The 144179-nt window shown below is 45.0% G+C and overlaps 2 protein-coding genes across 3 annotated transcripts in view; one reads left to right on the top strand and one right to left on the bottom strand.

The window, feature by feature from the left end:
- The window catches only part of LOC126543798 (heat shock protein 68-like), a 3409-nt gene extending 2477 nt beyond the window's left edge, over nt 1-932 (bottom strand). The window contains exon 1 of the mRNA XM_050190923.3: nt 1-932. This exon is cut by the window's left edge and continues 2477 nt beyond it. Coding sequence (XP_050046880.1) covers nt 1-709 — 709 coding nt within the window. The 5' untranslated portion in view covers nt 710-932.
- A 24749-nt stretch (nt 933-25681) lies between these two features.
- Nucleotides 25682-125253, top strand: LOC126544597 (ADP-ribosylhydrolase ARH3-like). 2 transcript variants are annotated; one of them, XM_055061517.2, is made up of 13 exons: nt 25682-25795; nt 34146-34185; nt 36052-36162; nt 38361-38411; nt 40996-41109; nt 52505-52618; nt 67650-67838; nt 70142-70347; nt 78435-78546; nt 89662-89878; nt 101189-101367; nt 111008-111176; nt 124278-125253. In XM_055061517.2, the coding sequence occupies exons 2-13, from the start codon at nt 34148-34150 to the stop codon at nt 124482-124484; spliced, it is 1707 nt and encodes a 568-aa protein (XP_054917492.1). In that variant the 5' UTR covers nt 25682-25795; nt 34146-34147; the 3' UTR covers nt 124485-125253. The 2 variants fall into 2 exon arrangements, with proteins under 2 accessions (XP_054917492.1, XP_050047972.1); XM_050192015.3 differs by lacking the exon at nt 67650-67838 and having other exon boundaries at nt 25685-25795.
- The last annotated feature ends 18926 nt before the right edge of the window (nt 125254-144179 follow it).

Here is a 144179-nt window from a genome sequence, read left to right as displayed (position 1 = left end):
TGTCAAAGTCTTCACCTCCGAGGTGAGTGTCCCCCGCTGTTGACCGTACTTCGAACATGGATCCTTCGTCGATTGTTAAAATGGACACGTCGAAAGTTCCTCCTCCGAGGTCAAAAATGAGAATGTTCTTCTCACCTTTTAGGTTTTTGTCCAGTCCATAAGCAAGGGCAGCCGCAGTGGGTTCGTTGATAATCCTCAAGACGTTCAAGCCGGCAATAGCACCAGCATCCTTCGTGGCTTGCCTCTGAGAGTCGTTGAAGTAAGCCGGTACAGTGACAACGGCGTCTTTCACCGGACACCCAAGGTAGGCCTCTGCGGTTTCTTTCATCTTGGTCAGCACCATGGCACTGATCTCTTCTGCGTTGAAAACTTTTTTCTCGCCTTTGAATTCCACGCATATGTTGGGCTTGCCTCCCTGATTGACGATTTTGAAGGGCCAGTGATTGATGTCTTGTTGAATTTTGGGGTCGTCGTACTTCCTGCCAATAAGCCGTTTGGCATCGAACACTGTGTTCTCAGGATTGAGAGCCACTTGCGCCTTGGCAGGGTCCCCGATTAGCCTCTCGGTGTCCGTGAAGGCCACGTAGCTGGGCGTCGTGCGGTTTCCTTGGTCATTGGCTATGATTTCGACTCGGCCATGCTGGAAGACACCCACGCAGGAGTACGTGGTGCCGAGGTCAATGCCGATCGCTGGCGCCTTCGTGGACATGCTGGCTGGTCTCCGCGCACCTTAGTATCGACTCGCGGCGCGTGCCTTGCTTTTCCCCAAGTTTTGTCGACACCCAGCTGGTCCTTTTTAAGACGCCGAGCCGCTCCGAGTGTCTATATTTACCCGGGCGGCCCCACGCCTCACTCTGTTTTCAAGCGGTGAAATAAATGCGCGCCAGCTTCGCCAGCCTTTGAGCTGCAGGGATCCCGGTGACGTGAGTCAGCGTCACAGGAACCCGTGGCCCGGTTCCACGCGCACTGGTGGCACGGAAGCGCCCAGTGTCGGCTTGTCTCAAGCAGTACGCGATCTCGGCAAAAAAACTACGTCTTCGCGAAGGATGGAGTGCACCGCGTATCTGAGAAGTCTTCGCTGGTGTGATAACAGCGCTTATCATTCACGGTATAGTTCTTGTCGCTCTCTGTGCCACATCTATTTCAAGCTCAAAGCCGGGAAGGCTTAAAAATAACGAATTGTCTGCGGCCTCGCGCCAACAGACAAGTGCTTCTACAAAGCACGGCTTGATGAAAGCGGGCTTGTGACAGCCTCCGAAGTGCTCCTGCTTGGCGACTTGTTTGTATATATGTGCCATGCATGCAGTAGCAGCTCATGCGAGTCTTTTAGAATTTGTAAACCGCGTGTCTACACAACGTGATGTACCCACGACAACAGCGCACATTCATCACTCTCGGAGTTTGCCCGTCCTTTCGGTTGTATTCAATATGGTCGCTCATCGACTCACTGTCACGCACAGCCAAGGGTGGCATTTCCGCAGACTGAAGCGTGATGGGAGCACTTAGATAGAACTGACTTTTTTGTCGCTCTTTGCTGTCAAAAGGCCGTCGAAAAAGTCGAGTTTTGTCACCCTGCTGTGGTATCCTCCTGCCCCCTTTTTGTGTCTTCTTTCTATGGCCGTCTTGACGAGTGTCCACTTATTACATACAGAAAGCAGGACGAAGTTTTGTTTTGTGAGTGCGCCTTCAATAACACTCCAGGAATGAGAAGTTTCCTTTTTATATTACCAAATCAGTGATAGTTGAGCACCACACTGTAACTCTGTCCTTTTTTCTCTTGTTTATTCATTTCGTATTAACTGATCTAACCGCGCTCCTTTGTCATGCTCTTTCGTTGTCTTGCGCAGCTGAAGTGTATATTAACTGTCTCCTTCAATAAATTTTCCATTTGGTAGTCAGCCCTTGTGTTGTGTCTGCGCCTTCCTTCGTCACCAGTACACTCTTGTTTTAGCCACAAACCAATACAAACTTGTCCGGTTTTCTATCTCCTCACTTACTAACCTTCGCAGCTGCTGCAGTTTTGTTATCAGTATAGATCAATCTTGCGCATTGTAATTAAAGAACGTATTTCAACTACAACAGTAAGCGTCGACTATTTATTACGTGCGTTAAGGAGCCGATGCCTGTGCATAGGAGGCACCGGCTGTATCTCTGACAGGCGTGAGCCCGAAGCTGCTGCAAATGTTACCCCCACCCCCACCCCACCCCACCTCACAAAAAAAAAAAGAAAAGAAAGAAAGTACAGGTAGGTCTTTCCAAACGTTCAGAAATGTTTAAGGTCAGAAACGCTCTTTCTTTAAAGGGAGGAACTCAAACAAGGCGTCGCATTTGAGTCCCCCCGCAAACACAACAGAAGCGTATACATATCATTGCAAACACAGGGTAAGCGCAGTTTTCCGATGATCAAATATAAAAGGCGCATTCCAGTAAATAAAATTACAAAATCACTACTTCTTACAGTAAGTATCGTACTTTTTTCAGTGTAAAAGGTGGTGCTCAATGTCTTAATCAGCCATCAGCTACCTCAAAAGAATAAAATTAAATAAAATCCAAAACCAGTATATGGTTATGAGGCACGCCCTAGTTGAGGACAACAGATTAATTTTTTTAACCACCTGGGATTCTTTAACATGCACATAGATCTAAGTATTACATGGGCGCTTCTGCATTTCGCCATCGAAATGCGGCCTCCGCGACCTGGATCAACCGCGACCTCATGGAGGGTCAAGAGAACAAACAGTGCTCCCAGTCTGTCGTATTCTTCACAAGAAAACTTTTGGTATAGGCTTGCCGAGTCATAATCTAAGTAGTTCTGTTTCAACAAAACTACTAACTCCCATCGGTATATTGAACTGCCAGGGGTATAGCTCATATTATCTGGAGCTGCCCGCACCATCCGTAAACCAATTCAGTGTACTACGCAATACGGCCACACATTCGGCTTAAAAAAACAATGCACATCACACGATCGCTTCTAGTGTCACTGTTATGCATAACTTTGAGAACCAAGATTATGCATCAGTCGCTTTATATTTTGCGGCTGCTTTACTTTTAATGACTCGCCGTCATGAAGCCATATACATCCTTAAAACATTTTCAAACCAAGCGCGACAGATACGTGACCCTCAAAGCTTTCTTGTTTTTTTTCGATTTTTTTTCCTTGAAGCATACTTTGAGCTGTTCTTGTATCACTCCTTGCAGCCTCCTCGAACCCAGTTTCCACCCCCATGGACAACAGCTTTCATCATATTCGAAGTTAAACCAGGAATGACAAGCTAAAATATTCTGGTGTAACATAAAGCTAGATGCAGGCGACTCCATATGTTAAGCGTGTAATAAATATAGTTATGTTGCAACTGACGTTCCAGAAAATTGATACTTTGTGTGAGACGTTCTGCTGCATCGTCATCGACGACGAGAAATGAATGTGTTGTACTTTTCCAATGTCACCAGATGACGCGGCAATCCAGGATAAGTGAAGGCGCGGAACCACCATGTGCTGTTAAACCTTTACTTTTGTTTAGGAAAATGAAACACGCTTTTATCTCAACGAACTCAAGAAATGGCCTCACTATTCACATATATGGAGCATGTCCAAGCATGTGCCCGTGCAAACTGATCAAGCAAGTACTTTTTCAGACTCGCAACAGACCGGTTGACAATAAGAACGCAATTTAAAAGTAGGTCAGTTCGAATAGTTACATTTCCGAATCGAATCGAATACTTATACTCGAGAAATACGACCAACGAATATCGAATAGAATATCCAATATTTTCTACTTTCTAAAGCAACATGAAATATGAAGTTTTCGCGGATTACGTTTGGTAAAAATGAAACGAGGAAACGAATATTCAACAATTTCGAGTAGCGAATTCTGGAATCGAATACCAGTCGAATAGCAGGAACTATTCGATTCGTATTGAAATTTTTGAATATTCATACACCCCTGTTTAAAAGCTGTTGTGTAGCTTAAATAAGTTTGGCCTGGGAATTGTAGAGCTTGTTCACTGAATTTGCTATAACTGTGTGATTTGACACATGTTATAGTATTTCCCTTGCTTCTTTGACGTTCCGAATATATTTTTGTTCCCCCATTTCCTTTGTATTTGTTACCCTATTTCCCCCTTTTTTTTCATGTACCTTAGACGTGATGCTGTGCTTGAATTTCCAACGAAGTTGGTTACGTTTATTAAAGTGGTCGATTTCCTTGAGAATTCTTCGGCTGTCAAGTGGCTGAACACTAAATTACTAACAAAAGCGTATTTTTTATGTTGGGGAGGGATCAAGCGTTCACTAATCACACCAACCGTATATATCATTAGTTTGTCTCTCATTTATTGGGGTTCTCTTTAGCTATGATTTTGGAATAGTAGCCAAACTTCTCCTATCACATTTAATAAAACAACAAATAGTTATGTGTGCGCCTATTACTTTTTAAACCGCATTACTTGAATTTCATCGTGGGCCCGCGGTGTCCCATAACCGCTCAAGCGCACAACGTTACCCGCGAGGCCGTTGTTGGCAGAGGGGATTGGGTGCTGGGGGGAGGGTGGCGTAAAGGTGGGACGAAGGCAAGAGTGACGCCTGAAGGTGGCCGCTTATTTTGGGCACCATTCGTATGCAGTGCAGCTACGCCGCGCAGGGGGGAGGGGGGGGGGCGGGAGCTCCGTACGGTAGCTATTCGCGGTTCGGCTCGGGTGTTGCCGTGGCATAAAAAAAAGAAAAAAAGACGCGGCGTCAAACGTCAACAACTGGTGTTCATTTTACGGTCGGAGCCGCTTCGCGAAATGGCCCGTACCGTTTTGTTGCTTAAAGAGGAAACATGACCCATTTAATAGCATCGTGAAGCGGGTCTTCAAGGACCGCAAGCAGAAAACCGAATATAATCCATAAATGGGACAAAAAAAAAAAAAAAGGTAGGCAAGTACCGGATGAGTACGGTGGCGTTATGTTATTATTCTTATAACTCAACGTTTTCATGCAGGCGTCTAAACGCCTAAGACGTCGACTATAAACCCCTGTGTCACCAAAAGCATCGGTATCTGCGCAGTTCCATCGCTTAGACTTGAGCCGCAAATTCATCATGGCACATTGTATGCCGGCATGCAACGACTTGTTTCGCTCCTAACATTGGACTCTGAATAATAGCCCGCAGCGGCTGCGCGTTGTGTGCACATACGTGTGCACCCCTCATTTCCTCTAGCCATGCCCCTCGCCATCTGGATTAGACCAACCTCTTGCCCAAATGAGAGCCGAATATTTAATTAATGACTCCATCTTTCAACCCTGTCGGTTGTTTTTATTATAACCTTATGCACTTTCTTTATAGTATAACCAATATATCGCACCATAAGTTCCGAAGTGGTTACGCTAAGGCTCTCGGTCCCCAGCGTCCGTGGATAGGGGGCTACCATTTTGCCCTGTATTCTCGCAAGAGGCGGAAGCTGAGGGTAGGAGCAAATGTGCTCCTCACTTATGGTTGAAGCAGTCTAAAATGTGAACGTCCACCTGGTTGACCATCAAGCTGCCAAAATTATCACTTTATTATCAACCGCATCACAAGCCATCCTTTTTTTTATTATGCCAAAAGGCAGCCTCAGAAATAATTCTGTATTACCTAATCGATCAGCTGTTGCCCGTTGGCGTTGATGTCGTTAATTGTTGCAAATTGTGGTCTTCTGGTTTCCGAGTAACTAGGCTATATATACGGCATTGCTCCCGATGTAACGAACACCCTGTGCGTTGAGAGCAGTCTAAGTGTACAGCGCGCAGCAGTGTACAACAGTCTAACGGTACGCTGAAAACAGCCTAAGCGTACATGGTACTATACCACCATATTTAACAGATCGTTTTTGTCCATAAGTATAGAGCAGTGGAACGAGCTGCCAGAATCAATATTTATTGAGCGTGATCCACAAAAAAATAAGCAGTTATTGATAGCCTATTTAATTACTTTACTCACACCTCTGCCATGCCTTACGTCCGCAATTCCTTCAATGCTCATACCCTTTTCCACTTCAACCCTTGACGTATTTATATGTTACTTTTTTTTCTTTTTTTTTCTCCGTGACTACTGCGGTTATTCGAGTTTCTCCCTATGTAATAATCATATAATAAGGGACAGTAAGTAATGATGATGGTGACAATGATGCATACGTGAGAGAAAAGAAGCGAATGCGAGCGAACGCGAATAGCACCAATAAATTTGCGAGAACAATAATGCGAGAACTGCTTAGCGACAGAGGCCGTGTATTCTTGGCTGAAGTTATTAATGAGCTACTCGCCGCGTGCCGCACTATTCACCGCACCACTACAGCGTATCGCCCACAGACTAACGGTCTAACGGGACGGTTCAACCGCGCTCTTGGTGACATGCTCACCATGCATGTTGCGTCTGATCATTACAATTGGGACGACGTACGTCCTCCCTTTTGTCACGTACGCGTATAATACCGCCGCTCAGGCTACCACAGGCTTCTCACCATTTTTTCTTCTTTATGGAGTGAACCATCCTCTACCCTCGACACCGTACTACCATATCATCCGGATGCCTCTGAATTCACCCCTCTTTCTGAAGTTGCTCGCCATGCTGAAGAGTGCCACCAACTGGCTCGCTCATTCATGTCGGATACCCAAGGCATCCAAAAAGATCGCCACGACAACGATCAGCCCACACAGTCCTTCGCCATGGACTTTCAGGTCTGGCTTCGGCTGCCCTTCTAATCTCAAGGCCTTAGCCCAAAACTTGTTCCGAAATATCAGGGTTCGTACCGGATCGTCGAGTGTACATCGCCTGTGAACTATGTGGTGGAACCGGTGACACCTTCATCGGACAAGCGCCGCCGTGGCCGCGAGACGGTTCACGTAAGCCGCCTGAAGCCGTACCACGACCCCTCATCGTGTCAGCAGCTATAGGTAGCCAGGATGGCTCCTCTTCGCCGCGCGGGCAATTCTAGTGGGGAATACGCATGTAGCGCTGTGCGCACTGCCACCGCTGGGGCGTGAGACCCGAGCTCGTGCTGCTGATGCCAAGAGCTAGGACTGGTCATTAAGAGCTACTTGCGATCCCTCGAACGAGCTTCAATAAGCCCCCTTTCAAAGTGAAGTTTTCTGTACTTACCCCACGAACCGCTTCACTAAAGCTTCGTTTTAATAGATTCCAACATGAGCGCTGCATCCGCATATTTTTTTTTCCAGTAACTCCCACACACTACTGAAGAAACATTGACTCTCTTATATGTAATTACTTTACGGTGTCAACTGTTGGGGGCCCATCTACGCTTTGCGCATCCGTCTTCCGCCTGTCCGGTCATCGGTGTGTGCAGAGTAAAAAAAAAATTAAAATTAAAAAGAAGGAAGAAAAAAGGAAGGAAAGAAGGAAAGAAGGCAGGCATATGGCAGGCGATTAGAGGTTAGTGGGTTGCAACTTAGCACATAATGAGCATCTATAGCATGCGTAGATACTGGTATATGTTCCTGAAACAATGGCTGACGAAATCGAGAAACCCCTAGGTAATTGAAACAATTACACTGAGAGAGAGAGAAAGGTAAGTGAAAGGCATGCAGGTTAACCTGGACTGAGTTCGGTTGGCTACCCTGCAATGAAGGAAGGAGCGAAAAAGATTAAGACAAAAAGAGAATGTCCACTGTCGATGTCGCCGGCTATGTGGACGTTTTCTGCTCCGTATCACAGATGGTCGCTCAGTCCGGATCCCTTCAAAAATTTCAGCGCTTTCGTGACCTTCTCTTGCAGTGATATGCGAAACAGCAAGTTGGGCCAGTTGGTTGGGATTCATAGTAAGGTTCGTTACAGCGCAACACAAGACGAGGACAAAAGAAGGTATGTAGCGCCGTGTCGTCGTGTTATATCTTACAGTGGGTACATACAGTGGGTGGCTGCTGTGCCAGCAGGTTGAGTGACCTCAATTTTCTAACATTTCTTCATGTAAACTTCTGCAGACTTTAGTGATGTCTGTGAATACTTCGGCATGCAATAAATATTGCATTTGGAAACTCTTGAGACTCTTTGGGTGTTATTTATATTTATTTAATTATAAGTGAAGAAAAATGGGAAGGCAATTTTGATGTTAGCTGATATTGCTGTTGATCTTTACTTGCAAATATCTGCTCAATGTTCTCAAAACTCATGCTGTCAATACTTATCCAATACGTGCACGAGATGACATAGAAAGAGCAGTGTTTGTACTGCTCTTTCTGTGTCACCACGAATAAGTTTGTTTCTTCCGTCCCCTCATACATATATAATGTAACCGCAGCCTGCCTTCTTCTTAAATGCGTGACACGCTTTACCAAACACGTCATTTCCTGGAAGAATTGCCAGGAAATTACGCGTGATTAATTCAACATAATAGTGCGTGCGTGTGCGTGTGTGTGTGTGTGTGTGTGTGTGTGTGTATGCGCGCGCGCGTGCGTGCGTGCGTGCGTGCGTGCGTATGCGTACGTGCGTGCGTGCGTGCGTGTGCGTGCGTGCGTGTGCGTGCGTGTGCGTTAATAATGTATGCGTTAGAATATAACCGCATAAAATGACAGCCTAATATTTGCTTATAAATTGATAGTCATGTAGGGAAATTGCTTATTACATTAAACTGTATGTATTATTTCCGCACTTATATTTAACTATTTGAACATTACTTTGACACGATATGTACGCGTGTAGCTGCCTTTTACGTTGATGTACACATGCTTTTCTAAATTAATGCTATAAACATTATTATTTCACCGCTGTTTCACTAATACTGTAATGTTACTAGATCCGAAGCCTCGTCATGCAGGTGCCCATATAGGCACCTTTTGCCTCGCCTACGTTGGCAGAATCATATGTACGCATACGTATGAATAATGTGTGTTTGTATATGTATGCATCATGCATTTGTACTTGTACATCTTTAATTTTTCCTTTTTCTTTCTGCAAAAATAAAGTACTGCAACTACTACTATAGATAGACATCGACCGAGAGTATACTACAAGTGAAAGTTCTCAAGTTCTCGGCGTGGAACGACTACAATTTCGACTTGAGTTGCTCAACTGGATTGTTTTGGACTGCCTTAACGGTAGCTCCGCTTAAGAGACAAAATGCAGAGGGATTTTCCTGGACACTATTTCCAAGTCGCCGAACTCCTCGCTGTACGTATTCTCTGAGGCCATCGGCCTGAACAACATTCCAGGCACACTGACGAAGCGATCGTAGACGCAAATGTAATTTCCCTTCCTTTCTTTTTTTGCTTCCTCCGTTGCAACTGCACGGCAATGCACCAGTGTCATATCACAACTTATCGAGAAACAACCCTGACCGCCGGCAAAGCACGCGCGATGAGAAGACCAGCGACCTTTTCCTGCTCGTAACAGAGGCGCGATCGCGCGCGCATTATATTGCGCCGACAAGGCACATTACGAGTAGCTGCTGTAATTACCCGCTTCCTTCCTCGCAGGCACAGATTGCTCTCACCTGAGCCCAAAAACAAAAAAAAAGAAGAACAAGAAGCGGCGACTCCTGCTTTTCACTCGGTGGGTGCCGTTGAGCGTTGCCTCCAGTTGCGCCGCGTTGGTGCAAGCATGCGCGTCGCATGCACGCAGTCCTAAGCGCGAACGCTCGCGGACATAGCCTCGTTCACATTGGATCCGCCGAGAAGGAAGAAAAAGATGGTTTGGCATTAGCCAACCATTGGCCAACCGAATGACCGCTCCGTATTACTGTTATGGGTAAAGAGGATTTGCCTCTTCGCTTGAAAACGTGTGGCGTTAGTAAATTACCGGACGACGCCAGTTTCACAGCTGCATGGATGGCCTATGAGATTCCTGGCGTGGGTGTCGAAGCGGATGGGTGCGTAAAGACAGACTTGCACGTACGAAGCATCAAACGGTGCAGATAAACAGCGCGCAAAATAAAACGTTATTTGTCGCTCATCAGCTGAGACAACACTGGAAACTGTATGGCTGAAGAGCCGGCGTTATCCTAATAAAACAGCCCTGCCAAAAAGTAAACAAATGAAATGGAGTTGCGATGTAAAAATAACAATAAGAAAAAAAAAAGTGATGACATCAGGGATCTTCGCGCACTTTTTCGCACGCGTATTCGATCTCAATAAGTGCAGCGCAAGGAGTGGTCGCCATTGCGCGGCCTTTATAGCTTTGCTCGAATTATTTTAGAGGAATTTGGCTCCCCTCTGGCTTTTACAATTTAGAACTCTAGATAGCAACAATTTGAATTTAAGCCTTCAATCGTCACGTTCAATCATAGTTTATTTTCGATTATATAATAGTCGATAATAACCGTTCCAGATAATCGACAGCTATAGCTGTCGAAAACTGCGCGAGCGTCCGTGCACGGATACGCGCGAAAGGTGCGTGGTTGCGATGCACATGCGTGTTTATAGGAATCGCTGCTTCTACAGTTTGCTTAGCCCGTAATACTTACAGCTCAGCCTCATTTGCGTGCAAGGTTAGCTGACTGTCCCGCGATTGTGTCAACGCAATCTAGAAACAGGAGTGCAATTAAGAACACTTTAATAGAAATATTTGCGTCATCGTAAAATCGAAATTCTCAACCTAATTGCTGCATAACAAGCAAAATTAGTATAATAATAAAAAAAATCGAGGACTGGAGCTCGCTTCTGCGCAGCGCCTATTATTCACGCTAAGAGGACATCACTTGACAAATTATATGCAACGTCGCTTATGCAAAAGGATTCATAGAAAAATCCTCGTCTACAACCTTTAATGTATTTATTTAATGACTGCAACGCATGGTGTAGGATTGCTATACAGAGAACGTGTAAAATCACAGTTTATTCTTTTAAATCACGGCAAGCTGACGCGATGAAAGGTGAACATACAGGCCGATATTTAAAGAAAGGGAAAAAAATTAGGGCTGAAGTTAGTACCGCTAGCTAAAGTATGCGATAGCATTAACTTGGAATGTGATGGTCGTGAGGTCTCGACAGCTGCGCACGCGTGTCCGTCGCGGACGACCATGCACGCTCTCATTTATCAAAGCGACGTTTCTATACCTCGCGTAATGATTGCAAGGATTGCCATATCGGGCACAATGTGACGGGCTCAACACACCTCAAGATTTCTGTTAGACACCTCGACAATGGGAATACTCCGCCTATGTATTGCTACAAAGAAATGCGTGACCCATGAGGGGTCGAAACCCCCCCCCCCTTCCTGCACATCAGCCCAATGCTCTAACCATAAGGCCACGGTGTCACCTTCTTTGCTTTGCACCATAAACACAGCATTAGGTATACATTCGGGGTACCAGCCTTCAAGCACTGGCTCGAACCCGCCGTGGTTTCTCAGTGGCTATGGTGTCGGGCTGCTCAGCACGAGGTTGCGGGATCGAATCCCGGCCACGGTGGCCGCATCTCGATGGAGGCGAAATACGAAAAACACCCGTGTACTTAGATTTAGGTGCACGTTAAAGAACCCCTGGTGGTCGAAATTTCCGGAGTCCTCCACTACAGCGTGCCTCATAAACAGAAAGTGGTTTTGGCACGTAAAACCACATAATTTAATTAATTAAGCACTGACTCTACACGAGCCCGTTAAAATTCGCGCATCTTTAACAATGCTTCAACTCTTGGGAACCATTCAGGCTTTGGGGTTTGAAACCGGCACACAGCTACAATTTTACTGATCATTTCCTTGAAATATATCCTTATTGGCTTCACGCCTACGTCAGCGTTCTAGGATGGCAGTTCGGAACGAAGGTCACGGTCGCACGCACGCACGTTTCTCTCGTATACCGAAGTCGCTCTTTGAAACGTCTGGTGCATGCCTCCTGTTTCTCTTATTATTCCCTTGTGACAGCTAGCGCTCTGAGACGCTGTGTTGTACTGCACTGCCTTTGGGATCGGTCCACATTTTTTGTTATACGGATACCTCATGAGCGGATGAGAGTCCGCCTTTAATGATATCGCATTAAAGAAACGCAATAGCGCTTTTACAGCCTTGTGTGCCGATGAGCGGCGAGGTCTGTCTCTGTAGATAAAGGGCTGCCATAGCGTATGGGGCTGCTAATCCAACGGAGAGCGACTGTCTCTGTGCATCACATGAGGAGCACCACACGGAAGGTGACGAATGGTCTCTCAGCACAACCGCCAACAGCACACGCAGCGCTGTCAGTCATTCCGATGAAGGCGCGGAGTTTTTTTTTTTTTTGTAAATGCAACAACGAGCCATAGCCTCGAATCACCACTTCTGCAAAGCCAATTAAGTGCTTTGCGTGACTTTTGCCTGGTATATTTGGTCGTGGCACGGCTGAGGTAAACATCATCTTTGGGCGATGGAGAACGTCCCTCTCATCCAACAAGGAGTGCACAGAGTTTGCGCTGTGTGGAGGTATACCTTTCTGACCAAAGAATGCGCCACGCCTTCAAGCACAGTGCAATTCAGCGATCCCGTGATGCGCCACTGACTCTTTTGTGGTAGGCTTTAAAAGTATTTCCATCCCTACGGAAGAATTTAGCACCGCGAAGCAATGTTTTTTTTTTCTTCGCCCATCAGCGATGTGCCCCACTTGGGGAAAACGCATGACCTCCTCGCAGGAAAAGGAGGGTAATTTTCACTTGACTCCCCTGCCAATCAAAAGACAGGCAGTTGCGTTTGTCACGTGACTCTATGGCCAATCAGAATGAAGACAGTGCGTTTGTCACGTGACCTTGCTGCAAAACTCTTACCCTATAGGCCCGATGACTTGTGGGGATGCGTGACTCTCACGCGCCCCCTGATGTTGTTTTCGCCGCATGACTCTCGCGTCTCCTGTAATCCGGCGTCTCCCCGTACCTAAGCGCCAGCGGCGGTCGGTGCGGATTCATCATATTACGGGAGATGGTGCGAGTGTTGAACTGCTAACGCCACCTAACAGCGGGGCTACTCGGGCGCAAAAGGGAGCAACCTGTGCCAGGGTTGCCAGGTATGGCTACTTTGCGCCAAATGGGCTACTTTAGAAGGCTTGTGGTGGGAAAATTTTCGGGTTGGCTAGTTATCGCGATTTCCTGGCTATTTTTTTTTTTTCATTTTTGGAACCTGGTAAGCCTGACCCCTGTGCTCTTTGGCTTGGGGGTTAATGAGCGGTGCGGACGCTTCGCGCGCGCGCCGACCCATTCTTCGCTACCCGAGAAAGGCTTAGGAGCACGACACCGGAATGGACGAACTCGATCGTGCGAACGCGCCACCGTTCGCGTGACCGTACACGCGAACGATTAGGCAATGGTGTCTAGCATGTGGGCGAACATATTCGCTCGCTACCCGGTCGCGGTGAGTCGGACTTCCTCGATTTGTCGCGCGCCCAGCGGCATGTTCTGTGGATAGTAGTTCGGCTGGCTATATATCGGTGTATAAAAGGCTAATAAATGCCCTTGCGATTGTCGGCACTACTGTGTTGCGTTCCTTTGTCCTAAGAGCACGTGCGAGACCACACAGACTCATCTACTTCTATTGTAACATCGGGGTTATTTTAAGCGGCCCCGTCATCTACAAGAACATCTCCATCGTCAATTTCAATATCCTTCAGTCACGTTGCAAATAAATTGTTCAAGTTTTTGCTAAAACAACGTCTTCGTCCCTGCCAAGTCACCTCGTGTTCTGACGTCCATGACCCGTCAACCTCGATCACTACGACATAGTGTAACGTCGGACGGCAGGCATAAGGAACGCGAGTTCGACGTCCACAAGAATCCACAGGAAAGTTGCCCCTCAACGACAGTCTGACTGGAGGTTGTAGGTGGAAAACCTTGACGAGTAGCGCCATGGTCCATGTTTCTTGAGCTGCTCGTCAAGGTTATCAGCTGTGAATCAATTGGGTCAAAAAAAATTTTATTGGAGGTTGTAGCCGTTGTAACTGTATCAAGGAGTCCAGAATGTGCATTCTGCAGCGCCTCTTACTATAGGGTTCAACATTTTAGGTTTTTATTTTCGTCAAAATTTGGGTGCACTTTCTTTCAGTTCTTATTTCCGCCCGAATTTTTTTTAGCTGAACTTTCGCTGACTTTCGATAATTTTTCGCGTCGAGCTTACCATTGTTGTTATTGTTGTTGTTGTTGACTATCTGATTCACTAATTTTGTTGGCGTAGAAATGTGTTGTACGACTGCACGTCCTGCTCGTTGATACTATTGTTGCGCCCAATACGCGGAATAACAGTTTTCGAGAAGCCCTCATAGCAAGGACACAACTCCATACGATTTAAGACAGTGCATTTGATTTTTGAGCAGAAATGGTGTATGTAGCTATTTGCAAGGTTGTGCGGCTATACGGCGTTCCGACGAATAATATAGAAGTAGAAAGCATGAGCCATACCACACTGTGAAGGTGGATGACCAGCGAAGCTGTTTAGCACACGACACAGAGGTGTCATAGAATTTTGAACAAAGGTACGAACACATTTATTGTCCTGATCGGTGGTCATCGGAACGATAGGTACGCACACATATTCCGGTATCACCTCTGTTATAAAATGCGTAGGCATTTCTATGCCTACCCAACGAGAAATTTAGCCGTCACGTAAGACAATGAATGGCTCATACCCCCGTAAGCAAGCTTGAAAAAAGAATGCCTACGTGGGAGTCTACTGATCTTGAAAATGGAGCCTATTCATAACTAATCTAAAGGAAATGCATATCCAATTAGTGATGAGACGTATAAGCTTTTGTACAGAATGAAGCGATTTTCCATCAAATTCGGGAGCTGAGTTTTTTCGCACGCAGATTTGTTGAAGGACATGAAAAATCCACGGAACCCTAGCCATAAACAGGTTCACTGTAAAAAAGAAGAGAAAGAAAGACAAGGTAGATAGGACCCCTCTTTGCTACCACTGAACTTGCCCGCATCATTTACTGCATTGGCCGCCGCGCGATGACTGCTGTCAGAGTTGGAGAGGTCGATCCCGCCGCTGGCATACAGTTGTAAGGGTTGTAGGTCGTAGCGAGGAACTTGAGGGGACAGGACTAGGCGTACAGGATTTATTTGGAGTATTTACATTTTAAACAAGAGATACATCTACACTCTAGCATGGCTCCCAAATGAAGCACGCAAGACGAGCATACAGCACACAGCTTACGAGCACACAGCTCACGAGCACGAGCACACTTAGCAGCCGACAAACAGCCGCTTATAAACGCTCCGTTCTCCCTAGATCCCTAGGTGAGAGAAAAACGGCAGTTCACCGCCGATTGGCAGCGTCAAATGTCAACGCAGTCGACCCGCCGGTTGCCCATTATCTTGAGTCTTGAAAGGCGCGTCTTATTCCCCGAGCTGACCCCCGCAGCGTGCACGCCGGTTGTCCATTGTCTTGCGTCCTGTAGTCGCCACGTGTGTCAGCAGACTGTGACGAATCCTGGGGCCCACGTACCGCAAAGCACCCTTTTGTTAGGGAAGCTCTTCTTGCTGCAGAGAGACCATATCGGCGGTGGCGGGTTCAGTAACAATAGTTGGTCCGCCGATTGCGTTTAGTCACAACGGCGCCGAGGGAGTGCTGAAGCGGCACCTCGAGGTCCCTACGAAATGAGTCACCGCAGCAATTGTGATAGGCTTCCATGGTTCTCTTCAGGGAAGCTCGCAACGCTAGCAGCTGCAGCTGGCTGAGAAAACTTGCATGTTGCCACCTCGGCAGGCCATTCCTAACACTGCAAGGACCCGGGCTAGGGCTCCCACGACATTTTCTGTGTACCCCACCTCTTCCCAATACTCGTTTTAGGAGCTGCGACAGGCGGAACAGGCGCAAATAAGAAGAAAAGTACGGTATGCTATGGAGCGGCAGACTGAAGCACGACCTCGCAAGTTGTTTTCACTGATCCTTTTCGGTTAAAGGGTCCCTCACCAGGCCCCATCGCAAATTTTCGTTATACACTGAAAACTGTGAAACTCCGTGTGGGGATCGTTTCGCCGAAATAGTTTTTCAAATCGGTTTGTTATTGGAGGCGACAAGGAATCGAATTCGCGGTTACTATACCGCCAGGAGGCAAACGCGACTACCAACGTAGACTCAGGAACATGGATCAAAATAAATTGACGACTAAAGTGCACAAGTATCTGTAACTAAAAAGTGTGGACAAAGAATGTAGTAAGAGGTCAAGAAAGTTGGCAACCAAGCACAGGGTAATTGAGAGTGTAGGTAGATAACCGGGAGGATTCAGAAGGAAAGAGAGAGAAACAGAGAGCGAATTAATTAGATGGAAAGAGACCATGGAAATTTAGAAGAATGAGAACAAAAGAAATTAGAAAGGAAAGTTTGTACGTTAACATGAAGGGCCTCGCTATTAACATGAGCCTTACTATTTGAGGCTCGAGCTGGTTGCCTAAGGACAAAAAATCACCGCCCCTTCCAATCCGTGAAGATGGTCGAACAGCGTAATACGTTAGCATTACTTTAGTTACACCGAGTGTTACACCATGTAAGTCAAATTTCGCAAGCAGTCTTTATTGTAAATGTTTTGTTTCACCATTCTTTCACCTCATTTTCGCTTTTATGTGCTTCGCGTGGTGAGCATACTTTAAGAGTGCTTTTTTTTTTTCTTTTTCTTTGCGGCACGCAGCACGCGGAAGCACAAACACACATCAGACTTGTATTGACGCACATAACACAGAAAACGGCACACACACGTGACAGTTCCCAAAATACCCAGGGTCGACGTTATTCGGGTCCTGGGCATGTTTGTCGAATTCAACGGCGGGAACGAACGGCTCTCCGCAAGATCATCGCAAAGACGGACAACGCTTTCCGCCTCGTTCGCAGAATAGCAAACCGGCACCGAGGAATGAAGGAAAACAATGTCCTCAGGCTTATCAATGCCTTCGTAGTATGTCACTTTACGTACACAATTTCTATGCACAACTGGCTCAGAGCGGAGCGAGACAAACTCAACTCTCTTATCCGCAAAGTGGTCAAGAGGGCTCTCGGGCTACGCATCAGGACCCATACCGAGGATCTCCTCAAGCTGGGGGTGCATAACACTGCCGAGGAGATTGCCGAAGCCCAAGAACGCGCGCAACTCACTCGTCTGAGCATCACAGCGACAGGTAAACAGATCCTCGAAGACCTGGGTTACCAACCTGCGGGATTCCCGATGGTCAGTACCCCGATTCCTAGGTGCATTCGAGACAAGTTCGAAGTGGCCCCTGTGCCCCGAAACGTCCATCCCGTCCATAACGAGGGCAGACGCAAGGCCAGAGCAGCAGCCATCCTCAAACAGCTCAAGCAACGAGACATTAGAGCAAGCTTCGTCCACGCCGCGGAGTACAGCGATGGGAAGACCTTTACCATCGTTGTGGTCGACTCCAGCGGCAAGATTTCCAATAGCGCCTCCATTCGCACTTCAGACACTGGAGTCGCCGGGCAAGTCGCCATCGACCTCACCCTGCTAGACGGTCGTGGGTCCGAGATATATAGCGATACCAAAACGGCAGTTAGGGCTTTTCAGAAGGGTTGCATCGCCAAGCAAGCTGCTCGTCTTCATATAGCAGCTCGAGTCGATGTGCTCTCACGCATCATTCAATCCACTGGTTTCCCGCTCACGTAGGGTCGGCCGAGGGTGCTCCCCCGAACCTCAACGAGTCTGCTCAAGAGGCTGCGCGTGACCTCACCGACCGCGCTTCCTCTGCAAGAAGCACCGACTCCCCTCCTCCCTACGGCCACAGGGACGCTCCCGCTACTCACAACGAGATTATCAAATTCTTCTACATGTCTAGAAGGGTCTTTCCACCCCTTCACCCCAAGTTGAATAGGGCGCAAGCCGTTTCGCTTAGGCTTCTTCAGACCAGCACGTATCCGTGTCTGTCCGTTCTCCACGAGGCTTACCCGGACGTGTATCGCGACGACGCCTGCCCCTCCTGCGGGAAGACCTCCACTCTAGCGCACATGCTCTGGGAGTGCGGGTCGACATACCCCAAGTTCATCAAGGAGGAGTGGGACTCGCTTCTGCGTAGCCCCGCTCTAGAAAAGCAAATCCTGGCTGTCCGGCGTGCCCGCGACCGGGCCGGTGGGCTAGACCTGCCCGTCCCGACGTGGGACTAGCCGGGTGCGCGACGAATTCGCGTCCTCGCCGGACCTGCAATAAAGTTTCTTCACTCACTCACTCACTCACTCGTCACATGGTCCGGACGCGGTCCCTCGGTTGCCTCTGTTACTTCCCCGTCCGTTCCTTCCCCGTCCTCTCCCATACCGGAACCAAGGTAACAGAGGCAACCGAGGGACTGCCGTCGGGACCACGTAACGAGCCCCAACCTAACCGGAGAGAACAATCTTCAGCAGCACATGCTGCGGTTTCGCGTCAGCGAATTCATTGCCCATGTTGAGCCATATGTCGAGCTCTTGACATGACTATAAGCACGGGCGTACATGGCAAAACGTAAAGCGCATGGTCATGCACAGATGTTGGTTGAACACAGTAGGCTAAAGCAAACGTTGGTACAGGCGCGCGTCTGTTATCGTTTAAAATGTCGTCCGATTTTCATTGACTCGGAAAGCGCCAGCATATTTCAGTTGCACACTCGAACTGCCATAGCACCTCCTGGCCAGCGCTGGTCTCCCATTTTCAGTTTAAACCGAAAGCACTGGACCATATTTATGGCCTGCATATTTTAATAGCGTTGCAGCTAACCCATGCGTACAAGAAATTAACATGACACGACCTTCTAAGTATAGGTAACACCAGGATTAGAGTCCCCAAATCCTCAGAAGAAAAAGAAGAGTTATCGGTATTCCATCTAGAACAGGTCTCAGAAGTAAAAGCGACGTTCCCACATTAGCAGCGGAACGATTAGCCTTACATCGGCTATTTTACAAGTACCAGGAATCTATTCACGTCTACACAGACGGTTCTATAATCAAAGAAAGTGCGACTGCAGCCTATGTTGTACCATCAGGTAGAGCACACTTATCGACTAGGACGCACGTCGTCACCTACAACAGTGGAATTAGTGGCAATTTTCCAAGTCACTTACATTATCAAAACATGAGACATAAAAAAAGTGGGTAATTCGTACGGAGTCCTTATTGGCTTTAGCATGTATTGAAAATATTGATGACAGCCAGCCACACGCACGAGTAACATACGCAGTACTGAACAGTTTAACTCGGGCTGCTAAAATTAAGCAAACATGAAGAGATACTACAGTGGGTCCCGGGACATGCTGGTACAGCAGGCAACGAATTAGCGGACTCGTTGGCGAAATAGGCCCATACAGATGCAGAAATTCAACTCCCTCCTTTATCACCAACGGAAACGCAACGTATATTGAGAGTACTAAAGAAGGACTTGTGTATGTCTACCTGGTTATACCGCACTGAATAGCCACACGATGTAACTACAACTTGCTTCTATTATTTGTAATTACTAGCGCTTGTATATTACATGTTATACTCTTTTGTACACTGTGTATTCTCATCTGTTTACATGCTCATCATAGTCTACATCTCGGCCGCTTGTGTGTGTTTGTAACTTTGCTTACAAACTCATCGGGGTGCGACTTGCCTTTGCCTTTTACATTTATATGTTCGTAGGACATATGGCCTGATAGGACATTGTGCTGCAGATTTCTGTCCTTAGACGGGGTTTCCCTTCTCATTTTCTTAGTACATATATTGCTTATATTGTTGTTTCTGCTATGCGAAAACGAGAAGCGGGTTAATCCCTTTCTTTTATTTTAATTTCAATAATAAAAAGAAACATGCAGGATGTACTGTGACGTAGAGAACATCGATGACCGTCGCTTTTTTTGTAGGGTGATGCTCGCGACGGCAGAACACAATTGGTAGAGTCACGCCAGGCAACGCAACGGAGGATACAGCGCCGGCCGACCGCGCATGTTGGCACCGCGCCTGAAGCAGTCGTTCGAGCCCGATAGCAAGCTGTATCTCTACACTTTCGCCGGCGAGCTTGCGATTCTCTGGTCACGTGCACCTTGACCCAAAAATGGCTACGAAGGCAGCTTCTCCTGACCTATGCTCACACTATGTGCTCACAAAGAGCACGTGAAAAAATAAAAAATAAATAAAGAATAAAAAACCGGGCGCAGTTATATGTACTCGCGCACAGCATATACTTGATCGCGTGGTCGCATATCGCGAAGGCAACCCGATATCAGTCGCCCATTGTTTCGTCTATGTGATGTACAGCAAGACAGATATGCCCCCATTCAATTCGTTCTTTTTTTTGCTTTTTGTTCTAATCATTGACGAGAGCCAATGATCGTAGCCATTTATTAATCTTCATAACGCACATTCTTGGCACTTCCCGTGAAATATACATATCAGCAAGTGGTTATTTCGCTGAGCATTATAATTGAATAGCCAGCTCAAAGTTTATAGATTACGATGTCACCATGGGCGACTCTTATGCTCACGAATGGGTTTGGATACAAGACGCGTTTTCTTTTCTTTAACACAATGCTTCAGAACCGATGGATAATTGTCCCAGCGCCTGTGTTTTTGTAAAGTAAGCTGGAAAATAATTTTCGACTTCTCAGGCGATCTTTGCAGTACGTTCCATAAGCGCGTGCTCTGCTTGTGCTCCGTCCAGCCATGAACATATACTTTAAATTATGGGGTTTTACGTGCCAAAACCACTTTCTGATTATGAGGCACGCCGTAGTGGAGGACTCCGGAAATTTCGACCACCTGGGGTTCTTTAACGTGCACCTAAATCTAAGCACACGGGTGTTTTCGCATTTCACCCCCATCCAAATGCAGCCGCCGTGGCCGGGATTCGATCCCGCGACCTCGTGCTCAGCAGCCCAACACCATAGCCACTGAGCAACCACGGCGGGTCATGAACATATACTTCTGTATGACCTCCCAAATAAATATGTTACAATAAAAAAAAAATGGCAGTTAAAGTGTGTCGTTATTCGTTGGTGCTGTGGCCGCTAAAGCAGCATCTACCTAACCATCCCCCCCCCCCCCCCCCCCCGGCCCCGTCCCCTGCATTGCGCGCTGGGTCACTCCGTTCCCCTCGACAGGAACCCTCTGTGCCAGGCCAGCGCTAGGTGGCTTTGGCCAAGACTTGTGGTGAACAACAGGAACAAAAAGAAGAGAACATGCACTGCAGAAGCGAAAGGGCGCAAATATATCCAGATATACAGAAGAGGCACGACCCCGTTTCGATGTGGCTGGTCAGGGCATAGGCATATATAGCGTGCCTTTCTAGGACATACTGCAAAGATACCCTAGGACCATAGGCGTATCTAACGGGGGTTCAAGGGGGCACTTGACCCCCCCCCCCCCCCCACTTTTGAAAGCGGGCACTTTCGGCTGCACGCTGGAAAGTCGAACAAAACTACAAATGAAGCCAAATTTTCTCTCTTAACAGAGTGACCGCATAAGTAATGCTGTTCTTTACTGCGCATCCCCTGCTTCGACAGCGAGGATTGTCTTTTGTGCCTCCTTAGCGGGCGACGCGCGGGATTGACCATACACACTCGCGTTGTGGAGAACGCCTGACGCTGGGCAGTTAGCGCCCTAACAAATGTGAGCTTGCGCAACTTGCATCATGTCCAGGCTTTTGGGACCGCTGTTTCCGTATTCGAAAGCACAATCAGCTTTGTACATTTAACCTGCGGGCGAGGGTAGGTCCGGATAAAGCGTTATAATCAGCCGCGCCCAATGACTGGCGTGCCTTATGAAATCGTTGGTTTATCAAATGCTGGAACTATTTAATCTCTGTCTAGAGATAGCCTACGTAGCGTTGCACTCTCAGTATATTAACACTGTTAAGGTGTTAATTTGATCGGACTAGGAGCAGCGCAGCGGCGACAGTCTATAGGCAGAGCACGGACTGCGAGCGGCATTCACGAGAAAAAGCGCTGAAGAGGACGACCGATTATATCCTTCCCAATCCTTCTCTACAATTACCCCCGGGAAAGAAAAGGGAGCCACCCGGCGACGTAATAGCTTGTCACTATGAGTGGGTCATAGTAGGTCTTGAGGCGGTCGACGTTGACAATGTCTCCTCCACGACGGCGTATACAGAACGTCCGCACAGAGAACACGAGTGGTACACGCCGCTATGGAGTGAATACGCTGGGCGCTGGCTGTACATCAACAATCTAATCGAACCTCTTACAGGTATAACTGTCCAATTTCATCATGTAATCATGACTTATCCAAGATATGCTAGTGAAAATGACCTTGGTCGAACGTGCAGAGGAATTTCAAAACCAATATAGGACACTGACTTGAAATTTTTCTAACGGAATTTGTCACTATACTGACTTTCACGATTTCATTTTCAGGCTCTTTTTAAATAAGAGCTACACTATTACTTGTTTCCTGGCAGGAGAAAAAAAAAACAGCAGATATTCCGTATTTTTAAAAACAAATGGCCACATTTTTGTGACATGTACCGAACATTTGCACTCTGAAGGTTGCTTATGTGCTCTGAAAACAGTTATTGATAGTCGCTTTCTACCAATTCTGATGCGTTATGCACGGCATTTAGTTGCTTTTCTCTGTTATGCTCGGTAAAATATGCGGGGCACGGTGCTTATATTTGTTCGAAGTACGAAGCAATGGTCTGAGTGCGATATATGTTTATTCTATGTAGGTTCATTACAGCCTTTGTAGAAAGTTGCTCATTGAAGCGTTCCAGAGTGTCATACTGCCGTTAATCTGAATGCTTCCCAGGCTCCTAAAACAACAGCACAAGATACGGTTGACGTTCCGTGAAAATAGAGATAATTTTAAACGCAATGCGTTGCGAAACTTTCACTTTCCTGCTTTAAACGGAAGTGTTGCAGATAATTACAAAATCCCCCTTTTTCCATGTGTTTTCGTGCATCATACGAGAATCGTAGTTGCTCCGGTGTCCACGGTGAGCTAAACAAGGCATATTGTTTATGTCGGGGGAAAATTATGGGCATGGTATGGCCATGCAGTGTCTAGGCACTGTTCCAGATGGGTGGGTTAAATGCGCATTTTCTAGTATAATACATATACAAGTTCTCCATAGCGTTATTAGTCTGCTTTACAAGCTGTGTACAACTTAGACGGCCGCGCTGACATAACTAAAACTACAACTGAGGTCAAATTTTGTGAACATAAGGGAAACGATCTGCCAAGTTCATGTGCGACGGTAAATGGGTGTTGATCAAATACAGCGGTGAAAGAATTGCAAGCAAGTGTTCTAAAGTATCACGCTGCTGCTATTAGCTAGGTTTCCCAATGTCCCAAGAGAACTCTGCTTTTCACATATTTTATACATCTTTTATAGCATTTTACGTTAACGTTTCTGGCTTATTTAGAAGCGTTAAGAATAATTATTGAGCCCTAATCTTTCTTTTTTTTACTTTTTCATGCGTGATATATTAGTTTCTCTTGGAACCCTCACTGCAATAAAAGAGACAGATTCGTTTTGTTTGGTGACCACAAGGGCAAGTTAATGGGTACAGGGTAATGGGTACAGTTAATGGAGACAGGTTAATACATGGGCTTTTGCAATAAATTACGTATGCAAGCACTCTAGTGTGTTATGAGCGCGCCTAACGAGCGGGAGGGAACTGGGCCCGCTGCCCTGGCAGAACTATAAAAGCCGGCAAGACCAAATTAAGTAAAAAATGGTCTGTGAGAAGTATGGCTGAATCAAACACAACTTGTGCAAAAAAAAAAAAAAAAACTTATTCAAGGGTTAGAGTGTGTGCTACCAGCTATGTTTCTCAGTGTTCCGATATAGCTATACTTTACAACAGGTTTATATTTTGTGGAAAGCGGACGGGGGCCATGGTAACAGCAATGTGTGACAATTTTTTTTGCGTTCCTGGTCCAGTTAGAAGCGTTGCAAATAATTACTGATAGGAAGTTACTGATAGAAAAAAAAAAAGGAAATTTTTTTCCTTATTTTCAGGCGTCATAACATGTTTCGACTGGGTTTCAGCGATGTCCTCAGTAAACTAAACAAGGCATTTTGTTTATAATCGGCGAAAATCAAGGGCGAGTTATGAGCGATATGTAGGTAAACTTCAATGACAGGGGACTAATTATGGCATTTGCACTAAATTATGCATGCAAGCGATCCGGAGTTTTATGAATGTGTTTTGTGAACAGAGAACATATCTCACTGCCCTGGGAGAACTGTGAACTCAACTGATATCAAATCTAGCGGAAATTGAGATGGCGGAGGGGGCAGGGAGGAAGGTAGAACACCAGGGTGAATGTTATGGCGAAGTAACGTGTGCTGATGAATAATTACTGGCTTTTTTTATTTCGAGCAAGAAGTGCTCCAACGCGGTACTCATGGGCAAGGTTTCAAACGGGAGTCTCTCTCTCTCTCACACACACACACACACACACACACATATATATATATATATATATATATATATATATATATACGGGCAACTTTCTAAATATGCGATATAGTCAAAAGAAACTTAAACTTTTATTGCAACTGTTCGAAAGAGACAGCTTCGCTGGAAATCGGGTTGTAATTCTCCCAAGGTCGCAGGCATCTGCTGCCTTTTTTTTCTTGTGAAGATTGCAAGTAATTTATGTTGATGGTACTTCGTTGCCTATAACCTCGACAATAGTTTTACGTAAACAAGCGATACATTTATGCTGTAGACTTAAACATCAAGTACAATTATTTAATTGTTAAAATTGTAGCAAATGCGCATTTTTTATGTGCGCTGTACTGCTGCTACTGGACGGGATCCGGGACCTCTGTGAGGCACTCATTGCCTTTTGTCTATGTATCAGCTCGAGATTTTGCATAGTTGCAAGAAATAAATGCAAATTCGAATAATTTTTCGGGCCCCCATGGTTCACCACGTGTGATTGATAAATAGGTCTGTCTGTTAAAAATAAGTATAACTGACAGACTAACTGACGACGCATTTCCAGGCTCTTTCACTTATTGTAATAGACATTGTAATATATATATATATATATACATATATGGAGAGAGAGAGAGAGAGAGAGAAAGAGATGTCAGCTCGTTCTAGATGACACCATTCTAGACGACGCCATGCGAGATGTGCCAGTGATCTACATACGGCGCAAATTTAGACGGATATTCGCCATACAACTTCGATTTCCCATTTCCATGCTTCTTGAACGTTTGCGTTAACTCTCGATTCAAGTTGCCCGCTTTGTCAGCTCACGAGATAAAAAATAGGTAAAAAATAAATAAATTGCCGATCTCGGAGGCTGGGATGACAGTTATAGGTGGTCATAGTGGCGTATTAGTGGCATTAATAGGTGCCGTCGAAACTATCCGGGCTGTCGGCACGGTTGTCGGCTATTCACAAGGGGTTATTCGCCTGGCGTGCATTGTTACACATTACGGTGGCAACAGTAGCAGGCGTGGCAAGCGCTCACCTGTTGGTTTTACTGGTTTTACCGCTAAGTGTCTCCCACGTTTCGCGTGAGGGCACTGGTATCACTGTAACCACGATAACATTTTCACCACAAGTACGCGGCACGTAACTTGATACTCCAACCACCGTGCTGATTTGAGCATGAGACCGAAGTTAGGGAATTCTTGGAGCCTCACCATGCCTGCGAGTAACCGTTCATATATTTATGCCTTCATGAATCCCTGCGCCTATCTCGAGACAACACACTACGGAGCGACAGATGTCAAAACCAAAACTGCGTTGCTCAACGCAGCGCCGCTTCGCGGTTATCCCCTTTCAATTGTTGAAGTGTATGCAGTGTGCATGATGCGCACACTATACACTATAGGTATTCTCTGATACGGCGAGCACGCGCGTGCCCGATAGGCGCTACAGTTTGAAGCAGTCTTGTGCTGCAGAGTGTTGCCGTGTGTCATTCAGCTGAAGGTAAGCTTAGACGGTTCTTATCAGTCCTATATAGTCACTACTAAGCTGTGTGTATACTGTACCGGCGCCTAGATATGTACACGCATGCAAGCCGAGTAATCGAGCCGTGGTTTAATTTCATTCGTTGAAAAGTGAAATGAAGTGACATTTATTTTGTCTTAAATCTGTTACTATGGTAAAGACATCTTAACTTTACACAATGCACATTGGGAGCGTGCAGTACTCCTCCGTCCTTTTGTTCTGTTTATGTATTCTATTTCATTGTTCCATTTTGACACCGCTGCGCTGCAGCAAATTCAGCGCGGCGGACTCGCGTTGCGTTTGTTGTTTACGATCTGAAGTCTCAGATAAAATTATCATTGCGATATCTGCGTCAAAGCATGTCGATTACAGCTCACGTTATAAATTTTTCGAGTATCAAGCACATGAAAACTTTGACGCATATGAAGCATGGTCGTGCGAAAACGAAACTTTAGTCCTAAGTCACTCGTCAGTGCGTTTAGCCATCCTGCGCTAAGGACTGGTACAGTATTCTTCAAAGCTAGATAAGATATGCAAAGCTGTCATGCTATTCCTATTGCGCGAAGTTTGTTACGTTATTGGCGGGCATTTTATTTAATTCAGTAAATGTGGCGTGTCACGGATTTTTGGTTTTTTATACGCCAGTAACAAGATACATTTTGGGTAACCCGATCGGAATGGAAATTCTCGATCGCGATTGGCCCCTGCCCGAGAATTTCCGATCGGATTGGGTTCGGTCACGATCGAAAGTTCCCCATGTGACCGGAATATTAATTTTCCTACCGGTTTTGTGGTAATAATTCAGATGATTAAAATTAATCCGGTTTCAAAAGTGCTGTCATTGGCGTACGAATGCTTAAATCGCGAATCGTTCATTTATCAAGTGCTCTTGATACTTTGGTTTCCTGCTAAAGGTTACGTGAGTGGTTTTCTCGTGCGTAAAATTGTACGAGTACGTATTCTGAAGAAGCGCATGCAAACTGTACCCGATTAAGGTGCAGCTTCATTGAAAATGTAGTTGTTTGACGTAGACGAGACTTATATTTACATAGTATTTACAGAAATCAGGCTTAGGGGCCATTCCAGGCCAACTAGCTGATCCAAACTTTGCGCTCGACCATCTTCAATTTCCTTTAAAAAAAAAAAAAGAAAAAGAAAACCAGGGCTTATTGCGTTCCTAGCTAAGACAAAAATTAACCCAGCTTGTTTTTGGTTAACAATTTTGCGTGCCGTGGCCGCCATCCTAACTTTGCAAACGGTAGCAAAACCTGGCCTAACGAAAAATTTTCAAAATAACAATTTTTACACATGGCTATAAAAGATTTTTCATAAATATAAAAGACATTGCTCTTTCATACGCAATAAATTGAACTGAATTCGTCTTACTTTTGTTTAAATATAAAACGCAGGAGAAGGTACAAAAAGGTAGAATTTTTAAATTTTTTATGAAATTTTGTATACTCACAGTAGTCATTCCAATTGTTTCTCTAAGTTGTCCAGAATGTGAAGAAGCCGGTAAAAATGTTTCAGAGATTAAAAAAAAAAAAAAAAAAAAACGTAACACGTGTGAGTGAAAAAATTCCAAACTTGGAGAAAATTTGCCTTTTGAGGCATATTCAGCTGTGAATTGCATAGTGAGGTGCTTCAAGTATAAATATGGAAGATACTAAGTTATATAGTACCATTCAATGGCATTTATTTGTTAATGTTTAGTCGCAACAATTTTTCTTTTAAGCGAGAAAATAATTGTGAAAGTTGAGTCCTTGTGTTCAACCCCAGCGTTGCCTTGTGCTTGCTCTTCACTGCAGCACACTTTGCCACCCGTTGCAAATATACACAGAACCAGCGCTCCACTGCTTGAATACAATTGTGCGCTAGGCTTGGGAGGTTGCCAGCCTTGGCAGTACCGATACCTGTTGAAGGTCGTGGATACAAAAACTAAAAATGAAGTGGCAGCCCAGCAGGAGGAGGATCAGGATACCTTGCACTGTAACTGGAGATGCGGACCAAAACTGCTGCAGCCACACTGCTCATCCAAATGCAGCTACCCCTTTCGGGTCCCAGCTCCAGTAGAGTGGCTTGTGTTCCTCAATGTAAACAGTACAGAGCTGCCCTTCTGCCAAGGTTCGCACTTTGCTGGCCCAGTAGTCAGTGTTAAAACCACTCCCTCTGAGAGAAGGTGCTGTGTAGCGAAACAGAGTTGGTTTCTGCTACAGCAGTGCCCATGGTGGAAACAAGTGAAGGCTTGCGAGCTTGCCATTCTCCGTCTCTGTCTGCTGGAGAGGTCAGTGCCAAGATTTTCCATGCATTGCACATTTTTAGCTTGCCTCCATTTTTCTATATTGCCAATTTACAACAGGTGGGCAGATAAAGTAGAAGATTCATTCACAAGCTTTGACTTTCGTGCCAAAAAGCTGTGTTCGTGCTGCTTTGGCATCTTTGTGCTCTATTTTGCTGCCTCAGAAAGAAAAGCAAACGGCGAGAGTATGCTGCTTGCGTCTCATGGATGCTATATGCACTGCCATATTTGTCATTCAGTGCATGTTAGTTTGATGCATTTGGGTGTTGTTTCAAACTGTGTTTTACTTTCAAAAATCTTTCGCAAGTTGTGAGCTTCCTCCTTGTTTGCTTGTACCAAAAGATGGCCACAAAACAACAGAAACAAGGAAGCGGAGAACCATAAATGTGGAAGACCTGTCTGAAACGGATCGGTGCGTCTTGATCCTGCAGGCTAAGTAGACTTATGATATCACAACGGTATGTGCCCATCACTATCACGTGTACGTTAAAATGTACACCACATTTATGGCTTTGAAATTTTGCTGCAATCCCGTCTCCAAGCATATCAAAAATATGCCGGGGCACCGGCGTGATTACAGCGGCCCTCGCCGACTGCCTACCTTCCTTGGGGCTCATACCGGGAAAGTGGCTTTGCCAGAATTGCAGCCGGCAGGGCTATAGCATGCAGGAAATCGGAACTGCTCAACCGATAGTGCAAGACAGTGATGCCCAATCTGACCACTGCAGTGACCCTTAAGTTATAGGGGTCAATATCAGTGATGCGCTTACAGTCATGGGCGAGAGCCTCCTGGACAGAAAACGAGGACAGAAGGCTCAGGAGTTGCCCACAAAGAAGAGAGCCAGTAAGCTTCAGAAAAGCACAGAAAAAAGTGTGTATTCATATGTTGGCCTCGACCAGACATCGACATCTGCAGCTGCATTTAGGGATGAGTTCATCATAACTGATTATATGTCTCTAATGCACGATATTAAAGAAAAGTATGTCCATGAAAAAGAACGAGCGAAGAGGATCCCAATCTTAACGTTTAGCTCGAAGTCATGGCCCCATGGATAAGTGGTGTAGGGTGTTGGCTAGAGACAATTATTTTCAATCTAGAAGACTTCTGTGATAAATTCCTGGAGATGCTCAAGCACCTAAAAAATCTTCACTTTGTGAGCAATCAACAAGCAAAATACTTGCGAGAGTTGAAAGCAAACATTAAAAAATACGAGGCAACCGCACTCATGGACTCAGCAGAGAACTACAGTTTTATCGTTTAAGACGCCCCGCAATCATACCACTGGGTAAATAAATACACAGGCCACGTTGCATCCCTTCATTATACACTTACGTTCATGAGAGAACAGTGCAGACATTTGAGTGAAGTCGGTTGTTGTGATTTCAGACTGCCTAGAGCACAACACAGTTGCTGTCTGGTCATTTCAGAAGGAAGTGCTGAAGTTGAAAAATGATCTACCAGAAGTTAAAAAAATTAATTACTTTTCCAATGGTGCGGCTTCTCAGTACAAGAATAAAAAGAACCTCATGAACCTCTGCTACCATGAAAACAATTTCAATTTTTTAGTAGAATGGAATTTTTTTGCCACCTCACACGGCAAGAGTGCGTGCAACGGCGTGGTGAAACTGTGAAGCGCTTGACAGCAAGAGCAAGTAGCCAGAGGCCACGCAGAGATCAACTATTGACCCCCTGTGAGCTGTTTATATGGGCGGAGTAAACTATCAAGCGTGTCATAGCACTATGGGTGCCCCAAGAAATTATTCAGGAAAATGAAGCTGACCTCACTGGGTGGTTTGCAGGAGCGCTACCATTGAAAGGAATCCACGGGTTTCATCACATCAAGCATTTATCCCTCTCAGTGGTGCATGCGAGACTTATGTCGTGCTCGGCAACCCAAGAATTTAAATTGACAAAATGTGAATGAACACGCCAGCGAAGTTTTCAAAAGCAAAATATAAAGCGCTTCCACTTGGAGCTCGATGCAGTGTTTCTTTTGTGTCTCCTTGACGTCGGCTCTAGCATGCACTGCAGTGAAGAGCAACCGCAGAGCAATGCTGGTGTTTAATGCAAGGACTCGACTTCCAGAATTATTTTCTCTTAAAACAAAAATTGTTCTGATTAAACTTTCAGAAATAAATGCCATTCAATGGTACTGTGCAACTTACTATTTTTCATATTTTTACTAGGACCGTCTCACTATGCAATTGACAGCTGAATATGCCTCAAAAAGCAAATTTTCTCGTGTTTGGAATTTCTTTTCTCACGCGAATTATGTTTTTTGATCTCTGAAACATTCTTTTTGGCTTCTTCACCTTCTGGACAACTTAGAGAAATAGTTGCAATGATTACTGCGAGAACATGAAATTTCGTAAAAAATTACATCATCATCATCATCATCATCAGCCTGGTTACGCCCACTGCAGGGCAAAGGCCTCTCCCATATTTCTCCAATTACCCCGGTCATTTCTCCAACTACCCCGGTCATGCTGAAAAAAAACACATTTTTTGTACCTTTAACAAAATTTGTTGCTGAGCTAGTTGGTTTGTGACCTTAAAAAGAAAGGTTAAGGCGCTAAGCAGACGAGGACGAAGTCAAACACAAACGACACATACGGGCGCCAACCTCCAACTGTTTATTTACCAGAACCCACACAGATTTATACTAGAAACCAAAGTGAAAGTAATCACAGTAGAGATAGGCAGGGGTGATACGAATTAACACTGCTCGTAGGCCAGTGATCTGTACTGAATTATCATGGCAGGTACATATGAGCATGCATACATTACAGGTGTAATCCGAGCATCCAACCAAATGTGGCAGCTGCATGTTCTAATCTTAGTGGCGATTACAGGCTATCATTTATGAGTGACATTTCATTGTCACCTAATGCTAGTGACGGCATGCTAAAGTACTTATTTCCTGCTCATTTTATGAAGAAAGCCTCGATTATCTCTCTTTCAGTGCGGTTTTTTGCTTTCCTTAGAAAGGTAGTTTTGTCGAGGAGTGTTAAACAACCACAGCGCTTGCACTGGTCTGCCAAGCGGCTGCCAATGTTGCTGTTGACTGCCAACTGGTGCTCTCTTGCTCAATCATTGAAGCATTGTCCTGTTTGTCCAACATACACCTTGCCACACTTTAGGGGAATATTGTAAATGACATCGCTAACACAATCTGTGTAGCGTGTGACGTGCTTCTTGGAGCATCTAGCCGGCAGTTTATTTGCCATCAAAGGACAAATTTTGGCCAGTTTGCATGGGGACAGCTTATATTGTGGGACAGCCTATGTACGTACAGAATTACGTGCGTGTTAATTTTTTCTTTTGACTTCCGCACTTTTTTGCATGTTTTATCTTCTGCAGGAGGCTTTTCGCACATACCTGTATTAACAGAGGGAGGAAATCAAGCATCTTCCAATCGGCTAATCTTATTACTAAAACCTGTTGCATGATAGTGCTCGCATGGCTTCATTAATGCCAAATTGAGGCATGCGTTAGCTAAACGTTAGCTATAAGGTTATAAGCTATAACACATTAGCTAAAAGTAGGTAAATAAACAGCTGGAACTTGGCGCCCGTATGTGTTGTTTGTGTCTCACTTCGTCCTCATCTGCTTAGCGCCGTAACCTTCTTTTTTGTATCTTCTTCCATGTTTTATATTTAAACAAAAGTAAGACAAATTTTGTTAAACTTAATGTGTATGAAAAAGCAATGTCTCTTATATTTATGAAAAATCCTTGATAGTCATGCGCAAAAATGTTTGTTTTGTACAAATTCTTTTGTTAGACTAGGTTTTGCGACTGCTTGCAAATTTAAGATGGCGGCCATGGTGCAAAACATTTTTTTTTTCATCAAAACCAAGCTGGGTAAATGTTTGTCACAGTAATGCAATAAGCCATGATTCTTTAAAAAAAAATCGAAGATGGCTGAGCTCAGGATCAGTTGGCATGGAATGACCCTTAGCTGTGTTATGCTGCAAGGCAAACTTATGAAAAATAAATAAAGGTTGAGGGGGGGGGGTGGCTGGGGGGAGGTGGTATGTTGAGGCAAGATTGCTGAAAGGATGCATGTTGCAAGCGTCCCCACCAAAATTATCTTCATTTCTCTTCAAAGACTTTCATTCTTGTGCTCAATTGAGATCTACAACAGTATTATGAAACTTGTATGAGTTTATATTTGCGGTTTGCAGCATGCACATTGACAAAATCAACACACTGAATTAACATAATTTATAAAACCTGTGTTATAGCTTCCTCATTATCACCAAAAGATTCTTGCCTGCATTCTTGAATGAGAAGAAAGGAAACCGAGGGATCCGATTTTTATTAATCATAAGAAGCCAACAGACTCCAAGGACAACATAGGGGAAATTACATGGGCTTACTAGTAATTTAGTTAAAGAAATGGTAAATTAATGGCAATGAAAGTGGATGAAGAAACAACTGGCCGCAGGTAGGATATGAACCCACGTCTTTGCATTACGTGTGCGATGCTCTTACCAAGTGAGCTATCGTGGTGCCGTTTTCCCACCCACTTTCTGGGGTATTTATGTTTTACTACTAGAACTAACCCTAGGAGTGTTAGCCAGCGCCACCACTCGCAAACCTTGGCAGCGGATGTGGAACATCCTTTCTCCCACAGGCATCACGAGTACGTGATCTATTTGAGTAACGGCAACTGGTTAGTAAACCTGCACATGCTACCTGAAGGCATCAATGTTGCCGGATTTGGGACCATTGTAATGTAATGAACGAAAAGAAAGGGAACTGAGGGCCCCATTCTTATTAATCATATCATAAGAAACCAACAAACAGACACCAAGGACAACATAGGGGAAAAAACATGTAGTTATTGAGTTACATTACATTACGAGGGTCCCAAATCCGATAACATTATGCTTTCAGGTAGCATGTGTGGGTTTATTGACCAGTTGTCACCCAAATAGATCATGCACTTGTGACGCCTGCGGCAGGAAAGGATGTTGCACATGCGCCGCCAAGGTTTGTGAGTGGTTGTGCTAGCTAATCCGCCCAGGGTTAGTTCTAGCAGTAAAACATACATACACCAGAAAGTGGGTGGGAAAACGGCGCTGCAGTAGCTTAATTGGTAAGAGCTTTGCACGCGTAATGCGAAGACGTGGGTTCGTATCCCACATGCGGCCAGTTGTTTGTTCATGCACTTTCAATTCCATTAATTTATCACTTCTTTAACTCAAATATAAGTACATGTAATTTCCTCTATGTTGACCAAAGTGTCTCTGTTTGTTGGCCTGCATTCTTGTATTCCGTGGGAACCTAATTATGTATAAATTATTGAATAATCTATACCTGTACTTGTGTGCTGCAAATTTAATAAAGCAGCTGGTCAATAATATATGTATACTTCTGCATTTCAATTATCTTGAGCTTTCTTATGTTGTTCATGTTCACGAGTTTTGTTTATTTATCACATAGCTTTCCTTTAATGGAAGCAGTATGTTTGGTAGTACAAGCCTTTTGATATTTTCACCTGTGGTATGTTCAATTTTTAAGGGCAGTTTAAGGAGTCAATGCCTTGAGTTGCTTAGAACAAATGCACTATCCTATAAAATGTTAAAAACTGCCTGCCAAACTTGTTTGATGCAATTATTTTGTTTTGCTCTGAACCATGCTGAACTGGTTACCAGACCAGCTTGGAATGGTTCCTGTGTTTTGTTCTGCACCATTCTGAGTTGTAGCGGAACCAGTTGACATTCACCTCCAAAATGGTGGCACAACATTCAGTTTAGGTTCAGCTACAATTTGGCAAAAGTATGTTGTGTCGATTACAGTTCAATTTAGGTGGTTGCTGTTATCTTTAATTTAGGTGGATGCTGTTAGCTTTAATTATTATTATTCTTTTCTTGCATACAAGCAAAATCAGTGCACCTCATAACAAGGCAAGGCCCTCTGCCTGCCACTATGTGTGATTTGTTTTTACATGCAATATTCCTCATGTTATGTTCTATCCTTTTCTACATGGGACCACAAAACATACCAAATGAAAAAAAACCAGTGATGGCGTCGAACTGTGAAGGAAATACAGGCATAGGCAGGTCAGTACAAAGAATAAAATATTTGTTTTGTGCTGGAAAAGTGATATGATGACTTTTTGGTGTCTGAAAAATATTGGCTGAACTTCAAGGCAATGCTACTGGAAGTGCCAAAAACAGCTCGTCTACTAAAATCTGGATTTTTCCGCTTCAGCTGCTATTGTGCACGATGTTGTGGAAAAGTGCTAGGTCATGTTTTTGGTTTAACACTGCGGCCTATTATATGTTTCTATGCTATACTCAATTACAAGACAAGTATGCACCAGAGGCTCTTCCCAAAACCAGTGTGCTTGCCATTTCTTCTAACTAGTTCTTCCACATTTAATATTCCAAAGAATAGTTCCCTTTTAGCTATTGGCCTTGAGCTCCACCGCTGGAAAAGCTGGCGCCACCGTCGGCGTGACATGCTATTAGGGATCACGTAGACATAGTGGCCGCGTGGGCTGCTTCGGGAGCACCGAAGCGAGCTGAAAATGAGAGTTTAAATTGCCTCCTACGCCGCGGTCCTCATTTAGTGGCGAGATTTTCCCACTTCGAGTGTCTCCTTTACAACGCTTGAAAGCACTGCAATAGGTAGTGGATGCCTTTGAAGGCGCGCAACATGGTAGGCTACTGCTCCGGTGCCGCAGCGCCGGACGTACGCAACGGAACTCGATGTCAGCCTTATTCACACGTAGCCGCAGGACAAGAAGCTGCGTGAAGCTTGGCTTGCAAAACATAAAACCGGCAAACAGTCATCGGCTACAACTCGGGTATGCAGCAAGCACAGACGTAAGGGAGATCTCTGCTACGGCGCCGGGTCTGTGATGTTCAGAAAACGCGCACTGAGACGCTCGCCAGAGTCCGCTGCCCGACTAATGTCATGATGGTTTGGTCTATGAACTTGTCGATCCTATAGATACTGGCAAGTTCACTGGAGTGGAAAGGAAGCGGTAAGAGCACATTAAAACAAAGCATGGCATATGGTCATGTTTGTGTTATGATTTAATGCACTGGATTACAAAAAAGAAGCAGCGGGAAATTGCACGCTGAGAACACCGATAAACATACAGTGTGACGCAACTCGAGAAATAATATTGAAACGTCCAGGAATTTAGAAGAAAAAAAGAAAAGATTGAATCGTCGCGACGGCACGACACAGTCCCCATAGGCGTCGAAGTCTCTACAATGAAATTATTTTGAACAGCTCTGATAACACCCACGCAACAATGGTTGCTTGTGTAGTGTCAAATGCTCATATTCTGCGGCCTAAAGCTCATGGCACGGTGCGAAAACGCGCACGCAGCGAAAATGAGACAGTGCGCAGACAAGCATGCAGACGCGCAGTCGGTCGCTGCAAATCTGTGCGATCACTGCATTGAGGCTTCATTCTATTATTTACGCTCCATTTAGTTATACAAACACTATAAGAACATATTTCACATAGTTTGCTCTCAGCGTTTACCTACCTTTCACGCAAGAAGCCGGTTCGGGAGACTCCATCGCGGCGACCGTGCGCAGTGGGGTTCACTGTACGTATTCGGTAAAGAGATAGCGTCTGTAAACGATTCTGTGCTTTCAGTTTGCCCAAGATTATTATTTAGACAGTAAAAAACTTCTCTCGTTTCAAAAGTACTTACAGAAATGTCTGGGAGAGCTTGCGTATAGTGTTTTCAGTGAGCGCTGACAGCAAAAACTATGAGGAGCGCGCCGCGTGATCCCTCATACTACCCCAGCGAGGCGCTTCCGATAGATGGCAACTCTGTAACGCCTCGCCGCCAATACTAGTGCTTATGTGTTTTTGGTAACGATATAAACTGCTGTTGTTGCAGCTGTTTATAATTATGTGGTTCAATAATATATTTTTCTGTCATGCATTTTGCACTTTAGGAGGACACGTGAGAGAACTAGGAGTGATAGGCAGGAAACGGAGTCATCATATGGGCCGGCAGTTCATGGAAACAGTCCTGTGTCTCATTCTAGCCTTGCAGAGAACGAGCTGTGAGTAATCTTAGCATTTGAAAGCTAACAGGATTTATCTAATAAGATGAAATAACCCATTACAAATTAAAGGAAGTCAACTGTAAAATCAACATTGTTATAAATAGAGGTTCAAGTGTTGCAATCACACTTCATTTTGAAACAGTTACAAATGACTTAATGAACATTGTCACACATCTTCTACCAATAGCTGCTAAGCTGCTAAGCGCACCATCTCTCTTCAAAGTTTGATGCCCTTATGTCACTTTTTCACTGTTAATGAATCGTCATCGAGGGCTTTCTATTACAAAACATGCAGCTTGCAAAGGGTGTATGGTGTCTTGAGAAAAGATAAGCAAATACAACTCAGAAGAAACCAGCAATGATCCAAGCCATGGCTTTAAAAATGGAGGCAGTAAATAAACCTGACGCTGCCTTAAATGTCCTTTCATAGGAGCATGGGTTATGTTTGCAAGAACCACATTGGGACTTAGTGAACCATTTTAAGAGGTTTGCAAGCCTCCGAAACAGAGATAGAGCCTTGCATGCTCACATTTCAAGCAGGGACGAAAACAAGATAGCATTAGCTCTGTCTGTCCTGACCATTTTCTCACCCTTGGACCCTGGTATAGCCCCAACAACTGTCAGCGACTGGTGGCTATGGTAAATTGATGGGCTAGAAAACCTTTCATTGGCACATCAGATGTACACGGCCATGCAGAAGAAAGCACTACTCCTCTACTAATTGGTGAAGAATGTTACAATGCCTATGCTTCACTGACAGTGTTATGCCAGCAGCACCAACATCCACACTTACCAAGCTTAAGTTGGAATCATGTCCGACCATCCAGAAAAGCACATGCAAGCAAATAAATGTCTACACGACCATTTCACAGAAGTTGACCATCTGTACGTTATCTTCAATTTAAACAAAAAGCAATTCGGCAGGATGTTGAGACCATAAACACTTTTTATGTGCACCTCCTCTTCATATCTAAGCACTGCTTGTTTATTGGTACTCATGCAGAAATTGTCGCAAATTTTGCTTGATACGACTGCCATGAAACTCTACTTTTCACACTTCGAACTGATTTGGTTCAACTTGTAGTCCAGGGGCGCATACATGAAGTAACATTGTGGCTGCTAAAATGCAAACAGCAGCCACAGCGAAAGTCAACTAATTTGTACATGAGGGAAAGAACTCAAAGCTGGTGTTGGAGTGCAAGTCAAAAGAGGACCGATTCTCGGAAAAAGAGATGAAATGATTAATGTGTGGTGGGTTGTAACCCCTTGACTGATCACAATCCTGATGTCCTGCAAGGAACAACACTTACCAAATGTACAAAAAGGGAGGTAATTTTGGTGAAGTATGCAAAACTAAGAGCCAATACCATGGCACAGCATACAGTCTATTGGAGCACAGCTTATTGTAGGGAGTAAACAGGCCTTCACAGTACAATACAGGAATTCCAAAGCCGCAAGAGTAATGATGACTATTATTGACTTCAGCTTTCATTTCATCATGTGCACTGGAGCATCAGTGAACATCAGTCAGGAGACACTGAACAAGATACCCAACAAGCCATTCTTAATTGGCCCAGTGCCAGTGTTGAAAAATGCAGCTTCCCTTGCTAGGCAAATTATTTGTTGAAATCTCCTGCAAAGGTATCAAACTGCAAAACCTTGCTGGTCACATGCACATTGAGTAACTGCTGTGTTACAAGTGTATCGAGTAACTGCTGTGTCTAGTCGGCTCAATCCCTTGGTCATGTATCCGTGCACAAAATCTCTTCCTTCCGGAGCATTTTAGAAACTTGCCCAAAGTTGTTCAAAGAACTAGGTAAGCTCCAAGGAATCTATGCGAAGTTGCATATAGGTGGGTCCGCCTTGCTAGTTGCACAAATGCTACAGCCAGTTCTGTTCAGTATCTGAGAGGCAGCCACGAAGAGGTTGAATGGCTTGAAGGGCTCACTGTGATCAAGAAAGTCGTTGACCTCACCCCTCGCGTCTCCCATACTGTTTCATTGCTCAAGCCCCACTCACCCTGATGCCATATATGCAGACCCTTTTCATGGCGATCCGATGGGTGCTGTCATGTTTGATTATGTGGTAACACATGCATTGGTTGCCTCAGCTGCGTTCGTTGTCTTCGTGTTTACAATGGATGTGCATGATGTCCGGTGCACTTCAACAAACCTCTTTCTTGGCGGATGTTGTAGGCGGTGGCTGGGTGGACGACACGAAGCATTGGCCGCAGCTTCAGAGAACATGTAAGTGCTTTGTGAGCTTATTATGCCTTGTTGAAATTTTGCAAGCAGCGTATATGGTGCTTATACTAAAAGCGAGGCTATAAATGTATTCCAAGCTGTCCAAACATTTCGATTCTGACTTAAATCAGGATTATGGTGTCTTTTGCTCTTAGTTTATTACTTGCCAATCATTTTGAAGCAGCGGCTTGTCATGTTTCTGACTCAGTAATGTTCTTTGGTGTGGTTGCTATCCAATTGTTTATTTTCTGCGTAATCGCTTGCAGGTGTGATCAGTTGCTGTAGATTTATTCTTGCTGCACATAATTAAGGCGTGGAACATAGATATTCTGTACTTTGTAATGGCTTGTAGCAAAGACGCATTATCGCTAGTCACTTGTTTACTCTTTGGACTGTTGCAAAAAGTTCAGCTTTAAACATTCATGTGCGATTAGCGTTGTCACCCACACTTCAGTGCATTGATTCCATTCACTTGTTGTTGGTACATGGGTGATAGAATTAGCGCAAGTTTGAGTGTGTGTTAGAGCAGCTGTGTGTAGATAACGTGCGAGGAACTTGCGCCAGAAAACGACGCTACTCCTTTGTCGCTGTGTAATGAGCGGCACTCACTCTCGTCAACATTATGAGGTTGAAGTCCTTTCTCTGAAGGTTAACAATACAATGTTGGCAAATGAGGTTTTTTTTTTATTTTTGAGGAAAGCTATGCATTGTGAAGGGCCAGCAACACAGGCAGTCCTTGTCTAGCAGTAAACCGTGAACTAGGCCACCCAGATTCATTCTATTCTTCTATATACAAGTCACTATTCTTGCAGCTAACTACTGCACAAGTCTATCCTCTTTCGTCCCACATTTTGCAGCATGAATGAAGCACAGTGTGTTGGCAATCGCCCAGTTGCATTTCCAAGAGCTGATCACACAGTAGCAGGGCAGAAGTGGTGATGGTTTCGTATTTGTGCGCTTTTGCATGCTTTCGCCTGAGGCAACGCGCGGCGCACCATTGGTAGCGCCATCTTGTTTATGTGAAGCAAATTGCTCTGTAAGGAAGGTCTATATAGTATGTGCATGGATGTGCATAGTGTCAATCAAGCCATCACAACAGAGCAACACACTTACCCAACATTAGACGATCTTGTCTGCCTAAGCAGTGCCATCAGTCTTTTCATTTAAACACATTATCTAAAATGGTAAATACCACCAAGTTGTGCTGCATGAAAAGTTCAGGCACATCATGGCATTTGCTACTCTTATTGGACTATAGCCCTGCAAAAGTCTGAACTTTGGAATCTGTGCCTCAGCAATATGATTAGATAGGTCCTAGTGAACATTTGAGAAATCATCCAGCCTCTTTGACGTCATGACCTCTTTGTGTATGGCAGAACAGAGGCAGTGTACAGTGTTTGTCCGTATATAGTCCTACAATACTTTGATAGCTACGGATGCACATTCAACCTAAACAAATGTAGCTTCTTTCAATCGGATTTTGAATTTTTTGGACAGATCTTGTCAGAAAAAAAAACCAGAACTGACACAGTGTAGGTCCCAGGAGTGATAGATTGATCACCACCAAGCATTGTAGGTGATGAGCCTTATGGGTATATACTGATCAGCTACTTTTGCAGGTCGATAACAGCAAACATGACACTGTGCACTGTGCTCTTTGAAACCTTACGAGGAAAAATGTCTGGCGACGAGTGACCATGTAGACCGGCGGAGACTTGGCCTTCCGAGAGAGAGAGAGCAAATTGACACGACCGATCTCTTAGCGCAAGATTTTTTTAATATCCTCAAACGCTGGCCCTGGCTGGCGCGTGCCAGCAGCACCTCCCTCATGTAGACGCGAGCGTCTGCGTAACTCTGGTGTGATGCCAATGCTGCTGCTACTACAAATGTTAGCTGGATGACAAGCTCAAAGAAGCCCTGACAAGCAGCTATACTCTGGCCTAATTTGAGGGCAAGGAGCCAATTCATCTCTCTGTTGATGCAGGCCCAGGGAGATGGCAACAATGTTGAAGTTGTGGCCTATACAATTTGTACCTTTGCCTGTGCAGGGTGAGGCTATTCTCAAAGTGAATGATAAAGGAAAGCTTAGCATCTGTATAGGGAATTTACAACTTCAACATGTACTCATGTCTGTGTCTTATCTGTGCCTTACACTGATAACATATCTTTGATTAGCATCTTGTCCAATTTCTCCACTTGATCCTTGGCAAGAACAGAGAACATGTCTCAGGATCCAACTCTACACCTTCTGTATGCATCGTCAGAAAGGGACAGACAACCTATCTGGACAAACATGTGCTGTGCAGTCACGTCATAATCCACTCAAGTTTACTAAATATGTGCACATAATGCACAAGTTGCCTGATGAATATCTGTCTCAGGCAGCAGTACTAAATAAAACACCCATATTGACACCCATAGTGACACCCATAGTGCGAAACATGACAAAATGGTTGTTTGTCAGCATTAAGAAATTTTGATAATTTTAACAGTACTACTGTTTGGTGAACATAAAAACTGCTGATGTTGCACTGGTAGTTATTTATGTGGCTAAAACTTTTTTTTTTCATGGCTATCTATGTTTTAGGAGCACCCCTCAGGCAAATGCAAGTGATGGATTTGGGAAAGCAGAAGCTCCATGCCAGCAAACAGTACTTGAAAGCAGTCCTCTGTCTCATACTAGCCCCTTTGAAATTGAGCTGTGAGTAATTATTTTTTCCTTTTTTCATTCCATTTTATCATTTACCTGTCAAAGTAAGAGGAAGTAGAGGCTAAAGGTAAAAAGCCTGACAGAAGTCCCAACATCCTTGCAAACGGTTTGTAGAGAACTCAAGACATACAAAGTGATATCAGTAATAAATATGATACAAAAGCAGTTTAACGGTTTGCAAAGCATCTAATCTTGCATGAAAACACTAATGTACAGTTACAATATGGTATAGACAACCTGGGACAACATAAAAGTCCTAATCTAGTAAAAAAAAAAAAGAATAAGGCAAATCACTCAGCAGATGGAAAATGAAATGAGATAAAAAAAAAAGTGCAGAGTCGGTATACTGAATACAATCACACAAATCACGTAGCTTAATTACAATGTAGTGTGCACTCTCACAAAACAAAACTAATTGGATATGACATTGTACCCCCTTACATAAATAGTTTAATATATGCTGTTTTGCATAGTATTGTAGGTACTGTGCTTAAATATAATCTTGTGTTCGAGCCTACAAAATATATAGTAACATCTGATAACTAACACAGATTAGGTGGCAAATTGAATTAACAAAAATCAACTGCAACATTAATACTGTTATTAACGAGGGTACAAGTGTGTTCCTTGCTCTCGGGACCTTCTCCTCTATATTACATGTTGTAATAACTTCGTATGTAGTAATAAAATTTGATTCTGATTCTGAATTTTTAAACAGTGCAGTCAAATTATATGTGACCAGTATCCCACATCCTGTACCAGTGACTGCTAACCCTTTGAGGGTCGATTTTTTTCGACATATGCGACCGCCCAGGGTCGATTTATTTTATTGCAGATTTCAATTCTTCTTAGGGACTTATTTCGAAAAAAAATCACCGCAATTTTACTAGGGTGACCGTAAAGAGAGAAAAATATATTTTGCGTTGGTATATATGTACTCTTCATTCATGAATAACAACAATAAAAAAGGAAATAAACTTAGAATTTAAAATTTGATGCATTCTTATACATATAGTTCAAGGCCTTGAAAATTCGCACGCGAGAATATTTCGCAAGACTCAAATCTTCCTGCTCTTACACTAATATCTAATATGTACATCCATAGTGTAATCGAACTGCGTAGGTGCGCGCACTCAAGAAAACTGTGTAGTTGTGTGCCCGTCAAAAAAGCAAAACGTGTGACAAACTTCCGCTAATCTTCATCTTATTGCCAACCAAAGGCAATTAGTTTTCGCGAGTGTCCAAAAAAAAAGAAAGCAACTGAAACGCATGCACGGCGGCATCCTTCCTATGCGCACCCCTGTGAGCACTGAACGAGCGAGAAAGAGGCGGTCGCCTTTTGAGCGATTAGTAACGAGATAACCATCAGTTCTGCAAGCGCAAGAAGCTGAAACCGCCTGCGAAAACAAAGACCGAACCACCACCCACCCACGCGCGCGCCAATGCGCAGGCGGTACTATATAGACGCGCAGGAGTGAACTAGCGCTAAAACAAACCATGCAACGAAAACCGAGAGAGGGAGGCGCGCGAAAAAAATTCTCTGTATTCCCACATAGTGGCAGCACATGACAAAAAAGAAAAAGTTAGGAAATGGGCGTGCTTTTTAAACGTACAGACGGCGCTGTAAATACATGGCATCGACCATTTTTGGACTTGTTCGCGGTGCCGTATATTTACGTCATTGACCCTCAAAGGGTTAAGTGCCATCTCTGATGTCGGATGCTATCGTACAACTTCTCTAGTGTCAATGAACTTTTATTGAGTGCTTTCTGTACATGCAGCGTATGAGGGGTGGTCATGCATTAGCTTTGATGAACACCTTTGCAACATGCGGATGACAGTATCGCTCAACGAAAACACGAGCAGTGCATGGCGTTTTGTAGTGTCGGAAATTCCATTTCCCTCCAAATAAGCTTCTACAGCTACTTACTGGCCGGAAAAGAACTATGTCACGATGCTCTCAAACATACGCACTCAGACAGGCTTTATTCGTTGGTAGGCAGCAAAAGATCGGCGATCTTCACTTGCCGCCGTGGTGGCATTGTGGCAGCTTCTTCGAACTCGGTAAGGCCGCAAGTGAGTTTGTCCACAAGGCCCCGCTTCTCTGCGGAAGCTCGCATTGACGCTTAAAGTACGCGCCGTACAGATAATGAAGGGCCATCGTCCACTTCCACATCGTCGTTGTCGTCATCACTTTCGCTTGAAGATGGGCGACGTGCGACGGCGGCAACAATGTCACTATCTAATAACTCCGCAGATGTATTAACGTTGACTTCTCGATAACGTAAACATGACACGCTACAGCAAAGATCGTTGAACACCACGACAACACCATGACCGCAAACACACTGGTGGAATCGAAAAAAAGAAATCCACGCAGGAACTTTTCTGGAAGCTGTCTAAGTATGTGTAAGCATTCTGCCACTTGCTCATCTCCATGCAGCCCGATGTCATTATCAATGTTATGAAACGATCCAGCCAGTACAGACAAACAACAGCGCTACGTCGACACAAACTGGTGCACACGGCGGCGGAAGGCGCATTGATAACACAAGCAAAGCTGGTGGTGCCTGGTGCGCTGATGACGTTCCAATCATTATAAGCGGTTATCTCTCATTAGTGCCTTATCCATCCGCGTAGAACCATTATGAACCGTGATCAAACGTACACCGGTGGTGCCTGTGTATATGGCATGGTCGCACAGATTGTATCTCGAAAACAGTTTGCGATGCGGACAGAGAGTGCTGATTGCTACCGTGCACTGAGTTTGTGCCACTGTGCACTGAAGAGAGACGCGCAGGCCCACATCTTATAAGTGATTTGCGAAAGGGGCAGGGTGCGGCTTATGCCGAGAGCTTCGTGAGTGCTGTGTTCTCGCTGCCTCGTTTGCGTTGAAGCGACAGGCATCGTGAAGGTACAGTCGCTCACTGCTGCGGTCTTTATCTTGAAAGCGGTCGTCTTATGGGACGGACGTACGGAGGAACATTTTCCTCATTGGGTAAGCATAGAAATGCCTGCACATTTAAAAAGATATGCTTCTGTGCAGTTACTATTTGGATTGGATTGGGTTTGGCGGCGACCGCGAATTTGCACGCCGCTCGCCATAATCAGCCTGCATCGCAAAAAACACCGCCCCTATCTTCATTGCACTTTAGGCGGTACAAATCGACTGATAACTTGCCGAAAACACGAAAAATCCGAGCGTCTCCAGCGGCGAGTCGAGGTGTCAGCTTGGCGGGTCAACGCAAGCTGGCATTTCCCTGGCAATTTTCTCGAGCCGGTCATGCTCGACACCATCGGACTTCAGACAAATGGTCTAAATGCGTGGTAGGGTCATTGAATTTTGTTCTTACACATTTGTCAATGGTGCGGTCGCGATGGTGCGCCAACACCGACACTCAAACCATAGAATTACCAGTGTCGTCGACGATGCTCCGCCGAAAACCTCTTGTTTTGCACACTTCACGGCTGCACTGCTCAGGGAAAAATTGCTCAGTGATCATGCAGAGCCCCTTACTGCAAAACCCTTACGATCGTGCTGCGTACCCACAGTGAGCAGCTAATAGTTTTTTGAGCACAACAAACACAATCTCAGATTCGAGCCACGGCATTTGCGGCACTTTCCAATACGATACTCTCTTAGTATTCTGTGACCTCCGCATCCCCCCACAAATGTGGCCACTGCCTTCCCCTCCTCATTCGCTCTCCAGTCGATCTGCAAGCCGTTTGGATGCCAGTCACTCCTCTCACTCGCCTTTATGTCAAATCCCCGCTGCCAGTTTCGACGTCGCTGCTCCTCCAAGGCTGCCCTCATCCAGCCTGCCCTCCCAAGCATGACCTTCCACCAACGGCTGCCCTTCTGCAGTTCCTGCTTCTTTGGTCTCCACAACTCCGATCGCCTTTCTTCTGCTACACATGAAGCCAATGCGAAGCCCGTCATTGCAACCGTCGCCATCACCAGCACGCACTGACAACGAAAGCGAGATGGCCTGACGACATTTTGAAGCTCCTGCCTTCTGCGTTGCCTGCCGCATTCAGTCACTCTGGTGCTGGAGGCACGTGCATTTGGATCCGTGCTGCAGGCCATGTGATTGTATGTTATTCAGAGTGCTTTGTTAGGTGTATGTGCCTTGCACAGGCTATTGCAGTCTGCAGTGATAAGTGGCTCTGTCAGTCTCCGGGGGAAACTGTCTTACTTTGGAGCAGAAAGTTCTACTGATAAAAGAAGTGGCTGGCAGAAAACTGACATCGCGGAGGAATTGGCATACTGCAGTCTACTTTATCAACTGTGTTGAAAAACAAAGAAGCTGTGCTGGATGGCTTGCAAAAGAGCTTCTTGGGAAAGAGAAAGAGGAATCACGATTCAAAATACCTCGAAGTGGAAGGTGCACTTCTACAGTGGTCGAAAAACGCCAGGAGTGCAAATTTCTCCATACATGGACTTGTGCTAACTGCAAAAGCCAAAGCTCTTGCCCTCCAAATGGGCCGTAAAGATCTCAAGTGCAGCAATGGCTGGCTTGAGCAGTTCAAGAAACGACACAGCGTGACCTCAAAAGTCGATAATTAGCAAAAACGCAGCCGTGAACCGTGACACTGTATACATGTGGTGCCAACATCGGCTCCAAGCTCTACTTGAAAAGTATGAAGACAAAGACATCTACAGCCTAGATGAGGCTGCATTTTTCTACAAGATGCTACCAAATCACACGTTCACTACTGCTGTCGGATCTCCTCATCCGGAGGAAAACAGAGCAAGGAGCGTGTCACGGTGCTGTTTGGTGCCAATGCAACAGGCGAGGATGAGCTTCCTTTGTTGATACTGGGGAAGGCGGGAGAAGCCGCAGTGCTTCCGAAGTGCAACTATTCCCAAGGAATGCATCTACAGAAGTAACAAGCGAGCATGGATGACTGCTGCTATTTTTGAAGACTACATGTGCCTTCTGGATAGACGGTTCGACGCAAAGAATCAGCAAGTGCTTTTCATATCTGACAATTGTCCGAGAAATGGGAAGATCGACAACCTCAAGGCGATCACTGGGGAATTTTTGCCTGCAAACACAACCGTGGTACTGCACCCGATGGATCAGGGCATCATTGAGACCATCCGGAAGCTGTACCACAAGGCTCTTTTGCAGCGCATGTTCACAGTGTATGACGCCAGCAAGAGGTACAACATTGAATTGCTTGGTGCAATCCATTTGCTAAAGTTTTCATGGAAAGAACTCGCGCCTTCGAAGGTCACCAACTGCTTTGTGCACGCCGACTTTTCCCGCGCCGTCGTCAGCGGCCCTGAGGATGATCAGCCTGACAGTGACCGGACTTGCAGCAATCTGTATGAGGCTGTTGATAAAATTGCTGGTCAAGAGGTAGAAGGTGACTTTGAGACATTTGTGTTGGTTGACGCTGCTGCTCCTGTGGTCGCCCCAGTGACGCATTCATAGATACTAATTGACACTTTTGGTGGCCCCGATGAGGACGAAGAGCTGGCCGACAAAGAGCCACGTGAAGGGCCAACTATGGTGCAGACGCGGGAGTACCTACGCCTGCTGCGAAATAAGGTTGAATGCATGGGCTGTGACCACGGCCTCGTGCAATGCTTGGTCAAATTAGAGCAGGGGTTGCTCACGCCTAGTAAGACCTTGAAACAGCCAAAGCTCGCTGCCTTTTTTGCACCTGAATAAAGTTTTGCCTCACTGAATACATTGTATTTTGACTTCCTCGCAGTTGTGGTGCAATTAAAGCTCAACTGCTTTAGCTTTTCTTGAGTGGTCGCTTATATCGAATTACTACTTATAACTAATTTTTTCGCCATCCCGCTGACTTTGCTATAACAAGGAATTGCTGTACTTCTCGAAGCACGACTAACATACTATCGCTGAATATGATTTGTTAATGCTTGGCTGCGCCCGCCCGCGTAAGAGTGAAACTGGCTACACTGCTTATAAGTGTCGTAACCATCAGGTGTTGCTAATTTCGATTAGTTTTGAGCATCACCAGCCTTGAACCATGCGAAACTTTAGGTTAGACCACATGTAAGCTTGCCAGCGTGGACTCTCTCTTGGTTGCTCCTGTCTATACACCTTTACAAACTTCACTTTGTATTGAGCTATTGATGGCACTTCAACATGCACAATTTGGGTGTGGCTACTTTTCTTCAGTCAGGCTGGTTTAGGACGAAGCTGGTCTGTCTCATGTAACGCAGCTAGACCAGAGCACATGAGTGCGAGCGTGCACTCCAGCCCTATTGTGCACATAGTTAGCTACTATAGAAAGGTAAGTGTAGATAAGGTAAGGTATTTGGGTGAGTTGGTAAGGTTCACTGTTGTCTCAAGTAGCTGCGTCTGCAGCCTAGTGTAGATGCCACGGCCGCCGCAGGGTGCCACGACAAGCTTGCTCGCTGAGCTTGCTATGGCTCACTGAGAACAGCTGTGTGCTTTGATGGGTATTTGGGTGATGGGACTCAAAGAGCACCATCATCTGACCATCTGCCTTCCGAGTTGTACACCCTCAAGGTGTGTTACCAGCATGGTTGAAGCTCCTTATGTTGGGAATCCTTTCAATGCGAGTCCGGAGTGCAGCATCCATCGCTTAGCCAATGTGCGCGCACTGCCAATGTACTTGCATGGGCGAACATGAAGATGAAGTTTGTTCTACCCTCGAAAATTGTGTGATTGCCGTCCAGATAAGTGTTAAAGAAAATGTGCTTCTGATGCCACACGAGTATAGCTGCACGTAGTTATTTAGTACACTGTAGCACAGCAAAGGGATGAGACACTGTGAACTCAACCGTAAGCTGAGGGATAGCCTCGGAGTTTGGCACGTCGTAGGCACCGAAATTGAAAGTATTGGTGTCTATGTGAACATCCAAAATCAAATTTGAACTGCGTGCCACGGTGACAATCAGTAGGGCGGAGCGTTGTGGGCACCACCTTGCTTGTTGTTGCCTTCACAGTGCAGGGAATTGAAGGACTGGGAGCACTGCAAAGGGGATTGACGACAATCTTTGATTGCCAATAACACCACCTCTGCTGAACACATTGAAGTAATTTTTGCTAGAAAGTATTTCTGAAATAGTCTATTTTAAAGGAACACTAAAGGTTAATATTAAGTCAGCATGGACTGTTGAAATGCCATCCCAGAAACCTCGAAATGCTTGTTTCATGCAAAGAAAAGACTTATTTTAAGACAAAATGCGTTCTGAAGCATCTGTGTACCTCTAGCGCAGTTGAAGTCGCCCGCCCTCCGATCGAGGAGTGGCGACGTCATGGTCTCATAGTGACGTTGCACTGTCGGTGAGTAAAACGGCGCCCGCAGACGGCACTATGGCTTTTCTGCGCAAAACGCAAATGCGCGGCCAGAAACAGAGCCAAGACAGAGCAGACAGCAGCGCGAAAGCAGAACTATGGTGGCTAGCGGAAGGGAAAGCGCGCGACGATAAGCTGGTTCTTTATTTTATGACGCCAACTTTGACGCTCGTTGCAATGGACGACCCTGACAACGACACACTGGCTCGCGATGCTGGGCTCGACTTCAGTGATTTAAGCACTGACGAACGTGACCTGCTGCTGAGGGCTCGCGCTGCCGGCGTCGTTGCGTACTGCTACGACGGCAACTGTATGTCATGGTTGTACATATCCGCACATTGTAGCTTTTCCTTCGTGAAAACCAATTGCCACACTCACCGCCCCATCTTTGACCTGCAGTTCTTGCGCTTCGGAGAATGCAGGCAACCGACGGAACAGCGCTACGGAAAAGCATTGCTTTGAAAGGCACTCCACACGACTTCAGTAAGTCGGCGTTAAACTCGTCATCCTCTGGACGAAAGTGCAGCGAGCACACTATGTGATTTTTCGGCTCTTTGCCAACGCACTGTGGCAGAGGTACGGCACTTAACCACTTCGAACGGAGAGGTTCACTCGTTGGCACACAGTGATAAGTAATGCTGGATTCGCTGCTACAACTGCCCTTGGCCAAGTTCCGCAGACCATTTGCGCATCCCACGACATCACATGGACGTGGCATTCTCGCTGCTTGTTCCAAATGCAAGTTTCGCGAGCCAGCAGAACCAGCGCAGCACGACGTGATACAAAACAACTGAAACTTCAAAGCGCGCGCGGCGCAGTCGAGCGAAAACGAAACCTTTCGACCACCCATACTACTGAAGGGTAACGTCAAAATGTTATTATTTCTTAGAATCAAACAGAAGTAGACAAGCGGCATTTTCTTTCGTCTTATAACCTAATGAAATGATCTTTTTAATATGAGCAGTTGAGTACTAGTGACATAAATTATGATGAGGAGTGCCTTCGTCATCGGGCTAGTACCGGAATGTCGCTGGGGGGTCTCAAATCATGTCGTGCATTTACCTCAATTTCTCTGTTACTAAAGCTCTGTTCACGATTACATTGACGCCTTAGACGTTCTAGAGTATTGCTTTATCACTTTAACTTGACTTCATAGTAACCTTTAGTGTCCCTTTAACATCAAATGCATTTTTCGACTTCGATAAAAAGTGGTTCAGGAACCCTTGAATGATTAGAAGAACCTACCCTACTGACTCACTCCGTGTGTACACAGTCGTCAAAATCATTTTAAGGGTCCCTTTAATGGAGGTGCAAATTTGTTTCTTGCTCTAAAAAAAAGACGACCTAATGCAGTTTGAATAGTAAGGAGTAGCGTTTCTTTTATTCTAAATGAGAATGGAAAGGAAGGGTTAGTAAAATGTACAGTGAATAAAACGTCCTCGGAAAAAAAAATGGTAAGACCCATTGCAGATTGAGTTGAACATTCTCAAATACAAATAAAAAGGATGCATACAGAAGCAAATATTTTCGAATATGAGCTACCTTTATTAACAGATAGTAAGCGCATTGCATGGTATGAGGCCTGAACATTGTCATAAGTTTTTCACTCAACAGATGGTAAGTCAACCTCAGCAATCCTGACATACGCTCAGCCTGTGCACAACGCCTCAGTGTTGCGTTTCATTGCTTTGAAGAGTTTATTTTGGTTTGGATGACGGGTACGTGAATCTCGGCGTCAGCCAATGCCTTGTTTTCAGAGCTCAAGTTCCTTTGAAGAAGCGGCGGTACGCTTCCTTTCTCTTCATTCCTCGATGCGTAGGTCCTTTCTGTTCTCGTGTTCCTTCCGCCGCACGTTCGCTCCACAGACCATTTGAAGCATCCTCTTGGTCAATTGTACAGTCGACGTGCAATTTTCCAGCTTCTCTAGGCGCCGCGAAAACGTCCGAAAAATCGGCCAGTTGGAAAAAAATGAATGCAATGTCTTTTACTGCCCTGAAGGGCTGAAATCACCACAGGCACATTCGAAAAAGCTCTGAAGGCCTGCCAGTACACTTATTAGGCATATCGGTGCTCGTACTGTGACAGGAGATGGCGGGTGCACGCGTGTATAATTAAGGAATACATACTGTGCCCCGTGACAATTGCCCCGTCTTACGCTAGTTATGCTTCACCGCTTAACGTTGCTGTATTGAGCGAAGCTGATTTTTGGAAATCGGCATTACGCTATGTGCTGTGCTTTAAGCTTCGTAGCCAATCGCGAGGACCACAAAGGCGGAGTCAGTGCCATCACTGACAGCAGCGAATTCGTTCAATGAAAAACACGGCGCAGAATGGCAACAAGCTTAATAGAAAACGTCGAAGTAGCTAGGCCTACGGCTGCCAGCGGATCTCCGTGCGAGCGCCAGTTCGAGGCGGCGAGATAATCAAAATGGCGGCGGTGGTGCCTTTGATTAATGCCGTTTCGGGTCTGCGGTCATGGAAAAAGGTCTGGAAAATCGGAACGGCAAAGGGCTCTTGCATCCAAAATTCCAGACATTCTTATACATTGACTCTATAGGGTATGTGGTGGTGCCGCGAAACCATCCGAATTATCGGGTGTCCGGAAAGTTGGTCGTTGACTGTACACTGGCAACTCCTTCAGTGGACACGGCTTCAAAGACGATACATTATGATTGCTCTCCGTTACTCGAGCCAGCGTTACCGCCACTTTCGTTCCCTTTCAATAAAATTACAGCTAATTTTCCCTGATAGAAGCTCAATTTCCCTGAGTTTTCCTAAGTATTTCCAGACAATTCTATATCTCTGAAAATTCCCGGTTTTCCCAGTTGGTAGACACCCTGAGATGTCGTGCTATTTTCCAGTAGCACAGGTTATTGTTCAGCTTGCTTAGTGTCAATGAATTTTCATATTTCATGCGTAGAAGGGATGGTTGCTCGTTAGGACTGATGAACATAGATAATTTGAAAATACTTGTGACCATAGAAACTGCAGATGTTGCACCAGTAATTAATTATGTAGCTAAACATTTTTTTTTCTGTGACTATTTGTACTTTAGGAGAAATCCTCAGGCAACTACGAGTGATGGATTTTGGAAACCAGAAACTCCATATGGGCAAGCAGTATTTGAAAGCAGTCCTCTGTCTTGTACTAGCTTCTTAGAGAATGAGCTGTGTGCAATTTTAGTAACCTTTGGAAGCTAACACGAGTTATCCAACAAGACGAATTAATAGAAGTCAAGAAGTCAAGTGTAAAAGCAACATTGTATGCAGATTTGTCTTTATTAGTCACGTTCAATTTTATGGACCAGAATGAATTAAAATAATTGTCTCTCATGTCTGTTATGCTGTCAGAATGCTGTTATGTCACTTTTTCAAATCCTCTTGATCTTTATTGTGTCAGTGTATGCAGCATATACAAGGGATGGTAGCTCTTCAGCAATAATGAACATAGACAATTTTAATGATACTAGTGTTTGGTCACCATAGACAGCTGTAATGTGGTGCCCATATATATATTTATACTTATATATATATATATATATATATATGTGTGGGGCTGGATAATTGATTAATTTCATGGCTTTTTTTCTTGTGCTGTAGGAGGACACCTCAAAGAACTTGTAGTGATAAACAGAAACTTAGTACGGGGAGCTATTACATGCAAACAGTCCTCTGCCTCACTCTTATTGTGCCAAGGATGAGCTGTGAGCAATTTTAGTAATGCTCAACAGCTAATTAACTGTTGCAAGGCTTTTCAAGTGGATCTTGTACCATCTATTTCTGTTGCCTGTGTTGCTTTTTTTAGTCTTTTGTTTGCTGGTACAGTATTGCATATTAAAATAGTAAATCATTCATAGTACTCTACTATTTCTTTAATGAAGGAACATCTTCGAAAGTATTAGTAATCGGGCAGCTTGCTTGAGTAACCACTGTGACACATACTTGTGCGATATAAGAGATAATGCAAGAATGAAATGTGTTGTGAAACAAAATCTGAAAAAATAAAGCACTCCCCTTATCTCTGGTCACGTGAAGTCTAATTATCTGCAAACCTATTTTTTTGGCCTCTTTTTTTTACTGCAGGAGAAAGCCTGGAAGAGCTAGGAGTGATCGATGGAAAAGAGAAATGCCAAATATGAAGGCACTTTCTGTAGGCAGCAGTCCACTGTCCCCGACTTGTCTCGTGGAAAATGAGCTGTGAGCACTTTTAATTACCCTTGGAAGTGAATTTTTTCTGGACTCATTGCGGTGCTCTTGCACATTGTGTTCAGTTTCCGCATTCTTGCAGCGCTTTATTATTACATGGTTTACATAAAACGATCACAAATGAGAGAAAGAGCTAGCTGGCAATTAGAATCATTGGCAGGGTCAGAAAAAAGATTTCGCTATTCAATATTGATCTAATGGAAACACCATATTAAAGGGACATTAAAGGCAAATACTGAGCCGACGTGGACTGTTAGAATACCATTCCAGAAACCTAACAGTGCTTGTTTTGTGCCAAGAAACGACTTGGTTTATGAGAAAATTGCATCTGAAAGGTCCGCATACCTGTAGCGTCATTTAAATTGCCCACCCCTAATCGTGGACTGGTGACGTTGCATTCACCATCACCGACCTTTACTGCCATCGGTGAGTAAAACAGCGCCCGACAGACGGCGCATCGGTTTTCTATGCAGAACGCAAACACATGGTTGTGGAAAAACTGAGCCACTGCAGCAGCTCTTGGTCAAGTGATGTGGACCGTTTGGGAATCCCACGACATCACATGGATGTGACGTTCTCTGCTACTTGCAGCATGTGCGAGTTTTGCGAGCCAGCAAAGCCAGCGCAGCACTACACGATAATGAAACTACTGAAATGTGAAAGCGCAGGCGGTGTAGAGAGGAGAAAACAAAACCTTTCGTCCACTTGCATCATTATCATTGTCAAGGGTAATTTCATTGAGTTCTTTTTCTAAAGATCAAATAGAACTGGACAAGTAGCATTTTCTTTCGTCTGGTAATGCAATACAATTATGTTTTTATTACGAGTGGTTGAGTACTAGTGACAGAATTGTAATAAGGAGTGCCTTCGTCCTCAAGCTAGCGCTTGAATGTCTCGGGAGTCCCTAATCATGTCCTGCATTTACCTCAATTTTTCAATTACTAAAGCTCTGTTTGCAATAATATTGATGACTTAGACATTCTCCAGCACTAATCTACCACTTTAGCTTGACTTAATATTTGCCTTTTGTGTCCCTTTGATTACCAATAGAACAGCATGGTTTAGATCTCTGCGTAATCACTGGCATATCAACCTGTGTGATAAGGAAAATGTTGAAAGTCTGAAACGTGTTTCTATATGTGAAATATATATGCAGCAGCCATGCAGTATTTCGAAACTTAGTGCACTGTTATCTAGATCAGTATACTAACAAGGAAAAAAACATTGCACACTGGTCAGGTGAGGGCTGGTACCAATTTTGTAGTTCTGTAAAACTAGCCTTTTTCCTGGCCCTTTCTTGTACTGCAGGAAAAAGCCTAGAAAAACTAGGAGTGATGGATGGAGAAGAGAAATCCATGATTATATTGCGCTTAGTGTTACACTAACAAAAGTGAAGGACAGTACGCGGACATACGTAGCGCAAACTACCAACTGTTTAATACTGTTCAAGATCGCGCTTACCGCATTTACTCGAATCTAGGCCGACCCCGATTCTAAGGCGACCCCCTAAAGTCCGAAGCCAAAAAAAATTAAAAAAATATCTTGAATGTAGGCCGAACAAAAAAAGCGAGGACAGCGTTCACAAAATGCAAACAGCATTTATTGAATCTGAACATGCAGAGCTCATTCAACGTCGTCACTGCTAGACTCATCGCTGTGTTCCTTTTCACTATCACCTTCAAACAGTGCACTATCTTCGGTATCGTCAAGCACATTAGATATGCTGCACTTTTTAAAGGCGTGCACAATCAAAGTACCTGGGATGTCGTCCCACGCTGCAGCTACGCAGCCCGCCAGCTGCGATAGTGATGTATGTTTGATGCGGCCCGTTGCCGTTAGCATGTGTTCTTCGTCAGTCAACGAGTCCGTGTAATATTTCTGCAGACGATCCTTGAAAGGTTTGTTGATGCAGACATCAAGTGGCTGCAACTGGCCCGTCATGCCGCCTGGTATGACAGCGAGGTCCGGGTTAGCTTGGGTGAGCGCAGCCTTCACGTCAGTCAAGTGCCCACTGTAAGAGTCGATGACAAGGAGCGAGTTCTTTGTCAAAAGGGTTCCTGGACGCCGTCGCCACACAATCTTAACCCACTCTTCCACCATCGCACCCGTCATCCACGCGTTCTCATTTGCCCGCACAATGACATTTTTTGGGAAAGTTTCTCGAGCAGGCAGTGTCTTCCTTTTGAATATCATATAAGGAGGGAGTTTATGTCCATCAACTGTGCAGCACAGCATCACAGTTGCGCGCTGCTTCTCGTAGCCCGCAGAGCGCACCTTCACCTCCTTGGCACCCTTTTCGTTCATTGTGTACGCCACTGGCATATCAAAATACATAGCCGTCTGGTTGGCATTGCAGATTTGCCCAAGGTTGTAGCGTGCCGCTGCTCTCATTCGCAGTGCGTAGCGCTGAAAAGCTATCGGCTTTTCTTCGAAATCGCTTGGCAGCTTCTGGGTGATTGAAGTGCGACGTCGGAGGCTGAAGCCGAAGTGCTTCATGAATTTCTGAAGCCAGCCCCGGCTGGTTTTGAAATCCTTTGGCATTAGGCCTCGCTCCCTCGAAAGTTCCCTAGCTTTCGCTTGGAGCACTTCTGTTGTCACTGGAAGGGCAGCTGCTCTCAGCGTCCGAACAAAGTTGGCCAAAACTGTCTCCACTTCGTGGTGACGGCCTTTCTTTGGTCCGCTAAATGCCATCCTCGTTGCGGCACACGCAAAAAGCTGCTGTCATTGATTGTCCCCTCCAACGACAGACGTTTTTCTCGTCGACACCGAAGTCCCGCCCGGCTTGAAGGTTCGACGATGCCTCTGCAGCTATCACAACTTTTCGCTTGAAAGCAGCACTGTAGTGGCATCTCCTGCTTGGTGCCATCGCAATAACACCACGCTGCACACAGATACGGCCGACACGACACAGGTCAAAATGGCGACCTCACTTGCGTACGGTTGGCTACTGGCATGGCGAGTAGCGGCTGTGATACTGACTTTTCTAGCACCATATTTAGCAGTTTAAATGAAAAACTGGCACGTTTTTTAAAATCCTCGAATCTAAGCCGACCCTAGAGTTTGGAATATGATTATTTGAAAAAAAAAAAAAAAAAAAACTATCGGCCTAGATTCGAATAAATGCGGTATAGACAAGGAGATGTGGCGCGGGGAGGGGGGGGGGATATAAAAAGACATGACAAGGTGACGGCACGGTATCATACTTTGGGCCAGGCATACATTGTTCACTTGCACCCGTTTTATATCTCCAACCCGCGCCATATCTCCTTGTATATAAGCGCGTTCTTTAACAGTATTAAACAGTTAGTAGTTTGCGCTACATATGTCCGCATCCTGTCCTTAACCTTCGTTAGTGCAACACTAAGCGCAATATAATCAAGAACGTCCACAAACTTGCCCCCTTCATTGCTTTACTAGAAGAAAAATGCCAGATAAGGAGGCAGTACTTGAAGACAGCGATCCCCTTTCTTCTACTTGTGTCATTGAAAATGAGCTGTAAGCTGTTTTAGTAATCTTTGGCAAGTAATTGTTGTAAGACATGTTGTGTGGCTTTTCAACTTGCTTTTTTGGGTATTTTGCTTGTGCAGTGCAATATGTTACAGTAGGAAATTTTTTTTTCATAACCATGTAGAATAGTAGTATTCACTATTCAGTACAGTCGGACATTGTTATTATGAATGTTTATGACAAACTAATGGCAGTAATGAAGTAATTGTAAATACCCTTGAAATTGAAAGCTGCTGCGAGCTGTTGGCAACACGGGGAACCAGCTGTGCTGCCGAGTCTGCTCACTGTACACACGACTCCCTGCGCCTTTGTTGATTGTTGTGCACTATAATGCTGGTTAAAATGTGGTGAACTGTGGTTTACAGCACATGGCGCACTGTCTAACCACTAGCCATGACCATGATAAACTGTTGCAAAATTGCAGAAGGGGTTCATGGCTTCATGTTCTGCTCGCATGTTCTCTACAATCACATGGTTTATCAGTGTTACTATGACACTCAACGCTAGATGCAAGCATAAATTTTGTTTAGAAGCGTCTGCTCACACACATCAATGAGCGTTTAACTTCTCCATTGGCATGCTTGCAAAATGTTGATAAGTGATTCGGAAGAATAGTTTAACACATATGCTCTCATTTTTCATTTCTTCTGTAGTCCTTTGGCATTGTGCAACATGTTCTTGCCTGTTGAATTTCGACCCCTCCACCCAAGTTTGTTATAGTGTGGTTTTACTGTACCTTTGGTTGTAAAGATGTATACATTGCCTAATGCCGTTGTCACACAAACAATTTCAAGGACCATTGAAATCAAAGAACATTGAAATCGACGATCCCCACTGGCTAGATCTTCTTCCAAGCTAGAGTTGTTACAAGGAGTCAATCAAGCATGCATATTTCAATTGCCGTTGGGCAGTGGCCAATGGTAAGTGATGCACACAAGGCATGTGCACCCCCCTTCCCTCAAAAAAAGTTTCCTGGCTACACCACTGCTGTGTGGCATACAAGATTTCAGCCACCAATATACATTGGTCTTATGGATTTGGTGTTGGTGCCAGCCGTGAGGAGGTCTTGAGTAATCGAGGAAATCTGAAATCAGGCATTCGAAAAATCTGTCAGTGACTGTTTTATTATGGTTTTGCCAGGTCAAGATAGGTTGGAAGAAATGCCATTACCGAGGCCCATTCGATTTCTGGGTAAACCGGTCTGGCGACCGGTTTTCAATTGAAAACCGGTCGCCATCTTATTTATTGAACACTCACTGTTTTCAACATTTTATAGTTTAGTTGACGTATGTGCCTAGTCAATGTATAAAGACAACCAAAATCTCAGACTGTGTGGCGTTTAGTCTGATTTTTTTTAACACAGTCTGTGTGTGCCACCATCACAATTATTGCCGCCATGAGCCATTTCGTTTGTCTACCTGCTACGGTTCTACGTATATACATTGAACACTAAAAGGGAACAAAGTGTAACACTCAATTTTGTGTTCTGCAGTAGCAAAAGTACTGAGAAGTATAGGCATCATGTTTACATTTTACAAGGCAGGAATACAGTAGCCTTGCAGTAAGTACCACATCGGCGTTGTTTGCCAACTGCTATTGAACCTGAGATTGCACACATGTTGTGGACAAGTGATTAGCAGTTTAGCTGTTGAAATGGTGGTGTGCAGCTGATTTCTGAAGCAAATTTTCATAGTATATTGAATGAAATTCATCCTGGTCTAGAGTTTGAAACAGCACCACTGCCGTTATGGGGCAGGCACTCTGTCAACTAGGCTCGGATCGGAAAACATTTATTGGGCTCTAGAAAAGAGATCTTCGCGGCTTCAGACGGCCTCTTCCATCTTCTGATGGATTCTTCTGTCTGCAATCACAGGGTTGGTGCCCTAGTCCAAGGCTCCACTGAGTATGGCCAACCTGCGAGCTCGCTCTACTAGGCGCTTTTGGCCGTTCAAGCTTATGCTGGAAAGCATACTCTCCCACTGTTCCGCACTCGGGTTTTTAATTTTATAGATAGTTGGGGACTCAATATTTTGACAGGCCCATGATATGTGGTACAGATTTGGTTTCTCTCCGCACCATGGGCACTTAGCCTCATATTGTGTAGGGAAAATTTTATTCAGAAGGTTCAGATTCGGGAAAGTACCCGTCTGCAGTTGTCGCCATGCAACAGCATCCTCTCTGCTTAGATCCTTATCCGGGGGTGGGTACTTCAGTCTGACCCCTTTATAATAATTTAGGATATCTGAGTAGCCCATGGGTACTGACTCGGATTCCTCAAGGCTGGATGTGTCGGACGCCCGGTTGGTATGCCCTCGAGCTATCCTATCCGCCTCTTGGTTCCCTGTTATGCCAGTGTGCCCTGGTACCCAGATTATGGTATGCTAAACTTTGTTTCCCGGGTCGCATGAGCAGAGTATGTGGCGTGCTCTGCGCCCAATTCTGCCGTTTGTATAATTACGGCATGCTGCTTGAGAGTCTGTTATTATTGTTAGGGACCTGCCAGATCGATAGCCCTCCAGTGCTGCCAGAGCCACAGCTGCCTCTTCGGCCTCGACTACTGTGCAGTCCTGTAGTGATGCGCTGGTGATCTCCTTGAGGTCCGAATTAACCACCGACGCCACTACTCTGCTGTTGTGTCTTCCGTCTTTGATGAACGTTGCCGCGTCCCTATACCTTGTGTTGTCCTTGTTCGCCAAGGTTCTCTGCACGTACTCCGCTCTTGCTTCTCTACGCGCCTTGTGCAGGTTCCGGCCCATATTCTTGGGAATCGGGTGACTCGCAGTGTACTGCGATACTTGTCCGGAATGGCCTCGGTACGTTCGATCTCTTGGATCATGTTGCCGCCGCCATATCTTCGCAGGAGCACCCTTCCCGTGGGGGTCTGCATCAACCTACGTGCCTGAGAGCATAGTAGTGCTTCTCTTAGTTTACTGAAGGTATTGTGCAGTCCCAGGGCCAGCAGTTTCTCGGTCGATGTGCGCTGCGGCAGGTGAAGCGCAGTTTTGTACGCCTTTCGCAGTATGGCGTCCGCTTGTTCTTCTTGCTTGATGCATTTAGGGTAGGGAAGGCTATACACCACTCTGCTAACCACGAGGCTCATGACTAGCCTAAGTGTGTCGCTCTCCTTCATACCGTGTCTCTTGCTAGATACTCTGTTGATCATACGGGCTACCTGCATGGTGGCAGTCTTCAGCAGTGTCAGAGTATGATTACACCGTTGATTGGACTGAAGCCACATCCCCAGGATCCGAATGGTGGTCTTCTCCGGAATGCGTTGTCCCGCGAGGTATACGTTGAGGCTGAGCTCATCGCTTGTAGGGACCGTTCGATTTTGTTTGCCTCGCCACACCCTTAGGAGCTCGGACTTCTCCGTCAAGCAGGTGAGGCCCCTGGCCCTAACGTAGGTTTCTACGCAGGTGGCCGCTTTTTGCAGGCACTCTTCTTTTTCGCTGAGCGATCCCCGGTTCACCCATACCGTGATGTCGTCAGCGTAAATGGCGTGCCGTATGCCTTCAAGTTGTTCGAGTTGTCTTGCTAGCCCTATCATTGCGACGTTGAAGAGGATAGGGGAGATGACCGACCCTTGAGGAGTTCCCTTGTTTGGGGTGCGAAACTTCTCTGATCTGACTGCTCCCAGACCGATTGTTGCTGTCCGGTTAGAGAGGAAGGCCTTGACGTAGCCATGAATCCTTCTGCCACAGTTTAGGCTAACCAGGAAGCTAGCGGCTGGTAGGGTAAAAACGAATGAATCAACTGAAAGTGTAGGAACATTGAACAAGTAAATAAATAGAGTGCAAAGGCACGAGTCAGTTTCATGAAATGGAAGATAGTCATCTTGTGGTGTTCTTCCAGGCAGGCAGGAACCAGGCGGTTGCAGGGACAGTACGCAAAGGGAATTGCTTTATTCCATTGACAAGGTGACTGGTGAGCACCAGCACAGCTGGGCTGCCGACTGTGATAAGCTGGGAAGAAGTGCGCCGGCTACGCTCGGCGCCGCGGTATATAAGCTCTTATCAAAGGGGCGTGTCGCAGTAGCGCACGTGTAGGTTATCGGTAGACGTGCGGCCACTACACTCCCCCGTTCTTATTGTAGTTCGGGCGCATGCACTGAAACAAAAGTAGTTCATGGCACATAGCGGTCTGGAGGGCGCCGCTGCCTTGCAGGATAACGCTGCTCTGCCGTGGCTGGAGGAGAAGACGAAGCTGGCTGCACCGGATCGCGGCTGTCGGGTCGCGGCTGTGCGGGGTCGTCTCGCTGTTCAGGGATGTATGGAAAGTCCATATCCCTGGCTTGAATTATGTGGTTCTGGTGGCGCTTCCAGGCAAACACACCTCGACCGGTTTCCACACGAACTCTGTATGAAACAGGTCTAGTCCGCCCTAACACAATCCCAGGCAACCACTTTGCACCGCGTCTGAAATTTCGCACAAGAACACTTTCACCCACAGCGAATTCACGTGCGCGCTGCTTGCGACGCACTGTCTGGACGAACTGCCGCATTGAAACCTTCTGCTGCAGCGAGGGCTTGACGGCATCTAGACGGGTGCGGAGTCTACGCTGTAGCAGGTGAGTGGCCGGCGCCTCGCCCGTGGTGGCATGTGGAGTGTTCCTGTAAGACAACAAAAACTCTCCCAACGTGGTGCTTAAGCTCGCGGCAGTACTTTTCTGCAGTGCCGCTTTCAAAGTTTGGACAAATCGTTCAGCTTGTCCATTACTGCTCGGATGGTAGGCTGACGTCCTTACATGGCGCGTGCCAATGCTCTTAAGGTAGTTTGAAAACACAGCTGAGATGAACTGCGGTCCATTGTCAGATACCACAACTTCAGGGTAACCAAACCTGCAGAAGATTTCGTGGAGACGGTTTACTGTGTTTTCCGCGGACGTGTCTCGCATTTGGCACACCTCCGGCCACTTGGAGTGAGCGTCGACCACAACCAGGAACATGGCGCCCTTGAAAGGTCCTGCAAAATCTATATGCAGACGTTCCCAAGGTCTGGTTGGCCATGCCCACGGGTGCAAAGGAGCCGGGCAAGGCATCGCGCGTTGAGTTAAACAGGGGTTGCAAGAACGCACTTGGGTCTCAATGTCGCGATCGATGCCTGGCCACCACACGTAACTACGTGCTAGTTCTTTCATCCGAACAATTCCAGGATGTCCCTGGTGCAATTCTTTGAGCATCTGCGACTGGTGTTTCCGAGGAATAACGACACGCATTCCAAGAAGAAGACACCCTAGCTGTGCAGAAAGTTCACAGCGTCTGTGAAAAAACGGCTTCATTTCTTCACTCACGATGGTCTCAGGCCAACCGTTCATTACGTGCTGCATGACTATCTTTAGAATCGGATCTCGGGCCGTTTCGCGTGCCACATCACGACAGTTATATGGCAAGGACTGCATGCGTAGGAGATAAAACTGGTCATCCGAGCATTCTTCACTTTTACTTGGCAGAGGCAATCGAGATAAGCAATCTGCTTCGGCGTTTTGACTCGATGGCTTATACTTCAAAGTAAAATTGTAAGCAGACAGAACTAAAGTCCAGCGTTGCAGTCTAGCTGCGGCAACAGTTGGTATTCCCGTCTTGGGACTGAAAATTGTCTGCAAGGGTTTGTGGTCAGTAACGAGAACAAATGAACGCCCGAAAAGATAGTAGTGGAAACGTTTGACGCCAAAAACTAGAGCGAGCGCCTCTTTTTCCAGTTGACTATAGTTGACCTCCGCTGAAGATAAGGTACGTGATGCGTACGCAACCGGATGGCACTGACCATTTGGCTCCACATGAGAGATGACAGCTCCTATACCGTATGCTGATGCATCACACGACAATTGCAGGGGCGCACTGGGGTCGTAGTGAGCGAGAACCGGTGGCTGCGACAGCAGCTGCTTGATATGCGAGAAGGCTGCTTCGCACTCGTCACTCCAGGCCCAGGGAACATCGAGTCGCAGCAATCTGTTTAGGGGTAAAACGACGTTTGACAGGTTAGGAACAAACTTGCCATAGTAGTTTATCAAGCCCAACAGTGAATGCAATTGCTGCTTGTCCGTGGGACGCGGAGCCTTTGCGATGGCTTCTAGCTTGTCAGTTGCCGGTTCAATTCCGTGCGCGCTAATGACATGTCCCAAGTACTGCAACTTGTCTTTGAAAAACTCGCATTTTTCTTTCTTTACCCGGATGCCTCTGTCTGATAACCGTCTCAATACCGCCTCCAAATTCTTTAGGTGCTCCTGTTCAGTCTTTCCGGTGACCATGATGTCATCGATGTAACAAGTAACTCCGTCAAGGCCCTTCAGAATATTATCCATGATCTTCTGAAAGATCGCCGGCGCTGAGGCGATGCCAAAAGGCAAGCGGTTAACAACATATAAGCCCTTGGACGTGTTCAAGGTCAGGTAGGCTTTGGATTCCTCGTCCATCTCGACTTGCTGATAAGCCCGACTTAAATCAATTTTGGGGAATTTCTGACTGCCAGCTAATGCTGCCAAAAGCTCATCCAGCTTTGGAAGCGGGTACGTTTCTACATCTAGGATTGGGTTCAGCGTGAGTTTGTAATCTCCACAGATTCTAATCGACCCGTCGCTCTTTACTACGGGAACAATTGGCGTAGCATACTTGCTACTGGCGACACGAGAAATGATTCTCAACTTCTCGAGCTTTTCCAATTCAGCCTCTACCCTTTTCACAAGAGCGAAAGGCACACTCCGTGCTTTTAGAAAACGAGGCACTTCGTCATCCTTAAACTTGAGGCTTGCCTGCTCTCCTTGTATGGTCCCTAACTCATCCTTAAACAGGTCTTCGTTTTTCCGTAGCAGCGTTTCTAGTGCTGCAGGTGGACTGCCTGACGCAGTGGACACCTTGCAAAGACCTCGAATGCCACCCCAGTCTAGCCTGATATGCTGTAGCCAGTTGCGACCTAAGAGCGGTATGCCGCCTTGCGGAACAATGTAAAGCGGCAATCGTGCCTCTTGGTTATTGTGGCGGACCAGCACATCCATTACTCCTATAGGCTTTACGGTTTCCCCTGTGTACGTCTTCAGTTGCATCTTTGTTGGTTGCAAACGAACACCAGGAAAGTACACTTTAGCCTGATGGTGCGACATGACCGATACTGCTGCTCCAGTGTCGAGCTCCATGTTTACGGTAGTTCCTTCTACATTTACGCCTACCATTATGGGTGCCGTTCGTGACACGTCGACACTGTTGAGCTTAGTGAAGTCGTGCTGGGTCTTGCACTCAAGCGTGCGCATACACTGCTTCTGGTTTTTTGGTTCCGCTCTTGCTCTGCACATTCTGCGTACGTGCCCCTGCCGGTTACATTCGAAGCAAGTAGCTCGTACGTGTGGACACGCTTGCGCATCGTGCTTAAAAGAACCACAGCGATAACACTGCTGGGATTTGGCACGTTTACTTGCGTACTTATTCTTCTGCTTTCCGCTCTGCATTCGGTGAACTAGGCCACCGGTATCTGATAAATCATGGGCTGTCACTGCATTGTTCATTGCGGCCTCGGACGCCAGAGCACGGTCAACTGCCATCTGGAAAGTTAAGTGCTTGTCCTCGACGAACAGCTGTCTCTGGATATCTATTCGCCGCATGCCACACACAAACTTGTCGCGAAGCGCATCGTCGAGAAAAGAACCGAAATCGCAGGTTTGAGCTAGCCTGCGTATCTCTTCTACAAACTGAGCTATCGTCTGCGTTTCGCCCTGCACGGCACGATAAAACTTGGCTCTCTCGGCAATAACGGATGGCTTTGGCGACAGGTGTTTGCTCAAAACTTCCCTCAACTCGCTTAACGACTTCGATGTAGGCGTATCGGGAGCAGTCAAAGACTTTAACAGTTGGTAGGTTTTCGGACCGATGAGACTCACGAAAACTTCGACTTGAAGGTCGGCTGGAACCTTGTTTGCCCTCAGATACGATGAGAGTCGCTCGTCGTACGACGTCCAGTCACTGGTCGAGTCGTCAAAAGGTTCCATCTGTCCCAGCTGCGAGGCCATTTCGCAGTATTGTCGGTTCCGAAGAAGAGACTGTCAACTTAGCTGCAGGGTCCCGCTGTCGATGCGTTGATCCTCGTCGCCATTATGTGGTGTTCTTCCAGGCAGGAACCAGGCGGTTGCAGGGACAGTACGCAAAGGGAATTGCTTTATTCCATTGACAAGGTGACTGGCGAGCACCAGCACAGCTGGGCCGCCGGCTGTGATAAGCTGGGAAGAAGTGCGCCGGCTACGCTCGGCGCTGCGGTATATAAGCTCTTATCAAAGGGGCGTGTCGCAGTAGTGCACGTGTAGGTTATCGGTAGACGTGCGGCCGAAAGTAGCACTAAAGCAACAGTTCAGTGCTCATCATGGGGCGATTGTGTGAGAAGTGCTTTCACTTATCTGTCAACATTAATAAAATCTTCAAACAAAGCAGTCTCAAGAGAGGATAGAAATCAGTATCTTCGGTTGGAGATCCAGGGTGTCTACCAACAGGGAAAACTGGGAACTCTCAGAGATTTTGAATAGTCTGGAAATACTCAGGGAAAAGTAGGGGAATTTATGCTTTTATGAGGGAAAATTAGCTGTAATTTTATCAAAGGGAATGAAAGTCGCAGTAATGCTGGCTTGAGTGACAGAGAGGGATCGTAACAAGTCGTCTTTGACGCCGTGTTGTCTGATGGAGGAGTTGCCAGTGTTACATACAGTCAACCACCAACTTTCCAGACGCCCGATCATTCACACGGCTTCGCGGCACCACCGCGTGAATGATAAGAACGTCTAAAATTTCGGAGGCAAGCACCCTTCATTCACTGTCCGATTTTTCGTACTTTTTGCCGTGACGGCAGGTCCGAAACGGCGTTCATCAATGCCACTGCCGCCGCTGTTTTGATTACCTCGCCGCCACGGAACGGCACTCGCACGCAGATCTGCTGGCAGCCGTAGCCACCACCGCGGCAAACGCTAGGCGTAGCTACTTCGACATTCGCTATTAAGCTCCTTGCTGTTCGGCGCGGTGTTTTTCATCGAAAGAATTAGCCACTGTCAACAATGGCACCGATTCCACCTTTGTGGTCCTCACAATTGGCTTCTAAGCCATAAAGCACGGCACGTTGCATAATGCCGGTTCCTGAAAGTCAGCATCGCCTTAATACAGTATTGTGAAGCGGTGAAGCATACGCCGAAGTATTGCGGTGAAGCATAACAAGTCTGGGAAGGGGCAATTGTCACAGGATGTAGTATGTATTCCTTAATTATACACGCGTGCATCCGCAATCTCCTGTCACAGTACGAGCACAGATATGCCTAATAAGTGTACGGGCAGGCCTCTTAGGATGTTGTGCCTGTGGCGATTTGAGCCCTTAAGGGCGATAAAAGGCATGCATTCATTTTTTTTCAAACAGCCTGATTTTTCGGACATTTTCGCGGCGCCTAGAGAGTTTCAAAAATTGGACGTTGACTGTACAACTGACCAAAAGGATGATTCAAATGGTCTGTGGGACGAACGCATGGTGGAACGAGGACAACAACAGAAAGTACTGTCGTATTGAGAAATGATAAGGAAAAGAACTGCTCCACCTCCTTTCTGAAGGAGCCTGAGCTCAAAAAGCAAAGTGTTGGCTGATGCCAAGATGCAGGTAACCCTCATCCAAACCAAAATAAACTTTTTAAAGCAGTTAAATGCAACATTGAGGCGTTGTGCGCAGGCTGAATGTCAGGACAGTTGAGGTTGAGTTACCAGCTGTTGAGAGAGAATCTCACTTATGACAACGTTCGGGCATCATACCAATGAGCTTGTTATCAATTGATAGGAATAGCTCATATCCCCTTCAGTCACAGGGTCCACATTTGTGGACGTGACCTATTTTTGCCATTTCTGTGCAGTGATAGCAAGGAATACAACACAAACATTAAGCTTAAGTTAAATTGAGCATTCTGATAACGTAAATTACTTTCATTTTACTTCTGAGGGATAGGTATCATTATAGAGTACCACTTTGATGAAGGCATTACCATGTTTTGTGTGATGTTTGGCATGGAGCATGGCGGTAGCAGCCTTAGAATATTTTAAAAAAAAAATTAAATTATGGGGTTTTACGTGCCAAAACCACTTTCTGATTATGAGGCACGCCGTAGTGGAGGACTCCGGAAATTTTGACCACCTGGGGTTCTTTACCGTGCACCTAAATCTAAGTACACGGGTGTTTTCGCATTTCGCCCCCATCGAAATGCGGCCGCCGTGGCCGGGATTTGATCCCGCGACCTCGTGCTCAGCAGCCCAACACCATAGCCACTGAGCAACCACGGCGGGTTTAGAATATTTTTATTTCCTTTCTTAAAATGCTTGAGACCAATGAAAAGCTTCTGCATGTAATTCGAGCGGGGGATTTAATCCTTTCTATGAAGAACTGTAGCATGACTGACTTTACAATATTCAAATATTTAGTTACTCTGTAATTATAATGTCTCATCATAAAATGCTCAGAGTCATTATACCATCTTGATTTACTTTCAGTGGAGTCTCAAGCACCATCTATGTTTCACACACGTATCCACAGTCGATCATAATTTGTGACTGAATGGGATATTCAAAAATATTTGTTTCTGTATGCATCTCCTTTTTATTCATATTTGAAAATGTTCGACTCGATTTGCAATTAGTTATACCATTTTTTTTCAAAGATATTTTATTCGATGTGCATATTACTAACCCCTCCCTTCTGATTTCTTTTTGAATAAAATAAACACTACTCCTCACTATTCAAACTGGATCAAGTTGTTTTTTTTTTAAATTTTTTAGCATGCTTATTAGAAAGTGACAGCATCGGGCGACATGGTGTCAGGCGGTCGTGACATAAAACAAAGTTCTGTGTCATCCAGGGAATTTCGCAAAGGCACTCGGGGAAAAACTTGGAAAACTCAGGGAATTTGGAAATGTAAACTTGGTAGACAGCCTGGAGATATCACTTCTTTAGTAGGATCTGTGTCTGTGCCACCTTGATAAGCTCCTTCTTGCCCTTCCCTTTTTTGCTCATTTGCTTTACACATATTCATCTGGCTTTGCCTTGTGGCAGGGGAATACAGATAAATACGAAAATATATATTAGAGAACCACCACAACTGCAACATTTCTTTCTTTCTTTCGTTTTTTCGCTTGTGTTACACCATGGCCACTCGATAAAAGCAAGGTGCTGCCAGCTACGTTGTGCCACGGACAATAGGCGGGCGTGTCTCGGCCGAGTGTACAGTTGCGACCATTTTTCTTCGTGAGGGCGCCACTGCTTGGGGACACTTAAGCGACTTCGTGTCGGTGCTAAGCGGGCGTTGGTTCTCACATCAGAACGTGTTTGCCTGGTGCTCTATGCATTGATCTCGTGCTTTTTCGCGTGCATGTGTGTGAGCAAGTTCGTTCACATCAGAACATGTTTGCTTCGTGCGATACGCATTCATCTCGTGCTTTTTCGCATGCATGTGTGTGAGCAAGTTTGCCTGTGCTTGCTGTGCTTTGTTAAGGCTCTTTGGTGTGTGTGTGTTTCGTAGCCAGCCTCGTTCAGGTGGTGTGATGCCATGCAACTGTTGTGTGCCACTCTGCGACACAAATGCCAAAAAGGACCCGAATGTGAAATATCACGAGTTCCCCTGCGACTTGGAGCGTCGAGAAGTGTGGCTGAAAGATATCTCTTGCCAAGGAGTCTCCGCAAAAGGAAGCAAGTGGGAACCGAGCGACAGGTCTCTAGTATGTTCCCTGCATTTTACAGAAAATGACTATAAAAAGGACGCGAAGCTTAGGCTCCTGTTTCCGACTGCAGTACCGACCATGTTTTGCAAATATCCACAGTACCTGCAAAAAAGAACGTGCAGCCCAAAAAACGCTGTCGAAGGAAATTTACTGATGACACAGTAGTTGGGGCAGGCGATGATTGCGGCAGCTCAGGAGAAAGCCTCAACATCGAAAGTGCCTCGCACTTTCTCAGCGATGAGGTGGAAGCTCTAGTTCCAGAGACTGCCTTAGAATCATGCTCTGAACGTAGTTTTTCTGCTGACCAGGCCTGCCAAAGTAGATTAGATCTTGTGAATGCCCTGAAACAGTCAAAGAAAGCAGTCAAGAGATTGAAAAAGGAAGTTGCCCGTCAAGGAGAACAGTTGAAAAATTTGCAGTCCGAACGGGACAAAATGAAAAAAACGCCCCTTAGTTTATGAAAACAATGAAATTCAGTCCCTTGTTCACATATTACAAAGAGTGGAAAAAGGAGACAAAGCTGTTGTTTTCATCAGCAACCAAGTGGCCACTTCAGGGGAAAAAAAAGCCTGCCTACAATGAAAGAATTCTGCGGGAATGTTTTTTATGGAAAGCGTGCTCAAATAAAGGGTATGAGCATGTTTGAAGCAGAGGCCGTTTAAAGCTTATATGTCGTGCTACACTTCAAAAGTATGTAGGACACTCGACCGGCAAAGTCGGTGTGACAACATTGATAAAGGAGCGGCTGCGTGAGGAGCGCGAAGGGTTTTCTGTGGAGCAGGAAGTTACTGCTCACTCATTATCGATGAGCTCGCCATTGATCAAAAAGTTGTGTATGACCGTATGACTGATAGATTGCTTCAAGCAGAACCTCTCAATGGAAGTGCGTTACCCAGTCATGCATTGTACGGGCAATCGTAACAGATAGCGTTCAGGCATATTCTAGAACAGATTTCCACCCCTGTGACAATCTGCTGGTGTTTGTGGTGTAATCAGCACTTCTAATGACGACTTAAAGATTTTACCTGCAATTTCTAAATATATAAAACGCATTATTTACGCTTTGATTGGAGTGGAGATCGCGCGTGCTGACGTAGCTGTGAAGGCGCTCTCTATCAGCAGCCGTCCCCGAGCAGTGGCGCCACAGCAGGCGCACAGAGAACTGGGCTGAGACGCCGTTCAGGCGCAACGCAGCGGGCCGTACCCTGTGCTTTTGCATCGAGCGGCCGTGGTTACACTATGCTTTCAGCATGGAAGGAGGAAAGAAACTAAAAGAAACTAGGATAGCATGATGTCACACAACCAGCCTTTGCAAGCCAATTATCCGTGAAGCTGTTCCCTTTACTTTTTCTCCTTCCTGTGCCTCAAGAAGTTGGCTCACAATGTGACCATTAAGTCTGAGCCGCGCTCAATGGATTCTGCCCCCGTATGTTTGGTTCTCAGTAGGTTTTAATCTATGCGTACTTGTTTGGGTGCTCTACCAACCTCTCTGTGCACATTTGCTCCTGATATACTTGTGCAACTTGGGTTGGTTTTTGCAACATATGCATCTGTCTTTTTGGAAGAATGTGCTCCGAGTATGGATATGGTAAAACACCAAAACAGACTTTGACGTGATGCTATGCTGGCTTTGGTAAGCATTAATTTTATTACCTGACACTCCTTCCTGGTTTCCTTGCTTCCTCTATGCTTTTTCTTGTGTTAGGAGTTGAGGCTTACTCAGGAGCAAATATGAAGATTACCCATCAATAGTTGCCTTTTTTGGTCAATTAAGTTGTTGAGATATACGGAGTCCACCAGAAAAGTAATTTCAGGTGAGGGCAGTGGAAAAATGTGCAGAAATTAGGGAATCGGACTCTCTGCCATGAAAAGTTATTAATTTAGTCGATATTTTGAGATATGCAAATTCGAGTTGATTGGAGCTTACTTAATGTCTGACACTACTTTGCTGCTTGCCCTGTTTACGTGTCGCATATCTATATGCATGCAGTTTATTGTTTCTGCAATTACTTTAGTTATTTTACATATCAAACTGGAGACACTTGTATCTGCCGTAAATTTTTCTACTTTCGCAGCCCATGATGAAATGCAGAATGCACCTGTGATTATGTTTTGTGTAAATTCAATTGGCTCTGACTTACCTGACTCACCCAATTGAATTAAATTGAAGTACATGTCTATGTCAGCTTCATACTTTGTGCACTTAGTGTAGCATAATGCACAAGTTCATTAATTATGCACTCAGCACAAATTTTAACAACCCTTTCTTTCATATAACTTTCTTTTGTTTCAGCTTGGATGTATCTCTTGGGCTAAAAGCAAAGTACCAAGGTTGCATGGTAGGGGCCCTGATTGGGGATTGCCTTGGCTCACCATTTGAAGAAATTCCTTTTCGCGATGTATTGCCAACATCGCAGCTTCCTCGCTTTCTGTGGCGTATCCGGAGAAAGTTAGTCAAGGCAGATGACATGGCAGGTCGGAGGTTTACGGTAGACCCAGGTAGGCTTGTCTCCTACTCGTGGGCAGCAATGCGTGTGTCTCTGGGCCTGTTGAGCAGCATCTTTGGTATTCTGCGATTTGTCCTTGCATGCGAAAATTGGTTGCAAGTAGAGTAATAGACAGCTTTAGTTTAGCGTACGCAACTATAGCGTACGCTAAGCAGCGCACATTTTCTACAATTTTAGTTGGCCGGCGATATCTTGGGATCTCAGAGGCCATATGCCGTTGTTGCGGCTATTTCGCGCCTGTAGCGATAGGTGGCGCTGACATCTCGAATGTTTGTTTCGTTAGGCTTCGACTCGTCCGAAGCGAGAAGCGATCTCGAAAACACCACGAGGTAATCCATAATACTCTGTCGTCGAAGCGGCCTGAGGCTAAACGAAAGCTGTTTACACAGTCATTTGCTACGAAGTGCATTTTACAAAAGCAACGCCAAATTCAATAGGAAGCGGGCAGCCGGGACCGCCGCCATGTTTCCTGCAAACTCCGCAAACCACGCAAGAACGCTAACGCTAACTTGCTTGCGTTGCATACGCTTGCTATACCCACTATTTCGTTTAGCGTTTAGCGCATGCGCAGTGACAACCCGCTATTTTTTAGCGTACGCAATGGTATAGCGTACGCTATACTGAAACTGTCTATTGCTGCATACGGCTTTGGCTTGAGCAGGACTAATGAAAAGAAAAATGTGAAATAAATATAACAATGAGCACCTCTTGCTTTTCTGGCAGTACAAACATATTTGCCTACAAATGATTGATGCTAAATTGGGTCATTATTTTCATAATGAAAATTGGTGACGACCATTGCATGTGGTGATGACCGTACTAGCCAAGTGTTATTCATTGATGCGCATCCATGTAATTGTAAACGTACTTGTAAAGCGTACTTGTAAAGCTAAGAGAGAATCCAGTTAACAAGCTTAAAGAGAAGGCCTGTGCTATGTAATTTAAAGTAGTTTCCTATGTGCAGGAATAAAACGGTTGTGCCAATTAGGCCATCTTGCGCCAAAACACCGAGCTATGTCAAATTGCGCCAAAACACTAACTTCGAATAAAGTCACTAAATTTTGCAGGATGTTTCGTGTTCAGTGGCCATCGCGCAGCTATGCGTCAGCTATCATTTAGGCCTAGAAGTCTAGCTAAAGCAATCAGTTTCAGCATTGGCGTCTTTGGAGTGAGGGTGTTTTTGGTGGCGCATTGTAACTTTGCCGCAGTAAAATGAAGTCTTTTGTGCTATACAATGCATTACAAATGCTTTATATAAGTCGTACACGTTTGCGTAATATGCGGATCAGCTAAAGTTGACTTGGAACTGGCTTTTATAGGGCAGTCGGGAAAGAAAACCGCACTCTCAGCTGAATGAATGAAGGCTTGCTGAAGCTGAAGCTTGCTTGTTCACCTTATTGTTAAGTCTGAGTCGATTAATGGCAAACACCAAGCGTGTAGCGTTAAAACATTTCACACGTGCACTTGAAACCTCTTGACCAGAAATATCCAATGGCAACCGTGTTCTTCACTCAAATTTGCACTTTGGGTACTCTGCGTTCGCGGCAATGATCTTCAAGACTCAACTTGCACAGATTGAGTCCGAAAATTTTTAGAAACCATTGTTTGACATTTAAAATATTGGTCGCCGTTTTACATTAACTTTATCGGGCAACCCTAATAATCGAACTTGTGCAAAATATTGGTCGGCGATGCTGATCGCATGGCCACTGAACATGTTTTTCTCTTTATGTCATAAGTGTCAGAGTTTTTTTAGTGGCACGAGCATCGAGTGACAGTCTTGTTTCTTGTGCAGCACTTCTGGTTCACCTCCTGGGACAACCGGGAATCAAATTCAAAATAAATCATAAAAAGAAAGTACAGTACAAAATGCGTGGGTTTCATTATAGATTTGATATCAGATCGTAAGTTTAGTTACAAGTTGAGTTACTGAAGTGTGCGGAATAATTAGAATTGATTAGAAATCACCGATTACCACACACCAAAGCACAGAATCATAGACTTTAGAGACCTGCCTCATGAGCACGACTTTAACGAAATTCCTGGAAACGCAGAAGTAGAAAGCAGAAGTAATGATGTCACTAATGATGTCACACACAAAAAAGTGGCATATTTAACCGGCCAATTAAAGCAAAAAAGTTGCCTGGCATAGACTGAACATGTGCCTAGCAGAGCAGATGTGACGTCACTCTCTCCTCTTGCTTTCCTCTCCTGGCACTCACCCACTCGTTTGCTCGCTCGCAACAGCTGTACACACGCGCTCGTTACATGCTCTGAAGTTAATATCGGAGAGCGCGCGTAAGGTGCGCTTAGTGCACTGTTTGCTAAGGGGCTACATCCCGCCAGGTGGCAGACGCTGCACTTCCTCCTCGCTCTTCCTCGCTCCTCGCCCGCTTATTGTGCCAGGGGAAAGACGTTCACTTGCTTAACCTCACGAACACCAATGCCGAGTTGGAAATGCCGCTAAGAGATACCTGCCGAGGTGGAAGTGCCACCAATGACCAACAAATTAACTTTACATTTATTCTGTGGTGCTCTGCTGTGCCAGCTGAATGCCACCAAAAATTTTTAAAAATAACCGAGGGCATTACGCGAATTGTGTTCACTGTATGTTGGGAGTGCTGTTCATGGTTGTCACAGTCGGTATTTCTTGCTCATTGTACACGAATACATCAAATTAGCTGATCTTATAAACTTACCTAATCGACGAGATGTCAATGAAAAAGTTAATAAGGGAAAATGAGACACCCACCCAAATGTAGTTAAGTGCTACAAAGGAAACCCAAATGGGTTCCTAGATAGAAAAGCTTCACAGCTAAAGAAAAATTCGTCCTGGTCCGGGACTCGAACCTGGGACCACCTTTCCAGCGCAGCCGCTCTATCATCTGAGCTAACCAGACGGCTATCACATGGCAGGCAAAGTCGAATTTATCAACAACTCAGAAGCAAAGGCAAGAGTTGGACATAATAGTTCTGCGGAAACCTGCAGAACTATTCGCGGGTTAATAATGAATAATAAACCTAAATATTAGTTGCTTCTGCACAACGAAAAAAAAAAAAAAAAAGCTCTTCACTAGCATTAACAAAAGCCCATCAACATACAGTGGGAGCTGTTTGTGTAAATCCCTTGGCCACATTTAGTTGGCACGTTTGGTATGTAGGTAAATTAAAAGTGGTTTCTGAGGGACGAAAATGTTTTTCCTTTGTCGGGCGTATGACATTATTTTCATTTCGCGAACTTTCCTCCACCTTGCGGGCTTATGCAGAACTGCTCCGCTGTAACCTAATAGTGTTCTGCAAAGTCAAATAAAAAATATCTTTTCTTGATTGGTCTATATTTCACTCATGTTGAGCCTTACCTAGCATGCCTCGTCTTCGTGCTTCCTCATGGCGAGGTTGGCACGTCGACAACGAGCCCTTTCTCAAGTGAGTTCCCAGTGGCCTTCATCAAATGCCACCTGTTCTTTGGCCGAACACACGACGCGTGGCCTGCTCCCGCTTTCGTTCTTTCAACTCTCATATGATGAACCGACAGTGCCTGAATCGGTTAGTGTGGTGCTCTTGCAACCCAGAGGTCGGTAGTTCGAATCCGCAGCCCAACAAGTAATTTTTATTTTTGTGTGGCTTGGGTTTTTTCATACGGCAACACCGACGTCGACACGAGTGAGGCAATACAAGCTTCGATAAAGGGAAAATGAGACATCACCCAAACGTAGCCAAGTGCTATAAAGGAAACCCATACGGGTTCCTCAAACGAAAAGCTTCGTTTTCTTTTTTTCAGCTGTGAAGCTGTTCTTTCGAGGAACCCATATGGGTTTCCTTTGTAGCACTTAGCTACGTTTGGGTGGATGTCTCATTCTCCCTTCATTAATTCTCCCCACCTTGCGGGTTTCCACAGAACTACCGTATTTACTCGCATAATGATCGCACTCGTGTAATGATCGCACCCCTGAACTTTGTCGTCAAAGCTAGATTTTTTTTTATTTCCTGTGTAATGATCGCACCCCGAACTTGCCGCAGCGATATGTTGTGTGCCAAGTCTAGCTAATCATCGCGCTTACCATCTGTGGAATGCTATGCGAACGACTCTTCAAGACAAACCAAGCGGTCTGCACGCACCAAACATTCTTAAGTAGATGCCTCATTTTATTACTTTCATCACTCTCGGCACTTCCATGACTAAAAAAAAGCTGCAACCAAACTTGCCTTTATTACGTGTAGGCTTTATAATGGTTGCGGTCAAGAACAACAAAAAAGGCGCCTTTCGAATCTTCTCATCTGCACTCGTGGGCACGCAACAAATCGCGAGCGGCAATGATAGTAGCCACGTTTACACTGATATGTTAACAGTGTACCCTATTCATACGCCGACGCTTGTAACACAGCTAAGATATTCACCCACCCTTAGCGGCAACGTGCCGTATTAGGATAGTAGTGAAGACATGCCGCAGTTTCATACGCCGATGCTTGTAACATAGCTAAGATATTCACCCACCCTTAGCGGAAACGTGCCGTATTAGGATAGTAGTGAAGACAGATGCCACAGTTTCCGCAGCATGCCGGCCATGTGTTTCTATGTCACTGGCAGCTAAGTGCGCCCATCTGTTTCTGTCCCCTCAAAGTGGACATGGCTACGTTATTGCCGCAAACTTGCCGATAATAACAATATTATTCATTACTGATACGGAAGAAACTGTGTCAATGCACGTAATATACTCACGAGAAGAAAAAAAAAAATCCCGTTCGGCGCGTTCGGCTTGCTCCGCCGGACACCATTTTTGTTTTGGTGTCCCACAGCAAACGCGGGACGAAAAAAATTTTTTTTTCTTTTCGCGGGAAATTTAACCCGCGTAATAATCGCACCCATGATTTCGCGTCAATTTTTCTGACGGGAAAGTGCGATCATTGTGCGAGTAAATACGGTATTACATCAAATACAAGCTTTGTTTGAATATTAGGTAAACGCCCGTGGTAAGTTGGTGCCATGCCCGGTGCTCGGTTTGTGTCAATACAAGGTTCAGTGGTGTCGACAACACCGATCGAAACAATTCTCATGCACATCACTGACAGAGAGGACAGCGACGAAAGCCGCTCATGCGGAAAACACAATAGTATGGCGGAAGGCATGCAGATACACGTGGTCGGATACACGTGTTCACGCACACAGATTCATGCATGTAGTTTGGAACCCTCTGTCAACACATGAACTTAAGTGCACAAATTAATGTCTACGCATGCCCGTGGTAGTTGCCCGCTGGTCACCAGTATGAACATAGAGGCAAGCTATCCGTGGCGGCTTGTGTGGCCCGTATCACATCGAGACAAGTTTTCCTCACAAGCACACTACCTAGGCCGTTAAAACTAGTCAAGACAGCAATGCCTTGTTGGGCGTCAGCGACTAAAGTTACTGTTTGGTGCTGAAAAGACTTGTATCTATTAGCAACAATCGTACAGTATTGTACGGGATAGTAGTACCAACGTTGTTCACGGCCATCATTACCACCTTTGCTGCAATGTGTATGGCAGCATCTTATTCCAGATGCAAGTCATAGATGCAGATTTGTCTTGTATGTCCTAACTTCAAGCATTGTTACTATATGCATTTTGTGTATTGCAGTGAAGCATATGAAAGCGCACATCTGTCATGCGCACAAGACATTTGCTGTCACTTTTTGTCTTATGCCTGATGATGCAGATTGTTTTAGCAAAAACAGACAGACAACGAACTTTATTTAATCCTGAAGAGCTACTGTCAGGACCTCCTAACGGGAGGCCTTTGTAGCCGCTGGCCGCACCCACATAGAGGACAGAACGCCGTAACAGTTTAAATTTTTTTTCTGTCTTACACCTGGCTGCTTAGCTTTATTCTCGCTAATGTACACAATTTTATGTAATTGTTTATGAAAGTGCTTTACCTATAGCAATTTACCTATAGAAACCAAGGACACCACAACTCAGTTGTCCTTGGTTGACTGTTTGCCTTCTGTCTTCCTTTACTGTTGAGCAGCATTTACTGATAGTGCAGTAATAACAAATTTAGCTGCACCAAATAGCTACACATTACTGCTGTGCTGCTCTTAAGAGCAGCACAGCAGCAAATTTATCTGTTTAAAAACTGCTCCAAAAGGCTGGTGTGGCTGCTCCTAAACTGCTGCAGATCAGCTCTTTTCCTGCTACAAAAATTTCTCCAAATCCTAATCTGGCTAGACCACTACTGTAGATAAAATAGGTCATTCTGGCTAGATATGTAGTTTCTCTACTTTGCACGGGCGGTTCCGTAGTTAAGTGCCAAGGCCTTTAGACTAGGCTAGCTAGTGTTCCACCTGAGGTCGGAAGACAAACGTAACCTTGCTTTTTATTATTGAAGTGTTGTTTTCTTAGCCTTAAATTGAGTCCACAAGTTTTTATGGATGTCTTTAAAGGGCCCTTGAAACGGTTCGGACAAATTTTGTAGACGCGTAGGGTACAGCTTAAGTAGAACATTCGCACCACAATTTAAGTGAAGCGTTACGTACTAATGGAGCTACAAGCGATTACAAGTTGCCCTCCTCCCTAGCCATGCTTTTCCTCCTCAACTCGTTCGCCGAGCCATCGAGGCTAAGCTCCGCCTTCACTCATTCTGCGTCACGATGCGACGTCACATCGGCCACTTCCAGTTGTTTTGGAGCCCGCCCGCGCGAAACCTCTCCGCTAGCCGCTTGGCCGTCGACCCCAAGCGAGAGCTATCGAAGCAGCGTGCGTTGCGAACATTCTGTCGCAGTGCCGAACATGTCTGGTATTCCGTTAACCACACACTAGCGGAACGTTTCGACGGAGCAGTGGAAGTATAAACTCAAGCTGATGAAGGAACTGATGAAGCGTAGACGTACATGAGCTGCCTGATTGGTATCCACGGTTCAGCCACCCATTGGCGCTGAACTTAACCAGCCAAAGAAAGAGCTAATATTGCTCTAACCAAGTGTAAAACATTTTAAACATTTACAAAAACGTGTTAATGATTACACTCCTGCGAAAAATTTACACCAGCAGCAAAGAATACATTTTGTTACTGCTACTGTGTCTGGTTGAGCTCTATGCCACCAGGTGGCTGCACCGTGCAGACCATTCACATTTGCGCTTCTGTTCATCTTATGAAATGACACGCAAGGGGACACAGCCAGGCCCTGTCCCCTTTGCGCTGGCGTTTACCCTAGTACCGGACTCGTGAAACGCTGTTGCGTTAGTCATCTTCCGGTGTAAAGTGACGGCCGCAATCGCACAAATCCTGGCGCCGATCGGATAGCGGCAGTCTGATGCGCTGCAGCCAGTCCGCTCATCTACTGGCTTGCAGAAGGATACAATGTCGCAGCTTGACATATTGCCAGTCGCTACATTTGCAGTCCACAACGCAACAAAGTCGAATCATAGCGCTCGCGAAAAGACAACCGACACTGACAGCGTAGCTCTTGTCAAAGACGTAGCAAGTTGTAACACAAGCAGGCGACACTTGCTGTGTGCCGGAAGTGCTTAAGTGTACTGAAAAATTGTTCTTGTGCATTCCCTTTATGTTACTTTCTTTCTATAAAAACAAATTGACTAACATTCCAACCATTACGAAGATTATTTGTTTACCATAAAGTTGGAAAAATTATCGATAACGCGCCCTGGTCAGCCAATCGGATAGCTTGCCCCACTGACGTCATATGGGTAATTTGCGTCATATGGGTAGGGGCGGCTTAAAATTCCGCCGCGCAGTGTGCTGCGATCGGCAGCAATGTGCCTTTTTAAAACCTTATAATAAATTACACGCTTTACGCGGAGCACTTAGATGCGTCAATTAATGATCAGAAGGACCTACTCTAACGACTCAGTACGTTTGTAGAAAATCGTCAAAATCGTTTCAGTGTCCCTTTAAGTTGACAACAGTGTCGAGGCAGTTCCATTTTGTTTGCAAAGACAGGCATCAATCGCATAAGTGCTGCTCTGTGTTGCTGTGGAGCATGCGACCAATAAGCAAGCAAATTTTATATGGTCCAAATGCATGTACATTTTCCTTGTTGTGGTACATGGATGTAATCTCCTCATAACTTCTGTTTTCAGATCACGAATTTGGTGGCTACTACAAGTTCACAGATGACACTGCAATGACCCATACTCTTGCAGAATCGCTATTAGACTGTGGAGGTTTTGATCCCACTGTTGTTGCACGAAGGCAAGGCTTTCTTTTTCTACGTGTAGTTTTATTCAGTTATGCGGGATTGCTTGTATTGACATACAAATTTTCTTGCATCTTTCATTTGTTTTTTTTTTTTGCATGTAAAATTTTTTATATGTAAGCGTGTATTTTGGCGTGTCATGCTTGTATTAAATTGGGTATATCAAAGTGATTGCTTGTACATGTATTTAACAACAAATGTGCCTTTAAATTAATTCAATTTATAACACTTGCCAACAGATAATGCCCCGATTTGATACAAAGTTTGGTACTTGCTGGACTCATTGCATGGACGAAGTATGAACAAAAGGAATTTTATTTCTTAGCCAAAAGATACCTTTATTGTTCTTTCAGTCCTTTTGATAAGCATACTGACTAGGAACTGCCATTTATATGTTGCTGGTTGACTTGAAGTTAGCAGCAACCAAAGATGAGCAATAGTAGCAGGTCCCAGCTTAATTAACCATTATTCAACCACATATTCAACGGTTGCACCAAAAGGTAAAATTTGCTACATGACTGATGATCCAGTCAAATGACCCAGTCAAAAATATAGCATTGCAGTTTTCAATTGGACCAAATGACTTTTTTTAACACATCTATGCCAATTGGGACCAGATGGCTCGGTCTCTCAATTAGACTCATTGGGATCAATTTGAAAAAAAGAAACAAAAACACTTGATGGGTCATAAACAACAGTGAATCGTACAACACAGATATATTTGAAGCTCAATTTGAGGATCTTATGAATGAACGTACTGTGGCAGTTCATGTCAATGTGAACCCACTACTCATAATTTCACTGTCAGAAAGCTCTATCAGGATATGAAAGCAAAATTTGAGTGACCAAGTGGTGCAACTGGTTCAAGACAAATTAGTAAAGTTTCATGGCAGATTTTTAACTTAACAAGTCACTAAGTGCTTCTCTCCAGTGACCTTCAAAGATATTTTATTTAATATGACATACCTTATAATTATGGTATTATTATTAACTATTTTGTTGTCTCGTGAGACTCATCGAGTGATTTCTAATTGAGACAAATTCAGACCATTTGGCATATCTTAACGTAATGAAAATCAATCTGCTTAATACAGTTCAACCTCCTTATAACGATGTCGCATTGGACACTAAATATCTTCGTTATATCCGATATTAGTTATAAGCATACACACAGCTATTGGTGGAAAAAAAATTGCGACCAGGTCTGTGAAAAAGAAATGGAAGCGGGGCGCCTCCAATCAACAGGCCTCCAGCAAGGGGTCTCCTGCGGATTTTGATGAGCCATCGACATGTTGCTGTAATTTATTGTAATTTATTCTTTGCGTGCAGATATGAGGCACAAGTACATGGGCTTTGCACTGCTGTGAATACAAAACTGTGCGTCGATGTTATCGCACGGGATTAGTACATTAGCTTGTCGACTGCAGCAGCTCTGTCCTAGCTGACCACTATGGTCCTACCAAGTCAAGCCACTGGCCATAATGCGCATGCCGCCGACAGACCTTTCGGGCACTGAGGGTGCTGCACTTGGATTTGTACTTCACTACTACGGCCATCAGTCTAGCCCGTGTGTCTGATCTAACACTTGATTGCTGATAAAGTCTACAAGTGTGAACATATTGGCGGCGAGCTTTCTGCGACTTGATGCCAGCCACTTCGCTGGCTGCACTGCTTTGGCTACTAGGCCTAACCAGCGCCGCTTTGTCGGGAGTCTGCAACCAAAGTTGCGGTTTTGTGATAGTCGACATGGCGGCAACTTTGTTCATGGCTGCCATATTTGTGGCATGACACATGTGGCTCATGCTCGAAACACTGTACGGTGCCCGAAATGTTGGATTTCGCCGTTAAACATTGGTACTAGGGGAAGTAGGAGCTTCTGCAGGAATTGTGCAGGTCCGAGAAATCCGGCATTTGAAAAATTGGATCAGTGGCTAGTTGACATTTTTGCTACAAGAATATGCAGGGTGTTTCCTAAACTTGAGCCAAACATTAAAAATATGCAAATGCTACAATAGCTGGGCAGAACCAAAGTGATGTTGTTTGCCATCGCTTGTAGATGCTCAAATTATTTTTTGCATTCCACCTCATTACATAATTAGGCTTAATTCATAAATCAACATCTCAATTATTATAATTAGCATGAGAAAATTGCAGAGCAACAGGAAAAACTACCAATACAGATTTCTGTTGCTAAATACGCACTACATAAAAGTTTTTTCCAATCATGAAAGAAGCCCACGAATACATACAAAGTGTCTTGAGTGGCTAGTCTTGCGTAACTGGCATTTGCATATTTTTAATGTCTGGCTCAAGTTACGTGAAACACCCTTTGTATTTTAGGCTTGTGCAAACAAACATTTGCTTTGTTGTAGCCGATACTGTCGGATGCCACATTTTTATTTCAGAATAATCCCTTGATATAAAGCATGACCAACCAAATCTTATATTTGCTTCGTTATATCCGTTAATTTGTTCTACCCATGTTCGTTATATCTGTGTTGATTGTATCAAGGTTCAGCTGTACTGAATAACCTACAATGATTACAAGGATGTTGGTAATGATAGAAAAAATTCACCGATGATTACGATACTTCTTAATGTGAAATTTGAGTGCAGCTCTATACATGTTTTCATTTCGCGATATATTGAGGCAAAGAAATTGAGAGAGACATGTAGCACAGTTGGCGATCGTCAAAAATCTGATCTGCAGGTCAAGCGCATCTGCTTTTATACGTGTGTTATAGTGTGTTGTCTCCATCGGGTGGCCCGGCAGAACAACAAGCCTCAGAGATTGGAACAACGGCCTCCAAGCGCTCTGTGCGTTTGCACGTGAAGCCATATCAATACATTTCGATGCCGTACCAGAGAGCGCTGTGGCGTAGTGCAAACGAGGACTCGCATCATGCCGAAGCTCGGATAAAAAAATGACGCTGGGTGCTCAGCATAGAAGAAAAATTAGACGTCGTGCTATCGAACGTGACACGAAGATGTCGGTGCTGGTACGCAACAGGGATCTGCTGTTGACTACGGTGTGTGGCATTTGGAACGCGAAGAAGTTGCTCGGCAGCACTGCTGCGACTGCGAAGAGATGTCGGCTATGAGCTTCAACCTTTTGCCATTGTTACCTCTGTTGTTGTCGAAGTGCCAACTAGCGACAGTGATGAGGACAACACGGAAACCGACAGAATAGGCGATTCAGGCCCGACAGTGCCAGATGCTGTGTGTTATGTCGGCCTCATGAATGCAATCGTCGTGACGAGAACAGCACCCCACAATGAAATAGGCGCCCCGCGACTTCTGCAGCGCTACCACGCACGTGCACCGAGAATACGTAACACCAACGAGGAATCTACCATACGAGTGTTTGCCGAGAAGAGGGGGCTGGCTGAAAAGCTGGCACGCAGTTTCAGTAAGTTTGAGGCCACTGTCGTCGCTGCTAGGCTGCCGCGGCATCAAACGAAAATAACATTTTTGTTGCGCGAAGTGAATAAATAGTACATGTTTATTTTGCCTTTCATCGCACTCTCTCTGAGTTCTGTGTTCTGTTTCTGACAGGTGCGTGGGCGCGATGTCGTGCTATTTCAGTTAAACAGTACTACTGTTAAGTACGTACCTTTTCCGAGCTCCGGCCAACTATGGTTTAACAAGGTTTCACTGTACTACACAATTTTCGTTGCGCATACGGTCAGACTACAAAACAATCGCAATGACAATGACAATTGAAACAAGAGTGAACGAGACCAGACCAAGCTAACGCAAACGGCGTTCACTGTACCTTGATGGGTGTTGTTTGTGGTGGCCACTGTGACTATTTCTTGTTCACTGTGCACGAATACGTTTAATTAGCTAAATTTGTAAATTTACATAATTGATGAGATGTGAATGAAAAGTTGTGGATGATGTTGTGAAATGACTGATAACAGAAAACAGAATTGAAAACAACCTAGTGTCCGTGAAGACTTTTTAGAGTGCAGCTCTTCATAGCTCGTTCCCGAGGCGAGCGGCGGCGGTGGTGGCGGCGTAAACGAGTGTCATGAAGAATCAAAACGAACACGGAGCGTAGCGGTAGATGAAAGAAAGGCCATAGCGGAGAGAGGAGGAGGAAAGTGCAGGAGAGGGTGCAGCAGAACCATGAGGTGGAGGAGGAGCTGAGGGGAGGCAGCCTGTGCATGCGCTGAGTTGCCGGCGGCCACAGCATCCTCAGCCGCGTGGGCGATCTCCTGCACTTTCGAGCGGGGGCAGGGTGCCGTGAGGTGGGGAGTGCTACGCTCATCGGCTGCTGAGGTCAGTCCACGGTACTAGCGTGTGTGTCAGGGATCACTGCTCCTGCAAGGGGCGATGGTGAGCAGCTACGAGTAAGGCTCGACGTGACGCTCCCTTGGATGTTGTTGCCGCTGACACTGGTGGCATGACTTCCCTGTGACGAAGGGCCGCTCTCGTTGGTGGTGGAACAAAAGCGTAAGAAAATCGTAGTGCCGTGCAAGACGGGCTGTGCGGCAATGATGGGTATGACATGGCACCAGAGTAGCACATGTCGTCTGTATAAAAACAAAGCTCAGCATGAGCGAAGGCCTGTCTGCAGTTGCTGCTGTGAATCGCACCCACGTGTCTCCCATGTGTTGCCTCTTGCAATCTCTCGATTAGTGAGGCAGATGCACCACACTTCGCTCCATTTGGAACGTGCCGCACGAGACAGATTGTCCATGCCAGCCACTATATTGTGAAATAAAAACACATGTAGAGCTTTGTTCAAATTTCGCATTAGGAAGTATCGTACTTGTTGGTGAATTTTTTTTAACGAGAAAGAAAGCTTGGGAATAAATACCGTATTTACGCGCATAATGATCGCACTCGCGTAATGATCGCACCCCTAAATTTTGTTGTCAAAATTAGATTTTTTTTTAAATTTCCCGTGTAATGATTGCACCCTGAACTTGCCGCAGCGATGTGTCAAGTGCCAAGTCTAGCTAATAATGATCGCGCTTACCATCTGTCGAATGCTACGCGAACAACTCTTCAAGACAAGCCAAGCGGTCTGCACGCACCAAACATTCTTAAAGGGACACTAAAGTGAAAAATGATTTCTTCTGCGTCAGTAAATTACCTTTCTACAACACCAAAAACACCACTCTTACAACGATAAGACGTTTGGTAAGCCAGAAAAAGCGCAAGAACGAAATACAGGTGGCGACGCCTACATAAGTTCCCGCACCTGGTGGCTGTGACGTCTTGGATTTTGATGGCATCTTCTAGGGCCTACTAATTAGATATAGCGGTACAGATTGACTACATTGTGTTCTAAAGGAACGAAATAATAAACATGGCAAGTTTCGGGAACCTTTACTGAGCCAACGCGGCCCAAATGCGAAAACATACTTTGGAATCCCTGACGTCACGCTGACATACCGGCGCTGGGGTTTCGGCGCGAAATTCAAATACTGATACTTGGACCTTCATTTTCTCATCTAATAAGCGGACTATTTTTTTGAAATGACTGCCTGCAGGGTTCTCAAACAATCCTTCATTAGTCTAAACTGATTTATTGTTTCGCTTTAGTGTCCCTTTAAGTAGATGCCTCATTTCATTACTTTCATCACTTACCGCACTTCCATGACAAAAAGAGGTACAATCAAATTTGCCATTATTATCGGTAGGCTTTATAATGGTTGGGGTCAATAAAAACAAAAAATGTGCCTTTTGATTCTTTTCATCTGCACTCGTGGGCACGCAACAAATCGTGCGCGGCAGTGATAGCAGCCACATTTACACGGATACGTTAAAAGTTTACGCTATTCATACGCCGACGCTTGTAACACAGTTAAGATATTCGCCCACCCTTAGCGGAAGCGTGACGTATTAGGATAGTAGTGAAGACAGATGCCGCAGTTTCTGCAGCATGCCGGCCATGCGTTTCCATGTCACTGGCAGCTAAGCGTGCCCATCTGTTTCTGTCCCCTCAAAGTGGACATGGCTGCGTTATCGCCGCAAACTTGCCGATATTAATGATATTATTCATTACTGATACGGAAGAAACTGTTTCAATGCACATAATGTACTCACTAGAAGAAGAAAAAAAATCGTGTTCGGCGCGTTTGGCTTGCTCCGCCGGCCGTCATATTTGTTTTGGTGTCCCGCATCCCGCAGCGAGCGTGGGACGAAAAAAAATTTTTTTCTTTTCGCGGGAAATTTAACCTGCGTAATGATCGCACCCCTGAATTTGCGTCAATTTTTCTGACAAAAAAGGGCGATCTTTATGCGAGTAAATACGGTAAATAAAAACAAGCAAAAACCCGCTGTGGCCGTGACGCTTCTTTGCATGAAAGATTGCATCAATTTTTATGCAAACCTCATCAAATAGGGGCACTGGGAATGAATAACCACCATTTTCTCAAGCAGCGTCAGCAGTTTTTGGCTTCTATCTTCAGTCCCTATCAAATGTGAAGTAGCACGATCTTGTGTAGCGGTTTGCTTTCCAAACCATTACAAGACTGGCCCAGGTCTGCACGTTCGGAATACACACAATGCACTGATAACGATGTTTATGTCTGAGATCACTTGTATCGCTGGTGCGGGAACACATCGTCAACATTGTCACATACCGTATTTACACGATTGTTAGTCGACTCGAATGTAAGTCGACCCCCCCCCCCCCCCCCCCCCCGCCAATATCACATGTGACAGGAAAAAAAAAAAAAAACGAAAGAAGAACATACTCGCGGGCGCATTCCATAATGAAAATTTATTAGTAGCTGGCATGGTCACTGGACTACCATTCCTCACTAGTGCTGCCATCGTCATTGCTGCTACGGTCCTGAAGCACGTCGCCATCCAGCGAAATTCCGCATTTGAATACATACACAAGTCCATGCCAAAAGCGCCCAACCTCACAGAGTCATCAGGGAGGCTCTTTTGCCATGTCCGCTTGGCGTAAGTTCGTGGTCTTCTGCCGCCTGCCACTCGTACTCGCGACGGAGCAGGTCCTTAAAAGGCAAAGATCCAGGCTTGTCTCATGATCATGTCGCATGTCACTGGCAGGGACCGATCACGCATTTCGGCGACGTACGCTGCAAGCTTGGCCTTCAGCTCCGGAAAGCGTCCTGACATCGGCCCGCAGAAACCTCTTCACTTGCCGTCACAGGTGAAAATTTTGCTTCGCTGCCGTCGCCACTCTTACACCACCCATTCATGATCATCATCATCAACCTAGTTACGCCCACTGCAGGGCAAAGGCTCTCCCATACTTCTCCAACTACCCCAGTCATGTACTAATTGTTGCCATATCGTCGCTGCAAACTCCTTAATCTCGTTCGTCCACCATAACTTTCTGCCGCCCCCTGCTACGCTTCCCTTCCCTTGGAATCCAGTCCGTAACCCTTAATGACCATCGGTTATCCTCCCTCCTCATTACATGTCCTGTCCATGGCCATTTCTTTTTCTTGATTTCAACTAAGATGTCATTAACTCGTGTTTGTTCCCTCACCCAATCTGCTCTTTTCTTATCCCTTAACGTTACACCCATCATTCTTCTTTCCATAGCTCGTTGCGTTGTCCTCAATTTAAGTAGACACCTTTTCGTAAGCCTCCAGGTTTCTGCCCCATACGTGAGTACTGGTAAGACACAGCTGTTATACACTCTTTTCTTGAGGGATAGTTCTATCCATATTATACTTCCTTATGTCAGCTGTCTTACGCTTGTTGATTAACTTCGAAAGTTCTGCCAGTTCTATTCTAGCTGTAGGGTTAGAGGCTTTCATACATTGGCGTTTCTTGATCAGATCTTTCGTCTCCTGCGATAGCTTACTGGTATCCTGTCTAACGGAGTTACCACCGACTTCTATTGCACAATCCTTAATGATGCCCATAAGATTGTCGTTCATTGCTTCAACACTAAGGTCCTCTTCCTGAGTTAAAGCCAAATACCTGTTCTGTAGCTTGATCCGGAAGTCCTCTAGTTTCCCTCTTACCGCTAACTCATTGATTGGCTTCTGATGCACCAGTTTCTTCCGTTCCCTCCTCAAGTCTAGGCTAATTCGAGTTCTCACCGTCCTATGGTCACCACCCATTAAGAAACATCAAACTTGCGGCCCGCTGCGCAGTTATTTGTTTCTTCAGCGTAAAGGATGGCAGCCCTCTTAAATGCCACTGTGAATGAGCGCCGAATGTTTAGTGGACTCGGAGCACTCATGACGACTAAGGAAGCACAGAAGTAGCACGTGGCGGGCAGGCAAATCAAACGCATGAAACTAAAGAGCTACAGCGAAAGAGGAACACACGAGCCGCGAGCGGTGCCTGCTCTTCGACGAACTATCGATACTCGCCGCAAGTGCTGCCGTTCTGGGGATGCCGCCGGAAATGGAACAGCGACACTTCCGTGAACTATCGACACCCCCACATGAGTGCTGTGTGCACTGTAAAACTCTCAAAAATGTTGAAAAACTGAAAAATGTTGAAAAACGTGCAGGATAGCGGGAAGCTACGGGTTGGGCTGCACAGCAAACAAAATTGGAACTACGTTGTAGCTCCTCTGATATCCCGTTGGTGTCGCTTTCTTTCCTTTTCTTTTTTTTTTTTTTTTTTTTTTTTTTTGCGATGCCGGGTTTTGGTTTCGATTGTAAGTCGACTCCACAATTCAGATTTCCAAATTTTAAAGAGGAGGTCGACTTACAATCATGTAAATAGTGTAGATTAAAAAAAAATTACTAGGTTTTTTTTTTTTCTGTTGGAAAAAATGACCACAGCAGACCTAGGTCGCTATATACGCTGTTATCGGTAATTTCTCAACTTATTCCACAAACTTTTCGTTAACACCGTATTTAGAAAGTATGGTAATAAATGTTATTTCATTACAATTAACTATTACTTGCTTGTTCACCTTGAAAAAAGAAAAAAAAACTCTACTAGAATTAACACAACCCTGTCAAAAAAGAGTGGGCGCTGTTCGCTGAAAGCCTGCGGTTATTTTTTTCTTGGTCACATTTAGTTGGCACATCCAGCATGTAATTTAATGGTGGTTTCTTCAAACCTCCATGGGTTTCCTTGGTAGCTTTCTGCTACGGCCAGATGGATGGCATTTTTTCCCTGTCATGCATTTTGCTTGCCTTGCAGGCTTCCGCAGAACTGATCTGCCGTAACCTAATAGTGTTCTGCAAAGTCAAATAAGGAACACCTTTTCTTCATATGCCTGTACTACACTTATATTCACCTTTACCAAGCTGCACCAGAACGCGTATTTACTGCTCTAAAATGGACAGTTCTTGCTCCAAACCTGCTCTAAAGTGCCAAATTTGCTGCTCCCAGAGCCGCTCCAAAACTTCCTTGGCAGCTTCCGTCCCTGCTTGTGGCAGCGCAAGATGCCATATGCTAGAGTAGTTTTTGCTTCAAACAAATTTATTCGGACATGTTTTTAAAGCAGACCAAATCGGCAATCCTGGAAAAGCCACTGCGATCTAAAATCAATCTGTTGCTTCTCAGTATCTACTGTTCCAAGTTTACGGCTGTTTATGTACTGTCTGTAAAGGTGTAAATCATCATTACTAAAGTGCCCGCCTGTCCCTATAAAGGTGTGTGTATGCTCAGGGTGAACTTAAAAAAAAAACAATTTCATGCTATTTGCTGCTCTCCGCTTACGCACTTGTGTCCATGGGATTTTTACGAATTTTCAAGTTCACGGGTTGGCAAGTATGCACAGCCCCTTATCAAAAATTTTCAGGCGGTAGTGTGTGCAGACATGTTGAATTTGTGCCATCCAGCGGGACTTATATTTGGTTCTAGCACCTCCAAGGTTCCAAGGAAGGAAAGGGACAGTTTTTTTTTTTTTTTTTTTTAACTATCCACAGCTCCCAAGTGGCAAAGTTAATTCAGGAGCTCTGCCACTCGTCTGAAGGCCAGTGCGTCCGCGTGCGCAATGGCTTGGGAACTCTTGACCAAGACTGTACATGTCATCATAGATGTGTTGAACAGAAAGTCATGACCTTTTTCGGGTCAATGATGTAAATATACGGCGCCACAAACAAGTCCAAAATGGCCGATGCCGTGTATTTACGATGCTGTCTATATGTTTAAAAAGCACGACAATTTCCTAATTTTTTCTTTCCTGGCATGTGCTGCCACTATGTGGGAATACAGGGAATTTTTTTCTCACGCTTCCCTCTCTCGGTTTTCGTTGCATGGTTTGTTTTAGAGCTAGCTTGCTCAGGCGCGTCTATATACTGCCGCTTGCGCATTGGTGCACGGCAGTTTGGGTTTTGTTCTGCGAGCGGTTTCGGCTTGTGCTTGCAAAACTAATGGCTATCTCGTTACTAATTGCTCAAAGGGCGGCTGCCTGTTTCTCGCTCGTTTAGTGCTCACAGGGGTGAGGATGGGAAGGATGCCCCCGTGCATGCGTTTCCTTTTATTTTTTATTTTTTTTTGAAAGACTTGCGATATCTAATTGCCTCTGATTGGTGATAAGATAAAGATTAGCGGATGTTTGTCACACGTTTCGCTTTTTTTGACGGGTGCACAACCACATAGTTTTCCTGGGTGCACTCACCTAGCAGTTCGATTATGCTGCGGACGTAAATATTAGTGTAAGAGCAGGAACGTTTGAGTTGTGAAATATTCTCTTGTGCGCATATTCTAAGCCTTGAACTATAACAATGCATCAAATTTTTTATTCTTACAAGTTTATTTCCTTTTTTTATTGTTGTTATTCATGAATAAAGAGTACATATATACCAGCACAAAATAGTTTTTTCTCACTTTACGGGCACCCTAAAAAAGTTACGGTAATTTTTTTTCGAAATAGGTCCTTCAGAAGAATTCGAATCTGCAATAAAAAAAATCGATCCTGGGCGGTCGCATATGGCGAAAAAAATTGACCATGAGAGGATTAATTTTGCAGCACAATGAGTTATACCGTAAGAACCAATATTTGAGAAGCTTCCACCTGATTTCTTTGGCCATTTCTGAATGCGTCACTACTTTCTGGAAGCATAGCAGCAGGTGTTTTAATTTAATGTGTCCTGTTGTTATTGTTGCCAAACTTCAAAGCAAAAGATTACAAATTTAATTAGGCTAAAATGAAAGTGGGGTGTTGCAGGGACCATAAATGCTCTTTCCTTTCTTTGCAGGTTTACTGAAGATTTTTATCAGAACGGTGAAGTTAAACATGAATATGGTCCTAAAGTCAAAAGGGTGTTTGCTGCACTAGCCAAAGAAAAGTATGAGGATGTTTACGGACCTGCTAAAGAGCAGTTTGATGGCACTGGCTCCTATGGAAATGGTGCCGCCATGCGGGTTGCACCTGTTTCATTGTACTACTACGGAGATGAGAAAAGAGCAGTTCAGGTATCTGCATTTACAATACAAATCTTGACACCTCAGTGCCCTTCAACTATGTTGCACTGCAAGTTGATCGTTTGTTCCACCTTTACCTAGCTGTAGTGAACAACTAAGATGTATGATGAACTTGAATTTAGTTTCTTGCACGCATGCAGTCTTGCAGTACCATGCAGACTTTTTCCAAAGGAGACAGTAATCTGTTTCAGGGCTGCTGAAGGGGGCACAGAATGCCTTATAGCATCTTGTCTTTTGTAGAAGTTACAGATGACTAGGAAAAATGGGTAATTCAGAAGTGCTGTGTGCTTTGATAAAGCTGAGGGTGCAGAATAATAAGCTGAAGTTTCATGTGCTGATTAAGTATTCTTGAATGGCTTCATTTCAGTTGCTTGGAAGCTCTGCAGCTAGTTGGTTTGGAGATGGAGGTTACATGGGGCAATTGAGAGGGTGACGTTAAGTCCTTCATTGTGTACTCATTCGTGGGCTAATAGTGAACACTTTCCTGTCCGCGGGAAAATAGGCAATATTTGGGAAAAAGGAACTTGTAGAAAAAGGAATGTGCTTTCTAATGGCATTATCTTCAAGTGAACATTTATTAACGATTCTTCGGAAAAGGTTAGTTCCCCCAAAAAAATTTGTTACGAAAACAAGAAAACTAAAAACATTGATGCTGCTCTGCACCAAGAGAACATTAAAAAGTTTCGAAATTACATTTCGAACATAAAGGCTATATACAACATTCCTGCAAACATAAGCTTTGTAGCTGTTAAAGTTCTTTATATACAAAGTAAAATGTTAGCCCTAGTGGCTATCGTTCTCATGCGGCGGCTCTTATAAACCACTGCACATCACTGTGGAGTGCAGTACAGTTAAACCTGAATATAACAAAATTGACAAATGCTCGAAAAATTCCGTTACAAAGAGGTTTTTGTTATATGCAGTTTCAGCATGAAAATCAGAAAAATAAACGTACAAATTAAATGGGGGTACTGGAGGCAGACTTCACCCAAAACTCATTTATTTAGCAACAAAAAAACTTCTTTTGCTCTGTTGCTTGTTCGTGTGGGACAGCAACAATGAAGGCTCGTAAGACATCAAGGAACACAGCGCTGCACCGTCATCGTCAAGCGAGCACGCGATGCAGGAAAAAACGTCAATGGCATCCAGCACTTCCTTTGTGGAAGGCAAAGCACATGATGAATCGACCTCTGAAGATCCGTTGTCGTCACTGTGATATCGGACATTTTCCACCAGTGCCTCATCCAACATCTCTCTGGTAGTGACGGCGCAGTCATCCGTATACAAAAAAAATCACAAAGCTGCACTTCATTTGGGGCTGCTCCATTTGCGCACAGTGAAACCCAAGCTTCGGCGAGATCGGGCAGGCCTGATGGATGTGACTGGATAAAGTGACTGGATGCGTGGACATAGTAGCAGACTCGCACGCATGCACGGCCTCAAAAATGAGCGACGAGAAGAGACATAGAGACACCACTACTCATGATACACGGAAAGCTACAGTTCCTTTTCTTCTAGTAGTGTCACTTGGTGTCAGATTAATGAAGTGAAGTGCAGAGGCTGGCGCACCGCCAGAGCTGCCGGAAACCAATGAGCAGCAGGATGAGGCTTGAAGGGAGGAGGAAAGAAGGACACAGCCGTGTAGGTAAGAATATTGTTGGCGGCTTGAGGGACGCATGGGGTGGCTCAGTGTGCACGCAGATCAGTGTCGTCCACGTTGTTCCTCCCTTTTTTCTGCGCCGGCGGTGTGGCACTATGCGGCGGCCTTGCGGTCACCGGGGCGTGTTGTGCAGTGCTTCCTTGCGTCCCTTTGTGTTTTGCCGGCGTCACTTTGCGGAAGCCTAGCCGTCGCCGGGGCTAAGTGCGTGCCAAGCACAATGACACCGCTTCGCGCTCCATTGTAGGCGAGGCAATTGCAGGAGATGCATGTGGCTGCTGCTCATGTTAAAATAACAAAACTTGGGGCAGAATCACTAGATGGTCGTCTGGGGGAATTCATTATTTGCAGGCTGTCTCCTGCTGCCACTTTGTTACATAGAGGTCACAAATACACGTGTTTCTATGGAGTAATGACGAGGAAGAGAAAAACTTCGGAATATTGCGGAATTCGTTGTATGGAGGTTCGCTATAGGCAGGCTTAACTGTTATTGCGCAATGCCGAGGTCCACACCCACCTGCCTTCTTGTGCAAAGCTATACCCTTTGCTCCACCACTGGCAAGTGGTCCCGCTCAAACAATGTTGACACCCTGCGGATAAGAACTGTGACCTTTAGAACGCACTGGTTATCTTTAGAACTGAGCATGGCAGCTATGAAATAGTTTGGAGTAGAAAACGAAACCTGCTGGTGGATACCTGCTGATGTTTCGCGGCTATTTGATGCACTTTTGCCGTCCGTGCTGAGGTATAACTTCCGGGTATGTGCTGCTACCACTTTCATAAATTCTGGCATAGACTCGTCGGAATTCTTCGAAATTCGCCGTTCCCGAAGGGCATCTTCACGTGACGTCGACACCATGTCGGAAGCTACGAGTGCTCGTCACACCCAACTAAAACGCACTTTAAAAATCCCCCAGCGGTGAAAAAAAGAAACACGAAAGCGAAACTAAAAAAATAGTTCCTCTTTTATGCCCGGGATGACGCTAGCTGTCTCAAAGCACCTCGAGTGCAGCAAAATTTGAAGTTGAAACCATCGATAACAGGCTATTGATGGGTGTAGGTGCGGACAGGAAAGTGTGAAGTTCCGCATTTTTGGATTAATCTAATAAAATTTGAAAAATTTCATATTTTTGGGCCATTGACTCTAATCATGCAACTGTGCCATGACTGCTTTCGTGAAAAAAGTGTGAGAGCAAATGAAGGTGTTTGTTGTGAATAGACTCCTTGTACTACCTGCTTATCCAGCTGAGGTTACTAGTGAAAAGTTCAAACGAACTTCTATTAATAATTATGGAGCTATAAGCAGTCTGCTCTTTTGCAGAATGTGTACAGTCTCCTAGCGAGGTGCCTGTAGCTGCTGCCAAGTCATTGAAATGATGCATCAGCAACAACCCCTACACTGGTATTGACTGATTATAGGCAAGAAGTGCTGTGAACTAATTTACAGCTTCTGAGAATACTACACTGCCATTACAGTAAAATAGAGCTGTGTTCTGCATCCAAACATTCTGCACGACTTTCACTACACCAGTAAGACGTTCAGATTGTCAACCCAAACAGAAGTCGGGACTGCTAGAAGCATTCAACATGTATGGGCAGTTTTTTTCTAATGTTTTGCTACTGAACCACATGGCATTACTTTGATAGCAAGGTAGCGTCATCAAACAAACGCTTTTGAAGAAATCGTTGAGCCCCAGTTTTCTGAAAGATTCATGTCAAATACCAGTCCATCCTTTTGTGAACATCGCTGGCTTTCCAATTACCACTTCGCTTTCAATGACATAGTGCACGCTGCCTTCCAACTTTTGTTGCTTTTTCCTTTGATGATGCACTTATGAGTCATTCAACACCAAATGTCTGAACCGTGGCACTTGACCAATATCTATTTCCCTAAAAAAATTACAAAAAAAATTTCATGTATATGCTTATAAGTTGCACAGTATTTTCCCAGTATATTTTGAGTGAAAAAACTTCTTGCGCCCGTGAGGGCCATTTGAATTTCACAAAACTGTTGAAAACCAGGTGCAAAACAAGAATTCGCCAAAAATCTACTGTTTCGCGCATTATTTCAAACGTGTTTTTGCATTCTGAACATTATTCTTTCATTAGAAAACAGTTTCACAAAGTACGTTTATTCTTTAACCATGAACACCAAGCTAAACATGCGCAAATTGTAGCATTTTTTTCAAAAAGTGGTCACGGAAAAAAACCTGGAATTATTTTCATTGAACATCCATAAAATGTGCATCTTCTGAAATTTTATTTTCGCCTCAGCGCTGCATACAGGGTCTAAAGTAAGAGCCTGAATTTGGCCTAAATGCTATTTTGGCCTCTGTTTAAATCTAGTCAGTAACACACTAAGATGGGCCATGAAAAAATATTCAGAAAAGTGGATGTAATTGAGAAGAATAACGACTTTCGCCATGGAAATTTTAATCGAAATAATATGCGTTTTCACTGAGAAAACAATTTTTGAATTTGAGTCTCAGCATTGCAATATTTTGGTTAGCACTTTTACTTCTCCTCATGCATACTGATGAGAAATGCAATCCATGGTGCAGATGGTGGTGTGTACGAAGAGATAAAATCTTGACGACCTGATGCTCACAAGAATTTAAATCCTGAAAGTATGCCTACTTAAGGTAGATAGAGATAGTGCACATCCGTGCTACTGGAAGCATACATAAGCGGCCACTTATGTTTGACGTGGTAGAGCTGGCTCTAAATCCCTTGGGGATGAGCATCAACTGGGAGCACCATTTGAACAACACACATTCAGTTACCGCGAAACCAGTGAAAAAAGACTAATACATTCGGTGAATATGTAGCGACTGTCCATCGCTTCGTTGTCCCCGCTCCTCGGAAATCCAGTTTACCTCACCGTGGGGTCATTCCCATTGCTCTCCATGCCTTGTCTCACGGTGGGGGTCATTGCCCCCTGCTCGCCCGACAGGTGCGCCACCACAGCCACTTGGCAAACCTGCTTTTACTTTTGAATAAATCCAATCGACTCTATGTTCTCAAGCTATCAAAACGTGTATTCCTTGCCTCTGTTAAACCGAGCTCCCAGCAAGTGGTGACCCAGGACATTTATGTATTTTTTTTTTTTTTCTGCGCTAGCCATGGACGATGCTGTTTCTACTCATGCTGACAGAGACGACGCCATGATTACGTCTCCTGTCATCGCCACACAGCTTCAGCTGCCCAGCTTTTGGCCCAAGAATCCCCGTGTTTGGTTTATGCAAGTTGAGGCCCGTTTTCAACTCCGGCGCTTGTACAGATGGGTGTTTGTGGTCGCCGACATCAGCTTTGCCATGCAGGGAGCGGACTTCCTCAGCCATTTCAAACTAGATGTGAGCGTTCGTGATCGACGCCTAAAAAATAACAGCACATTCCTTGATATACTTGGCCTGCAGTTCAACCTCACCTCATCTGGCATCCATAAGTTTCGGCTGGTCTCAACATACAACAAGACACTTACCGAGTACTCGCAACTCGCAAAGCTCCAAAACGATGTGCTGCCCGTGAAGCACAAGGTGACACATCATATCACCACCACTGGCCCACCTGTCGCCGCCCGGCCATGGAGGCTCGCTGGACGGAGGTTGGAATTTGCCTGCCGTGAGTTCGCGCACTTGCTTCAGCTCAGCATTATTTGTCCTTCCTCCAGCAATTGGTCTTCACCCCTCCATCTGATTCCAAAGCAGGACAGTGGAGACTGGCAGCCTTATGGTGGTTATCGAGCTTTGAATGCCGTCACTACTCCAGATCAATATCTCCTTCCCCACATACATTACTTCGATGCCCATCTTACGGGAACCAAAATATACAGCAAGATCGATTTGCTGAGTCCGTACCACCAAATTCCTGTCGAACCAAGCAACCCTCTGAAGACAGGAATCACTTGCATTTGGCCTGTTTTGGTTTGTCCGTATGCCTTACGGTTTGAAGAATGCGGTGCTAACTTTTTAAAGGTTCACGGATGAGGTTACACGCAGACTCCCTTTCATTTTCATCTACCTTGATGACATTCTCATTGCAAGTCGCACAGACGAAAAGCACAAAGAGCACCTTCGCCTTCTATTTGAGCGACTGGATGAACACGGCCTGGTCCTAAAGCCCCAGAAATGCATTTTCGGAGTTGAAGCCCTGGATTTTCTCGGCCATCGTATTTCACCGCAAGGCATCAAGCCACTGGAATCACGGGTGCAGGCAATCGAGGACTTCCCTTCGACAACCTCCTTCCAAAAGTTGCACGGGTTTCTGGGGCTTATAACTTCTAACAGGCACTTCATACCATCCTGTGCGCAAGTTCTTCAGCTGCTTGCCAACCTGCTGCGTCGCGACTCAAAAAAAAATAAAAATAAAAATAAAAAGCCGCCTACCTTTCACTAGTCCTTAGAGCTCAAACATTCCTTCCAGGAAGCCATAACGTGGTTGGTGACTGCAGTGTTGCTGATTCATCCGTTGCCCGACGTGCCAACTCGCCTTATGGTAGATATGCCGACCTTGGCAGTGGATGCAGTACTGCAGCAGCATGATGGCACAGACTGGAGGCTGCTAGCCTTCTCAAAGTGCCTCAAACCTACAGAAGCTTGCTACAGCACCTGCAAGCGGGAAATGTTGGCCATCTTTTGCGCTGTCAAGCATTTATGTTTTTTTCTTTTTTTTTTTTCTTGAAGGCTGTAGCTTGTACATTCTGACTGACCACAAGCCGTTAACCTTCGTTTTCAAGAACAACAGTTCCTCCTACTCAGAATGTGAACTTCAGCAACTTTCCTTTATCTCAGAATTTTCTAGAAACATCCGCTATATCTCTGGGATCGAAAATCAGGCAGCTGACGCACTGTTGCGGATAGGCGCTATGCTTGCTGGCCCTGTGAATTTCCAAGCTCTAGCCTCCGCCCAGCAAAACAACCCCGAGCTGTGCCAATTGTGGGAAAAGGGCCCATTGCTCCAGCTTGTTGAGGTGCTGCTTCCCTACACAACAACATTGTTCACGTGCAACACATCGCAGGCAGCTGCTCACCCGTTCATGCCACATCAGTTTTGGCGGCCAATTTTCAATTAACTGCACGGGCTAAGCCATCCCGGCATCAGAAAGATATAGAGGCTTATCACAGACCACTTTGTCTGGCCAGGGATCAACAAAAATGCTCAAAGTTGGGCAAGAAGCTGCCAAGCGTGTGAAGTTGTGACAGTGTGAAAGTGACCCGGCACACAGGTTCAGCAGTACAGCTATTTCAACCACCAGGAAACTGTTTCGATCACATCTATTTAGACTTGGTGAGGCCTCTTCCGTCATGCCTAGATTTCAAGTACCTCCTCACGTGTGTCGAGCAGTACTGTAGGTGGTCTGAGGTGACGGCGTTACAAGACATCACGGCCGAAACAGTGGTGGAACTATTCGTTGCTTACGTGAGTGTCACGGTACGGTTGCCTTTTGCCCATGACTACTGATAAAAGCCAGCAATTTCAAAGCTAACTTTTTTTCTGTCCTAACGAGACTGCTCGGCATGCGCCTATAACACCACGGCTTACCACCCAGAGAGCAAGGGCATGGTCGAGCGTCTCCACCGACAACTGAAGGCGTCGTCGACTGCCACACTCGAAAGACAGCACTTGGTGGAAAAGCTACCCCTAGTATTACTGGGGCTGTGAACAACAATCAAGGATGACCTCGGAGGCAGCGCAGATGAGATGCTCTATGGTTCAGCAATCTGTGTTCCATGCGTTTTTTGGCACCCAGCAAGGCACTCCGCCAGCGGCCGCGCTACGTTTGTGGCTCGACCAGCTTTAACTCACAACCCCACGTATCGCCTGTGGGCAGCCTATGTTTAGTTTCCCGACAATGGACACAACCACAGACGTCTTTCCACGACACGACTCTATCAAGCCACCATTGACTCCTTCCTATGAAGGCCCCTTTCATGTGGTTTTGCGTTCAGAGAAAACCTTGAACATTGGTGTTCGGGGCAAAGAAGAGACAAGTGTTGTGGGACCACGTAAAACCAGCCTATCTTGAACATTAACTCTTCATTCTTTCCGCCATTCACACCTAAGCCTCTGGCATCCTAAGGGGAGCCCTTGTAGCGACCATCCATCACTTCGTTGTCCCCGGTCCTTGGAAATCCAGTTTGCCTCACCGTGGGGGTCGTTGCCCTTTACTCACCCGACGGGGATGCCACCACAACCACTCGGTAAACCTGCTTTTACTTTTGAATAAAGCCACTCGACTCTACGTTCTCAAGCTGTCAAAATGTGTATTCCTTGCCTCCGCTAAACCCAGCTCCCTACAAATATAATTGATAGGCAGCTTTATTGAGCATATTTCACTGGCTTTGTGATATGCCTCTACTATTGTTACTGCTTCTTGGTGTCAGATAGACAGTAATCTACAAAGTGTTTGTTAGCACACGCAGCACAGGGTCTTTGTGATGTCAAGCCTGGAGAAACGAATAAATATGGCTCTTTATTATTGGGGGCATTGTGGTGCCCAAGTCAATAACGTTGTTATATTTTTTTACTGTCTTATATACAGGGGATCATTTTCAAGTTTTATGGAATCTTTAAATATAGGCTGTTGCAGATAACATAATTCTAGTCCTTAAGCGGAATTAGTCGGAGAGGTGTACATTACTTGCACGGGAAATCAAAACATATTCAACAAATCAACAAAATTTCACTAATTAGCTTATTAATTGGTTACCTTGCTGCACATATTGCAATTTCAGAATTGTAGCCAGTGAGTTTACAAAGCGCCTACACTTAGAATTAATTTCCAGGATAAGGCTAGTTTCTATATATGTGCCATTTAAAATCTCCACAGTAATGCACTGTTGTTTACTTTGTTTACTTACTTTTTTAACAATATGCTTTTATACATTGAAGCATAAAAGTAACTGGAATGCCCACATATTTTGTCTCATTTTGGGAAATAATATGTCTAAACTGGTGTTGTCATCCTGGAAGTTCATTTCAAGTGGATACATCTTGTAGGCTCAGTGCCTATGATTTGTCAATTGCAATATGTGCTGTATAGTAACCAATTCAGAAGTCAGTCAGGGAATTTTTGGTAATTAGTTGAATATGTGTTTCGACTTCTTGTGCTAGTATTGTCTGCCTCTAAATAATCCAGTTCAAGAACAAGGATTATGCTATCTACCACTGGCAATTTTTAAAAATATGTAAAACTTGAAAATGATCAGCCCGTGTAACATACAAATAATACATAAGCCAACAAACACTGACGCCAAGGATAACATGTGGGAAATTGCTTGTGCTTAATAAATGGAATAAGAAAACGATAAATCAATGCCACAACCTGCGAAGGTTGTGGGATCGTTCCCCACCTGCGGCAAGTTGTTTTTTCGTCCACTTTCACTTCCATTAATTTATCGTTTCTTTATTTCTTTTATTAAGCACACGTAACTTCGCCTATGTTATCCTTGGTGTCAGTGTTTGTTGGCTTCTTATGATATGACTAATAAAAATCTGGCCCCTCGGTTAACCCCCTTTCTTCTCGTTCATACAAAGAATACAGTACGAAAACCATATGCAGTGGATACACCACCATTTTTTCTGCAGGAAATTCAGTTGGTTTGTGTGTCCAGCCAACATGCTATGAGGTGAAGTCAAAGGGCGAACCAAAATATTACAGTGATGGGACTCAAATTCATAAAGTTTTTCTCTTGATAACGCAAATTACTTTGATTAAAATTTCCGTGGCAAAAGGTGTTGTGGTTTTCAGTTTTATCTGCTTTTCTGCATGTTTTTCAATGAACCACCTTAGTGTGTTACCAACATCTAAACATGCCAAATAGCATTTTTGACAAATTCAGGCTTTTATTTTAGAGCCTGTGTGCAGCACATTGGCGAAAATAAAATTTTAAAAGATAGTATGTTTTAGGGATAGCTCTATAAAAAGAATTCTAGGTTTATTTCCATTACCGTTTTTTATGAAAAATTTCTCAAGAATGCTATTATTTGCATATTTTTACCCTAGTGTTAAGAGTTAAAGTACATAAAATCACTTTGTGACACTGTCTTATAACGAAAGCACAAAGTTCAGACAACATAAAAACTCAAAAGTTCTAAATATTGCGCGAAACGGTAGATTTTTGGCAAATTTTTGTTTTGCACCTGGTTTTCCACCATTTAATGAAATTGAATGGCCCTCCCGGGTGCTAAAAAATGTTTCCGCTAAAAATATTTCGAGAAAATACTATGCAAGTAATGCTTATATACGTCATTTCCTTGTAATTTCTTTGAAAAAAATGGATTTTGCTTGAGCGCCACGTTGGTATAGTTGGTGTGGAATGACCCTTATAGTAACCTCTCAAAGTAGGTCTTCGACAAATATGCCAGCAAGTGACGAAACAGTGCTGACAAGACAGGTGGGGCGCTTTAACCACCATACTTTGTTTATTACAAGGTTCGAGGGAGTACATGTGTGCTCGAGCTTTTGTTCAGAAATATCTCACGATTATGAGAAATCTCCCAATGGCTGGTGTCTAAGGACTGTTGCACGGTTCTATGACATCATAGGTGGGATATAATGGGGAGGGCCTCAAAAAGTGCAGCGGAGAACAAGCAATATTTTACACAAAATTGTGCGCCTCCTGCTGTATGCAGTGTAAAGATAAGCATACGCAATGGAAACATTTCAATCACGTTGACACTGGTGACTCCATCAGTGTGTTTTCCATTGTCTCTCTTCCGTGTGTGCTTTTATGTGCATGCTCGTAGCAGTAATTATATGTTATCGTATAGATACCAAGGTAATTAACTAATCTCTGCCCCTTATGTACCTGGCATGGCTCAGCTAGCACACAATCTAACAGTTGGCTGGAGAGCAGCTCTGGTGATAATGATAGAACAGTAGTGCTGTGCTGAGACACTAATATGTTTAACGTATGTGCCAAATAAGCAGAGTTCAAACTCTAGCCTCCCTGTAATAGGTGCGTACGATTCCTGCAGGAGTGCTCTGTTTCCTGAATCCTCTCATAGTAGACACCTGTGAATAGTAATAGGGATATATCTCATTCCATACCTGGCCAGCTCCCTAATTTTCTAGAAAGTTTATGAATTTGGGTTCATTCTGCGATTTTACGAATGTTGGAACAAATTTTATGAATGATGAACTGTGTTTGGGAAAATGTTGTAAAGCTGTTAAAAGATGGGCTGGCACAGAATAGCAAACACTGCATGCAAAAAAAGGAAGTTACGGTAATACTGACGTCATCCTCTTGTAGCAGCGCAAGATGCCATATACCAGAGGGGTACTTGTTTAGAGCAAACTTATTCAGACAAGTACGTAAAGCAGTTGGTATCGGCAACAGCAATGTTGCTGAAAGAGTCATGCAGTGGTCTAAACACAATATGGTCAGTCTCTGCGGTTTTAAGTTTGCTGCTGCTTGTATGCTGCATCTAAAGGTAAAATATTGTTAATAAAGTGTGTATATATCCAAGAAAAGATAAGTGCTCAGAGCAAATTTTTTATAGTTAAGCACTATACTGTGCCCCCTTTCCCGTCGTCCCACCTGTTTTGTCTGCCGGATTTTTACGAATTCTAAAGCGCACAGGTTTGCAGGAATGTTATTTGCTGCAGCGAATTCAAACATGGTAATGCTCTTTGTATCTAGGTAGCACAGAATCAAGGCAAGCTGACACATGCCCATCAACTGGGATACAATGCAGCAGCGCTTGTATGCTTGGCTGTTCAGCTCGCACTTTCATTAGATCCGTCCAAGAAACTTGATGTTGGAAGGTTTCTTGACACCTTGAAGTTAAAGATGGAAAAAATTGAACCCAAACAATGCCGGTAAGCTTAGTTGTATGAGTTTGTTATGATCTGGACTGTGAGGCATGCCACAATTTGTTGAACCTAAGCATATGTAAGCTTTTTGCAACCCCCCTCCCCCCTCCTGTTTTTTTGGGAATTTTGAGGGTGAAAGTAGTGCATCATGCAAATACTAGAGGAGTTACTGTGAAGCTTGTTATCTTTAAGCCCATCCACGTAGTTTAGCAGGTTAGTTGGTCTTGTATTTTCAGCTATTGTTTTCTCAGGTAGAAACAGGCAAGAAATTTTGAAGTTATGGTTCATGGTACCTAGGACCTAAAGGTCCTGGATCATGCCTATACCATAGTGAACGAAAGTGTAGGAGCTGCCCAGGCTCAATGCCTCTGGAGGTGAGGGGCTGTGAGAAAGGGAACAGACATATAAAATCAAAACACATGTCAGAGAGAAAAGCTTAATTTCATCAAAAAAAAAAGATACACTTAAAGGGTAATTAGGTAGAGGCTTCAAGTAAGGAGAGAGCGAAAGTTTTTGCTAAGCTGTAGTGGTTTTGAACATCTATTCACAGAAGTGCATTGTGATAGTGATTTGCTTGAAATACTTAACTACACTGAGACTGGAAAGTGTACTAGCAGCATTGAGTGTGGGTTTGTAGGAAGAAAATTGTGTGGATGACAATGAAAAAGTATTAGAAGACACTTCAATGCAATCGTTTTGTGCCTTTGTATTGCTGGCTCCCTCTCATATTGCTTTCTTCATGTTTGACTGTGCTGCACAAGCTAGGTGCTTTGACTAATCTTGTTGTGTATGGCCTGCAGCTCAAGTAATAGTGTACTACCTGGTTATTCTGTCTTGAGTTTGAGCGACTTGAGCGTTATAGTGTGTTGGGCTCATAAAACATACCATTCTTACTTTTCATTCTGCATCTGTGTAGGCCACAGAGTGTTCAAAAAGGGCAGTGGTCTCCGATAATAAAGCTGGCTGATCAGGTCTACAAAGGCTGACCATATATAACTGTAGCACAAAAAGATTGCACAAATAGTAGAAGGACACGCACAAGCACTGCACTTTCAATTTGATTAAATGTATTGATGGTCCAGTTAACACTTACCTGCATTTTTCCAGTGTTGATCAGTGTTAACTGGAACATAATTGCATTTAGCGACAGAATTCGAGGACATGTGCAGTAGCAGTTCTTCGTAACAAGATTCCTCAAAACTGGTGCTTAAGCACAATATATTCCTGATAAATGGACTTCGCTTCTTTACCGCTCAGCTTCAATTCTTCATTTGGGACATCTCCTCTAAAGTGAATAATATTAAAGTTGATTAGTGAGTTTAATTAGCTAGCATCATGCTGGTTTTTATTCTGCGAGTAATGTCTGTTTTTCAAATAACCCAGCTGATGCGACAGAATTCAATGTCTACACAGACAAGTTTTAATAACTATAATTTCCACAAAAAAAGATCGCCTCATTTTATTAAAATTTGCCAAATCTCTTGTAATGAGATGTGGAAGTGGAGTGCAGGGATAGGGAGGATGTTACCTCAGAGGAACCTGAATTGTGATTTTATGAATAGCTTTATTCAGGGTGTCTACCAACTGGGAAAACTGGGAAAACCGGGAATTCTCAGGGATTTCTAATAGTCTGGATATACTCAGGGAAAACTCAGGGAATTTGTGCTTCTATCAGGGAAAATGAGCTGTAATTTTGTTGAAAGGGAAAGAAAGTCACGGTAGAGAGGAATCGTAACGAATCCTCCTTGACCCCGTGTCGTCCGCTGGAGGAGCTGCCGGTGTACCGTCAACGACCGACTTTCGGACGCCTGACACCGTATTTATTCAAATCTAGGCCGATAGGTTTTTTTCAAATAATCATATTCCAAACTCTAGGGTCGGCTTAGATTCAAAGATATTAAAAAACGCGCCAGTTTTTCATTGAAACTGCTAAATGTGGTGCATAGCTAGCGCCATCTAGAAAAGTCAGTGTCGCAGCCGCTACTAGCCGTGCCAGTAGCCAACCGTACACAAGCGAGGTTTCCATTTTGACCTGTGTCGTGTCGGCCGTATCGGTGTGCAGCGTGGTGTTATCGTGATGGCACCAAGCAGGAGAGGCCACCACAGTGCCACTTTCAAGCGAAAAGTTGTGATAGCCGCAGAGGCATCGTCAAACCTTCAAGCCGGGCGGGACTTCGGCGTCCACGAGAAAAACGTTCGTCGCTGGAGGGGACAACGACAGCAGCTTTTTGCGCGTGCCGCAACGAGGATGGCATTTAGCGGACCAAAGAAAGGCTGTCACCACGAAGTGGAGACAGTTTTGGCCGACTTTGTTCAGACGCAGAGAGCAGCTGCCCTTCCAGCGACAACAGAAGTGCTCCAAGCGAAAGCTAGGGAACTTTCGAGGGAGCAAGGCCTAACGTCAAAGTCTTTCAAAGCCAGCTGGGGCTGGCGCTTGAAATTCATGAAGCACTTCGGCTTCAGCCTCCGTCGTCGCACTTCAATCACCCAGAAGCTGCCAAGCAATTTCGAAGAAAAGCTTATAGTTTTTCAGCGCTATGTACTGCGAAAGAGAGAAGCGGCAGGCTACAACCTTGGGCAAATCGGCAACGCCCACCAGACGGCTGTGTATGTTGATATGCCAGTGGCGTACACTGTGAATGAAAAGGGTGCCAAGGAGGTGAAGGTGCGCTCTGCAGGCTACGAGAAGCAGCGCGCAATTGTGGTGCTGTGCTGCACAGCTAATGGACATAAACTCCCTCCTTATATGATATTTAAAAGGAAGTCACTGCCTGCTCGAGAAAATTTGCTCAAGAAATGTCATTGTGCGGGCAAATGAGAACGGGTTGATGACGGGTGCGATGGTGGAAGAGTGGGTCAAGATTGTGTGGCGACGGTGTCCAGGAACCCTTTTGACAAAGAACTCGCTCCTGGTTGTCGACTCTTACCGTGGGCACTTGACCGACAACGTGAAGGCTGCGCTCGCCCAAGTGAATGCGGACCTCGCTGTCATACCGGGCGGCATGACGGGCCAGTTGCAGCCACTTGATGTCTGCATGAACAAACCTTTCAAGGATCTTCTGCAGAAATATTACACGGACTGGTTGACTGACGAAGACCACATGCTAACGGCAACGGGACGCATCAAACGTGCATAGCTATCGCAGCTGGCGGGCTGGGTTGCTACAGCGTGGGACGACATCCCAGGTACTTAGATCGTGCATGCCTTTAACCCTTTCGCTGTCGGACCTTTCTGGCCGTGACGCACCCCCAGTGTCGGCTTGGTTTCAGGGAACGAGCATAACAGGGAATGAACGTAGCAATTTATTTTTGATTATGATTGGTATACAAATAACATAGTCAATACAATATGCACATTTCAGTGTTCTGCAGCTGCTGTTAGTAAACATCATCATCATCATCAGCCTGACTATAATATCCGTTAAACATCCGAATCTGACGATGCGGAACCCTCTTCCTCGCATGCGACTCTGTCCGAGTCCGAATCCGAGCTCGGCTCGTATTCTGAATCTGAATTGAGCCACCGCTCCAATGAGCAGACGAAGGTCCCGCGCGCTCAGCCATCCAAAAGTAACCGCGCGCTGGGAGGATGCGCTTTCAGTCGCCCGCACAACGGAGAGAAATGGGACGTTGCCTAATCAAGAAGACAGAGGGAGATGGAAAAAGGCTAAGCAAAGTTCGAAGGGCTTTACGTTTACTGCTGCAAGTCGGAAGCGAGGGCGCGGCGAGAGAGCGAAAGCAGCAATCGAATCACTCTTTTCGGAGAGGCAACGGCACGTGCGCCTGAACTTGACGCGCCGTAGCAGACACATCAACAGAAGAAAAATAAAAACCTTCAAACCAGCGGAGATGGCAGAACAACCCTTGAACCCATAACCACCCGTGCGCGACGCATGATCCAGCGAACGCGGAGCCACCGCGTCACTAAGCATAGAGAAAGTGGGGAGTGGCAGTCGCACCGTACTCTTCAATACATGGGTTAACACAGGTCGGGGCGAATATACGAACTTGTAGAAAGAGTCAACAGATGGCGTGGCCAATCCAGGAGTGCCAGCTTTGCGCTCAGGCGCGAAATTTTGAACGAACGATAGAGAACGTACCGGTACGTCAGTGACACTGTGGGGGGGAAGCGCGATGATGTACCGGTACGTCCGTGACAGCGAAAGGGTTAAAGAGTGCAGCATATCCAATGCGCTTGACGGTATCGAAGATAGTGCACTGTTTGAAGGCGACAGTGACAAGGAACACAGCGACGAGTCTAGCAGCGACGATGTTGAATAAGCTCTGCACGTTCAGATTCAATAAATGCCGTTTGCATTATGTGAACGCTGCCCTCGCTTTTTTTGTTCGGCCTACATTTGAGGTTTTTTTTTTTTTTTTTTTTTTTTTTGCTTCGGACTTCAGGGGGTCGATTAGAATCGGGGTCGGCCTAGATTGGAGTAAATATGGTAATTCGGACGGCTTCGCAGCGCCACCACATCCCCGTTATAGTCAATGTATCAGAACGTCTGAAATTCCGGACGCAAGAACCCTTCACTGACCAAGTTTTCGGACTTTTGCCGTAACTGGCGGTCCGAAACAGCATTAATCAAAGCTACCACCATCGCCGCCATTTTGATTACCTTGTTGCCTCGAACTGGCGCTCTCGCACGCGGATCTGCTGGCAGCCGTAGGCAACGCGGCGGCAACGCTAAGCCTAGCTGCTTCGACGTTCGCTATTAAGCTTCTTGCCATTCTGTGCCATGTTTTTCATTGAAAGAAATCGCCGCTGTCAGCAACGGCACCCACTCTGCATTTATTGTCCTTGCGATTTCTTTCGAAGTTCGGAAAGCACGGCATGTTGCAGATTGCCTGCTCACGAAAGTCTGCTTCTTCCTCAGTACAGAAATGTTTCGTGGAGAAGCATACGCAAAAGTATTGCGGTTAAGCATAAGCTTGGTAAGAAGGCCAATTGTCATCGGACACTGTATGTATTCCTTAATATACACGCTTGCACCCGCCATCTCCTGTCACAGTACGAGCGCTGATATGCCTAATTAGTGTACTGGTAAGTCTTCTGAGCCTTTTCGGATGTGCCTGCAGTGATTTGAGCCCTTAAAGAGCCCCTCTGATGATTTGAGCTGAGTTAAGTCTGACGATTTTGAGCTGAGAAGCGCTGTGTATACTATGCGCGCTAACGATCGTGACTGCGGAGTATTACATCGTAGCGCGCTGCGGAAAGAGCTGACATTTCAAACCGAATGCCTCTGCCTTTCCTCTCGCGGGCTCCGGGTTCCCAGTCGGAGAGCAGACGTAATCGTACAAGTACGCCTGCATACACGTACTGCTGTGACATTGCTCGCAGTGACACGTGACTTGGAGAATTATTCAAGGCAACATCCGTTATTTGTGTAATGTGTCGCTTCATTCGACAATTTAAAGTTTACAGAAATAATAAAACATACAAACCGAATGTATGCGTGTTCTTGTTCTACTTCACATCGCTGCAAGAGATGTGCTTCCGTTTCGTCTGCACATTCCCACGTCATGCTGTCGTGCACGCAGGCAACAAGACTATGTTACTTTCTGCAATGCTCGAGCATGCCGTCATGCCCTGTGATCCGCTCGTGTCTTCCTCAGTATTCACGTCGCACTGGCTTATACCACTAGTTGGGCGTTCTCGTGCGCTGCGCGAACGAGACAAACGCAACAGCTTGGGCGTAACACCGTCAGCGGAAGTGCACCGCACAACTAAAGAGCAAGGGGCAAAAGATAAAGGTGGGCCCGTGATGTATGCGTCACACGATCCTCGAGCTCCGGTACAGGAGAATGCAGTGGAAGGATTTCACTTGCAGAGGCTAGACGGGGCAAGTGCAGAGAGTGTCTCACTTGGCAGTGGCCCTCGCCTCCTGAAATCATGGGTTCGCGGCACTGAAATATTTCTATCTCGGCTGTCAATCAACCCATTTGAAAAATTCTTAGAGCAGAACGCTCCTCGAAGGGCACGTAACAACTTCCAGCGTATAACTGAAATTCGTTATGTGGCCTGGTCAGGGACCCTTTAAGGACAGTAAAAGACATGCATTCATTTTTTTCGTATGTCCCGATTTTTCTGGCGTTTTCATGGCCCCTAGGCAGTCTGAAAAATTTGACGTTGACTGTACAACTGGCTAAGAGGATGCTTCAAATGGTCTGCAGGGCGAACGTGCTGTAGAAGGAGGACGAAAAGAGAAACGGTCTAGGCATTGAGGAATAAATGGGAAGGAAGTTTGTCGCATCTAAATAAGTCATATTGTTTATTTTTTATTATGCTTACTCGAGAGTGGCAGCTTAGAGCGACATGGTGTCAACCCGTCTTGACATAAAACGAAGTTCTGTGTCACTCAGAGAATTTTGCAAAGGTACTCATGGAAAACCTGGAAATCTCAGGGAATTTGGAAATGTCAACTTCGTGGACACCCTGTTTATTGTAGATCATAAGTTTACTATGAAGGCCTCAGTGCACTGTTTTGACTCTGCTGGGAAATTGAAAGCTACTTGAGTAAGGCGAGGAACTGGGCAAATTTTTCATTCATATTGAACTTCGCTGAGTGACGCTAATCACAGTAAGTAACACAAATAGACACACCAGATAGGGCAAGAGAGTGCAAACTACCAACTGGTTTATTGTTGATGAATTGTGACCCTTATATTGGCTGTGGTCTATAATAAGTATGTGCAGATGCCAAGGCTAACTAGACAACAAAAAGATGTGGACAGCTTGGAAGTGGGCAGACATATTAATGAACCAGTGGATGCAATGAGTGGTTAACTACCACTAGGTGTTTGATGTTTTGTTTAAGTGACATTTTTTGCCACCTATATCTTGGGTGCCATGAGAAAGATAAAAGGTGCACTCACACATGTGTCAGCCTCTTTTCCTACCTCAGAGCCTCTTAAATTTCCCTAGTAGTCTTGTTATTAGAGTCGCTGGCAACAGCAGTTCTTTCTAATTTTGTTGTGCAGGAACACATTTTGCCGTGCACAGCAGCACAACCAGCTGTTAGCACATGTATTTATGTCATTTTAATCTTTCATTCAGGCAGCACTCTGTCTGTGCGATGTATGCTTTGCGTGTGAAAATGAGATTCTATATACTATGCCTTTTGAAAGTTTCATGAACTGACCCTGTTTGACGTTGAAGCTGTGTTCATGGTTAAGTTTTTCGTGACCTTTTTGCACGTGCCTGCGAGTTTTTGCGGAACTGAGAAAAGCACCCTAATGTTATGTCTGGTCGTAATTTTCCTAAATTTGTGAGAAAAGTTGTGCACATACATTCCATTGACCGGTTAGTTGGTTTTATCTACTGGTGCTTTTTTTCCTTTTCTCTTTCCTTTTCATGTCCGTTAGCAGCTTTTTCCTAATCTGCGTAACCATCTTCCTGTCCTCTCTACACTTCTTTTTACTTCTGTTATTCTTGGCAGCGAGGTTTAACCTTGTGTGGTACAACCAACCTTCGCTGTACATATTTGGATATAGCGGAAACGTACATTTGGCATTCGCAGGGCTTGTTTTTATTAGACCTACGGCATCCCCTTGTTGGGCTCCATGGTGGGCGGCTGCGTTGCTGCTGAAAACGGGCAATTTTCTATGGGGAATTATTTTCCCAAACTCCCTGATCGGCCTCATAAACAAGGACACACGAAAGTATTTCAATTTCTTGGCCACTAGCGTGAAAACTTTCCTAGGTATCATGTGATACATTCTGAACAACCAGAAAAGCACATGAGTTATCTTACCTTGTAGCAAAATGTCTATGTGATACTACAGGCTCAGGTTACAAAGCTACGAAGATTTTCGCAATCGACCTGCAGTGAGAGAGCCTTTCTCGTTGCATATGCAGTCTCAGCGTTGAAGGGGGGTACCATTTCTTCAACATCGTCCGATGCCTCCAGCAAAGCTGTTACCACCGTGGCAGTTGCAGCTCATCAGTGGCCTCTATTTGGAAGTACACGATAAGAAACAGTATGACAAGCTACAGAACTTTGCCTCTTTTCACTTTTTCGCTTTTCCATAGCATATGTCATGTATCATTGTCTAGTTTTATTACGAATATATTTACACACTTTCCAACAAATATTTTTTAGGCCTGTATACAGCTGTGTTTCATCTGTATCTTCATATTCATTATTCATTTACCAATGTCAGTCTGTAACATACCCTTGGCATTCTTTGGCCACTTCTGGCCCTTGTGCCAAAAACCCCAATCATCATCATGCGTAACCATCCCTTTTGGGTAGCTACTCTTCCGGAGTTTATTAATCTGTTTCGCCAAACTGTCTGCAGTTCTGTGGTAGCATGATTTTTTAATGGCATGTTTGAGGCACACAAGGGCAATTCCTCTTTTGATTATTTTAGAGTGCCCGGAATGAAAGCATAGCAGCCCCCAGCACCTGTGGTGTTCCTGTATCCTTATTTCTAAATGAATAAACTTTTTGAAAGAGCACATAAGGAACTTAAGTTCACTCATGAGCTCCCAGAAGGGTGCACATTGCAGTTTCTTGATTTATAAATAAGAATGCAGGAGCACCTCATGTTCATGGTGATACAGGACACAAGAAGAGAATGAGGAGAGAACCAACACCTGGTTATGTCTAGCAACCTTGCTGCGCACAAAAATTTTTGCATCCAGATCCCATGTGATTTGGGAATCTTAAGTTATGGGAAGCTTTTGCAGGTATCTGGCTATGGCATGAACCCTGCGGCGGCGCACTTTGGCTGGCCTTTTGACTCTGTCAGTAACTTCGAGCAGGCATTCATTATGGAGTTCGGACACGCTGAGGGTCAGAATGTGGGCTTGCTTAGCTTCTCAATCATTGCAAACATGTTCCTCTTTCTCTGCATCAAGCAGTACCCCGGTAGGACTCCATCCTCGAGCTGCTCAAGTAAACCACTGAGGAATGCAATGTCAAATGTTGACACATTTCTTGATGATGCTGGGGTCTTCCAAGAGCTTCTTTGGGAGCATCAGGAGCCGGTTAGCGTGCACAAGGGAGAAACTTGCTTTTGAATCGCTGTTTATGCGGAGGTAACTGCCATCCAATGTTCTGCCAACAACGTGTAGTACCCGGATCTTGCATGCACCATCTGGCTGGGTGCAGGTAGTACGCGAGAATCGGGAGAGAGTCAAGTGACTCAAAGTCATATGAGGCAGGCAGGCAGGCAGTGCTTGAAGTTCTCAAAGAATGCATCATATAAAACTCAAAGACCTGACAATGATTAATCATTCATTGCATCCACTTTTTCATAAGCGTCTCTTTCCACTTCTTGTTTGTTAGCCTTGGCATCTGCACATGCTCAATTGACCACAGGCCATGTAAGGGCCACGGTTCATCTACAATAAACTAGTTGGTAGTTTGTGCTCTCTCATCCCGTCTGATGTGTCCATTTGTCTTACTTACCATGATTAGTGTCACTCAGCGCCGTTCAAGATTGGAGCTATTTGTAGTAATGAACAGTGGGCTTTGCACAGAGCTACCAAGGAGCTGCATAATATTCAGTAGTTGCTAGCACAAATTAATGTTCATGGATCAGTAGTTTATTGTGTGAATTTGTAGTGAAATGAGCATAAAGAAACCGATCTTCTGGCTGGTGATTACTTTGATTGCCTGTTTTTCCACCTTTACAGTTTCTACACTGAAAAGCTCGTAATCATCAAAAAAATGCTGAACGGCTATGAGGATGCTCCACCTGAAAGGGTTGCTGCTATATTGGGCAACGAGATGACTGCAGACCGTTCAGTGCCAGCAGCGCTTTATGCATTCCTTCGTGGTACACGGCCGCTGACAGGTTGCAAGGTGACGGCATTCGATATGTAGAGCCAGCTCTAGCGCATAGACTGTACTGTAACTGAATTTTGTCGGTTTATTCTAGTCTTATGCTTTCTTTGCAAGCATAACAAGTGCTTACGCTGACATTAAATAGCCCCTAGCAAGGTTTGCAACAAGCATATCGTGTAGAATCCATGGTGTTTGTCATGTTAACACTTTCTAGGCGGCCCACATGAATGACTGTGCTCTATGATGGTCGCACCAGTGTCTCATCCATTGCTGCTGGTGATGTCAAAGTTGTTGCTGTAAAATGTAAATACATGTATGTCGCTGTCAGCTGCAAGTATTGAGAAGACCCGCCCGCACCAGCTGGCATGTCATTGTATGCAAATGCCACAGCCATGAACGGTGACTCAACACGTAAAATGAAGACTAACTATTGGTGTAATGTAGGACTGATACAGGCTTACATGTCACTGAAAGTTTGCATGCTGTCAGTGAACAGCATCAATAAAATGAGGACACTGATAAAGTGTGATGCCAAGTTTAATGTCTGAAATGTCTATAGTACAGACAACATATTACAACTTTGGTAAAGTTGTTTTTGGATAATATTTCATGTTCAATACTGTGGAACACCTGACCAGAGCTCTCCAATTGTCCTACTCTTTTGTCAACTTAACCCATGCTATACTTGTAAATTTTGCACTCTTGACACTCCACCTAATTCTCTACTGTCCTCATTCATCTCTCCTAACTATAAGTTGCATACGTAGCATCTGTTTGTTTCAGGCGTGCTAATGTAGCAATATTGTGGTCATGCACTTAAGGGGGGACGTGGCTTTCGTATCACGAAAAATGACCAAAAAATTGATTTTTTGAAAAGCACATATTTCGTTTTTATAACTATTTTTTTTTATCTGATTCCGAAATATGAATGCTGAAAACTGCGTTGAAGTGCTAAAAAAAATGTTTGTAGCAGCCAACGTGACGAAAAAATTCCGCAGAAATCGAGAAAAAAACTGCATTTTTCAAGCTATGATATCTCTGCAACTGCGCAACCAAGCACTGCCATTTTGTCCGTGTTGGAAAGCGTATTTCTCCGTCTTTAAATTTGCCGCGCCAGCCACCTCCTCCATTCAGAAGCAAGCACACAAAAGCAAATAATTCAAGGTAGTTCCGAGGCCTCCGATTGGCCACGCCCGTCGCGTGGCCAATTGGAGCTTTGCCATTGGTCTCATTGGCGGTGTGCGTCTTCTGCTACCGTGCCGCTGAGTGCAGGCCGCGCCTCTCGGCGCGTGATGTTCGTCTGTATGTGTGGTGTATAGTTTCAGAAGCTCACATCTGATATCACCCGTGACTTGTGCGTCTGACAATTGCCTCGCATTGTTCATGAGCACGTACGGAGCGTAGTTTCGTCAGCGGACTCCACAAGTGATAAGCGGCTCTTCGCATCTCGGCTTGCCAGGATCGCCAGTACTTGCGCAATGTAGCTGACTTGTGTTGTGATATGCGCCTGCCTGTGTACATATCAGCTCGCTGTCAGTGCGTGAGGAGCATAGTTTCGGAAGCTGACTTCTGTTGTGATGTGCGCCTCTGGACATATATGCTTGCTGTCAGTGCATGGGGAGCATAGTTTTGGAATCTGGTTTGTGTTTTGATACGCTACTCTGGGCACATCAGCTCGACGCATTCATCAGTACTTGCGGAACGTAGCTGACTTGTATTGTGATATGCGCCTCTGGACATATCTGCTCGCTGTCAGTGCGTGGGGAACATAGTTTCAGAATCTGGTTTGTGTTGTGATACGCTACTCTGGACATATCAGCTCGACGCATTCATCAGTGCTTGTGGTGCGTAGTTTCGGAAGTTTACTGGTGGCCATGGGTCGGCGACCGCTGAAGTACAAGACGGCTCATACTTACGCCACTCGTAAGCGAAAATCGCAGACGGTGAAAAAGACTGCTTCAAGGTCGCGTGGCAGTACTGTGAAGCATAGCGCAGAAGTCACAGACGCGCAGCCGAGGACTCCACATGCCGGCAGGATGCGTACGCGTGCCGATGATGCCATTCAGGAGCCGCCGCTGAGCACTTCACACGCGGGCGGGATACCTACTTGTGTCGACAATGTTGAGGAGTCGCTCTCTGGCACTTACGCGGGCGAAACATCTCGTGCAAACAGCAGTGGCACTGTTGAGCTTGTCGTGCCGTGTTCCACATCGTCGGATGCATCCAGCGATCGCAGCTCGGGTGTGTTCAGTTATCGTTTCGGCACTTCGCATGATGTTGCTACACTATCTACAAGTACGGGTGGCACCATTAAGGCGTGCTTGGAGCTGTGTTTTGTATCGGCCAAAGCATCCTGGGAGGTCGCCGCGAAAGTGCAAGCAAAACTAAGTTTGGTGTCAGCGACCGCGTGGAAAATATAACTGACAGGTGAAGGCGAGGTGCTTGCCAGTATGGAACAAGCGGAGGAGTTTCTCATGGTTCAAATGACTGTCCTGAACGCGCTTCTCGGCAAATCTTAAGTGCCAGCAGTGCTCCCAACCAGGACTTTCAGTTCAGCTGGGAGCAAGACTGATTAGCAGTGCAAATGATACTGACATGCGCGTTTTGCGGCACTGTCGCGAAGGTGTCATCATCGTGAAAGGAACGTCGCAAAATTGTTGATGTGAATATGAGAGCTGTACAGGCTGTTCAAAGTACTGGCAAAGGGACAACAGCCTTGACCGATTTCTCATCAATAATGAATGTCTGCCATAGAAGGGTGCATCATAAAGCATTTCAGAAACATCTCAAGGCTGAGTTCAGACCTCCCAGTGAGACAGCTGCTGCCAATATTTTTTCTGATGCTGTGGTGGCAGTGCACAATGTTTATAGGGAGATGGACCCTACCTTTAATAACAACATAACAGTGGTTTATGATGGGACATGGTTAACACGTGGCCATACATCCCACATAGGTGTCGGCACTGTAATAGAATTTTTCACAGGACTGGTGCTCGACTGTGTATCCTATCAAACCGATGCCATGGTTGCACGCTTGGCCCCAAAGAAGGGGATGAAGGCTATGATGATTGGAAAGCATCACACGTCTGCCAAAAAAACACAGGTGTGAGCTCTGGCAGAATGGAGGCTGAAGCAGCATTGACTCTACTCAGGAGGTCCCTTGGCAAACATTGTTTGCGATGGTGACAGTAGAACCTTTGTAGCACTCTGTCAGGACAAGACTTATGGATTTATTCCATTTATAAAGGAGGACTGCATTAATCATGTCAAGAAAAGGATGAGGACGGCTTTGCGTGCTCTGATCACAAAAGGCAAGAAAAGGCAACATCTTGGAGGGAAAGGTGACCTCACTCAAGATTTAATAAGGAAACTGACTAATTACTACGGTATGGCTCTGCGTGACAACGACAATGTTCAAGACATGCAAAAGGCAGTGATGGCAACATATTATCATATAACATCTACCGATGGAGACCCCCATCATGACCTTTGGCCGCAGGGTCCCCAAAGTTGGTGCCAACGTCTGGCTGCAGAAGCAGAGAAGCCTCCACTTCCTCATAAGTACCGGCTTGGAAAGCATGTTGCCGATGCATTGCTACTCGTGTACCTACGCCTTTCTGGCATGCAGCTCCTCAGCCGTTGCCTAGGGGAAAAAAAACCAAAACGCTGCCGAAAGCCTTCATTCAGTCATATGGTCGCTGCTGCCAAGAGTGAATGAGGAAAGAGTTTATTTGAAAAGAAGGTATTGATGGATGACCTTGTTGTTAGGCAGCCACGAGCCCCTGGGCCCGGGCAGCTTCTTCAGCTTTCTTGATGACCTTGGCCTGCAGGTCAGGGTCGGAGCTGAGCAACATGGCCTCCCACTGCTCAGTATTACTTATTTCATGATTTGTGTGATTTTCCGCTGGGCACGACCACATAATATGGAACAGATCCCCTTTTTTCTTACAGTGGTTACATGTATTAGGGTATTGGTCCGGCTAGAAGTAGTGATAGGCTATGGGGTTGGGGTAGGAGTTTTCGTCTGAAGTCATCTCCAAGCTATTTCTTCTCGCTTGTTAAGCGATTTGTGTGCTGGCGGGTACACTGCCCTGGCTAACCTGTAGTGCTGAGTTATTTCCTGGTAACTGACCATGCGATCCCTCTCTGATCCTAGCGTGAGTCGTCCGGATGCTCGGTTGGAGAGTCCTCAAGTGGCGGTGTGGGCGGCATCGTTGCCGGGTAGGGTGGAGTGTGCTGGTGCCCAAATGATCTGGATTGGTCATGGGTGTTGGTTGGTGTCTAGTATGTGTTTTATGGGAGCCGAGACCCGACCTTTTGCAAGATTGCGTACTGCTGCTCTGGAATCGCTAATAATGTAATGACAATGTGTGGAGACTATTGCCAGAGCGATAGCCACCTCTTCCGCTGTTTCAGAGCTTCTGGTGCGGATTGAACCACCAGCGCGTATTTCACCCGAGGAGTCCACTACTGCGAGGGACATACAGTTGCATTCTATGTATTCTGCTGCGTCGACATAGACTACGTCCTTGAAGGCGTGGAATTTCTGATGTAGGGCTTTGGACCGCTCGGCCCTCCTTTCCTTGTGGAATTCGGGGTGCATGTTTTTAGGGAGTGGATAAAAGATAAAAACGCATCATTGGTTGCGACAGAGACAGCTGTCCATGAGGCAGTCTGCAAATACAATGCTGGGGCCCACCCTGCGTATGCTGAGTATTCTGCAACACTTGGACTGCAACCGGGACAACATGCTCTTCGCAGAGCAGCGGAAAAGGATGTCTTGTGGAAAAAAAAAGTCAAGCAAGGCACATCAAACCAAAAACGGGGCACTCAAGAAGCCGCGCACTGAAAAGGACACAGAAGACTACAACCCCGGTGCCTTTTGATAATGTTCTAAAAATGACTTTTCTTGCTTACTGCTTTGCTTGTACCACTTATTTCTTCGTGACCACTAGATCTATTTCAGTTCCGTTTTTTTTTCCTGTATTCCTGGATGTACTGTCCAAGGCATGACACTCTTGCTTCTGCAGTTCGACTTTACTACAAATAATGATTCGGCTATTTGCTCACAGCCTAAACGCCTGTGGTGCAGTCACCTCTTAAATTAGAACTATAAAAATTGCATTGCAAATAGAAAAATCTAAGAATGTCACAACATCAACCATTCATCTTAGAATGCACAGTGCTTTGCACAAGTGTTCTTTCATATTTTTAAGTGATTCAGCCTTGGAACAAGGCCAGAAGGAGAAAAATATTATACATAAAAAAGTTCTAAAGATATCTTTATGAAATTACAGTAGTATCAAAAAAATGTTGCTGATAAGTCTGCCAATTTTCATAAACATCCACAAAGAAATAAAGTTGTTATCGAACGCCATGTCCCCTTTTAAGAGCCCTTGCTATTTTACAGTAAACAATGCACCCCAAGAAAAGAGCACATCTTTAGTGCTGAAAATCCACCACGGTGCCTCAGTAGCTATGGTATTCTGCTGCCGAGTATGGTGTTTAAGTGCTGAATAAGTAATATTTCTTTTATTTGTGGTATCATTGTAATAGTTACAATAGGTTACCTTAGTAAATGTGACCAACTACTGTGACAGAGTGGCCATGGCATTCCACTTCCAATCGTGAATTGGTGCATTCTAATTGTGGACTAATTGGCCACATTCCTGTGCGAATGGAGTAAAAAAATTTCTGCGTAGCGGGATGCCATGCATATCTAAGAACCTCTAGTGGTCAAAATTGATCTGCAGAAGGCCACAGTTGACGTTCGCCTCGATGTCAGTGAGGAAAACTTGGAAGATGTTGTGAAGTCACATTACAGTAGGCAGTGCAGGGACGCTGATTGCAAAGGGGTTAACTGTTTATTAAGATAGAATAGGCAAGCGATAGAATGGAAACTATTTACACGGACATCAAAGTACGAGTCAAAAGTTAGAATTTTGGTCTTCTTTCTCTTAGCCGAATCTCCACCGAATCTCCATCCAACAGGCCTGCACGTACCTAAAAGCATTCCCAATACACTCCTCGCCCCATCGTTCGTCCAATCACACTGCGGTGCGTGCAGTGTGTACACAACGCAGCTCCAGGGTGACACTATCCGGAGTTCCAATACGTCAAGGCCGTTGCCACAAATCCTTTGCAGTGCAATGAGTCTCTTGTCTCACAAACTGGCAAGACACACTCCCCCGAAGAAAGCACTTCCACGCCCCACTGGGGCATCTGGTCCGTTTGCGGAATGTCTCGGCATGGTGCGGTTCAGCAGTGAGGGGTTGACTTCAAAGCCACTGCACTGCTTCTGCGAACTGACCGGCAGAAGCCCGACTCACAGTCTACTCGCTTACGCGCTCTTTGTAAACTGCGGCTCCCCCACCCCCGATGGCTATAGCTCTCTGCCGCCGTCTTGGTGTCGAACCATGCGTCTCTTCTGGCCACTCCGCGTGACCCTTATGTGCAGCCGCCCGCACAAACAACGCTGAACTCCACTGCCACCTACCCCCTTCCTACTTAGGTGTAGCGCCCATGCATGAACCTGTGATCCAGTGAGTGTTACACAAACATTCATCATCATCAGCAGCAGCAGCAGCCTGGTTATGCCCACTGCAGGGCAAAGGCCTCTCCCATACTTCTCCAACTACCCCGGTCATGTACTAATCGTGGCCATGTTGTCCCTGCAAACTTCTTAATCTCATCCGCCCACCTAACTTTCTGCCGCCCTCTGCTATGCTTCCCTTCCCTTGGAATCTATTCTGTAACATGTATGTGCAGCTTCAAAGGAAAGAAAGGATGTGGTCATGATTTTCCAGGTGTAATGGTGAAGCTTTAAGGCCAATACATATTTAGTTTCTGTATCTTAAAGGGGCCCGAAACACGTTTTGAACATAGTAAGAAAATGTTGCCAATCTGTAGAAGAGGCTCCTGAAAAAATGCTAGCCCAGCATTATTGCATTGCATGCAGCAGGGAATTTATAATCTCGTGTCTAAAACTCCAGAAGTTTGCTTGCTCTGGCTTCCACAATGTCGTCATACAGTGTCATCAAAAACAGCTGGACCGATCAACAGCTATTGGCTGATTTCATGATGGCGAGAACATTCTCATTTATACTATATTTGCTAATCTTAAGTTAAATAAAACGCGTGTGCCTGCAATCTCAAAAGGGCAGAAAAATCATTTCATCTTTGCGCTACCAGTCTACACACGACAGTTTCACGTAGCTGCGTTTGCTTTCGTGGCCTGCGAGATAGCGGTGTATGACAGAGTATTCTACCATATACAGTGGAACCCCAGTTATACGTCCCCTGGTTTTGCGATGACCTGGGTTTTACGACGGATTAGCGCAGCCCCGGCGAAGTCCCCATAGAAGCAATGCATAAAAAACCCCGGTTATCCGATGCAATTTTACGCCTGACCCATGTTATACAATGACCCTCGTGAAGTGCGAGACAGGACGGCGGATGAAAGAAAAGTGCCGCGGGTCTCTTTCCTCGCTCCGTCTCTCCGCATGCGGAGCACTTGACACCGCTCGACCGGTTCGCTCCGGCGCAACTTTCTTCCGTGCCTCGTCTCATCGTTCGTTTCTCTCTCCCCCACCAGCAGCCGTCCGTGACACTCGCTGTGCTGAAATTGTGCCTTTTTTTCTCCACAATCACTTTCTCCCTCTCTTCTCGGCAGCATCGCCTCTCGTTGCGTTGGGGAAGCGTTTCTCTCCTTCTAATTTCCCAGCAGCAGATCGCCGACAAGGTAGCGCGGAGAGGCCTAGGTTTATCGCACATGTTCTTCGTCGTAATCCTAGCAACCAGTGTTCAGCGGAGGTTTTGAACTGTGTGGAGCAACGCAATGCACGATGTCCCGAAAGTGGACAGTTCTGTCGCTCGGCGATAAGCTGAATATTGTAGAGGAAGCGGAAAAGCGGCATGGAGCCACGAAAGCCAGCATTGCCCGAGACCTTAAGATACCCGAATCTTTGCTTAAGACGATCCTGGCAAACAAAGCGGTGATATTGCAGAATGCCAACAAGTTCAGGCTCAAGCGAACAGCGGCAAAAGGACAGCATGAGAAGTTAGAAAACGTTCTCAAGTGGCTGCATCAAGCACGGAGCTCTGCGATCAACATTGACGGCGCCATTCCAAAAGAAAAGGCGGACCTTGTGGCATTGTGTCTGGGCATCGACGACTTTCAGACATCGAACGGGTGGCTGGATCGCTTTAAAAAAACGAAACAGGATTGTGCACAGCTGCTCTTGCGGAGAAAGCACTTCCGTGGATGTTTCGATGGTGAACGAGTGGATGGAGTCGCTGCCGGAGATGATTGCTGCATACAAGCCCTGTGATGTTTTCAACGCCGATGAGAGCGGTATTTTTTACTATAAGCAGCCCAAGCAAACCCTTGCGTTTAAGGGTGACAGCTGTCATGGTGGCGAGTGTAGTAAAGAGCGTGTGACGGCACTATTCTGTGCTAATGAGGATAGTTCCTAGAGGCTGCCCGTGCTCGTTGTTGGAAAGTTTGCAAAGCCATGATACTTTAAGAACTTGGAAGACGTTGCCGTGCAGCTACAACTTCAACAAAAAGGCGTGGATGACATCTTCGCTCTTCAGCAATTTTTTGCAGCAGCTGGATAATAAAATGGGTGCTAAGGTGAGGAAAATATTGCTCTTTGTGGACAACGCACCGTGCCGCCCACCCTATCTGTCCAGCCTGAGGAACATAAAGGTTGTTTTTTTCCCGCCCAACTGCACAAACCGGCTGCAGTCGCTGGATGCCGGCATCATTAAGTGCGTCAAGCAAGGGTACCAGAAGCGGTTAGTGCAGCGTCGGCTGGCGGCTATGGAGCGCAGCGAGTCGGAAAAAAAGATCACTGTGCTCGGCGCAATGCATTTTATTGCCAGTTTGTGGAACGCAGTGTCGGGAAACACAATCGCTAACTCGTTCAGGCACTGTGGCTTTAAGAGAGAGACTGCCTCCTCTGCTGGGGACGCAACGACCTCGATAGCGCTAGAGGCCGATGCAGGCTTCGCCGACGACGATTTCGAGGGTTTAAACCTCGCCACGACCTTCACCGAGTACGTGGAGGCCGACGACGTCTGCGGCGAAGTGTCGCTGGATGACGGCATCGAGGAGGCTTTGCCTAGTGCCGACACCGCTGCGACATCGGACGAGGACAGCGATGACACCACAGATGCCGTGCCTGTGCCTACCACGTTTGCCGAGGTGCTACGGCACATAGACGGCATCCGGAACTTCATCTGTTCACGCGCCACCGCACAGGACCTCCTTTTGGATGTTGCCGAACTCGAGCGAAAGCTCTTGGTTCACGGATCAAACAAGGTCCAAAAGAAACTTACTGACTTTTTTTAAAGTTTGTGCCGGCTGGCGGGAATCATGGCAGTGGGCAGTGCAGTGCTGTAAAGGTTCGTTTGAATAAAGCACGATTGGTACCTGTACTGCAGCATTAATTCTTATAGCATTTACTTTTTGGGTAATTTGGTTTTCCAAGCACAGCAGAGTATATTAGTAGTTTACATTGAAGTTTCTTGTAAATCCATCGCCCGAAATAAGTAGTATTTTTATAGGCATAATTTATGTTCGGATTTTACGACGCTTTTTCGTGGTCCCAAGAAAGTCCTTTAATCGGGGTTCCACTGTATATGCCTGCAATCTCAAAAAGACAAAAATTTCTTCTTTGCTCTCCGGGTCTACCCACGACAGTTGCAAGTAGCTGCATCTGCTATCATGGCCTCCGATATAGCGGCGTAGTGCCGCTATCTCGGAGGGGTGCCAGTGACGAATACTTTTGATGTTGGGAGTCAGCTTTTTGGGGGGGGGGGGCTCTGCCCTCTTGGCTTTTTTCTTGTGTAGCCACCAGCGTGCTAGGGGAGATGTAAAAAGAGAGAAAGCTGTACTTTGGTGTAAACTGCACTTGTACTTCAAGGGTTTGAAGAGATTCAGACATGACACTCTTTATTAGTGCGGCCATTCTACGATTAGTTAAAAAAGTGTTTCAGGGCTCCTTTAATGAAAGTGACTACAGCATAGTAACAGACAAGGGATGAATAACAGGAGACATAGACTTGTGCTGACTTCCAACTAATGGTTTCAAATAAAAATTCAGTTGGAAATAAACGCTGTGTATGTCTACGTTATTTGTCCATTGTCTCTTACTGTGCCATAGCATTACTTTCATTATGGATTACTTACTACATAAATTTCACATTGTAACAAAATTGCTTTATTTGACATAGTATTGCATTATTCAAATATTATAGTGGTCCCAACATTAGTGCATGCATTTTAGACCAATTATTTAAACTGTAGTGGCGCTAGACTCTCCTTAGTAGGAAGTGCAAAGTGGGCAACTCACATGGAACCGCTTGGTGCAACATACATGATAACCCTTGGAGTTTATTTGTATAATCTTTGAGAGGGAAATGCCACTGCGAAGGTAACTCAGTCATGGAAGGAGCTTCTTGTTATACTAACTTCATCGCATGATGACAACTGGCAGATGAGCCATCTGCTCATGGGCATCAGCAAAATTTCAGTACTGTCACCAGTGACGAGCATGGCTTTGTTTCAGTATATATTTTTAAGGGCACTCACATTGGGCTTCTTCGATTTTCAACTTCTGGCTACCCGTGGGCTGCCAGAGCCAGCCAGAGCATCTTCGTTTTTCTCTGGTTGCTCCGCCCACCACGCTATGCACTTCCGCCGGGCATTCGTTTTGCTCGGGCTGGACGGTTCTGGCTACCCGCAGGCTGCCAGAACCTGCCAGGACAATTTTGGTCTGGCTGCTCTCTGGAAGTTCTCTGGCTGGCAGAGGACTAAAAGAGGCGATGTGTGCTCGCCACCATCTTTGCATGGACTTCATGGATTGCAACGTGGGCACTTGAGGACTTAAATTTACCTCGCTCAGCCAACTGTCTACGGTCATCGACGCTCTGGCTGCCAGAACCAGCCAGAGCGTCTTCGTTTTTCTCTGGTTGCTCCGCCCACCACGCTATGCACTTCCGCCGGGCATTCGTTTTGCTCGGGCTGGACGGTTCTGGCTACCCGCAGGCTGCCAGAACCTGCCAGGACAATTTTGGTCTGGCTGCTCTCTGGAAGTTCTCTGGCTGGCAGAGGACTAAAAGAGGCGATGTGTGCTCGCCACCATCTTTGCATGGACTTCACGGATTGCAACGTGGGCACTTGAGGACTTAAATTTACCTCGCTCAGCCAACTGTCTACGGTCATCTTCGGGTTTCCTTACTTCTAGCATTATCTTTTTAGGTGCTAACGCTCCGTTCCGCATTGCGAAGCAGGGTGATACGAGCCGTGATGAATCGTTTGAAGCTTTTGTGTGTGTGTGTGTGTATGTCCCCTAACGGCTTCACGGCGGTGATCAGTGCACCGCGCCCTCATGCGTGCATGTTATCTGCATCGTGTTCCACGCAAGTTGTAGACGCTCATTCACACATTGCAGTACATTTTGGGTTCGTCTTTCTCTGGTGGCGTTCCTTTTCACATATCTCGCGTATGTGTATATCTCCTTTTTCTGCAGTTAGCGAAGGCTTTGCAGCTAGCCCGTGTTCACTCCGTCTCTCCGTCGTATGCTTAGGTGGCAGCTCGAAACCGATATGTGTTCAAACTGCAGGCTATTGATCTAAGAATACACTGATTGCACTCGGTACGTTAGACACACAAACATTGGTTTATTGCTCTCATGATCGCGACCAATGTTTTTCGTGTGAAACGCTTCGCTGGTCACAGGCAGTGTGCATTTTCATATGCCAGCCGCGTCCCCAGCTCCTTAGGGTCAAAATGAGAAGCACCATCAGCCACAACAAACTTTCTTAAATCGAAGCCCAAGCAGGTCAGCACGAAATTTTATGCGTATGAGACGTACCTGATAACCTGCTTTTTCATGTCTTGTGATGACACAACGCCAACTCGTCAATGTCGCCGATGGGCAACGTGATCGCTGCGAGCAGGGATCCTCGAGCTATTGCTTTCGAGTATACAATCACTTACGCTCGATTTCGCGTCTTGTCATCCGCCGCGTCGGAGGCCATCTGTTGTGCTGCGCAAGTTGAGGTTGGCCCAGTGTGCGTCCTTCGCCAAGTCGCGCAAAAGTGATTGTATCCTTGAATGCAACTATATATTTTCAAGCTGGCAACGCATAAATGGGCCGACTAAGCTGGGCACTGCAGTGCTGGTAGCATGTTTACATTTGGCTAACTGTACCGGCGTTCGACTTTGCAAACTTTGGGCAGGTTCGGGTTGTTTTGAGATCCCAGCCTGCATGACTTCCTATCAGAACCGGAACTAGCTGGCTGCCAGCGGGCTGTCAGAACTCTGAAAATCGAAGAGGCCCATTGTTGGAGAGCAAGTCCCATGTTACTATTAGTATTTTAGATCATCTCCACTTCAAAGGAAATAATGGTTATAGCTAAGTCCATCTCCTGTCGTGATAACTTCGTTATAACAAGGGTTTACTGTAGTCCTTCCTTGTTTACCTTGTTATTTGTATCTTGTTTTGTCAAATAGTTCGCTTGCTTGTGACAGCATGCTTGCAAATCTCGGTGTAGAAAAGAAGCCTAATGGTAAAGTATAGTTTTTTTATCTACGAAAATGCATTGCTGAAAAATGTTATAGCGTTTGTAGTGGATATAAATTTAGTGCCCATTTGCATACAACTTGTTTTGTTGGTCATTTCAATATGTTTTTATTTATTGCTTCCCCTTTTTTGTTTTATTTAAGTACATCATGTAAACCTGAGAGTGAGAAAGGGTTTCATTAAACTGAAGTGCCACTACTTCCCTCAAGTGCAGTTTCTTTCATGTTCAAATCTATGCTTTTGACATTTTTTAAACTTTCGGAGAGAAGTTTCGTCAGAAGAAATTTCATCATGTAGTAGTAATGATGGTGAAGGCTTTCTTTCAGCTTGGAGCTTCCAGTTCAATTTCTCAGTTCAGTTACGTTCAATTTCAGTTCATTCAACTGATTAAGTTTTAGGTGTTGAGTAGAATAGGTTTTGGAATTCTAGGTTTTGTATAATTTTTGCTGGTGACTTATCTGATTGTCTTTTGGGTTCACATCATTTATTTGGCAGATTATCTGATTGTTTGTTTTTGTTTTGCCAGACATCCAACGGCTTTATCCGAGCGCTGTTCTTCGCCATTTCAATGGGTGGAGACGCTGACACTATTGGTACCATGACAGGCAGCATTGCTGGGGCATACTATGGCATCTTCAAAGTGCCAAGAACCATGCAACGCTACTGCCAAGGAGAACAAAAAGCAACATGCTTGGGAAACAGGCTACTGACGGAACGAAGGCAGCCAAAGTGAAGGACACTTTGCGGCACTTCAGTTAGTGTGTGCTTCAGTCGATACGCCTTTTTATGTTTAATTTTCATTTTCTATCTTTCTTCTTTTTATTGTTCATGAGGTGTGATAGGGTTTTTTTTTTACACCCTATGAAAATATTCTTGTCACAGAAAATAGTCATTTTTAGGGTCAGATACTTGAGTTAACTCTGTGCATACACTTATGTAAACACACACTGACATTCCACTGAATCACTATAAAAATACTACAGAAGGCTTTATACTTACAAAGTCTATTTTACAGAAAACCAATGAGCATTTTGTAAAGAAAATTTATATTTCAATTTCATTGCCTTTATAGCATAAAGAGAAAAGGACCAATGCTGTATTATAGATTAGAGCAGTGCAGTATCATTTTTTCTGAGAATGTCTCAAGACTGGCAGCTATATTGTTGCACGATGCATTGATAAGTTACTTAGTCCACTTCATAAGTCAGCTTCATTCATGTTTATCTGAATGCCTAAATTCAAGCTAATAATAGCTTTTCTATTTGTTCATTATTGTATTTGTGTTTAAAGAGTTTTATTTTTATCTCTTAGATCAAAGTACATTGTTCTTAGAAGTGAGAACTTCGTTTTTGCCATTTCATTAATTTAATTGCTTGGATGCAGGTCAATCATCAGCAGTGTACTGTGTTCTAAATGCCAAAGAAGAGCATAAATGTATATCTTTTAGGGACGTGTGTTTTAGAGGAACGTGTTTTGTTTTGCAATAAACATATTTCATTCAATGTAATGTCATTCAACAAGTGTTGGTACACTGGGCTCTGTGTTCTCATAGGGCCCAAAGCTTGTGCAACACCAACAGTGTGCTTAGTAGCGGCATAGCCAGGGAGATCGATTATGAAGTCTGAGACTGCCAATAAACAGACTGTGTGCAATCGTAATGCAGGGTGTCTACCGACCGGGAATTCTCAGGGATTTTAAGTTGTCTGGAAAAACTCGGGGAATTTTTGCCTCTATCAAGGAAAATTAGCTGTAATGTTATTGAAAAGTTCGAAAGTCGCGGTAATGCTGGCTCGAGTAACAGACAGGAATCGTAATGAATCGTCTTTGACGACCTGTCGTCGGCTGGAGGAGTTGCCAGTGTACAGTCAACGACCGACTTTCCGGATTCCCGATAATTTGGGCGGCTTCGCGGTGCCACAACGTACCCTATAGAGTCAATGTATCAGAATGTCTGAAATTTCAGACGCAAGAACTCTTCGCCGTCCGATTTTCCGGACGTTTTGCTGTGACCACAGGTCCGAAATGGCATTAATCAAAGCCACCACTGCTGCCATTTTGATTACCTCGCCACTTCAAACCGGCGCTCTCACACGCAGATCCGCTGGCAGCCGTAGCCACCACTGTGGCAACGCTAGGCCTAGCTGCTTCGACGTTCGCTATGAAGCTTCTTGCCGTTGGGTGCCGTGTTTTTTATTGAAAGAATTCGCTGCTGTCAGCCATGGCACGGACTCCACCTTTGTGATCCTCGCGATTGGCTTAGAAGCTTGGAAAGCACGTTGCGTTGCATAATGTCGGTTCCCGAAGGTTTGCTTCACCTCTGTACACAAATGTTACTTGGTGAAGCATACGTAAAAGTATTGCAGTGAAGCATAACAAGCGCGGGAAGGGGCTATTGCTACGGGACACAGTATGTATTCCTTAATTATACACGCGTGTACCCGGTATTTCCTGTCACTGTACGAACACCGATATGCCTAATATGTGTACCCGACAGGCCTTCAGAGTGTTTTCGAATGTCCCTGTGGCGGTTTGAGCCCTCAAGGTCAGTAAATGACATGCATTTATTTTTTTCCAGCTGACCGATTTTTCGGACGTTTTCGCGGCCCCTAAGGAGTTCGAAAACTCGGGCGTAGACTGCAACTGACCAAGAAAATGCTTCGAATGGTCCGTGGGGCGATTGAGTAGCGAAAGGAGTACGAGAACAGAAAGGAGCTATGCATTGAGGAATGAACGGGAAAGGAAGCGTGCTGCTGCCGTTTTGAAGGAGCTTGAGCTCAAAAAACAAAGTGTTGGCCGATGCTGAGATTCAAGTGTCCCTCATCCAAACCAAAATAAACTGTTTAAAGCAGTGAAACACAACACTGAGGCGTCATGAGCGGGCCGAGAGTATGTCAGGACAGTTGAGGTTGACTTACGAGCTGTTGAGAGAGAATCTCAATTGTGACAAGTTCGGGCCTCATACCACTGAGCTTGCTATCAGTTGATAGAAATAGCTCATATTCGAAAATATTTGCTTTTGTATGCATCTCCTTTTTTATTCGTATTTGAGAATGTCTGACTCCATTTGCAATTTTTTTTAAGACATGTTATTTGCTGCGCATTTTACTAACCCCTCCCTTCTATTCTCTTTTTGAATAACATAAACACTACTCCTTAGTATTCAAATTGAATTAAGTAGTATTTTTTTTTTTTTTTCGTATGCTTACCAGAGAGTGACAACATCGGGCGATATGGTTTCAGCTCGTCTTGACATAAAACATAGTTCTGCATCACTCAGGGAATTTTGCGAAGGCACTCAGGGAAAACCTGGAAAACTCAGGGAATTTGGAAATGTCAACTTGGTAGACACCCTGTAATGGCAAATGGCAAGTCTACTAGCTTTGTACAATCCTAAGTTCAAGTTGCTTGTAGCTATGAGACAAGAGCTGCAGGCCATACACAGCAAAATTAGTCAAAGTACCTAGCTTGTGCACCGTCAACAAGAGTCATGAATTGTGCAGCACAGCACGTATTCAGCAATCACTTAGCATTGACAGCCGCAGCAGCAAGTCGAAGTTTGAGAACAGAAAACGACGGGAACTGATTAAATCAGAGAACAACACAACCTGCTCACAAAATCATGTAAAGCTTCCCAAATGCACTCTGATAGATGGATAATTGCACGGATGGACTGAGCTGTTCTTCGCTTCAGGTGCGCGTGTTCATAATTGTTCTATGCTTCGGTAATAAGTCACTCCAGCTCTTCTAGAACCAAGAGGCCGTGGCCTTTGTGCTTGATAACCTTGAGGGAAAAAGGAGAAAAGAGAATATAGTTTAATGCTGACCTGCCTCGTCACCGTGCAGGCCTTTGCATTTGCACCAGTATGGCCCAGACGGTGCACAGAATGCCTGCTGGCATATGAGAACGAGAGCTGCTGACAGACCTGTTTCACGCCAAATTTATCCTCTCCTGTACTATCCTCTCCTGCTGCAGTTCTAGACGCCTGTAGTTTGAGGACGCTTTGAACCAGTAACCGATACCGAAGTAAACTTGAATCATCACAGTGTAATTATTACATGAAAAAGTGAACTAACATCGCTCTTCGAGAACAACGTAACACGCACTGAAACATGTACATGTGAAGCTGGTGGTGGCGGTCTCCTTGAAAGGCATGAGGACTAATAGTCCCTTAGCCTGCTTGAACTAACCAGGTTTTTCTGCACCTCTTGCAGCCTACCATGTTGCCCATGTCTCCTTGGTCATTTCTTTTTTCACTAAAGCCTCTATCTTTATATTGCACAGTTACCTATACCTTTAGTGACTTCAATCTCATCCCTGCATTTTTTTCACCAATACTTTAAACATCGCTTGCTTATCTCATCTGCTGACCATGGTTAATGCCTCCATCCATATTGAATCTTGGCACTTAATGAAGGTCGTCGTTTAAGGCGGGCCTTGCTGGGTGAATATTTTGACATTCCATTAGAATATGCCGAGTTATTTCTGAGCTTTCTTTGTAGCCCACACATTCCTCCTCCTGTGAGGCGCATTTGCTCTGGTATGTTTCTGCCCTCAGGCAGCCAGCACGGGCCTCAAATAGCAAGGCACTCCCCTTTGCATCATTGTACAGATTTCTCCCTCCTGGTTTCTTTCTTGCAGTACATGTATTTGTAAATCCCCATGGTCTCTTTTGCTTCTGTCCTTGACATCAAACTTCCTGTCTCTGTTTCTCTCACATTTTGCACTTTCAATTGCCCTGTACTCGGTTGCCAACTTTCTTGACCTCTTCCTCCATTCTATATGTACACTTTTGAGGAGTAGATATTTGTGCACTTTAGCTAGCCATTTCTTTTCATCCATGTTTCTTAGTCTTCAAAACTAATTAATCTTGCTTTGCTCTTCTCTGGCTTCAAAAGAAGCCGAAACCATGTCACTTTGTACTGCCTCATTTGTGGCTTTACCAAGAGCCTCCAAAGCCATTTGGCCCACTGCCCTCTGGTTAATCTTCAACCCCGACAAGATTTTTGATTTAGAGCACAGAATTGCATTTGTTAACATTAGTGCTGGAACCATTACATTTTTGCAAATTCTTCGCACCACCTCGTATTTATTGTAACTTCAAAGTACTTCCATTATTGCTGCATTGCGCTTGCCTTTCATCTTTAGATTATCTTGATGGACGCTTGAGTAGGTCCCCATGTGACAATGACGTCCTATGGATATTCTGTGGGCGTCCACTGCTGAGACATGGATATCCAAAGGATTTGTCCAATGCATTCAGTGGACATCTTTCACATGACCTTTTGGCCACATGTCCTTCGGCATTCTCGTCTGGAGGACGAGTGTGTTTATGACAGACTGCAGTTCAAAACGTGAAAAGTCTGCGTTCACCTCCGACATGCCTAAAACAACTGCTTGGAACAAATTATAAATTATTATTCAGACATTAAGATTGCACACATGAAAGGATGTCATTTTTATAGAAATTAATAAATATACAGTTTTATTGAAATAGGTTGGGTCGAGAAATTTCCAGCACCCCTGTATACAGCGAGGGTCTTTTTTTTTCTTTTTTTTTGTCTATACAAATATTTATTTTTTAAAAATGAGCGCAGCGAACATGGCGTCTTTGAAGATTAGTTCCTAGGTAAAGTGAACATACTTTGCCGCTAATAATGTGAGCTTCAGAAGTCTAACTAACAAAAATTAATTTATGTATTAATGCCTTGAGGGCAGTTATCTGAATGGTAGATTTAGAGGCAGTGACCATCTTCGTGCACACCCATCTCTTAAAGATCTTGAAAATTGCACTTAATTCTAAATGTTAACCACCAAATTCCAAAACTTAATTGAGGCAATATCGAGACAGCGCGTCTTGCTGCGTGTTGCAAGGCAACACCCCTTCAAGAAGTGTGAAGGGAAGGTTGAACGATAGCATGCCATGACAAATCCTGACCTGGCACACAGCCCCATGTGATTGCCAGGCGAAGTGTGCTGTATGAGTAGCTGCTGCAACTGGCGGAGATGTTCGGTTTCAAGCTTCCTCATGTGTGTCGTCAGGGTGTGTTTTGGTCTGATATGATAGCAGGGCCGCCTTTTTAGTGCTCCCACAGCACTCAGTTTTTCGCTATTACCTGGATTTGCCATCAAAATTCTATAAATATGTCAAATTAGGTGCGGCTTTCAAGATTTTAAAAAAATGAGAGTTCATTAAAATACGACTGCCTTCAAAGTTGGGATTTAAACTACTGTCCCTAAGGCACCAAAAACAAAAAACTTGGTTAATAAATTTTTTTAATTAGTCTTCTGAAGCTCACGTTATCAGCAGCAAAGGTTGTTCGCCTCACCGAGAAACTTGCCCATAAGAACGCCACGTCCGCTACACTTATAGCCTCTTTACGAAAAAAAAAAAAAAAACTGTGTTTAAAAAAAAAGGCACCCTGTATAGCCACTGATACGTCGTGGTGGGTTAGGTGTCACTAGGATAAAGGCATTTATGGCATTTGTGAACACAACATGTACTCAACCTTTCGATGAGCATGACCCAATTCATACACCTATACCCGAGTTCAGTTTTCATGTAGGCATGCATACTACTGCGAAAGAAAATTACGTCTTGGGCACAGTCTACTGAAAATGCCTGAAAGCGGAAATGTGTCGTAGAATGTCCGTCACCCTTTATGCTCAATCTGCCATGTTTATTGTTCGAGGCACTTCGTGAGCATTGAGTGCATCAGTGTACTCGGGGATAGGTGCAGTGGACACTTCATGACTGCTGTTCTTGGATGTCCTGCCGCTCACACGGAATGCATTGTGCAAGCCTTGTTTTTGGGTCCGTGTTTGCGTATGCAGGTGTTGTAAAGAGCAGACTTTTTTTTTTATGTTTCATTGTACTGTCGTGCTGCTTTGCAACTCTACCTCTGGAGAATTGTGAAAGGACTAGGTACTTGGAAATTTGACAACTGGGGCATTTGAACAGTTCTTATTTCTGTTGCCAGCTGCCTACAACACCAGGAATGTCATCAAATCCAACATTACATCAAGCAGAGTAAAGCAGCTTTTCGGAATTTTAGACATGGCAGATACCCCAGCCTCGAGGGAAATGCAGAGTAGACTGCAGTTAAAAAATAGGCAGCTAGTCCGATGTATTTATTAAATGTGCTTACGATCATGGTTAATTAAGCACGTTTAGCCAATGGAATACTCAGTTGCTTGGCTTTGCAGAAAATGTGTATTCTCATCTGCTGTGAAGCAAAGAAACTGCGAGTTCTCTATAGATATTGTTGATTTTTACGATTTTATCTTTTGCTGTGTCAGCAGCCGAAAAAGCCGGAGCTAGAAGCTTGAAGGCTAATCAGCAACACTGAACAGTTCGATAATTACACACAACTAATGGCAAAAGAGTGCACTATACAACTGAGGATGGAACCCAGTGTCATGGAGACAATTATAATGTGTCCTTGCACACTTGTTATGCTAGTTAACCATGACTTCATAGCTACACAGTGTCCAAGTCAACACCATGGCTGGTGCTGGCCTCTTGAATAAAAGAAGCATGTGTTCTTGAAGTCTGTTTGAGGGATTCTACCGGAACTACAGAAAAAAGGCAAGAAATGGATGTGTCGCCACGGGATCAAACATGGCAGCGCCCACGGGATTGCTGCGAAAAGGGTCAAAAAACAAGAGATTGGCACATATTACCTGTGTCTGCTTGCTTTTAAGCACGAAATTTTTAAGCGTCTTTTCCGTTGTACTCAGGCTCACGGATTCGTACTTCCTCGGACTGGCTCAGGTACACGTCATCACTGACTTGGACTCGCAGATGGGCTCAGACGCACCAAGTCTTGCAGAATAACAAGATCACTCCGTCCAATGACTCGGATTTGCAGGTTCACAACTTCTCGGGACCAACTCGCATTAAATGTATTTGCTCGATATAAAGAGTCGGATGGTGTGGGCGTGCGTGGTGTAGAGGTATGTTATCGGTTTTCTAAGCTCATGGTCTGAAGTTCAGTTCCTCATCCAGGCCACTACATATTCAGTTTTGGAGTGGCGCCTGAAACGGCAAAAAAAAATATATATATTGCTGAGGGTTGGTTGGGTTACTAGTCTAGGCCATGGAGTAAAATAGGAGTGCCGCCTCGCCTGATAATTCGTTCCATGTAGGGTCCAGCACGAGAGTGATTTCGTGACGAGGATCATAGAGGGTGCTGGATTTCATTCCCCTCATCTGCTGCTATTTTGTAGCGAAGCCTTATGCCTTATTCTATGCTATTCTTATCCACCACACACGGCCGCCTGATCCCGTTGATAATGTGGGCAGACCGTCACTCTTACCACTGGCCGAGCACGAAAAGCCTGAAAAAGCATAGAATCGGAAAAGGCATCTCTACAAAATACCGGCCTTGAGGTATCTGGGGTGGTGTCGGCAGCCGCCAGCTGCGGCGACTTGTCTCGTGACGAGGATAAGTCTGCTGTATGCTCGATCAGTAGCTCGCGAATGCAACTTAGCGCGCGCACTTGCGACTATGATACGCTAGGTGCTCTTATAAGAGCACCTAGCGTATTTTTTAATGAATTATCGGCCGTTGCCTGGGATGTGAGGTTAGAACTGGTGAGGCATATGCAGTACTGACTAATGGGCATGTCTCCTGCTGCAGAGGTATTCTACGTGAGAGAATACAGGGTAGGATTTATAATTCACTAGGACATAGCGGGCAATAATGATGAATTCTGCGGCATAATGAAAGGGTAGCAGTCGTAATACAACTAAATAGGATGAAAGGTAGTACGAGCACATACTCCAATGTCCAGTCATGATGATAAAGAAATAGCACGTTTATACGAGGACGTTGAATTAGCAATAAGGTGAAAACTCTATATACTGTAGTCATGGGCGAGTTTTAGTGGAAGTGCGGAAAAAAGCAGGCTGGGGAAGAGGCAATTATGTCAACTACGGCACATCGAAGGTAGAGGAGATATGTAGGTAGAATTTGCATGACAGAATCATCTCCGAATAATGAATACTTTCTTAAAGCGCACTAACATAAAGGACCTGGAAAAGCACTTGCAGGGTAACAAGAAATCCCTTTACTTTGTGGACACCAGCCTTTTGCAGGATTCAGAAGTATTAAGTACAGTAAAGGGCAGTCATGGGTTAGTGAGGTCAAGGACTGCTCTCAATTTGAAAAGAGAAAGAGCAAAATTGGTCAAGAGGCAACAGGCTAACCTGGAATCGGTGAAGTGAAAAGCAAATGCATTCAAGCTACTACTCGCGGCTTTAGAACAGGAATATGAAAATAGCAATAGGAATAAATTGAGACCGTAACTAGACTAATTTCAGTATTCGCAACTTAAGTCGGAGAGACATCAGGACATCAAATAGGTGCGGAAAGATTGAGGAAACAGTAAATAATGGGGCGGAATTAAATCAGTGAGAAGAAACTTTGGTATCGAAAACAAGATGTACATAAGCAGTGAAAGAAACGCGCAATGCCATCAGCAACTTCGATGATTACAGTAAAGGCAGCAGATGAATTCTATACAGAACTGTACAGTACCCAGACCCATAGCAGCCACATAACCTTGATAAGAAGTGTGAGGAACACGATGCCGAAGTTCCCTGTTAACTAGCTATGTGGTTAAAATGAATTTGCACGTGTCCGGAGGAAAAAATAACACTTGAATTGATCGAAAATGGAGGGGAAGTTATAATCGAAAAGCTTGTAACATTTTATTTTGCCTCAAAAATTCTAATACTATGATACTAATCCACAGGAGGGGAGACTATAAAGAAATGAGGAATTATAGGCCGATTACCTTGCTTTCCCTATTTGTAAAAAATATTCACCAAGGCAATTTCTATACAATCAGGGCAACGTTTCAGCGAACCCAGAGAACAGGCTGGCTTCAGGGAAATCGTTCACATCCATGTGGTGAACCAGGTACTGCATTTACTCGTGTCAGGGCCGCACCCCCACTTTGGAGTGCGAAAAATTTGGAAAAAGGTAGTTTAGCCAAACGTTATGCACATACTCGCGTGCTGGTATTTTTTGACTAATTCCGGTTTGTGGTGATGTTTTATGGTAAACTTCTGCAAGCCGCTACTAGGTTCTACTAGTTGTTCTGCCGACGATGGCATTATCATCAATTCATCACCGTATCCCGCACTCTGCACCAAACGTACCAACCGTCTTGGTGGTCGATTAGGCCAGCGGGTGCGGCGGTCGGCCACGTGTCTAAAGCAGTTTGGGACCGCGAGCAATCAGCGAGAAACTACCGCGAACACCTACGAAGTTTGTGTGTGCTTACTGGACGTAAGTTCACGTGCGGGCATAAATCCAATAGAGCTCCAAACTGAATTTGCGCAGCATGTATCCTCGTGTAGTCAAGGCCACGTGCTGGGTGTCTGCACTCGGAGACGACCTACATGTGACTGCGCGATGGTCCAACGCGAAACGCTCCGGCGGCTTCGGCCATCACGACACATTAAGTAAACTTCAGTTTAATCGAGCACAGAACTAACCAAAATTCTGTGAAGTTTTCTGCTGTGCCGGTGCTTTAAATAAACTTAATTTATTTTACTGTTGCAGTTCGCTTTTTCGGACTGCCAAATCCGAAAAAGCACTCGTGTATACTTAGATTTAGGTGCACGTTAAAGAATCCCTGGTGGTCCAAATTATTCCGGAGTCCCCCATTACGGCCTCCCTCATAATTAAATCGTGGTTTTGACACTTAAAACCCCATAATTAATGAATTAATGCTATTGGTGACATGCGCGCGCAAAGTTCGAAATCTACGTGTTGCGTTATATGGTCTGGTGTACCGAGAGAAAGAAATGTTTAAATTTACACGAACTAAGTTCTATGTCGCGAGTCATATGCGGGCACCGTTTTAGTGTGTGCTTTAATAAGAGGTAGTTGGAGTTCTAACTGCATGCATTTCGTCAGACACTTGGAAAATTAATATCTCGAAGCTAGTGCAATGCTGAGAATTCGTTCCAAGTGGATACGCCTTGTTGACTCACTGGCTATAATTTTTAGATTGGAAATTGTTACGTAAAATAAGAAGTTAATTGGCGTGGCTATGTCCACTATTAAATTAAGCGTTTTGATTTGTCATAGAGGTAATGACCGCATCATCAAGCAATTTAGGTCAAGGGTTAGGTTTGAGCTATCTGCCACAGGCAGGTTTGAAAAAATTTCGTGCAGCTAGGAAAAAAAAAAAACCCGATATATTTACACACTGTAGAAGGCTTCGAGAAGTAATTAGGAGGAAGTTGCCGAGAAAGTTATGCTGCTCGGTAGGGCCCGTAGGGCGTCCGGTACAATATTTTGATGACATGTAGGGTTTTTTTATCCCTAGCCTGGTGGGAAGGGGGAGCACTTTTAAGACATCGTAAGTATACCCTGGGTGACCTCAGAAAGTGCACACCATCTGGTCAGTCGTACTCGCTGAAGCTAACGATACGACGATGTTTAGACCAATACAGCTTTTTAAATAGTCTATTCAGGAAGTCGTGTGGTAAGATATGCAGATGGTCCTCTCGGGTGCATTAGAAGTGAGTGACATCGGTCCTATAGACGCAAGTTTTCTTGCCATTGGAAGCGGTTTACCTGGCCGAGGATTCCAAGCGCTGCATTGAAGCTGGCACGTGCATTGAGCTGGCAAGCTGAAATTTATGCATTGCGCATAAATATAAGTACTTTGAAGTTATCATAACCTCGGATTTGCAGGGAAATATGAACATGTACTAACTTTCGTAGTAAAAAAAGCGTTGACATGACTGGAATACCTTAGGTGGATGCTAGGTCAATCGACATAAGAAATAAAACTTCCGTACAAGGCCTTTATTAGACAAATATTGCTGGAGTACGTAGTGCCAGTATGGGATCCGGGGACGAAAACTAGCGCAGTAATGTTGTAAAGTATCTAAAGGAAGTCTATGAGGTTTATTTGTAACTGTTACAGGTGAAGGTTATCACTATATAACATGTTACAAAATCCAATCTAGAATTACCCTAAACACGGCAATATTATGACAGGCTAAAGCTCTTCTATTTACTATATATCACAATACGCCTAAAAATTGATCAATCCGCGTTCGTAGCGCCTGCCACACGCCGCTTTACTCGCTCTTATCACCCTGAAAAGGTTAATGAGTTTACTTGCAGAACAAACATTTTCAAGAATTATTTCTTTCCTCGGACGATCGCTAACTGGACTGCCTGCCGATGCGGTCGAGTATTTGATAATAGATTCATTTTTGCAAGCGATTAGTAATGGAGCGCCGTAGGCGTTACCACGCTTCAAGCACATCACGTTAACTGCTCCTCATATGTTGCTTTTTGTTCTATGTTCCTGTGGCCGATAAACTGCGCGTGCACTTTTGTAGCATGCACGTGTATCATTTTGTTGCCCTTAAAATACTACGAACGGGATTAATTCGCAGATTATCAGGTGATTTATAATCTTAAAATGTTCCTTCCCTTCCGCGTGTATTAATTTGTCGCGTGTGGGCCCTCCTTTGGTTTGTTTTTGTTCTCACTCCTGCCTAAGGCCTTGAATGTAGGCCGGCAGGATACAATAAATAAATTCCGTCTCCATTCCCGCCTCTTAAAGTGGATGTACAGCGAAGCTAGAGTGTACTCTAGCGAAGCTGTTGCCGACGTTAGACGACGTTGCACAAGCACCACAACCGACGTATGCGTCACGCGCGCAGGTCCGTGTGCGGAAGTGCAGCAGAGCTCTTGATTCTTCTGGGCCCTCCGCCACAGTGGCCTACGCCAAGCGCAAGTACATTATTGAACTAAATGAATTTTAAAAGAGTAACTTGCGCCAGAAGAATGTGTAAAGTACTTCTTGCACACAAGCTGCAGATGTGATAGCTTCGGATTGTTATTCGAATATACCAGAAAACATAAATCTGTTACGCGGAAACTGGAAGACAGCTGCCGTTTGAGGTCTGTCTGAGTGGCCGCGGCCGCTACGTGGCGGTGGATCCGTGGCGGCGATGAAATCATACGTTTTCTGAGCATGCTTTGAGCTTGCTTATGTTTTCGATTTGCTGATTTCTTTAGCCTTTAATAATAATTGGGTAGTCTTTTTTTTCTTCTCTTTTCTCGTGTGCGCGGGTGTGTTTCGTGTATATTTGGTTTTGCAGGATAGTCAGACCGTCCTTTCGCGCCACGTGCTTCAACACGTACAACCGTGTGGGACGCTGTCTCTGTAGCCTTTAAATAGTAGCTCGGAAATGGCAAGACTAATAGCTAGCAGTGTGTTTACTGCGTCTGCTTTGGTATCGGGAATATTGATTTGGTAGCAAAGTGAGAGCGTGGCCGCGTGGTCGAACACGTGCGAATACGTGTCATACCTTAAGTCTGTGCGGCATTGATCGCTTTTAAAACATTGGTGAGAATTACTTTGTAACATTTTAAGGACTTAGATTCTGTGCGCATCGGTTTTTGCTAGAAGGCACGTGCTCTGAAAGCTTCGGTATTTGCATTATAAAAAGCCGTGCAATACATGGCGAGAAAGCCTAAAAATAGGCTAGATAAACATGCGGGGCGGCAGAAGAAAGGAAAAGTGGACAGAGATTGAGGAGCAGCTAAATAGAGAACAGATAGGGGTGTATGCAGTTACAGAAACGCACCTTAGAGACTTGGAAGAGCCGCCAGTGATCGATAATTATACTTGGAAAGGGTGCAACAGAACTATAAGTCGGAAAAAAGGGAGGGGGAGTCGGAATGCTCATCCATCAGGGTGCCAAATGGAAAAGAGTAAATTCAAAATGTCAAGAGCATCTTTGGTTATCAGGTACAATGAGAGAAAAGAAAACTTGACTAGGCGTAACGTATTTGTGGACCGGAAATAATTGCACAGAGGAGAATCTTGAGTTAATGGAATGCCTAAGTGCTGATATTAAGGGTTTCGGGAATGAAGCCGAAATTATCCTATTAGGTGACATGAATGCCCACATACAGGATTTAGGTGGATATACCGACAACACCGGGAAGTCAATGCTAGACCTTTGTGAGCAACATAACCTCGTTATCGTGAAAACAAGTCCTAAGTGTGAAGGGCAGATCACGTGGGAAGTGGGGAACCGGCAATCGACCATTGATTACTCTCTGATGACAGAAGGAATTAATGATAAGTTGAGAGAATTGGTCATTGACGAGGAAGGGTATAGCAGCATAGGGAGTGACCATAAACACATTATTTTGAATATGGGATATGTAGTTGGGAAAGACAGCAACGAGTGCAAAATGGACAGTCGAGTCGAGGAAGAACTTGGCAAATGGCCAAATAAAGAGTTGGATTATAGTGAGCTAAATGTAATAACGGCAGAAATACGGAAAGAGAAACAACATGTTCGTCGGAAAGGAAAAAAGAAACCGAAAAGCTGGTGGAACAGGGAGATACGAGAAGCGATCTCCGAGCGACAGAAAGCATCCCAAGAGCACAGGCAGGCAAAGAAGGCGCAGTTGCCACAGGATGAAGTAGCCGGTAAATGGGAAATATACCGGGAGAAAAAGTCTATGGATCAAATACTGGTGCAAGCAAAATTAAAAGGTGACAGTGAACGTTGGTTGTCAGAAATACGTGAGAAATAGAAGGCCGCACCTAGAATATATGGGAACCACATAAAATTATTAGGCAGGAAGGCAACAACAATACAACAACATATCCTAGACTAAGATGAAGACAGACTGGAAGGAGAAGTGGCAATAAATTACATCCGAAAAATAACAGCAGAATGTTTCCAAGGCAATGCCGAGGGTGTATTTGAAGAAAAAAAAGAGCATGAAAGAGACCCAGGTGGAAAAGGAGCTGGTGCTGACAAATTTCAACTGGAAGAAAGCCGAAGAGAAAATTCCTAAGCGCACAGCCACAGGGCTAGACGAGGTTCCCGTTAGGTTATTTAGAAACGGTTTTAGGCGCAGAAATGGTACACGGACAACAGAATAAAAGACAACGGACAGGCGCACACTCACAACAGATCTTTATTTTCCCCGATGCTTCACTTATACACTCCCAGGCATGCGAACAAGAACATACACAGGTGAGGTCACATGAGATAGAAACCAAACCTAATTATATCCTATCAGCCAGGAAACTAAACTCATTCTCGTGAAGAGACAATGACGGAACGCTGATACACTGGTCACCAAACTTTCTGATATTACATCGTCTCTGCTAGTTCCCGTGCCACCGTATCCTTACTTTTTCGTAATATGCATGTGTTTTCAAGCAAAGATTCACACTTGCACACTTTGCCGTGACACTGCAAATGCGAGCCAGTCCCATTCTTCATTGATAGCGCATGCTCTCGCAGGCGATCATTTATACGACGCACAGTTTGGCCGATGTATACCTATATATATATATATATATATATATATATATATATATATATATATATATATATATATATGCCTGTATACGGGCAGCAGACGTTGCTAAACTATCGTTCCCGTTAGGCTGATTAATGAACTAGGACCAAAAAGTAAGGAAGCTCTGGTGAAAGCAGTGGAAAAAACTTTTAAAGATAGATGAATACCAGACAGTTGGCGACAAAGTAGGATAAATTTAATTTATAAAGGTAAAGGGGGGGATGGACGGAAAGATAGAATTCACTCGCATAGACCGTTGACTATTACATCGGTAATATACAGGCTAGCAATGAAGGCAATCAAATTAAAGCTTCAAGCATGGGCAGAGAATAATGGCATTTTGGGAGTACTTCAGAATGGCTTCAGTAAAGGTAGGCTTTTGGATGATAACTTATTTGTTCTTACTCAGTGTATTGAAATATCGAGAGTAGAAAGCAGACCGTTATATGGTGCCTTTTTAGACATTACAAGAGCGTATGACAACGTAGACCACGACATTCTGTGGGATATTCTGGAAGGGGAAGGCTTAGGCGACGATTGTCTACAGCTCTTGAAAGAGATTTACCTAGAAATTACCGTTTGCGCTGAATGGGAAGGGATGAGGAGCGAGGAGAAAAGTTCATATCAACAAGGGACTGAGGCAGGGGTGCCCTTTATCCCCACTGCTGTTGCTGATATACATGGTGAGGATGGAGAGGGCGCTAGAAGGAAGTAATATCGGGTTTAATCTCTCATAAAAACAGGCGGGTACAGTAATAGAGCAGCAACTCCCAGGTATATTTTATGCGGACGACATTGTGGCCAGGAAATACCTCGGGTATTTGTGGGTATTGTGGACAGCCAGGAAATACCTCGGGTAAAAGAATGTAAATATTTTGGTATATGGATAAACGAAGGCAATAGATATATGGAAACACAGTAAAAAACAGTAACAGTAAAGGGGAAGTGAAATGAAGCCATAATGAAACACAGAGCGCTATATGGATGCAAGAGGTATGAGGTGCTACGGGGTATGTGGAAAGGTATAATGGTTCCAGGACTGGCTTTTGGAAATGCGGCTGTTTGCTTGAAATCAGGGGTACACTCAGGACTCGAGGGCGAGTGGGACGCCTCGCATTGGGCGCTCACGGGAAGACTACAAATGAAGCTGTGCAGGGTGATATGGGCTGGACTAGTTTTGAAGTGAGGGAAGCTCGCCGTAAAATTGAGTATGAGGAACGACTGAGGAATATGGAAGAAAGTAAATGGGCTGGGAGAGTGTTCAGGTATTTCTACAGGAAAAACATTGGTTCATAGTGGAGGAAAAGAACTAGGAAGTTTACCAGCAAGTTTGCGGCCTGTAGGGTGGGCAGCACGTCAACAAAGAACGTCAAGCGGAAAGTCATAGAGGCTGAAATAATCTCATGGGTGGCGGCAATGGAAAAGAAACCTGCCATGAGTAACTACTTGAGAGGAAAAAACATAATCAGGAAAGAAACAATTTATGATAACTCAAAGGGAAGCTTATAACTTTTCGAAGCGAGATCAGGATGCCTTAGAACGCGCACTCTCAAGCGAGATATAAGAAGGATGAAGAATCATAGCATGTGCTGGCTGCGGTAAAGCTAGGGAAACGATGGAGCATGTTTTGTTAAAATGTGAAGATATCTGCCCAGCGGTAAATTTAGGCAGCAGTGGCCTCCTTGAAGCCCTTGGGTTCAGCGAGGGCAGGGGGAAAATAAACATGTCCGCAATAGAGATTAGTAAGAGGCGATTGGAAGATTGGTGGAAGAAAAGTAGGGAAACGACCTACAAGAGAGACGTACAAAAACAAAGTTCACAATAGGGGGGGGGGGGGGGGTCAGAAAATTTGGTTGTGGGAATTCATCGTGAGGTCATTCTTAAATTTTTTTTTTCTTTTGTAACCTAGGTAGGACATTAGGCAGTGTAATAGCAAGAGCTTGGTGGCGCAACCCACCACCTCGTCCCAAAGGGGACGCTCATAACATCCATCCGTCCATACATACATGCTCATTCTTGTAGGCCATCTGCCTAGTGCAAGTGCGTTATTGAACTAATTGAATTTCTCAAAGCAAAATGTGTCATAAAATTCCCAAAGCACGACTTACACACGTCCTGCAGACATGATAGCATCGGATTGCAATTCGAATATAGGAGAAAACGTAATTCTGTTAGGCGGGAACTCAAACACAAAGCCTGCGTTTGTTTTTGTGTGAGCACCGCGCACGCGGACACGAGAAATCCCGACCAACTAGAGGCTAACAGCTTCGCTCTAATTTACAGGGTGTTTCAGCGAACAATTTCAAAAATTGTTTAAAGGTTGCCTGTGCCAGACAGCTCAATTCTAGTTCATGAGCCGGTCTACTTGAAGCGGCGGACACTACTTGCACAAAACATTGAAGTGAAAAATCGACTAATTAACAAGAATTCACTAATTACCTTTTAGCTAATTATCTTATGACTCATATTGCAATTTACAAATTCTAGCAGTGGACTTCGCGAGGCGGATCCACTTGGCGCAAATTCTCAGGACTATGGCAGTTTCGAGATATAAATTCCCGAACGTTGCGGAAAAATGCATTGGCGTTCCAGTAACTTGTGTGCTTCAGTGCATGAAACGACGTTTTTTTTTTTTTTTTTTTTTTTTAACAAATTAACCTGAACGCCAATGGATTTCTCCGCAAAGTTCGCGAATTTATGGCTCTGTTCGATTCGCCTGCACCACTGTGAACCAGTTCACGGCGGTTCACGAGAAGTTCAAAAACTGTGCAGCTCGATTCCGGAGGTGCAGGCCCAGCGAAACACTCGAAACGAATGCAAAGGTGCAGACGCGGTGTAGATGTTATGCTATGTCAGACTAATGTGCACGGAGTACGTAAGTTTGAGAGGTCCTGAACTGCAGGTATGATCGGTTTCTGGGGCGTAAATACACACTACAGTTGCGTAGACACATCACACGTGTGTAAGCGGGCTTTTTACGGTGCTCGCGCCCGTGTGCTGCGTCGTCTGCTGCGTCGCTGCTTCGCACCTGTATGCCTGCACCAAGTCGGCACCGACAGTGGAGCGGGTGCAGCAAAATCATGAACCAGGCCTGCACCTTTCCTGCACCCTTTGAAACGAACGTCGTGGTTCTGCGGGCGCCATTGCTGCACCGCTGAAACGAATGGCAGGGTGCAGCACCTCGTGAACTGGTTCAAGTGGTGCAGGCGAATCGAACGTATTCTATATCTCAAAACTGGTGTCATCTTGAAAATTGGTTCCAAGTGGATCCGCCTCGCGAACTCCACGGCTAGAATTTGTAACTTGCATTATGGGCCGTAATGTAATTAGTTAGAAACTTAATTAGTGGATCATTAATAATTAGTCGATTGTGCATATCAATTTTGTGTGCAAGTATTGTTCGCCGTTTCGAGTAGACCAGCTCAGGAACTAGAGTTGTGATCAGGCACGTACCCAGGGGGGGGGGCCCCGGGGGGGCCCGGGCCCCCCCCCCCCCCGAAATCAAGTGGCATACCCCCCCCCCCCTCGCCACCCTCGCCACCCACGCCACCACTCCTCACACATTCCTAAAGCGCCGCCAGATGAATGTTGATACTTGGCAGCTGTTCATCGGTCAGCATTATGCTGCCTTTTTCACTCCTTTTAGATGGCGGTAGTTATCGGCATCTCTTGTAATGTGAAGGACAGTTTTCTCATAGATTCCGCACCCGTGCGATTAACTCGAGATGCGTTCAGTTGTCACCATCTATTCAACCGTCACGCGCATAGCTGTTGCTTTTGTTAGTTCAACCTTCTTTGTTTAGGCTGATCCTGGGACCAGGAGAGGGATGCGGCTGTTACTCAGCTGATCTGTACTCTCATGGAACGAGTTGCGGCCGGAGAAAACGCCAATTGCGTTTAACTTTTCCCTTTGCTTCATTATTTCGTCGAGTTACAGCTCGCGGCGATGCTGGCAGATGCCCGGAACCATATACACGTGATATGGGTTAGATGAGGTGGGAAATAAAATAATGTGCTAGAGCGTCCATCATGAAACCCTGCAATAACCCTTAAACACATAAGCAAGATGACTGTCGCCCGTTACCTCGTCTGTTTTTCTTTAATTGTATAGCACTTTTCGTGCAAAATTGGCAACTGGAAACAAAAAATCGCAAGGAGTTGAGAAATTAAGCGATCTACTAAGGGAGAGAGCCAAGGCAACAACCAAACTGCAAGCAAAAGCGAATAATAAAAGAAAGTTAACCGTTGTTTATGAGAATATTTATGCATCAACATCTTTTTATTTAAAAAGGAAGTAGAGAAAAGGTCGCCAGAAGTGGAAAACTATTACTTGTTTTGAATGACGCTTCCACAGTTATCGGTCGAACCGCCTCACGTAGCCACTTCTCTGCTGTGCTTATGTGGGTGTTTTTCTAACCTATCGCGGTGAGCGCAGTACGTCTAGAATCGCAGAGTCCTGCGCTCTACGCGGTTGTATGGGACTGGCGGCCGCACAGCGTTACGCAATTCGCGGAACTGTCAAAACTGATCAACAAGGCGAAAATAACTGATATTCGAAACTATAACATGAGAAAGACAGAAGAAGCCGTAAAAAATGAACGCAGCCTGAAATCAGAAAAAAGAATCCTGGCATAGGACAAACCATGATGTATGCACTAAAATATAAGAAGGATAATATCATCAGCAATCTCGAAGATATAGTGAAAGCAGCGGAAAAATTCTAAGCTGACCTGTATACAGTACCCAGAGGAGTCACGATACCTCACTTAGAAACAGTAATGAACAGGATACAGAAACTCTCCTATAACTAGCCATGAGGTCAGAAGGGCCCTGCAAGACATGAAACGATGAAGAGCAGGAGGAAAAGGTGGAATAACAGTCGATTTAATCAAAGATGGAGGAGACATAATGCTTGGAAAACTGGCGGCTCTTTATACGAAGTGTCTATCGACTGCAATTAAGGGTCCCAGAAAAAGAATGCAGACATACTAATCCACAAAAAAGGAGACGTTAAAGAATTGAAAAATTATAGGACCATTAGCTTGCTCCCAGT

The sequence above is a fragment of the Dermacentor andersoni genome, chromosome 1, assembly GCF_023375885.2.
Source record: "Dermacentor andersoni chromosome 1, qqDerAnde1_hic_scaffold, whole genome shotgun sequence".
NCBI lineage: Eukaryota > Metazoa > Arthropoda > Arachnida > Ixodida > Ixodidae > Dermacentor > Dermacentor andersoni.
The sequence above is the reverse complement of the archived record's forward strand: the minus strand, read 5'-3'. Positions and strand labels throughout refer to the sequence as shown.

Excerpts from the sequence above, each read along its gene's own strand:
- LOC126544597 (XM_055061517.2), top strand. The coding sequence starts at position 34,148 with ATGGCGTCGAACTGTGAAGGAAATACAGGCATAGGCAG. Across the intron at positions 34,186-36,051 it reads GGAAATACAGGCATAGGCAG|GAGGACACGTGAGAGAACTA; the intron begins GTCAGTACAAAG and ends TTTGCACTTTAG. Across the intron at positions 67,839-70,141 it reads AAGTGGGAACCGAGCGACAG|CTTGGATGTATCTCTTGGGC; the intron begins GTCTCTAGTATG and ends CTTTTGTTTCAG.